Source organism: Danio aesculapii, chromosome 20, assembly GCF_903798145.1.
Source record: "Danio aesculapii chromosome 20, fDanAes4.1, whole genome shotgun sequence".
NCBI classification, from domain to species: domain Eukaryota; kingdom Metazoa; phylum Chordata; class Actinopteri; order Cypriniformes; family Danionidae; genus Danio; species Danio aesculapii.
The window spans coordinates 36,783,883-36,913,411 of NC_079454.1; the positions used below are offsets into that span (position 1 = coordinate 36,783,883).

General features: G+C 34.7%; 1 protein-coding gene across 2 annotated transcripts; it reads left to right on the top strand.

The window, feature by feature from the left end:
• Positions 1-7,837: 7,837 nt before the first annotated feature.
• cd2ap (CD2-associated protein) lies at positions 7,838-109,870 on the top strand. 2 transcript variants are annotated; one of them, XM_056480828.1, is made up of 19 exons: positions 7,838-8,095; positions 33,624-33,784; positions 46,408-46,606; positions 51,010-51,110; positions 58,582-58,702; positions 61,986-62,155; positions 68,186-68,279; positions 68,692-68,786; positions 73,328-73,426; positions 74,640-74,693; positions 81,982-82,018; positions 85,234-85,296; positions 88,339-88,492; positions 90,311-90,414; positions 92,818-92,930; positions 95,990-96,112; positions 102,782-102,960; positions 105,917-105,980; positions 108,268-109,870. In XM_056480828.1, the coding sequence occupies exons 1-19, from the start codon at positions 8,092-8,094 to the stop codon at positions 108,310-108,312; spliced, it is 1,980 nt and encodes a 659-aa protein (XP_056336803.1). In that variant the 5' UTR covers positions 7,838-8,091; the 3' UTR covers positions 108,313-109,870. The 2 variants fall into 2 exon arrangements, with proteins under 2 accessions (XP_056336803.1, XP_056336804.1); XM_056480829.1 differs by lacking the exons at positions 7,838-8,095; positions 33,624-33,784 and adding an exon at positions 34,098-34,169.
• The last annotated feature ends 19,659 nt before the right edge of the window (positions 109,871-129,529 follow it).

The following is a 129,529-nucleotide window of genomic DNA, read 5'->3' on the forward strand; positions in this document are numbered from 1 at the left end:
ATATTCATCATCAATTATAAGCTGTGATTTCTGAAACTTCCCCATTTTTGCGTCTAAAAAGCACCTCTAACTACAGGATCCAAATGTGTCATTCTCCTGCCTCAGACATATGCAAACAGAATACGGCTTTTTTGTGTCACTGGCACAAGGACAGGAGATGATTTCCAGCGTGTCTCAGACAGGCCGAGCTCAGATCCGCTGGCAGATGAAGAGCTCACCATCTGGCACAGGCCTCCACGTGCATCTGAGAGCTCAGAGGATGAAACGGGGAAACGCTCTCACGTGCAACACTGTTTCTGCCCCGGGATATCGCTCTAAGTGGGTTAGTGACTCAGACTTAAACATTAGTGCAGCCATGCTCAAATGTACAACAATATGGCCATTTGCACTGCTGTGAGATCAGAAAATCCCTGATGCTTCAAATATTACTGTAGCAGCACTGGGAAATGTTGAGCTTTAATCTTGGACTAGATTTATTTATTTGTTTGTTTGTTTGTTTATTGTTGCTTATAACCGATTACTGTATATGTAAAGACAGCATGATTATGAATAATCATGTTTATATGATTATGAGACAAATGCAGATGCAAATAGCTCAATAATACAAATCTACCCATTTGGACAGCAACACAGCTAAACAGAAAAAGACTAAAAATGTAATTGTAATTAAACTGTAAAAAGTTAATTGTACATCTGACTAAATTTTACACATTTAATTCAACAGAAACATCAATTTAAACATAATAAAGTTTTGATTGTTTTGTGCAACCACATTTAAGACTATAAATTATTTACTTGCAAATGAGGAAATGTCATACAACCTCTATTTTATGTTTGATGTTATGAGCAAAAGACTGGAAAAAGTGTTCAAGTTGCTTTTTTCCACAATACTGCATGTAAGAACTTTAAAATAATCTTTAGGATTTTGTGATGCAAAATATATACTCACTTAAAACAGTTGGGTTAATAATAGACAAACAGGTAACCCAATGATGTGTCGTTTTGGCACCGACCTGCTGTTGTGTTGTTTTAATCCAATATCTTGGATTGTTAAGGTTAACCCAACAATTTGGGTTACAAAAATAACTAATTTGTTGGGTTATTTTGCCAAAAAGTATCCTAAACACTATATAATAAAATGTTTTTATTATTATCATTATTATAAAATGTTATGTATTTTTAAATATTATATTATACTATATTATATTATTAATATTATATTATATTATATTATATTTATATGTTAATAAAAAAAACACAGCTTTTAATACATTGTCAATGCTTTATTCAAATCCATGAATTTAGTGCCACTCCTCCCACATTAACAAACGCCTGAGAGCAGTTTAGTTTATCCCCAAGCAGCAGGACAAGAGGCTTCTGCCTCTGTTGCTCCTTCTCCTCCAAGTACTGAATGAAATACAAGTATACACACATGGATTAAATAATGTCCAAAATTTATTGTCATAAATAATGCACCTACTCACTTAAAACAATAACCCAATGATGGGTCGTTTTGACCCCGACCTGCTGTTGGGATATTTTTAGCCCAATTCATTAGTTACAAAAATAACTAATTTGTTGGGTTATTTTGCCAAGAAGTGGCTTAACCACTATATTATAAAAATATTATTTTTATTATTATTAAAATTATTATAATAGAAGTAGCAGTCATATTTATATGTAAAACATTAATTTACAGTAAACATTGTAATTATGTTTTGATTGTTTTGTGCAACCCCATTTAAGACTATATTTATTTACTTGCAAATGACAAGGAAATGTCAAACAAACCCCATTTTATGTTTGGTGTAATGAGCAGAAGACTGGAAAAGTGTCATTTATTTCAACAATACAGCATGTAAGAACTTTAAAACAATCTTTAGAATTTTGTGATGCAAAATATATAGGATATATATTTATATATAGGACATATATTTCCATTTATAAGTGACCTGTCTGGTGTAAAATCAATTTTGTACTCTGACCTAACTGCATTTACAGCCTATAATCAATGAAATGTGTCCATCTAAACATCTGCTTTGTATTTGCGTAAATACTCTAAAAATGCAGTTTTTTAAAAAAAACAAAAATGATATTTAATGTAAAATTGAACCCAACAGTTGAGTTTGTCCATATTTGATCTAAATTTGGGTTTTCAAAAAATTTATTTTTAGATTGGAAACATTTACTTCATGTGAAACAAAAACTACATTTAAAATCATATTGTAGACGAAGGAAGGCAAGTTATGGAAAATCCATAACAACAGTGCCATTTCACCCTGCCTTGGTTTTATAGCTTGTTCATATTCAGCCCTCTGCTGGCAAAAATGCAGCTTTGAGGATTTGAGAATTCTTACAGGCCCTTTACAAAGTGATTTAGTAATTTGATCTCATATGACAAGGATTTCTACAAAAATAATTATATTTAACTGAAAGACTAGAAACAGACAGGCATACTCACTGATATTATGATGATTAGTGTTTGAAGATGAAATGAAAAGGAAGCAGCTTCTGTGTTTGTGCAAGTCTAAACAATTACATCAAGTGCCCAGCAGGGAGAGACAAAAACCACAAGACCAACAACATGAACTTCTCGCGTATACTGTATACGTTAGCTTAAAGAACAGTAGGCACGTCAGCATAAAAATTAACTATGGATGAAAAGAAAAAATAGAATGTTAAATAAAGAATGTAAAATACATTAAATTACATTAAATTTACATGAGCTATATCACTTACGCATAAGAATATACATTATTTGACATGCATTTTATTAAAAAAAGTTCTGCAGTGACTGCAACAAATAACTGGTGACTCCTACATAAACAGTAAAATAAATTATACATGTTTAATAGCTTTGCCTTTGAAAAGTATTTCATTGCTTTTAATGAACTAATGAACAGATCAAAAAGACATGATAAATGTGGTACAATTTGTTTCAGAATTACTCAAAAACTGGAATTGATGTTCATACCCACGTATCACAGAAAACGTGGAATGCATGGCTAAATTCTGGAGCTTCATTACATGTGGAAACCACTAGATGTTATGTCTGGGTGTCTAGTAGGATGTAAATTGTGAGTTGACACCATCTTTTGGCTTTTTCAGAGTACAGATGTTCTTAGAATCAGTACTGGGTGTGAATAGTTACACAGTATCTAATTAAATTACTTTTCCACTGAAAAAGTAAAGTAAGGAATTTTCATATTTAGGTCATTTAATTACAGTTCATTATATTTGGTACTTATAATACTTATGCACATAAATTCAACAGTTCTATATGAATTCATTCACTGAAACAGAGTAATGTATATTTTGCTAAATAATTATATTTTTTAACTAACGAAGAACATTTCTCATTTCTCAACTGCATATGCTTAGCAAAAAATAGTTGTTATAAATTTGAGAAAAGTAGAGTAACTAGAGTAAGTCTTTATTTATTATTCAGATATTTTGCATAATTCAATTTTACAACTAAAGAAGATTTTGTCAGACAACTGCACATACTTAGGAAACAATTATAAATGTATGTCAATGTACGGTATGGAATATGGTGTCAATAAACAGACAAAGTCTCTCTCTCCCTCTTTTAAATAATTGTCATGAATTACTTTCCCATATTTATTCATTCAGGAAATAGTGATTCTTCATTTTATATAATGATATTTCTTTCTGGTTATTGAATCTGATTGGCTGATAGCCGTGCGATATTCTACAATAACAACAATCTGTACGATTTTCACCCTTGTGTATTACTCCGCCCACATACACTCAAAAAAAATATTTTCTTTGCTTGTTCAAAACACAATTCTTGAGAATTTTTTTATGTTAAATCCACATAAATTTGTTAAAAGTGTTAAGTTAACTAAATCGATTTGTGTTGGGTCAACATGAATAAATTGTTTGGAACCCTGCATTTTTTACAGTGTACGGCGACAAGCAGAGGACACTCTACAGTTTGACAAATATTGCAGCTGTTGGGCAACATAATGTACTTTTTAGACTTTTTTAGTCAAGAATGTAGTTGTTTAGATTGCAACTATGTAGTTTATTTATAAGGATAGTGCCTAAATATTTATGATTTCAGATCAACCGCCATCAATATGAGCAGTCCAAAGAAAGTGATAGTTGACGTTCCGCCACAAGATGGCAACAGAAATTGGTAGTGTTTGCTTTGCATTGGCTTTTTCGAGGTTAATTATTGATATCCTGATTGCAACAGAGAAATTCTGGGAAGTCGTAGACCGATGGCATTTCATGCTGTTCAGCCTTATAATCTTAGCAAAAATAATGTTTTGTATTGCACTGCTTATTTGTTTTATTTCAGCTAGAATAAAAGCAGTTTTTAGTTTTTTAAAAAACATTTTAAGGTCAAAATTATTAACCCCTTTAAGCAATTTTTTTCTCGATAGTCTACAGAAAAAACCATCATTATACAATAACTTGCCTAATTACCATAACCTGCCTAGTTAACCTAATTAACCAAGTTAATTATTTACTGCCATCATGGCAAAGATAAAATAAATCAGTTATTAGAAATGAGTTATTAAAACTATTATGTTTAGAAATGTGTTGAAAAAATCTTCTCTCCGTTATACAGAAATTGGGGAAAAAACTAAACAGTGGGGCTAATAATTCCGACTTTAATTATATATATATATAATGTATATATATATATATATATATTGAACTAATAATATATTGGCTAATAATTCTAACTTCAACTATATTATATATATATATATATATATATATATATATATATATATATATATATATATATATATATATATATATATATATATATATATATATATATATATACAGTTGAAGCCAGAATTATTAGCCCCCCTGTTTATATTTTTCTTGAATTTCTGTTTAACGGAGACGGGATTTTTACAGCGCATTTCAAAACATAATAGTTTTAATAATTCATTTCTAATAATTGATTTATTTTATCTTTACCATGATGACAGTAAATAATATTTGACTAGATATTTTTCAAGACACTTCTATACAGCATAAAGTGACATTTAAAAGCTTAACTAGGTAAATTAGGTTAACTAGGCAGGTTAGCAAAATTAGGCAAGTTATTGTATAATGATGGTTTGTTCTGTAGACTATCGAAAATAAATAAAACTTAAAGGGGCTAATAATTTTATGATTTTGTCCTTAAAATGTTTTTTTTTTTTTTATTTAAACTGCTTTTATTCTAGCCGAAATAAAACAAATAAGACTTTCTCCAGAAGAAAAAATATTATCAAACTGAAAATTTCCTTTCCTTGTTAAACATAATTTGGAAAATATTTTAAAAAGAAAAAAAATTCAAAGGGGGGCTAATAATTCTGACTTCAACTATATATATATATATATATATATATATATATATATATATATATATATATATATATATATATATATATATATATATATATATATATATCAGTAGGTAGTGCTGTCACCTCACAGCAAGAAGGTCGCTGGTTCGAGCCTCAGCTGGGTCAGTTGGCGTTTTTCTGTATTTCCTCCTGGTGCTCCGGTTTCCCCCACAGTCCAAAGACATGCGGTACAGGTGAATTGGGAAGGCTAAATTGTACGTAGTGTATGAGTGTGAGTAAGTGTGTATGGATGTTTCCCAGAGATGGGTTGTGGCTGGAAGGGCATCCGCTGCGTAAAACGTGCTGGATAAGTTGGCGGATTATTCCGCTGTGGCGATTAATAAAAGGGTTCTTTTCCTGCTCACCAAGGCTGCACTTATTTAATCAAAAATACAGTAAAAATTGTGAAATGTTATTGCACTATAAAATAACTTTTCAAAATTAGTTTATAATTTAATTTAATAATTTATTCCAGTGATTTTAATGATAATTTTCAGCTTCATTACTCCAGTCTTCAGTCACATGATCCTTCAGAAATCACTCTATTAATTATTATTATTATTATTATTGTTATTATTATTATTATCAATGTTAATAGTAATAAAAGAAATAATTACTGGACTAATAATTTTATTTAAAAATACATACAATAAGTAATATATAAATATTTAATTACTAATAATTTAACTTTTTTTTTACATTTAATAAATGCCGCCTTGATGAACAGAATAATTTTCTTTAAAAAAAAAGAGAAAGAAAAAAACGACCTAAAACTTTTTTGACCGGTAGTGTGTGTGTGTTTATATATAGTTGCCATTAATTATGACGTGAAGCAATATTAATAATATAGAATAATACAATTCATACCAAATTCAAATGTCATATAAAAGTATATGATTTCATTTACTCATTCATTTTCTTTTCGGCTTAGTCCCCTTATTAATCAGGGGTCACCACAGCGGAATGAACTGCCAACTTATCCAGGATATGTTTTACGCAGCCGATGCCCTTCTACCCAAGCATATGATTTTAAAAAGATTATTGACAACATGGCGACACAGTGACGCAGTAGGTAGTGCTGTCACCTCACAGCAAGAAGGTCGCTGGTTCGAGCCTCGGCTGGGTCAGTTGGCGTTTCTGTGTGGAGTTTGCATGTTCTCCCTGTGTTCGCGTGGGTTTCCTTCAGGTGCTCCGGTTTCCCCCACAGTCCAAAGACATGTGGTACAGGTGAATTGGGTAGGCTAAATTGTCCGTAGTGTATGTGTGTGAATGAGTGTTTCCCAGTGATGGGTTGCGGCTGGAAGGGCATCCGCTGCATAAAAACATAGACTATTTCAGACTAAGCTGAAAAGAGAATTAATAAATGAATATTGAAAAGGTATGGAAAGATCAACAAATAAAGTCAATGAGATTTTTCTCGCTTTTCTCTTCATTGTTCCTCAAAAATATCAAATACACATTATCCAATACACATCCAATAAACATTTTTGCACATATGAGTTTGCCAAATTTATTTATACGTGTATTAGATTGTATTTTATTTAAATATCTATATTGTGTAAACTCTCTACTGTTGATGCTTCTATATATGCCTATTGGAAGTTTCTTCTATCAATTAAATTTAAATTAAAACAAAAACAATTGATACATTTTCATCAAAATAAAACATAAATTAAAACAAAGCTCATTTCACTCATTTTCACAAGTTGTTACTACCTGTACACTGTGCTAACAGCCAGCATATCACTGCGGTTTCTTCTTATTAAATTGATTCTTGGTGTGATGCAAACAGTCTTTCACATTAATTGTCATTCTTTATGGTTGTTCTGTCTTCGAGATTACAGAGAATACATTTCTTTTCAAACCAGCCATAAAAGCACAGGGAAGTGTATGCTTATGGAAATTGGTTTTGATTTGGGCAATTTCAGTTTACAGTTAACAGCTTAATAGCCAAATCGAATGCAAATGTTTCAGCCACAGAGAGACGCAGAGCTGAGCGAGGACGAGATTTCACAGCTGCGTCACCGCCTACATACAGTACTGTGTTGACAAAAATATCAGAAGAAAATGACTGCAGAATGACTCAATTACCATCCGCAAAAGTACCAACACATCACATTGAAGATATAACAAATAAAATACAAATTTCACCACCAATACATTTTAAATTAAACAATTTTCTGCGTTGCAAATCATTAATGTTGTTTGCATATCATTAAACAAATTTATTATAATTAATAATAGGCAAAGTATTTTATATAGCCAATATCTACAACAATATATACACATAATAATATTATACATACGTAAATCACTGCAAAATGTCGAGTGCTTACTAAAAAATATTCCTGAACTCAATTTACACTCAAATGTAACACTTCAGCCTTTTGCATTCCAGCCAGGAAACCTGACTTCTCGCGGGATCCTCCAGATGAAATATCGCGGAGGCAAATCTAAGAAAGGTGGAGACTTCGGGATAACTTCCTGCACAGTACTCTTAAGAAACATACCTCATACTTCAACAACAGGCCGACGTTTAAAAGCAAGTCGAATGGATTAATAGCGCCAATAAACTCGCTAACAAGCACTTCACCAACACGATTCCACGCACAAGTAGGATTTACGGCTAGCATCCAGGCTGCTAGCTAACATCAGCTACCAGGACGGCAGATTGTACACATCAGATCAAGACGGTCTCGTATCGAAGGACAGTATGGGTGAGTTTAACTTGCTTCCTATGGGTCACTTAAAATGTCACTCAGCGTTTCAGCTGCCAAGAAAACAGCCAGGGCGATTTGCTTTAGCGTCATTGTGAAATAAGAAACTGTATCCAAGTTGAATAAAGAAAAAAAACTTGTGATCGGATGAATATTTGACTAGGCGCCAGTGTCGCAAACTGGCTCGGCTTGTCCAAACCAGTAAATTCCAGGCGTTTTGCGTCAAGATTAATGACTCTCTGCCCTGAGACTACTGTTGTATTGTTTACCTTTTAGATGTATATGCCTCTGACTCTGTTTGAAGGTTTTTAAAAGCAGTTTTTTTTCTAGTTGCAGTGGTTCAGCTTCAGTAAAGCCCCTCTTAAAGGTGTACTCTGTAATTTTTTGCTGACCAATACAGTTGTATATTTAGAGGAATAAACTGCACTTTAGGGATATCTCTGCGATATTGTTCATATACACAAGATGAAGAGTCAACTCCATGTCATTTTCCTAAGAAATACATTTATTTATGACTGTGCGGGTCGCCCCCTTATGGGCGCAGTCATGTTTGTATCACATGACCTGCGTTAATACTATTGGGGTGAAGGGGTCATCACTAGGCATGGGCCAGTATAAGTTTTGAACGGTATGATAACCTTGGAATACCACGGTATTGTGATTACTGCTCAGAAATAGGCATGGGATAACCGTTTTCAAGCTGTACTGTGGTTTGGAAAAGTCAGGGTTTTAAAACCGCCAGAATTGTCTGCTATACCATTAAGGTGTGTGTAAGATTTTTTATTTACTTTTTTGTTGTTGTTTTGTAGGACAACAGTATCTCAAGCAGAAAAAAATATCCAATGATGTCATTTTAAATTCTAAAGAAATCAGTGTTTTTGAAACAAATGAAGTTATTTTTAAATGTCTGAGTAAAAAACATTTTTTTACCCATTTGAACACAGTATATTTCATTTTAGGAAATATTTATAATATTTTAGATCAGGCTAAATAAATCATTGACCTTTGCTGTCTTCATTTGTTTACGACACATAAAAAACATAATTTTTTTTTTTACATATACCCTAGGAACGGTATAACAGAAACAATTAGCAGTTTTAAAACCTTGACTTTCCCAAACCGCGGTAAACCTTGAAACTGGTTATCTGCTCCAACAATGTTTGATATTGAAATTGAAATTGATTAATTGATATTGATTTAGCTAAAGTGTAACAAGACTTTTATTGACATTTTTCATTGCGTAAAGTAGTAAGTCAAACATTAGAACATAGTGCTAGTTAGGCATGGGATGATAACCGTTTTCAAGGTATACAGCGGTTTGGAAAAGTCAACATTTTCTGCTATAGCGTTCCTAAGGTATGTGTCAGATTTATATATATATATATATATATATATATATATATATATATATATATATATATATATATATATATATATATATATTTTTTTTTTTTTTTTTGGACCACAGTATCACCCGCAGAAAAGATATCCAAAAATGCCCGTTTAAATTGAAAAGAAATCTGTTTTTGAAAAAATCGAAGACAGCAGAAGTAAATGATTTGTTTGAATTATTTGGACAGAAATGTTTTCTGTTACAAAACATTTTAAATATTTCTCAAACTGAAATGTATTGTTTTTAAAAGGGGAAAAAGTTGATGTTTTTTTTACCCAGGCATTTACAAAGAATATATTTTGGAGCAGTAATCACAATACCGTGAAACCGTGTTTTTTTTCCAAGGTTATACCATCAGAATCTTATACTGGACCATGCCTAGTGCTAGCAAAGACAAGGATGTGGGTTTGACTCTCAGGAAAAGCAAGAACTGATGTGTAATCTGAGTATGTTTGTGATGACTAAAGTCACCTAGATCTGAGAAAATCAGTCACAATTTTAAAAATATTTTTTGCCCAACTACCTCTAAAACAACGATGATAACCAGGTTCAAAATCAAGTTCACTGGTGCAACAAATAAGGGTAACCAAAACCTACAGTGTGTACTTTTAGATTGACTGCAGCTTCAATAAGTAGCACCACCCTTGTTAGGCAGGTATCAGGTAAACAAATGTTATAGTGGAAAACGTTAGCTTGGTGCCTGTTCTGTACTGTCACACTCTATTAAATGACACTGCTAGTTTGAATAAAGTGCAAATGTTTCTACAAATGAGTCGAGTGCAAATCCTCTTTTGGGTTGGCTTCATTTCCACATTTGCTCTTTTCGATTTTCAGGTTGTTTCTGTCTGGGCTGTGGCTCATATGTGTAATGTTAGCAGCCAGAAGTGCCTTGCACAATCAGAAGTGCATGTTTACTAGCTGTTGGTCAAAACTCTTTCATTTTGTAGTCTCTCTCTCTTTCTTACCCATGTCATAATCTGAATTATGTGTATTTGGTAAAGGCAGCTCTGGGTATAACGCTCCAGGGCAGAGTTTTTGATCTCAAACACAACCTACTTGAGATACAAACTGAAGTGAAAGATGTGTCAGAACATGTCCTGTTACAGTTTCACTTAAAGTTTACTCATCACTGAGGCTATAAGGAGATTTTTGAGTTTATATGTTTTACAGGGCATACTGGTCATTTGTTTTCCCAGCTGTAGGTTAGAGTAAACATGTGGCTGGCAGGCTTGTTGGCTTCATGGCCTTGAGTGCTCTGGAACAATGATATATCATATTGTCACAGAGTTATGCAAGCACTGGATTTGAAACTGAGGCCATCAGGAAGTATGGAGTGTGTTGGAGTTGTGTGCTTTGCACAGGTGCAAGTGGACATTGGTTGGTCATGTTGGGACTTGACTGCAAGTCAATCACTGGAGCCATTATTTAAATAGGAGACTATTTCTCACAGATCTCTGGTTTCAGTGAGATCATTGACAGTGATCTGTTGTTTCTCGATTTTGAGAATCACACTGCTCTACAGATCACTATGTTTAACATTTTAAATAGTGGCATTATAACTTTTAAGTGCACCAGTAGTACCTGTAACACATAAAAGTGAACATAAAAGAGGATGTTTTGAAGAATGTTGGTTACTGGTAACCATTGACCTCCAATGTGTAAAAATATTACTCTGGAAGGTGGATCTTTCCACAAACAAGTTTGTAGGGTGGGGCGATTAATTGACGGCTAATTTCATGCGCATTTTGGCAGTAAAACCAGCTCAGTAAATCCCCAGCAGCTGCTTTCAGATAGAGCCGTGTTAACTACACTGAGACAAGCTATAAGAAATTGCAGACCTGAAGATCGAAGAGTCATTCTGTGTTTAAACAGCTGTTTGTGTTGCGTCTTGGTGAACTTTGACTCTGTGTTGATGCTGATCAGAAAGCTTGTGAAAGTAACACATTTAATAAGGTTTTTACTCCAAAGCTATTTTCAGTGTCTGCTTGAGAGCGCCCTCTGGCCTTAGGAGGAGATTTAGTACTGAGTGGTGTTTCCCTGACAAGATGTGAATGAGAGAATCACAGTTTTTGCTGAATCTATGAAATTGATCTTGCAGCCCTATTTGTTTGTGACACTCCTGCACTGTGCACTTTTGAATTTTAAATAATAATTTTGATTTGAATAATGGCACTAAACCTAGCATTTTTGTTTTTGTGAAATGCATATTCTGACTAACAACAGAAACAGGCTTGCAGCTGAAAATGCAGAGATGCTTCTGTTTCTTAAAAAAAACCTGCCACTTACTTTTGAAAAATAATCAGAATTGACTGACTGACTTCGGTACTTTTCATCTTGCAAAACGTATTGCAAAAGCAAAAACATACTGGACAAAAACTCTGAGGAACATCCTCGCTACACAGTTTATAAACACTTATACTTACAGTGTTGCTCACCATAATTAGATAGTTCACTGTTATATTTCACTACACATTTGATTGGTAAACAAAATTCAACACTGTTACATAGTGTTATGTTATAATCATTATTTTAAGTGAAAGAAAGTTTAAAGCGTTTCATTAAGTTTTATTATTATTATTTTATTATGCTCTTGGTTTGGTTGTGGAAATTATTTGATACTATGAAAACTGATTGTGCTTTGACAATCTTGTGAAAAGCAGAGAAAAAATATTTTGAGTTATGCCAAATTTAGACCGCACAATTTTCAAAGTAGTCGGGTCACAGATGTTCTCACACTGCAAGACTATCTGGGGTAGCTGCTGTGTTTATACTTCAAGATGGATTGGTGTGGGGGTTTCACACTGCACTTTCAAATAGGAAAAATTTACAGACAACTTTGTCTCGGTCTGCAAACTACGTCTTAAAACCAAACACACACGAGAAGTGACAAGAAAACAACACAAGGTCACAAAGTATATATTTTGTTATTAACTACATGGTGATAAGGAAGCCTTGTGGGGTAGAAAATTTACTTATTTTGCTCACCTCGATTTTGCTCACAATTTCAAATTTACACTAGTTTTTCCTACATTTCTTGGGCCCAGCCTCCCGCTGACCTGCAGATACCAATACTAGTGGATGCTGCTCTCTCATTGGCTGTCGATGTTATTTTCAATCAGAACACATTTTGCACGGCATGATTTGAATCGCCGGCAGGTCCATATTTAAGATGCCAGATACCTGAAGGGTGTCGGCGACTCATCGGCTATCTCTCAGACCGCATCTTTGATAGTTCACATTGTGTGATTGTTACTCATGTGAATGAGCACCGATTTGCCTGTGATTTCAGGCATTTGTCTGTGATTTCTCAAAACCTGTCGGCGATCATACAGTCTGAACTCTGCATTACACTTGTTCATAAATACAGAGAAGCTGGCCTAAAATTATTAGTCGCACTGTGTCATTATTTGGAAAACTGCCACACCCCTCAAAAACAGGTATCCGTATCGGCGAGTACTGGAAAAAAGTATCAGTACTCGCACTCGGTCTTGAAATTGGTGCAACCTTTGCAAGTTTTATTTATACACTAAAAAGCTAATATGCAGGTGCAGTGCAGGAGATGCAGACTACTTCTCAAATCTCAAAAAGCTTTGTTGATTAATTTAAACAGTTATGCATTACGCCAAGGGATAAACTTTGTTGTCATGTATATTCACTCTTCAGATAAAATTAAGTAAAGAAATTATTAAACATTCTTTACCCACACAAGTGTAAGCCTTGCCAAATTGTGAAAAGTGTGTGTCGCATATCATTTAACAAATTGTTTTATCTTTTGGACCGTTTGTCATTTTGCACATGTGGCTGATAATTGAATATTAATTTGATGATGTCATGATTATGCGGTTGTCCTGACACTAGCCAATCACTTAATTGCTGATAATGATTTCAAGGATTGATAGATTTGTTCTGCACAATAAACACAAGCTTATGCAGTAATCTCAGATCAGATCATGCAGATATTTTAAGAAAATCCGCAAAGCTTTTTGCAAAATCAAAGTAACCAGAGGTCTGTTATCATGATTAAAAGATCTGGGATCTGTCAGATCATCTTAGATGTTTTAAGTGAGGTATGAAGAATGGACCCGAGGGCTCCTCCGGCCTCTATGAATAAGCATAGTGTGACTATTTTCATTCAAACTGACAGCATCACATTTAGTCCTCTATGTGCAACTCCTTTTTTCTGCCACTCTGCTATATGTTCTGTAGAATAAGTTTTGTTTTTGTAGTTTCATAAAAAGAAGAAACCAAGTATATAGGATAGGTTACACTTTAAATGTCAATCGCTGCTTGACGTATGCAAAAAAAAAAAAACAAGGCTGAAAGTATGTGTGGAATCTTAGCAGCCTCTCCCTACATGCAGTCTGACTACTGCATTGCTAGCTATTTTGTAAAGTGATTTTGAAGAAGGAGATCTGGTTCACATGTGAACTGGAGCATGTTTTAAATATCTCAGGTTTTGTTTCTCTTTGACATTGATAATTGTGAGACTCTCAGACAAATTGCACAATATGTGTGTGTGTGTATGTTTAAGAATATGTTTTTTGGTTCTGTTCAACGATAAAATTTTTATGTGTGTGCCTGTCTAAGAAAATCTTAAAGGCTGGAGCCCAATCAAGCCAAACAAAATAGAAAAGGTAAAGAGATTTGGCACACTGCCACTTTACCTCTCAAAATTTAATTGGTTTCGTGACCTGATGAAGACCTTGTAGGTCAAAACATTGTCCAATTAAATTGTCTTTTGAAAGCAGTGTGCCGATTCTGTTTACTTTTTCTATTCACTATTAATCCCATTATATTTCTTTGATTTACTGCACTGTTTTGCAGAAAATTCAATAATTAATTCAAAAGTAGTGTATTGCACACTTTTTTTAAAAATTTGTTTAAGGCACTTTAAACATGTGCCTTTTTCAGCAGTATATTTTTGTTACACAATACAAGTAAATATACTTGTAAATCTCAATTTAAACAATAATCAAATTAAATATAAAACCAAAGCTATCTTCCACTGTCAGGGCATTTAGTAAAAAATTAAGATCAATTGACCAGTGGTTCTCAATTCCTCACTTAGTTCACCTCACTGTTCTCAGATAACCAGCTCGATAAATGAGATATTCCTGCGTGAACTGTGTTACGATTGACAGGGCTGCAGTGCCTACTACCTGAACACGGAATATTGTTACTTCAGATTGCATGTTTATTCACAGATTTGTTCAACAACACTCTGCAGCATCTTCACACACAGATGACAAGTGAAATAATCTAAAAGCAGCTCTGTAAATAAATGCAATTTAAAGTGTAGTTTACATATCGCACACTAAAACCTAGAGCGCAGTGAATCTGAGATTACAACAAAAAAAAATTTCACAACCCTATATTCTGAATTAATAAAAGAAAAATGCTGTTATCAAGACCTTCAGAAAAAGGAAAAATAATTGTGAGAGAATGATGACCGCAGCTAGAGGAGAAAATAACATCAAATTAAAACCTAGACTTTTGTTTCGGAACCTGTCTTATTTCCCCAGTTAACGCGGTTCGTTTGACATATGTGAATCCAGCAATTGTGCTCGGATCCGCAGCAAAACAATCGACCCGAGATCGCCTGAATGAGGTGGTCTCAGGTCGGTTGAAACGAAGTCTGAAGCGGATTGATTGTAGTGAGAAAGCAAAACAATTCGAACCAGGCTGTATCACAGTGTATTATGGATATGTAATAGGCATATATTTGGCTATATGCAGCCTGATCTCACAAGAAAACGTAAGTATTTTACGTTTCGTTAGTTTAGTGGCTAATTTGTATGAATTCATACGAGTTCAGTCGTAAGAAATCGAACTGCAGTCTTGGTTTTTCTGTTATTTCTCTCTATAATGTAAATGCATAAGCCAACTGCTATGTATGAGAAAGTCTTACCTCTGATTTATATCTGGTGACAACGTCTGTGGGTGTCACCATTCAAAATGAAAGTACAGATTTTCACTTATATTGCATTATTGCTCATTGTCATAAATTAAAATAAGGACGCATGACAGCTGAGCGGGACTCTGCAAAATAAACCCTTGAAACTCTGACCAATGTGAGGAGAGTTTACCCGCACGTGTCGGGACTTTTAGCTCTTTTGTTCTGTTTAGAAACTTTGCTGTGTGAAAGCGAACCGCACAGTGCAACATTGTAACAATTTTAATCCCTGTTTCGGAACAAGAGAATCGATCCACAGGTGGGAAAGCACCCTTACTCTCAGCCCCATAGACGCTGCGTTAGAAACGCCTCACATAAGCAGTAATTTGTTTTTTGTAATTTGATGCAAAGATGATATAATGCATTCATAAATAAATACATATAAATGTTCATACATTAGAAAAAATCTAAATATTAAGAACTTTCAAGGATTTAAGATTATGATGACCGTTAAACGTGTCATGACAGTCTTGTGAAAAGGGTCCATGAACGTCTGAAGTGATTAAAGAAACATACTAAATGTGCAGAGTGGTGGGGCATGAGGACTGTGATTGAGAAACATTGATTTAAGTGATTTTTCAGACTCAATGTAATTAAAAAAAAAAAAAAAAACCCAGCTTTGCAGAGGTTAAATATAAATGTGGATCTAATAGCTCTTACATGTAAAGAGATTTAAAAAGAAACTGAGTATTTAAGAGTTTGATATCTTTCGTTGTTAAGTTTTGGTTCATAAGTGCACTGCAGCAGTCTTAGGCCCACCCCAAATGCTCTTATTGGTTGGCACATGTGATGTCACTTATTCCAAGCCAGTATTGATTAACATCCCACCCCTCTTGGCACCCATGGTTTGTTTGTATGTTTATTCAGTGCTGGTGAAAATTGAGATTAATTTAAAATGGAAAGAATTTTCTGCATTAACTAATTAATGTGATGATACATTAACTTGGGCTAATTTTTAAACAATAGCATACATGCTTTGGTTAAACTTTGCAGTAAACTTTCAAAGTAAATGATTGTTTGTGTGAACCCAGTCGATCGTCACATACTTTTTATTTCCAAAATTTATAATTGATAAATGGGCTTTAATACATATAGTTATTAGTTTATTAATCTCCTCACTCAAGACTCATGTTTTTTTTTTATGTCTCCAGTAGTTTGTTGTTGTTCTTGTTTTGTCTCCATATTTTTTTCTGCACTCTGGGCAAATGCTGAGTTAATTAAATCTAATTTTGGATAAAATATGGACAAAACCAAAAAAAAAAAAAACTAATTTAACCCATCATTTGGGTTTGTCCATATCTTACCCAATTTGAATTGAAATACCTAGGGATGTTTAGAGTGTGACTGTGAAACGCTTGTGAGTTTAGTGTTAACATCTTGTGGACAAACTTAGTTTCAATTTCAAAGTGCATGTGCGAGCTGTGGATACATTGTATGTACATGGTTAGAAATGTTGTGATATTTCTGATGATTAAACTTACATCATACACACACTGTACATACGTTTACATACACTTAATATCTGTTTCCATTGAAATTTTAAAAATCTTTGAATGAGCTCTAGTTCACAGTATGTGTGTTTGTGTCAGCCAGGGTCTTGATTAGCTTAGTCCAAACTGCTTGAGGGCATTGTGAGGTTGAATTCAAATGAAGTGTCCCATATTAGGTGCTCTATTTCTTCCAAGCTCATGTCACATATTGATTTTATGTGTGTGTTTTTGTTCAGCATACTCATTTTTATTTTGTTAAACCAATGACCTATTTATCGTCTGACCTCACACTCTGGTTCACTGGACACACGATTCATCTGACATGCACTTTTATGAATAATATATGCTCTGAATTTTTATTTATTTATTTTTTGTGGATTTTTGAGTTTGTCAGCATGTTATTTTTAGAAATAGAACCACTTTTTATGGCTCAACGTTTGTGTTCACAATTGAGGACTAGAGCTGTGAAGTCATTATTCTGCCACTAATTAGTCTTGCATAATCAGACTTTTGACTATAGGCAAAAAATCTGGGCTAAGAGCTGTCCAATGTTCTGGAATTAATGTCGAGTAACCAACCCCCATTTTATTTATTTATTTACATGGAAAAAATATCCAGGTACAAAAAGGTTGTACAGTCAACATTAGCTGTGTTTCCATCCACCTATTTTTATGCGCATTTTGGATATGTGCATAAAAAAGGTTGATAGAAACGCCAAGATGCCCATCATTTTTGAAAATGGCCATAAAAAACGTATGCGCATAACTGAGTAGGATAAACTTTTTATTGGGTAAGAAATAATGTGCATAAACTACGATGGAAACACTTTTACCGCACAAATTCCAGTGTGCACATTTAAACAAATCATGTGATTTTTGTTATAAGAGATCATGTGATTTATAAAAATGTGTGTGAATGGACAAACCAGCAGGCTGACCACATTGTAAATCTTCAGAAATGTTATTTTGGTCATTCTAAAATGGCTTAACCATTTCAGTATAAGTGTTATTATATTATTAATTCCCTTCAGAACTGTGAAGAGCATCTGTACTTTTTGCTGATGCCTTCAAACACCACATAGCGTTCATTGCATGTCAGCATCGATTTCTGAGGCACAAGTAAATTATTAAATAAAGAAAAGATTCACGCAGCTTCTCCTACTGCAGCAAATTCCATTTTTACTTTTGATATTTGGCGCCAGTTTATCAGGAAGTGACGATTTTGAATGCTGCTTTATTTGTACGTCTTTTATACGATATTGCAGTTTTGTGCATAAATTTAATTACCATTTTTTGATGAAAACATAGTTACTAAAATACAGAAATTGAATAAAGGCAGTGCAAAAAATGCTTTTCTTACTTTGTCTCGTTTCTGGTCCGAAGTATCTAAAATTCATGGATCCAGTAAAATTATTGTTTTGTTTTCACCTTCAGAAGAAACAATTCAAAATAAAAAGTTTAAAATGTAGACGTTTGGACCATAAACAAGTCTAGACGAAAAACTTTGTTGCATAAAACATATACAATTCTGTATAAATAATTAAATTCAATGAATCTCTGCTTAATCTTTAATTCAAATCAGCCTTTAATCAAGTGTGCGTGCGTATTAGCCTCTGTGTACCAGCTCGAAACTTTAAACTAGTGCAGCAGTTTTGTTTCTTGCAGAAACCTGGTGTTGCGAAGTCTTTACAATGAACTAACCTTGCTGAATTAAAGCGAATTATTAGTGAAATCGTTTAATCATTAATCGGTTAAAATTCATTGTCTCCATGTTTTTCTGCACTCTGGGCAAATGCTAGGTTATTTTATAAATAACCTATGAATGATAAATATTGCAGTATAATTACAGTTTCACAAGGTGGTTTGAAAAGCTCTATTTGACAGTTTTCTGTGGAGTTTAACAGTATTTAGATACAGAAATTGAAATCTGAAAAATGTCAAACAAAAAAAAACCTTCAGCATAAATCACAGTTAATTTTTACCGTAATTTATAGAAGAGTAAGGCAGTAGTATTATTGTTCTTTTGAACAATAATGCATTTGACTCTATGTATCATGAATCAGTGTTATTGCAGGGTTTTATACACCAAGTAAGTGACCTGAAGCAGAATAAAGAGTAAAAAATAGTTCTCACACACACCTGTCATTATTTACTTGTATGCAATTAACAAAAATAACGGATTATGATAATGATACAAAATTATGGTAAAATTGTCCAGTGAAAGTATTCTAGTATTTTTTTATATTTGTAAATGTTCCCAGAGATTTGAATTAGCTCCACCAATGGAAATATGTTTAAGGGGTAATTTCAAAGATTGCACTGCTTTTCGGATAAAACTAGTCATTAAGGCCTTGTTTCATGGACTCAATTATTCCCTTCTCTCTGCAGTCTTTTGTATGATTTCACTGAACCGGTATAGTCCTGTACTTTATTCACAAACAGGCAACTGTGAGTAGCCTCCTTATAAGCAAAACTATAAGAGTTTTTGGCAGTCAGAATGCAGAGAAGTAAATGACCTAATCTGTTTTCCGTTCTTAATGGCTGCAGAGGGAATAAGAAGGAATAAAAGTTGTATGCCCTGGATCCGCATCTCATGCCAAGTCGGCCAACTATGTTATTATGACAATTTCTGCAAAGCTGTGCTCAAATCAGGATGCTTTGGCAGGCGTAAACTGAGAGGCTAAGTCAGCAAACTGCAATGTAACATGGGATACTTGAAGCAGTCAGTATGGTTGTTTTACTAGACCCTTTTAGTTTAGTTTTTAGTTACCTGACTTAAGTTAGCATTTCATCTCTGTTGTATTGGGATTAGCCAACAACATCATGCAAAAAAAAAAAAAAGTATGTACTTTCCATGTGCTCAGTAGCTGTTTCCATTAGGGCTGCATGATATTGGAAAAATCTGATATTGCGATATTTTATTTTTCTGCGATAAATATTGCAATAGGAATAGTTTCACGAGGTAGTTTGAAAAACTCTATTTGACAGTTTTATATGCAGTCTAAGGCTCAGTTTACACTAATATGATTTAGTTTGAAAGCGCATAAGTTTTGCTATGGTTACGCCTTCCGTCCACACTACCCCAGAGTTTTCAAGCCTTAAAAACTGAGCTTTTTGAAAACGCTGAAAAGGCCCTTTTCATTCTAAAGGCTGCTGCTCTGTGTCAGTGTGGATAGGAGAAAATGATAAATGAAAATGGTTGCGTGGCTGCAGACATTCACCTATCTGATTGGGCTTTTTTCTCAATATTAAGTACAGTAAGCTTAGACTTTGCAAGTTTGATATGGAAAACAAACTTCTGAGAACACATAGAGTAAATCTTCAAAGGGAACAGTGTAGGCTACTTTATAACCTCATTCACATCTTCCTGGCTATGTTGTTTCACTATCTCAACAATTGACCTTATTCTTCACGTATGAGCAGGTGCCGCCATTTGAATCTTTTTGGCTCGAGACTTCCGGTCTCATTCACTTTCATTCATTTTTAGATGTTAAAAACAGCTCGTTATGCTGCGTGATGTTGCAAACTGATATTTTCGTATTATATTATTCTGCTTTGTCTGTATTGTCATGAACACATTTGATTGTAGAGCAAGTAGTTTGATCGTTTTTTTGTCATTTATTATTCCTAGTCATTTCTCCCATAGGCTGCTGAATAGGACGTTCCAAAACAATCGCAAAAACGAGCGCACTTCCGCATTTCAGAATAAGGTCTATAAAATGAAAACATTATATAACTTAACAGACACTAAAAATGACAAGGCTTCAGGTAGCTACATATTTATATGACTGTCACTGTATGCATATTTATAAAAAAAAAAATTCTAAAAAACATAACTGCCTCCTTTCATTTTCTTTGAAAAATGTGAAACATATCCTGTCTTTTTTGCTGAATATCAGTTTTAATGATTAATAATGGCCATTATAAAAGTATAACATGCAATAAGTTTATACAATTTTTGAAATAAATGCAAGCAATCAGTCAAATGTGCAGAATCAGTGTACGTAATATATTAACCTATCTTTGCACTCAGCCAAAACATGTTACCTGAGAACAAGTAATAGATTCAAAAGAGAGTCGTTTGATAGAGACATAATGAATTAAATATCAGGTTTAACAACTATAGTGAGATGAAATCCAGCGGTAGATCCTTGATGAACTGTCCGACGTGCGCTGCTCTCATCTGGAAAGGTGTGCTCAAAGCACCCGCTGTCTGCCTGGAGCTCAGATGTGCGCATACGCTGGAGCGCATGGCAAAGTGTTTGTGTGGTCACATAATGTGCGTTTTCAGTGGTATAGTGTGGACTGAAATCTTTTCTGAAATACTAGATGAACCGCCAGTGTGGACGTGGATCGTTTTTATTCTAAAACGCTGTTTCAAAACTAAAATGTATTAGTGTAAACGGAGTCTATTCATGGATCAAGTAAAATATTATTTAGTTTTCACCTTCAGAAGAAACGAGTCAAAGTGAAGAGATTAAGAGACAAACATTCAAAGAAAAAAAAACTTTGTTACAAAAACTGTAGAAATTCAGTATAAATACAATTAATCTTTGCTACACCTTTAAAAATCATATTTTGTGAAATGCTTGTACAGTCACGGACTTTAAAAACACATGCAAATGATAAACTTTTACTCCATTATGGTTAAACGTAGCAGTTACTCTACAAATACCACATACTGTATCTTCTGTGGCTCCTGGTCAACTATAAATCAGACTCAACATTGCAGATTTTGCAATGTGACTATTGCAGATGCGCACATTGTTATATTGATGCTGAACCAATGTATTGTGCAGTCCTAGTTTCCATCCACCTATTTTTATGCACATTTTGCAATATCAAATAAAAAAATGCCAAGATACGCATTGAACTTTTTATCCGATCAGAAAAAATTCACATAAATTACAATAGAAAAAAACCCATTTACCGAAAAAATTCCCACATACGCATCAAAGTCTTATGTTTATTTTAACCGAACATACAATAGCCAAAATAGGACAAACCAGAAGACTGACCACATTGTAAATATATCTGAAATGTTGTTTTGGTCATTATAATATCCCTCAGCCAAAGCCTGTCATCAAAGTGGTTTAGTATTATTATTTTTATTAGTTTATTACTCCCAGAAATGTCTTAAGCAGCTGGGCTACCAAAGAGAGTGTGCTCACGCCATCACGAGTTCATTATATTTAATCTTCATCTTCTGAGGCACAAGAAATGTTCTAAATAAGAAAAAAGGCTTACAGTGGCTTCTCCTACCACAGCTAATTCTAGTTTTCTTTTTGATTTTTGGCAGCAGTTTATCAGGAACTGGAAGTGATAATTTTGTTCAGTTTAACTCATTGGATGGAAACCCTGCAGTATTTGCAAATGATTTATGCACTTTTCTGTTTTTTCCCATGTCTAATTCATGTTTTTGGATAAAAAAAAAAAACTAGTGACATGCTAATGAGGCCTTTGGAGTGAGTTAATTTGCAAGTTTTTTTTTTCCATCTGCCTTATTTTTTTGGTTGGAAACAGGGTCAAGGCTAAATTGGAAGCAAAACCAACTAACCGCAGTTTATAGTGGTTTGACGTTATATATAACTGTCTTCTGCAAATTGCACCAAGAAGAGGAAGAGACAATGACTGAGGTAACCTGCATTCATAAGTGTAAAAATCAAATGGAGGCTGCAGATGAATCCAAGTGGAGAGATCAAATGCCTTGGGGCCTGTGACATTTTCTGAGATTCTCCGTTGAATTGTTGAAAGTTTGAAGGAATATTTTACCTCTGGCAAAGGCCCATGTGATATTGACATGCATTTTCAGATCTGGCAATATAATGATAGTAAAATTCATGTTCAGTTTAAACGTGTCCTTTTCAGCCCTTTAAATTAAATACTAAAGATATTTCTTTTGTTGGTCATCTTCAGCATAGTGTTTACACCACAATTTCAAAATTTGTGAGAATAATGCACAGGTTTCCTCCTCAGATGCAGCATGACCTGAAATGTATCATATCCAGTGTTTGAATTGAAACGATTACTCTGCTTGTGTCACAGCAGCTCAAAACACTGGAGATATAATGGTTGAAATGAAGAGACCTTCTCTCATGCAAGTCGCTCCAATACACTGCAAACAGAGGCTGCACCACATCTGTATATATTTTAGCTTCTGTCATGGAAGCACATCCATCACTCACACCCCCACTCACCATTTGGCTCCTCACTTGCTGCTGATCTATAACCCAGGTGTGCACATGCATCTTCCTCTGCTTGTAAACTCACAGTTGGTATCAGTTTATGAGATCGGCCAGATTAGCGAGTAATGATTGAGTTATGAAATGTGATTAGCGGCCGATACAGATTTCTTGCGTATTCCTACTTTAAAAGTTTAGTTTTTTTTTGCCAAAGATTTTCCATAACCACTGTGTGAATGTTATGAGTGTCAAAATTAATCATTTCTTCTGTGCATTGCGATGCGGACACGGACAATTTGGGATCGGTTCAGTAATAGAGCCTAACCGGTTATTGCGTACTGACGTCATTTATCTCATATACTCTATGTAAGGGTAGAATACTATGGCGAGGGGGAGAGTAATTAAAATGCAGAAACCATGCACAATTAACTGCGTGTTTGCTTTTCTCTCTCTTTTCCTCACTGTTTGACCTGCTGGCAAGACGTTTCCTTTCCTCTCGGCTGTTACTGTGTGTAACCACAGATACAGGGACACTTGAGCATTTTTAAGCTGCGATTCATTAGGTGATCGCTTGTATGTCAGCTTATAACAAACCACCTGATTGACATGACTTTGAAACACCCGAGCGTCCCTGTATCTGTAGTTACTCTCCGTAAACAGTGGTGAGTTCGGTGAACTGATGACCTTCACGGCCAATCACAGTAATTTCTGTTGAGCACGTTAACCCAATGGCAAATCAGTGCTGTTTAAGAACGTGCTCCACTGCACCATTGTTGCATCGTTTGATTAGAAATTCAAAAGAACAGGGCAAATTCCCACCTACAATGTATCAAGCAAATATTGTTCTAATTCCAAAACCTGGATGGGATAAGCTACAGATGTCTTCATATCGACCGATTTCTCTCATTCCAAATGAATAAAAAATTATAAGCAAAATTTTAGCAAACAGAATGAAAAAATAAATAGGTTCAATTGTACATCAAGACCAGACTGGTTTTATGCCAGGTAGACATATATAATTAATTCGAGATGGCTATTCAATATAATTTATTTTAAAAACAATACTGAAGAATGTGTAATTTCACTTGACGCTCTACGAGCTTTTGATCAGTTGGAATGGGAATATATGTTTGAGGCCCTAACAAAGTTTGGTTTTGGTTCAGAATTTATTAAATGGATTAAAACGATATATGCAGATCCAGTAACCTCTGTTATTACAAATCAAGACATCTCAAATAAGTTTCAACTAAGCTGTGGTACATGACAGGGATGTCCCTTGTCTTCTTTATTATTTGCAATATCAATGGAACTGCTGGCAGCTAGTATTAGGCAACATCTCAGTGTAACACCAATAATGACTGGCATCAACATTGTTTGCAGACGATATACTTTTATACATCCCTGACTCTGAAAAATCTATACCACCATTGTTTGATCTTACTGATAAATTTGGTAGTTTTTCTGTTTTTTTGGTAGAAAAGCGAATAAATGCCCATTTCTGATGACATAGATAAAGTACAATTTTAATTTAAAGTTAAATTTAAAATGATGATCACCAGAAAGCCTAACTTATTGTTACAACTAAATTGGGAAAAAAAAGGTAGACCAGCTTAATAATGATATTAGTTTTTGGGAGACACTCCCTATGTCTATGGTAGGTAGGATTAATGCTATCAAGATGGTTGTATTACCAACATTTTTGTATGTTTTTCAAGCTATCCCATTCTTTATTCCCCTACATTATTTTAAACAGCTAGAATCAATAATAACTCAATTTATTTGGGCTAATAAGACTGCTAGGATTAATTAAAAAAAATTTATAAACCAAAGGGCCTAGGAGGAGGGCCTGGAAAATTGGTCTTCCCAATTTTAAATATTATTATTGGTCAGCTAATCTAAATACGTTGACGTGGTGGAGAAAAACTTGTTTGGTGGAATAAAGAGACAAGCCAGAATGGTTAGCTATTGAGGATGCTTCTTGCAATATGACCTCATTACCAGCCCTGCTTAGAAGTCCTATTAAAATAGATACAAAAAATATCAAAGGTAATGTAATTATTTCCAATTCAATTAAAATATGGAAACAAATTAAGGCACACTTGAAAATTCCAGATTTTGTTAGAAAACATATTAAAGAGTTTGAAACTGATAGGCTGGATCCTACATTAGATACAATTGTTAACACACACCCTGTAATTATGAGTAATGTGTCTAACTTTTACAAGTTACTGTTACGGAAGGTGGACAGCAGTACAGATAAAATAAGACATGACTGGGAAGAGGAAATGGGTATTAACATTTGTGATGACAGATGGGATGAATACTTGAGAAATGTACATTCATGCTCTGTGAACTCAAGACATCATCTGATCCAATATAAGGTCATTCATATGCTCCATTATTCTGAATCAAAACTTCACAAAATATGTCCAACAATCTCTTCAAGTTGTAATAAGTGCAATGTGTCAACAGGAACTTTGTTTCATTCTTTATAGTCATGCAGTAAACTACAACCATTCTGGAAAAATATATTTAAATTTCTTTCTGAAGTGTATTCAACGAATCTGGAACCTGATCCTAGTATTGGACTTTTAGGAGTAGAGGACAGTTCTTGCAGTAGAAACCAAACACAAGCAATTCTAATTTGTATGTGTATTGGAAAAAAAACTTATTTTACAAATGTGGAAATCTGATGCTGTCCCCACATTTGAAATGTGGACTAGAGAACTTGGAAATATGTTACACTTAGAAGAACTGAGATTCACACTAAATGACAAATTGTCCATTTTTAACAAGATTTGGCAACCATTCATATTATTTTTGCAGATAGACTGAACAGATAGACTTTTACAAGACTATCGTATGGTAATTTATTTATTTATATTATTTTGTTATTTATTTTATAATTATCTTATAATTGTTTTATAATGTCTCTTGGTTTCATTGTCCATGTACATCTTGCTTCGATTTAAAATTTGTGTCCCAGCCATATTCATGACATATATGATTGTAAATGTTATTCACGTATGCCTTGTATTTTATTTATTATGAACCTTCCACAAATACTTTGATCAATCTTAGATGGGTGTGGTGGGTGGTAGGGTTTTGAGTTCCTTTTTGTAGTAAGTTAAATTCACTGTGAGTCCTTCCAAGAGAATTGGTATATCTCCTTGTAAGGATTTAGGCAGTACTGTATGAAATGTGTGAAGATTTTTTCAATGAAAATAAAAATAAAGAGTTAAAAATAATTGCTCCACATTACTTAAATGTTCGTGGGAAATGGATGTTTTTTAAAATGTCATTTCTGATTGGTATCTAATACCAGCATCGTGACAACCCCAATAGCGATACTTGTGGATCCATACACGATTGTGTCTGCAGAGTGCGTTTTCTCCACTGGGTCTATCATGGATCAGCCATGATTGCCACGTCCGTTTATCAGTGTCACTCATCGGTGAACAGAGCCAATCACTGGCTTTTCTGTTGAGCGCGGCTCCAATCATAGGTGTTAAACAACTAGCTCGACAGTGCTCATAAAGCAAGCGGGATAATATTTACATGTATTTATTTGCTTTAAATGCTCATGTTGTTCTGTGCATGTGTTTGAGTTTTGTTTGATACATTCAAAAAGAGTGTTTTCTCTGAGCAGGTCAAATTAAAGGTACAGTTCATATATTTGAATAAAGGACAAAATTGAATTACAAATTCATATAAAATGTATCAGCAGATCAGCTGCTTCTTACAGTCCCATAAACCAACAGCCTCTTTTCAATCACATTTCAAAACCTACCTTTTCTCCTTGACCTTTGTCACCTGATCTAATATCTGTTGGACAGTATATACAGTTGAAGTCAGAATTATTAGCCCCCCCCCCTGAATTAATAGCACCCGTTTATTTTTTTTCCCCAGTTTTTAACAGAGTCTTTTTAACAGAGAAAAGATTTCTCAACACGTTTCTAAACATAATAGTTTTAATAACTCTTCTCTAATAACTGATTTCTTTTTATTTACTACTTGAGATGTATACTATGCGTTATATGTGGTTAGTGTTTTAATTTTAATTTTCTGTTTAGCATTTTGCCTGCTGCTCAGTGGTTGTAAAGTGCTTTATAAATAAAGTTGAATGAATAAATGAGATATAAAATGTATAAAAAAATATATACATTTAAACACAAGAATTCTTGTGCTGTGAAGCAAAAAATAAAATTGTATATTAATTGAACCGAATCGATGGCATGATAATCGTAACCCAACCGTGAGACCAGTCTAGGTTCACACCTCCAGTGAATGTAACATTCAAATGTCATGCAATATAAAAAAACTATTATTTATTATTATTATTTAGTTATTCTTTACCAAGTTAGCATGCATACAGAGTAACAACGAGTGGGAGAAGTATTGACAGGTAGCATTATTATTGCATTTAAATTAGGGCTGCATAATATATAGAAATAAGCTATATTCAATTGAGTTTTACAATAATGATAATTCTTAGAATATAACACTCTTGCAATCTAACATTTGCTTAGAGAAGTGCTATTTTTAGCTTTAGCTTTTTAAAAAAACTTTTATTTATTGAATGATCATGCTTAAGTAAACGGGTCATTTTTTCCCCTTATCTAATTAAATGTAAATCAGGTTAAACAAAAACTTCTGCTTCCATCCACTGCTAGTGACCATGTTTATGCTGATAAAATCAGTGTGAATGAAGCATGATACACATTCTTCATCATTACAATGATGGCCTGAACTGGTTTATTTAGCCTATCTTGGCAGATTTTACCCCCAAAACAGTTCCACAGAATATGCAGGCTACAGGAAATTTACTTTGATGCTTACAGCTGTATCACAGTTGTTTGTATAAATACTGTGTGCCCAGACATAACCAGTCAAGGTAGGGATGAGATCCTGTCAAACATGCTGAGCTATTCCCTGTGTTTTCCATGCTATCTCTGTCGTGCATGGCTATGTAAATACCCTCTGTCAACAGAGCTTCTGTGTGCTCGTGCTGCTGATCGCATTTTTCTCAGACTCATGCAGTTCTCACTGTTAAATTTAGCACTTTTCCTGAGGCGTTGTCTAGTATGATCCACGTTCCAAGTCTCTGGAAGTGACTTGGAGATGTTTGTGTCTGGATGTCCGTGCTAATGATTGGGTAGCCGAGAAATGCACATTTGCTGGGACATTGTCATTTTTGTTTGTCCCTTATTTTGGTGGACACCGCACAACTTTGCTTGGATATGGTCATTCCACAGCTCTTGGGAAAGAGTTGAAAGTACTTTCTGTGTTGATCTAATGATGATGTTTAAGTTTTAGGCTTCGTCTCCATGAAAATACCTAGTGTATTTGGATAAAACTTTGTTTATAGGTTGTGCTCTGCTGGCTTTCTGCCCAGTCAATTTGAAGTTTTTGCTCAACAAAGACGTCAAACAATGGTGGCTGTAAAGGGCAAGGTCTAGATTTCCACATGGTTCCTCACTAGTATTGGAGCAGAATGTTTATTCACGTTTTTAAAGGTCAGATTGAGCTATATTAGGCATTTCATTGAATAATAAAATGGTTAAGTAAATGCAGATCTTCAGATAGCTTTTAAAGCGATTGTTCGACCAAGAACGAATGATTTCTGATTTTACTCACCGTCAAGTAGATGCAGCTGACTTTTTTTTTTCTTAAGTAGAACTTAAAAGATGATTTGAGCTAAATCTGTGGTCTAATGACTGCCTGCAATTTAAGAGCATAAAAAATTTAACTGAAATTAGTATCCAAGGCTCTTGACGATAACATTTAAGGTCTTCTGAAGTGAAATGAAACTGCAAACCTAACATAATATTTTAGATGTGTGCCGAACACTAGCTTAATGTGAGCTGACACTGGTTGTTCACAACTACTTAGAACTGCTTTTACAAATGGATTACACGTGATATGAGCTAATAACTAATAAAAATTATTTACAGCTAATTGAAGTATCTAGAATAAGCACATGTCCTCTCTCTCTATTATAATCAAAACCGTGTATACGCTCATGCATGTTTATGCTTGCTCAATGTCATTATGTGATACATTTGCACATGATTTAGGGAAATATGGGTATGTTTGATCATTATTATGGTGATGCTCAAATTGACCCTAACTGGATTCATTGCTACCAGAAAATCACACAATGAGTACGTTTACATGGACACCAGTAATTAGATTTTAATGCGATTAAGACAATACTCTGATTAAGAGTCTACCATGTAAACAGCGGTTTGATTAATTTAATCCGATTAAGGTCATAATCGAACTAAAGAGAAATCAAATTAAGTTGTGTGAGTATGCCGATTTTAGTCGCGTTGTTGAAGTGCATGTAGGACTTTTTGCCGTGTTTTGTGACAGGATAGTCCACACACGGCTGTTTGACACTATCTGCACCTACCGATTCAGTGCAGACCACAGACACCTGCATCCTGAAATGCGGAGTTTTTTTTTCTTGCATTCATCATGCGGTATGAACTTCCATTAAATCAACACTTTTCTTGTTTGACATGGGGGGCATGCATGAAATGTTCCAGAATGAAAGTGAAAGTGCCAAACTGCAGTTAAAGTCAACAAATTTAAAATGAAACACCCAAAATTACATGAAACTCCGGAGGAAAGTGACTCTGACATTAATCGAATTATGTGCTATAACATGTAAAACAGGATCATGAAAGGAACATTCAAAAAGCAACTCATGTAAATTCCTTCATCTTATTATTGTCTTTATTAGATTAAGGCAAATAATTCGATTACTGATGTCCATGTAAACGTCAATGTAAAAAAAAAAAAAATCATAAAAACATGGCAGTTATGCTTCCTACATCTTAAAATTCAAAGATGATATTTTTTAGAATTTTTTTTTGGGCCAAATCATCAAAGAAACTGAGATATAATAAAATGCCGCTTTTTTTCAACAGTGTTTTGGGTAAAAATAGATCTATATGTACATTCCACAAGATATCTGAGTTGTCAGCAATTTGTAGACATATTCATGAAACTAAACGTGAAAAAAGTATAACAAAATAGGTGAACCAGTATTTCCAGCCACCTTAAAAAATTAATCGGGCCATATTGACCTTAAACAAAGAAATCGATTAAGTAAATGACGGCAGAAATTTGAAAACTGTTGCTTAGAAGACAATTTATACTTGTACAATTTTAGTTGATGTTAGTTATGTGTAAAAACGCAGATATACTGTTTGTTGGTCAGTGTTTTATACCTTGTTTCCATGAAGCGGATCAGTACAGTTTGGTATGGGTCACCCTGATCCGTCATTTTCTCTTTCGAAGAATCCCATATGGGCAAACAAGAAAGTTGCAATCTTGAACGTACAATGTTTACATTTTGTAGTTTATTTAGTGATAATTGAAATTATGTTGTACCTGGAAGTAATAGTTTTCGAAAAGTGTTTTATTTATTATATTTATTTTATATTTCTCATTATTAATCAAACATATGTTCTAAATAAAGTGATAAATATGAACAAATATGAATCAGTACATTTCTGAGTATATACTTTAAACTGTAGAAAAGAAATAGCCGTTTTGTTGTAGCCAATATGTAAACTAGTACTTGATTGAATCTACAGAAATGGTACAATATTGCAATTTCTATCATCCTCAGGAAATGAGATAAGTTATATTGTGTGATATGATTTCTTTGTTATATTGTTGTCCTGCCCAAAGTGAATCTAGCTCAACCTTATTGGTAAGTTGGAATGGTACAGCTCGCTGTTTTGGTACCTAAATGTGTACTGTGCTGTACGATATTGGAAACGCATTACATTTTTTTTTCTGTAATATGTATTTTGATATGAATATAATTTCACCTTGACGATGACTTGAGTAGCTTTATTTGGAAAGAATTCATAATTTTACACTGATTGGGACAATTTCGTAGGGAAGTGCGTGCATAAACTTGTATAAACATACACAAAAAATTTAATTTGCTGTGTGGGCGTCATGGTGGTGCAGTGGGTAGCACTATCGCCTCACAGCAAGAAGGTCGCTGGCTTGAGCCTCGGCTGTGTCAGTTGGTGTTTTTGTGTGGAGTTTGCATGTTCTCCCCGTGTTCCCGTGGGTCTCTGGGTGCTCCGGTTTCCCCCACAAGTCCAAAGACGTGGTATAGCCAGTGGTGTAAAGTAACAAATTACAAATACTCAAACTACTGTAATTGAGTAGTTTTTCCACAGAAATTGTCATTTACTAAGTAGTTTTAAAAATGTGTACTTTTACTTTCCCTTGAGTACATTTTTAGTGCACTATTGGTACTTTTACTCCACTACTATTCTTCAACCTGCAGTCGATATTTTTTCCTGTCTATGGGATTTAGAAAAATCAGTCCTGTGATTCCTGTCCAATCAAAGCACACATATAAGGTAAATTGCATAATAATGAACTACCTCAAGACATGGGCAATTTATAATTTCAGCAAACTTTGGAAGCATTAAAAGTGCCCAAGAAGATTTCCAAAATCTTTACACGCATTGACCCAGATACTGTTTAGATGTATGTTACTGATGAGAAGATGGTGGATGTTTACTGTATGACGACCGAAATGGCCTTAAACACCCAGCAGGCACAGGATATCAGATTTACGTTGTACATCAATGTAGTGGGGATGTTACATTTTTTTTTTTGGAAATGAAAATTGGGTTGACGTCAGAACCCAACGTCAGACTGATGCCAGTGGCCAACGACTAACCTAAAATTAACCAAATATCAACGTCTAATGATGTTACAGCTTGACATTGTGTGAACCTTACCACTATGATGTCTATCAAATGTCGGATTTTGGTTGCCATACCTGACGAATTCATGTCAGTATTTGATGTTAATATGACGTTGGTTTAATATGTCAGCTCAACATTGGATTTTGGCCACTTTTCAACATAACCTGAAATTAAATAAATATCAATGTCATTATTAGACGTTAAATTAACATTGTCCTTAGACGCTGGCTAGACATTAAAATTTGGTCACCTGACATCACAACCTAAATTTAACCTAATATTAACATCTTATGATATTGTGTGCCTGCTGGGCAATAACTCAACACTACAGATGTTGCGTTTACACACATCCACAAATGACATGTAAACGCATCAGCTTTTTACAGTGTAATACTCACTACTCTTGAGTACTTTTAAAAGTTTTACTTTTTACTCTGAGTAATATTTACAACAGTTACTTTTACTTTACTTGCACTAGATTTTTAGGTAAGTAATGGTACTTTTACTTAAGTATGATTTTTCAGTACTCTTTCCACCACTGGGTATAGCTGAATTGGGTAGGCTAAATTGTCCGTAGTGTATGTCTGTGACTGAGTGTCTATAGATGTTTCCCAGTGATGGGTTGTGGCTGGAAGGGCATCCGCTGCGTAAAACATGTGCTGGATAAGTAGTGGCGACCCCAGATTAATAAAGGCACTAAGCCGAAAACAAAATGAATGAATATTTTGTGATTTTTCTGTGGAGTCTTAAAAGCATTGAAATTTAGAAACACAATAATCTAATGTAAAATTACACAATATAGTCTTCATTTTATAAATAAATTATAAATCTTTGTTAAAGTTGCAAACTTTAGAATTATTTTGTGCTCGACTGGAACAAATTCACTTGAAATCCTGGTCACATGCCTTCAAAATGCACAATCAAAATCTTTCATTCTATTAGAACCTATTAGGTCCTATATTAATCCCAAAATAACATTGCAGATCCTGTGATGTGACTATTGTAGATTTGCACATTGCTGAAGCGATAGATTGTGTATCCCTACTGTACTGTGTTCTACCGAACAGTACAGCCCATATGCATTTCTTCCAACATATCACAAGCAGCGTTTCCATCCAACAAGTCAAGGTGAACAAAATCACTTCCTGATTATCTGGTGTCAAATGTCAACAGAAAAACAGAATTTGCCGTTTTAGCAGAAGCTGCGTGAATCTTTTCTTTATTTAATAAATGACTTGCACCTCAGAATGCAATCCTGACATGCAGTGAACACGCTTTAGCGTTTGAAGACATGAGCACGGAGCACAGACGCTCTTGATTCAGGAGGTAATTAATAATATAATAACACTAATACTGAAACGGTTAAGGCGTTTTAGAATGACCAAAACAACATTTCAGATGTTTTACAATGTACTCAGCCTGCTGGTTTGTCCATTCACACACATTTTTATCGTCACATGATCTCCTAAAACAAAATCACATGACCTTTTTTAATGCGCATACTGGTATTTGTTTGGTAAAGTTTTTCCATCGCAGTTTATGCACATCTTTTCTCATCCAATAAAATGTTTATCCTTCTCAGTTATGCGCATATGTTTTTTATGTGCATTTTCGAAATTTATGTGCATCTTGGCGTTTGTAAAATGCCGAAGACAATGTATCCAAAATCCACAAAAATAGGTGGATGGAAGCGTAGCTACAGATAACCTTTATGAGTTTTACAGGTACTGAGATGTGTTGTTGTTGTTGTTGTCTCTGTAGTTGAGGTGGTGGTGGAGTATGAGTATGAAGCCCTCCACGAAGATGAGTTGACCCTCAGGCTTGGAGACATCATCAAAAACGTGCGACGCATCGAAGAAGAGGGATGGATGGAAGGAGACCTCAACGGGAAACGAGGCCTTTTCCCAGACAACTTTGTAAAGGTAATTTCAAGAGCCTTTTATTTGGCTGTGAATGGGGTGATGCAAGTAACTAATGGTGGTTAAATAATAGGAGTTAATAGAAAGGTGTTAAGATGTGACTTTTAAATTGAGTTTGAAATCTGACCATGTGTCATTACAGGGATTACAGTGTCATCTTCAATTTGTGTACATCTGAATTAGGTGTTACTGAGGCTGTGTGAGGAAACCCACATTAAAGTCAGTTGTGATGGCAAATCTAGTCAAAGGCAGGAAATTATTGCTTTCGTTTCCTTGCGGAGATCCTTTAGTAGGGTGTGAGGTAATCTTCCACTCCCTTCACTGAACTTTGTTCCCGGAAAGATTTGATAGTCGGTGCTTTCGGGAGAGGAACATGGAAAGCGAGGAGGTAAAGAGCTCTTTTTAGTTTCTGAGTGTTAGTTTGTATACGAGTAAGATCTTGTTGTTGTTTTGTCTGGAAGGCATGTTACTGGTGTTGTTTTGTCGTAAGGTGGTTTTCTATTGGTTTAGTTTGTCATAACATGGCACTTGATTTGATTGCTTGTTCCGCTGAATCACCAGACAGATCGCAGATAGTGCAGGCACTTAAAGGCCACAGAAAAGAAAAGGTAGAAAAGGTTTAGAGAATTTTAAAGGCAAACTGCAGTATTTCATTATATTAGTTTTTAAACAGTTATTGCAATTTGTTAGAAATTTATTGAAAGTCTTGAATGAATTTGAGCACTGATTTATGTTACTGTAGAATAAAAAATCGAGAAATAAATATATAAAAATGTGACATTCATGATTTATGTTATAAACTAAATATTACAGTATATTTTACACTCTAAAACTGCTAGAAAACAACCTAATATTTCACTTTTATTTCCCATTTTTTTCAGCTTATGTTTCACAATAATTACAACATCATATTCATAATAAATATGACCAATATGGCAGTATTTGATTTCAGTTAGATGACAAATTTCAACAAATGGTTCTTTCTGCGTCACAAAATTACAACATCAGTCTGTTTTTATAGTAAGATTAAGATATTTTAACTCTTGCAATTGCAATTAACAGAGGTTTTTATCAAGCTTTCATGATTTTGTAATAATGCTTTTAAGTTATCTTAATAGTTTTTACAAATTTAAGTGAATTGAATTTGAAAGAATTAACTTAGAAATGTAAGAATTGTGTTTCAACTCGCGTTGTTACCAGTGTTGGGGAAAGTTACTTTAGAATGCATTACAATATTGAGTTTCTCTCCTAAAAAGTAGCTAGTTGCGTTACTTAGTAACTTTTTATGACAAGTAATGCGTTACATTACTTTTGAGTTACTTCTGCGTTACTTTTCCTTACCTGGCTGACGCTTGATCTCTTATAGAATTTGCAGGTTTTTTGTTTTTAAATAAAGGAGCTCTGCATTTAACAACACACTGTTTTTTAAGGTACATAAAAGTGTAGGTTATACACATCAAAAATAATAATGTAGTATAATGTCTTCTGAGAACTTCCTGAACCCAGAGCTCTACATGTCAAGTATACAGATTAATGAAAGTTTAAAACAGTGTGTTTGCTGCTTTTGTACTTTTTATCTTATTAGTGAAGTACAAAACATTTTCAAGTGTAATTCCTTTTCTTTCATGTGTTAAAAATAATGAATGAATTCTCTCATCTCAATTTTAAGTCAGCAAATTACTTTTTAAAAGCTAGTTAACTTGTGTTACATAAAGTAACTCAAATAGTATTACTTCATTTTTAAAAGTAATGTTACTTTACTCGTTATTTAGAAAAGTAATGTTAGCATTTTTAAATGCAGTAACAAAATTCAGTGTCGTGACAACACTAGTTTCAACTAATTTATTTTAAATAAGTAGTTTGAACAAGCAGCAAAATTCATTTTTGAGTGCACTTAGAGCATTTGCTTTGTGCGTTAAGATTTAGTTTTTATTTTTGTTTATTTAATGTAGCTGTATAGTTTTTAGAACATTTGTCATTTCATGTACTGATTCAGACTTGATGGTGCTATAGAATATAGCCAAAGTCTCTTTAAGGCAAGTCAATTATGACATCCACATCATAAAAAAAACATTGAAAAAGAATAATAATTATAAGAATAAAAAAATCTAAAAGAGTTTAGGCTACATTAATATTTGTAATAGAAAAGAGTTGTTTGAGTTTATTCGTAGTTCTGGTTGCTCTTCATTTTGAACGTCCTTTAAGGGTTCTATCTGTCTACTTATATTTGTGTATAATTACCCAGTTAAATTAAAAAGGTTTAACATAAAATATTTCTTATATATTTTATATAGTCTATTTACATAGACTAATATTTTAAATTATTTTCTATAACACATTTTTATTATTTAACAGATTTAATACCTCTATTAATCACATTCTTTCTATTTCATCAGCTTTGCAATAACCAGATTCCTGATAAACATGTTTGAATTTTATTTTGTAAGTTTGCGCGAGTGCTATATGCCAGCATGCAGCGAGTTTGTGTATGTGAGTGTTAATTTAGGTGTTTATGCAAGGATCGAGTAAATGCAAGGATCGAGTTGTAAGTGGGTGTTTATATGTATATGCGCAAGTTTCATACATGTTTTAAACATTCAATAGTATGCGAGTAATTTATAGGTGTATATGCACGTGTTATGTATGTGTTGATGAGCGGAGTTTGATTTAAATCCTACACGGCGCCTCCTAGCCATCTGTTTGCTTCATTGCCTTCTCTTCTGACACCGCTGGTTCGAAGCTGCAGAGCACAGAAACTATAAGTTTATCGAAACCTAAAAAGATGAACCACTTCCACACCACTGCATTAGTCTTTCCTCTCTTTCGTCTATTTCATCTGCATTCTTACTTGTGGAAGCTTGTTCATTTGCGATGGCGCTTAACCAACTGCTGAGCGCTGGTAGCGTGTCTGTGATGTACATCATCACGCAAGTGACATCACGCTCTTTCTGACGGCTGAGCACTGACCGTCATTCAGTGACAAGGGATAATGGATATTTTATATATATAATAAAAAAAAACAATTTTATATATATATATATATATATATATATATATATATATAATATGCAAATTTATATCGAAATACCGGAAATGGGTGTTAAAAATCATATCACCATTATTGAAAAAAAATCTATCGCGATATATATTGATATCGAATTATTGTCCAGCCCTAGTGTACTGTATGTATGTATGTATGCATTGCAAGTATGTAATATACATATATAATATACATAGTACACACACTTAAATTGTTTTTTAGAAAGAGGCTAATAATCGTCAACAACACAACACCAGACACAAACTTTAATACTTTTGAAACAGACAGTTAAGCAGATAAACACAACACACCGTTTTTTTTTTTTTTGTACAACACAACTTTATTGCACTTTTAACTTTCCCCCACCTCCAAGATAAAATATGATGGTCTTTCCCTCCCGTAATGCAGCTTCAGCCCTGGAGACAGGTCTGGTGGTGGGCCACTTAAGCTTCTCCTCCTCTATTTTATCTTCTGTCTTCTCCTCCTGTTTCCTGGGCCTCCTCCTCCTCCTTCTCTTCTTTTTCACTTGCTCCTCTTCCATGTTCTCCTCCTTTTCAATGTCATTCATCTCTTTTTCCTCTGCATTCTTTTCCACCTCCTCACTTTCCTTTCCTTCCATCTCCTCCTCTTCCACACTGCAATTTTTTCTTGGCCTCCGCCTCCTCCTTCTCTTCTTCTTAACTATCTCCTCCTCCCTCTCCTCATTTGCCTCCTTCTCTGCTTTCATCATGTCGTCCTCCATCTCACTTTTCATCTTGTCCTCCTCCTCCTTTATTTGTCCAATGAAAAACGTGACATTCTCTTTTATTCTCTCCTCCTCCTCCATTTTCCTCCTCTGAAACTCCTCCTCAGACAGCCGGCTGCTGATTTTTTTCTTTCGTTTCTTTTTCTTCTCTTCCTCCTTTGGCTTTTCTTCATTTGTGTTCTCTTTCTCTTCCTCCATCTCTTTCTGTTCAATCACCACCTCCTCCACCTTCTCCTCCCCATGTTTCTCCTCCTCCTCCGTTTTCCTCCTCCAAAACTCTTCTTCTGACAGCCGGCTGCTAATCTTTTTCTTTCGTTTCTTTTTCTTCTCTTCCTCCTTTGGCTTCTCTTCATTTGTATTATCTTTCTCTTTCTCCTTCACCTCCTCCTGTTCAACCACCACCTCCTCCTCTTTCTCCAAAATCACATTCTCCTCTTTCATCACCTCCTCCTTCTGCACCACCACCATCTCCTTCTCTTCTTCCACTTTCACCATCATTTTCTGATAGATCTCATCCTCATAGTCTGTTAAAAGAGAAACGATTACAGTTTGCACATAGTACACAGTCATTTTCAGGGAGACGTTAAACTCCAGATAAAGGGGAGTAAAAATACAGTTTATTTCTAACATTACAGTCTAAAAAATATTTAGATGCAGAAACAATCACTTACCATCAGAGGATGAAAGTCGGAACGGCTCATTTTTTGGAGAGAAGCAAAAGTATGTTAGAGCAGCTCTGATAAAAGAGCCAACCCTGTTCTTCTTCTTTTTCTTTTTCTGCTTCTCCACTTTGTCCTCATCTGTTAAAAGAGAAATGATTGCACAAACTATATATTAATACATAAACATTTTAAGAAGTTATTGTAGCTAAACAAAGGTTACCACAAATTTACCATGGATTTGCTGCACTAAACATACTTTAACCATGAAATTTCACACTTTTTTTGTATTTTATTATTATTTATTGTAATTGATTATAATAATATAATATTTTATTATTTTCATATTATATAAAACTGGTTACACAAATGGTCAATGCACCAAACAATATAAAAAATACACGTTCAGTGCAACTTTTTAATAGAAAAGTAAATAAATCAATTTAATAAGGGATTTTAGACTAAAGTTGAATCAGAAAAGCTGAAAATGAGATGCAACATTAATTTACACAAAGAGTTTCATTAAGATACACTTGAATGCAATAATAGCCTAATAATATTTCAGTGAATATTCACTTATTTATAAAGAGACAGTAATATGTAACATTCACTATTTTAGCATATTCTGTTTCTGCTAGTCATTAAGTGTGTAGCACAGTGATAAGCCTACTTATGAAATAATATTATAAATATGAACCTAATAATGCTGTGAGTTGTTATTATTATCACATGTACATCCTGCTGTAGCCTCACTGTTAACCATTTTTGTAAATGACACAGGATTTGACTGTAATAAAAACTGTATTTTACTGTAAGACATTTATGCAGTGTTACTGTATTTTAAATTTGCTTTGTGAAAATGTACTCTATTTTACAGTAAGATATACATACAATTCTGTAAATAAATATACAGCAAGATAAATGGTGCTGTAAATGTAAATACAGTATTTTTGCTGTAATTGATTTTCAGTAAGTTACTGGTGAACTGCTGCGAGTTGCTGTAGATTTTACAGGAATTTATTAACAGAGCTCTTTACAAAAACAGGAATTCAATCAGCTCTCATTATACTGTACAAACATTTACACTGTACAAACATTATTTTTTTAATAGTAAGTGTAGTATTATGTCCGGAAAACACTGGATATTCATATGGAAATATGACTCACTGTTAGTGCCGTTTTTAGGCCTTTCTTTGACCTGCTGCGCTTTTTTCTGGCGCTCGGAGATCTTGCAGGCTCTGGGGAAAGAGATTTCAACTTCCATTCTGTCTTCCTCCACTTTGACAGCCGATGTTGAGGAGTCAACACTCATTGTTGGGGATGTAAGATAGCAACACAGCTGTAGGGTTTTGGGCTTTCACCTTAAACCACTCAAACACTTGGGGTTTGCAAGTTGGAATCGAATGAGGATTTCGGTCTTGCACCGTGAATCACTCAAACAGGAAGATGTTCAAGCGCTAAAACAGTTTTGAGAACACTGAAAAGCCAAAGACACAAGCTGTGCGACACCACTAAAACAAACCCACTAGAGATTTTCAGTGATGCTATGCTTTAAGAACACTTTGGAACGCGCTCTATTCTCAGAACATGTCACTATGGTAACGAGACTAAACACTAAGAAATGTTTTCTTTTAAACACTTATGACTGAATATATGTGCAAATGACATAAAATTCATGAAAAAACTCAATGAATAAATTGATTTAAGGGACAAAAGCTGTCTTAAATAGATAATCAATTAGAAATTGATATAACTGATGACAATGAAGCACAACAAATGAAACGCCAGAGGTTTTTCTCAAACTTAAACAACAAAACTGACATATATTGAGTGAAATAATATATAATGAATGCATTAGAAGTATTCAACTTCAATGTGATCCATCCAGCAAGACATACTGCAAATATACATGCTATTCCCAAAAAAAAAAAACACTATTATCATTACTGTTTTTGAACACTAAATCACAAAGTCATGTTTGGAGAACAGCATCAACTCACAGAAAAATCTAAATCAAAAATAGATGTAAAGGATTGTCTTTGAAGAGAAAATATATTTTTAATAAATAAAAATCAACAAAATAATCCAGAATCAAGCCATAAGGTGCAGAACAAATATGTGCAAAAGTGCAGGCAACATGCATTCAAAATGTGAATCAATAAATGAAATATAAAAAAACTATTCATTTACGAAAGTATAGCCAGAATGTTTTTTGTTTAACTGGTAAAAGTGCTAAACATCTTTTTTTTTATTGTTAAACGTCAATTTTTTTTAATTAAAATAAGTTAAATCAACAAAAAAATCTTGTTTTTTAATAACTCGTTTCCACAGTGTCCACAGTGAGTGAGAGACAGAGAGAAGCAGAAATTGAGTTTACTTTCATTTTCTCCAGCAGTGAAAAGAGGGCTTTTGCTGTAACTTCAGTGTCAGTGAAAGATTATTTAGCAAACACACGCAGTGAATTGTGCAGAGCTTCTGCATTAAATAGTTGGACAATTACTCGCACTTGCCTCCCTCGCCATAGTAAACTACCGCAATATAGCACATATGTGATAAACGACGTCAAAACGTAATATCCGGTTAGGATCTATTACTGAACCGATACCGAATTGTCCGCGTCTACATCGCGGTGCACCGAAGAAGTTATTAATTTTGACACCCCTATTGTATAGATGCATGTGTCACAAATCCCATTGAAAGAAACCATGACATGAGTAAAACAATTTTAGTTGTAGTACTTTTTTTATAAGCATTGTTTTAAAATTCATTATAAGAATTTCAGGAGCTTTAAAAGGTTGAGATTCTGACCTCAATTTAGTTATTGTGGAGCGGGGAGGAAGAAAAAGGAATTTCTTTGTCAGCATCTCAGACAGGAAGTTTGGAGCGGATGCAGCCTGTGGCATTAACCATTCTCCAGGAAACTCTGCACTGCTCCACATGCCTCTCTCCCTGTACCTATCTAAACCAGGCTAAAAAGGGCAGTATTATGGTAATACTGTAGTAATTTGAAATACTACTTAATGATTGTCATTGTACTAAATGCCTCTATGGCATATTATAACAAAGGAATTAATAAAAAACAACAGGGTATTCCCCAAAAAAAGAGAAGAAAATACTATGTATTTTCATGGTTTATGGGTATGTATTTCCATGTGGATATGTATTTACATGTTTTGGTCGAGTTTTCCTAGTTGATAAAATGCAGATGCTGGTAAAAATAGTACTTTAAAGTAGTAAAAAGTAATTTGAATAAACTTATTCATTGTAATTAGGCATACTGTATTAAAGTCATCCAATGGAATTGCAAAGGATGCTAAATATTTTCACTTGTTTGAAGTGGTTCACAGGAAATCATTCATAATTTGTAAGAGTTTAATTTTAAAAGTGTTGTCACTTTATTGCTGAAATGAGCTGTAAAACAGTGATTGTAGCAGCTCAGCAATCTTTATGGTCATTAATAATATACAAGTGTTATGACCACCAATAGCCTGTACATCCATAGATGTTTATTTAGTGTTTGAGAGAGAGAGAAGCATAAAAAAAGTTTCAATGGGATGGGTTGAAGACAAGTTACTTTGGGTGTCTGTAGTCGCTTGAGATCTTATCACTCATTTGTTTCTGTTTTCTCTCTTTCTCTCTCTCTCTCTCTCTCTCTCTCTCTCTCTCTCTCTCTCTCTCTCTCTCTCTCTCTCTCTCTCTCGCTCTCTCTCTCTCTCTCTCTCCACTTTTTTTCTGAATGTCTGTGAGGAAGGCTGTGGTGTTACTGAATCTACATGCCTTTGGAAACAGTGAATTTAGGTGTTAACTGGGAGTTTGAAGTTTGGGAGTGTGAAGTTCTGCATAATGTGCGTGTGAATTATGTTGAAGTAGCATTGTATTGATGCACTGTAAAATGTATTGATGTGTAATTGCTGCTTCACTTGATGTTTAGATGCTAAGTTCTCTCAGACGTATCCAGTTGAGTTTAAAATTATCTTCAATATTCTGATAAATTTTTTTTTGTATGGCTTTGTGCACAGCTAGAGTTTTAAAGCCATTGATAAACTTCCGGTGACAGCTTAATGCGACTTCAATTTTTCAATTTCACAAGGTTGTTTTTACAGCATCAATATTGTACTGTAATGTAATTACAATGCATTTAGTTAAACAGACTTAGGCATTCATTTAAGCCCTGCTCACACTGGGAGATTTCAGCCTCGATTTTGTCATCTGAGACAAATTTGGGAAGTTCTAAAAGATTCCTGAAATCCTAGGCTAAAATCTGTGATCTTTGATTGTTGATTTGAAAGAATACAAAAGACCCTTGGGCTGCCTTGCTGAAAATTAAAAGTCTTTGAATGTAGCCCATTATTGTGGAAAAATCTTTATTTTCATATTTATATATATATATATATGTAACTGTACATAATTAACTGTGTATTTTATATTCAGTAAAATGCGGTAGGCACAGTAGGTAGGTGGGCAGTAGGCATGGGCCAGTATAAGATTCTGATGGTATGATAACCTTGGATAAAAATATCACGGTTTCACGGTTATTACTGTATTGTGATTACTACTCTAAAATATATATATATATTTAAATGTCTGGGTAAAAAACAAAAGTTTTTTTCCCCATTGAAAACAACACATTTTATTTTTTGAAACATTTAAAATATTTTGGAGCAGTAAACATGTCAGGCTAATTCAAATAAATCATTGACTTCTGCTGTCTTCATTAGTTTTAAAAACACAGATTTCTTTACAATTTAAGGTGGCGTCTTTGGCTGATGATACTGTTGTCCTAAAAATCAACAAATAAATATAAATAAAAATTCTTACTCATACCTTAGGAACAGTATTACAGAAAATTTGGGCAGTTTTAAAACCTTGACTTTTCCAAACCGCAGTATACCTTGAAAACAATTATCGTCCCATGCCTAGTAGGTAGTCCCCATAATACTATATCATGAAGATACATTAGCAATATTAACAATACAATAGTTCTGAGAAATAGACATTAGGGGCCCTATTATACACCCGGCGCAATGTGGCGCAAGGCGCGACGCAATTGTTGCTTGCTTGTTTCAGCTTGGCGCAAGAGTCGTTTTGATGTTTTGCGCCACGCTGTTTAAATAGCAAATTCATTTGCGCTTATATGTGCGTTCTGATCTAAAAAAGGAGGCGTGTTGAGGGGCATTGCTGGCGTGTTGCTATTTTGGGAAACTATAATAGTCTGTTCTATAGACCAGAACAAAGCCGGACTATTGTCCAGCGCAGAGCGCGTTAGTTATGGGCCTCGCTTAAACATTGCTTAATACAAACAGGATGTGCAGCAATACGCAAATATCTTTAAATATTAAAAATAATTAAAATTTTAAGGATATATATATAGGATATAATAAGGATATATATAGGATATAAATACACAGGATTAAAATATTACAAAACGTATTATTTGTCAGCATTATCATAACAATTTGCTTTTGTATTATGTTATCATTATTAGCAGTATTATTTATTATATGCATATTTATATTTGTTTTATTAAAAACAAGCTTAGAAAGGGAAAATTAATCATTTCTTTGGTGCACCATGATGCAGATGCGAACAATTCGGTATCGTTTCAGTAATAGATCATAACCAGTTATTACGGATTGACGTCTCTGATCTGAGTGATTTTATTGCTATGTCGCGATAGCTTACTATGGTGAGCGCGAGTAATTAAAACACTCCAACTTAAAAATGCAGAAACTCCGCACAATTCACTGCATGCTGGACAGTCTTTCTCTTACACTGAAGTTACAGCAGACGCCCCTGTTTCACTACGATTGAGAAAATGAAAGTAAACTCAATTTCTCTCTCTCTCTCTCTCACTGTGGCCCTTTGACCTGCTTGCATGACTTTTCATCTCTTCTCACCTGTTACAACGAGGGGGTAATTTCTGCAGAGCGAGTTTACTCCTCAGTGTCTATCATGGATCAGCTGTGATTGCCGCAGGTGTTTATCAGTGTCACTCATAGGTGAATGGCACCAGAGCATTATAGCCTATCGCAGCCCTTTCTGTTGAGCGCGTGACCAATCATAGGGAAGTAAGAACTCGCTCGACAGGGCTCATAAAGCGATTTACATTTGTTTATTTGCTATAAATGCTCAGGTTGTTCTGTGCATGAGCTTAGGTACTGTTCTGACTGTTTGTATTAAAGGACAACACTATATTACAAATAAGGAATAAATATAAATATAAGAATTGTTTTGCTGTGAAGTAAAATATAAAATTGTGAATAGAAAAGTATCGTCAATGCACCAAGATATTGAATTGAACTGAATCGATGGCATAATAATCGTAACCAAACCAAACCGTGAGGCCAGTGTAGGTTCACAGCTTTAATACATGCATACATACACAATTTAGTTGTATTTTAAATGATTATAAGCTTCTTGCAGACAGATAGATAAAGTATAAGTATTTAAAAATATAATAAATTTGTATTTTGAGGCTACACTGTGATCCTTAATACTTAGAAGTGAAATCGAAAAATTATTTCCCAAATATGCTTGCTATAAGATTTGCAAAGCTGTGTACACTTTCATTGTTTTTATGCATGAAAACAACTTTACATCTTTCACCCACATAATGTCAGCAAAGACATTTACTTTTAGTCATTTAGCAGATGCTTTTGTTTAATGCTACTTACAATTCAGGAGGCATTCAGTTATTCAACAAGAAATTGTTTTTTTTAATTATACCAAGGAACTGTTTGGGCTTACAGAATTAAGTGCTAGAGTTTGGAGAGGGGGGGAGTTGTTGTTTTTTTTTTTTTTTTAAAGGGCACTTAGGTTACCCCTTTTTTCAGATTTAATATGAGTCTTTTGTGTCTCCAGAATGTGTCTGTAAAGTTTCAGCTCAAAACCCCCATCAGATTTTTTATTATACCTTTTATTAAATTCTAATTTATACATTTTTGCACCAGGAGGCTGTTTTGGTGTACTGCTCCTTTAAGGCTAGTCCTCCCCGCCCACTGTTTCTACGTGCCTTTCTGTGCCTTAATCTCCTCCCTCGGCAGCGTCAGACAACAGACAGACATTAAGGAAGAAGATCTCATGTAACGTTTGTGAGAAATACTACAGTAAGAACTTTACCAATTAGTATTTGTTGTAGAGTTGCTATGATGAGTCACACACAATGTCGTTACAAAGTTCACGCACGCACACAGATACAAACACAGACACAGCGTGGACACGACACGCCCACACACAGACACAGCGCAGACACCACACGCACGCACACACACACAATCACAGCGCGGACACGACACGCAGAGACACAGACAGTGCGCGTTTAGCTTTAGCTTTGCACTCTTTTTGCACGCAAATGTGACAGGCTACAGGTTAATCTCCACTGCTGTATGAATATCTGTTATGTTAATGTACAAAATAAACCTGATTTAACATCCACAAAGCGGGATTGAAGCATCTTCTTTTATAATTGTTCTGACACGCGGCTGTGCTGATGAAGTAAAGCTAAGCTAAATTGCTGTAATTCATTACACACATGCTCTGTTTTAAAACATTTTAAACTTGTAAAACTTGATCACGTTTGATGATGATTAATGATCCTAGCAAACTGAACAGACCTTTTATTCCCGGTTGCTTTGTGCTCGTCCTCATTTGTTGATATGATTATACACGTGTCTACCAGGGCATGTTAATATACGCGCAGCTGTCAATCAATTCGGTGGGCGGGGGGACCACACTCCTACGTCAAGTTGTGGTCGGTCTGAAAACTGCTCCAACTGGTCCACTGTTTTTATGTTGCTAAATTGAAAAAAAAAGGACTGGGTGTGTTTATATCACCCCAACATGACTGTCTATACACTACATCTACACACATGTCTGTCCAAACAGCTTGAAAAAGAGATTTTTCACCATAGGTGCCCTTTAAAGATATAATAGTGCTTCTATAGGTGATTTGTCAAGCCCACTCACCTGTGTAAGACATAATATTTTGAGGTTAACGTGTAATGTGGTGGGGGAGAGAAGAGGGGAGTCCTGGTTTTATTCACAATGGCTCAGGTGATTCCAGAAGCGATGGGTTTTTAGTTGTTGTTTGAATGATATAGTGAATCAGCAGTCTGTGTGGGAATGGGAAAATCAAATAAGAATATATATGACTTCTTCTATTTTTTTTTTTTTTATAATCAAGGAGGTGAGAAAAGATGAGCCGAAGTCCAAAGAGGAGTCAAAAGAGCCTAAAGAAGCGAAGGAGGTGAAAGAGGAGACTACGATACAGCGGCGAGCATCAGGGAATGTAGCAAGCCTGGTGCAGAGGATCAGTACATACGGCATCCCTGCTGGAGGACTCGGTTTACAACCCCATTCTCAACCTCGTGCCTCAAAAAAGAGTGAGTTTCTTTTTTATTCCAGTTTCGCTGCTTTAGCCTCTTTATCTTAAAGAGATTTTGTTCAGAATGACATGAATACAATTTCTTTACTACCTGAAAGATATCAGACATTTAGGAATACAATAGGAATGTCAGTTTCCATTGATTAAAAATACGTTTTGACAATGAATCGATCGCTGATTAGTTGGTAGCATCCCTACTTTATATTAGCTCTAGAGTCTTATTTTGAATTGTCTCAACCTGTAAAAAATATTTGCATGTTTTGAGTGTGCCGACATCAGATTGACTGACTTGTGTTTGGATAAAGGACATGTGGTCAATCAAATCAGATGGTTTGATTCAGTGAAGTGGAAACTAGCTTTATGGTTAGAATCTTTAATATAAATATCTTTTTATAGCTGAATTGATTGTTAATTTATTACATTTTTATACCCTTTACCTTAGTATACTTTACCTTGGTATTCTTGTTACCATTTTATATGGCCTTTGCTGTAATATACATACATTCAAAGGATTAATTTGGTCCAGTGAGCTTATTTTGTACATGTTTTTAGCCTTACCTGTATCCCACTTCAGTAGCACCATAAGTATTTTGCAATGCAATTCGAACACTGTGTGAACTACTATGTACTTTAAAATGTTATGTACTTATTAAGGTCTCTTATTTTAAAGTGTGACCAGATTCTTTAATTATTATATGCTTTCTTTAGTCATCACTATCAAGGAATCTACGCATGCAGAAATCTACAAACTTTTTTTAGCCCATCATTGAGTCTATTTATTTACTTAGCCAGTTTTTGTACTAATTTCAGTAGTATTGTTGAATAAAATGCAGATGTTCATATGATTTATGTACAATACATTTCGTAGTATATTAAAATATATTTATATATTTCTATTAAGTAATATTTTTCATATTTTTAATTTTCAGTATTTGTCTTTCAGTAGATATCAAACAAGACATGCTTTGTTTACCAAACAATTTAATTTGCATTGTAAACCTTAAAAGTTGAGATTTTTTTTATTTCATGTTTACACATTCTCCATAAATCCACAGAAATTATTATTACTATTATTATTATTATTATTGCTCTTAATATTGTTCTTATTGTTCATTCATTTTCTTTTCAGCTTAGTCTTATTATTATTATTATTATTATTATTATTATTATTATTATTATTATTATTATTTTGAGGATGACATTCTGCACGGTTATAGCAAAAAAAGTCAGCAGATTCTGTCTGGCCCTGCATCAGTTATTTAAAGTTTGGCACAGAGAGTCATCTTTGTCCAGTAGTGGGCAGCAGTAGCCCTTCTGTTGGCTCTTAAATGTGTTTTCATTTCCTCTGTCTCAGTCTGAGTGAACGGCTGTCTGAGATTTTCAGGGAAGTCCAGTTGATCCTCTCCAGCTGCACAGGAACTTTGTCAGGGAACACAGTGATTGTGATGCTGTGCTGCATTCAGGGTTTCTGTTCAATAAACCATCAAACACTGATAAGAGTGGAATAGAATCCTATTGCCTCTTTACTTTTTATATCAGTTTATTATATTTTAGCCTTTAGAAATTTAGCTTAGTTTCTGCTGAATCTAGTTTTTGAGCTCACTAATAAACAAGTGGTAAAATAAAACATTAAATGGAATTAGATGGTAATATCAAAACAGAATTTCAGCTATGAAAGTAAATTATTATAATTTTAAATATTTACTCTAAATAACTCTATGTAATTTTGTTCAATAAAGCCATCATGCCAGTCTTCAGTCAGTCATATATGATGCACATTAAAAAAAGGCATGTGATTGTTGTTATACAGTTAAAGTCAGAATTATTAGCCCCCTTTGAATTTTTTTTTTTGCTTTTTAAATATTTCCCAAGTGATGTTTAACAGAGTAAGAAAATGTTCACAGTATGACTGATAATATTTTTCCTTCTGGAGAAAGTCTCATTTGTTTTATGTCTACAATAAAAGCAGTTTTTAATTTTTTTAAAAAGAATTTTAAGGTCAAAATTATTAGCCCCTTTAAGCTATATATTTTTTTTCGATAGTCCACAGATCAAACCATCACTATACAATAACTTGCCTAATTACCCTAACCTGCCTAGTTAACCTAATTAACAGAGTTAAGCCTTTAAATGTCACTTTAAGCTGTATAGAAGTGTCTTGAAAAATATCTACTCAAATATTATTTACTGTCAATATGGTAAAGATAAAAGAAATCATTTATTAGAAATGAGTTATTAAAACTATTATGTTTAGAAATGTGCTGAAAAAATCTTCTCTCCGTTAAACAGAAATTGGAGAAAAAAATAAACAAGGGGCGAATAATACAGGGGGCTAATAATTCAACTGTAAGAGGTCATGTGATGATAAAAATGTGTGTGAATCAGAATCAGAAAGAGCTTTATTGCCAGGTATGTTCACACATACTAGGAATTTGTTTTCGTGACAGAGCTTCTACAGTGCAACAGGATTACAGAGACAGGACAAAAAACAGATAATAAATATATTTTAAAAAAATAGAAGTAAAGAGTGAGTGCAAATATACAGATTGAATGGACAAACCAGCAGGCTGATCACATTGTAAAACATCTGAACTGTTGTTTTGGTCATTCTAAAACGCCTTAACCATTTCAGTATTAAAATATATAAAATATGTTATTATATTATTAATTACCTCCAGAACTGTCACGAGCATCTCTGTTCTGCGTCTCACGCCACCACGCGTTCATTGCACATTGACATATTAAATAAAGGAAATGTTGACGCAGCTTCTCCTACCGCAGAAAATTCAGTTTTTACTGTTAATATTTGCTGCCAGTCAATCAGGAAGTGACGATTTTGTTCGCTTTGACTCGTTGATGATAAACGCTACTTTATTTAGTTGTTGCTAGATCAGATATAGTTGCGGCCAGAAGTAAATGAAAATGATTTACATTATTTATTAAATATTAACGTCTACCCTAACTCTAAACCCAACCCTCACAGTAACGTAAAAACAGTAATTGTTCAGAGTATTATTTATATAATCTATTAAATTACCCAATAAATTGTATGTTTTAACGTCTACCCCTTCACTAACCCTAAACCCAACCGTCACAGTACTGTACAAATATTAATTATTGTTTACAGTCTCATAAAAAATGCTGCTATATTGATGTGCATATCGCACTTCCGGCCGGCCATGTATCCTATATAGATTTTACTTTATTCGAACATTTTATGCAATATTCCAGTTTTGCACATAAAGTTAATTTACATTTTTGGATGGAAACATAACTAGTGCCATTCCTGTTGAAATTAAAACATGGAAGAACTATTTTGTATATTGCTTTAAATGTATAATTAAATAGGTTAAATATATATATATATATATATATATATATATATATATATATATATATATATATATATACACAGTATATGTGTTATTTATATTATTTATAATTTTTTTCTACCTTATTCTTTCAGAAATTATCACTATACAGATTTGGTGCTTTAGAAAAATTTCTTATTATCAAAAATTGAAAATGTGGCTTAATATTGTGATTAAAAAAATAATTTTTTATCTACTGCTCAGTGAGCAGTCTTTCAGATGAGACGTTAAACCGAGGTCCTGACTCTCTGTAGTCTTTAAAAATCCCAGGATGTCCTTTGAAAAGATTAGGGGTTTAACCCCTGCATCCTGGCCAAATTTACCCAGGCCTCTGTCCTCTGTCCATCAGAGGCCTCTGTCCATCATGGCCTCCAAACCATTCCCATATCATAATTGGCTTCATCACAGCTGGTGTGAGGTGTGGCACAATATGGCTGTCGTCGCATCATATAATTATTATTATTATTATTATTATTATTATTATTATTATTATTATTATTATTATTATTATTCCCAGAAAACAGGTACATTTATAAATATCTTTACATTTACTCAAATGTCTGTTCCTTTTTAAAATAATTTCTTGCAGAATTAAAATATTATTATTTTTAATTTATTTATATTATTTCCTTAATTATAACTGAAACTTTCCACCCATTTTGTGTGTGCTTGTTGAATAATTGCACTTTATTACAGCCAACTTTCAGCTCCAAGACAAAGTTAATAGTTTCTCAGGTTTAGATTTTGTCAGTTTGATGTGACACATAATATGGAACACCAGTTTTAGAGTAAACAAAGCAAACTGTCCTCTTCTCTTCAAAGGGCGCATGAATCATCTCAAGGACAGGGTGTGGTGTGTGTGTATGTTGTGTGAATGCACAGTTAATAAAGAAAGTCTTCCTGATTGTGATAGTTGACTCTCATCGAGCCCTCTACAGGCAGCAGGGGGAAGCGTATCCCTGGCACAGTGGCGTTTTAGGCTGAACATGTCAAGCCAAATCCAGAATGACCTGTTTTGCTTTCATTACAGAGCTCAAGAAGCGTCAGTGCAAAGTCCTGTTCGAGTATGTGCCTCAGAATGAAGACGAACTGGAACTGAAGGTTGGAGAAATCATTGAAATCACAGAGGAGGTCAGCCCTTTTGTCTCTTCTACTTAACTTCTCATAACTGAGTATACTTCATGTATTATGTTTAATTATAGAGATTGGTACATGTGGCAAATGGATTTTAACACCTGTTGCATTGTGAGATATAACATTGTGTTGCTTAGTTTTAAGTTCTTGCAAAGTTATATTTGTTTGTATATTCACTTGTTGCTTAAATGTTTATCTTTTGTATACACTTCTAAAACATTCATTCTTCATGTATAATGGTTTAAAATTCTGTGGGTCTCAGTTAGTGGGTTGTGATCCAGAAATCACAGGTCTGTTTTAAAAATAAATAAACAGATTTTTAATTTTTCAAATTTTTTATTTAAAATTGAAATAAAATGCAATAGGGCTGCATGATATTGGAAAAATCGGACATATCTGCGATATTTTGTTTATCTGTGATATTTATTGCGATATGAATACAATTTCACCAGATGAATAGTTCTATTTGGAAAGAAATCATTAATTTACATCCATCGGGGTGATTTTTGTAGGAATGTAAATCATGTATACAAAATAATAAATAAATTGCAAGCAAATATTATTATAACGGCTTAAAAACAGCACTTCATGGATTTTTCTAGAGTCAAACAGTATTCAGGTACAGGTATTTAGGTGAGAAATTGAGTAATGAAATGTAATTTTCACTCTGTCATGGTTATACTTTGTAATGACTCCACAAATCTCATGTATTATCAATTGTTGTGCTGATCAACTATAATCCCAACTCAACATTGCATATGTTGAGATGTGACTATTCGGACACACATTGCAAAATCAATGCTGAAATGATTATACACTGTAAAAAAATGCAGGGTTCCACATAATTCCTTTATGTTGTCTCAACAAATTGCTTTTACAAATTTAAGTTGATTGAACATAAAACAATTAAGTTATCCCACAAAACCCCTCAGGAATTGTGTTGATTCTGGTCATTATAAACAAGTCGTTTGAACAAGCAGCAAAAATATGTGAATGCAGGGTTAGACACAATCAATTTGTGTTGGGACAACATAATTGTCATGGATTGGTCAGGCTCTCACGACCCCCACTCACGAAGATCACCATCACCTGACTTCTAATGAGCACACAGCTGCATCACATTCACGAGCACCAGATAAAAGCACAGCACTCCAGTCGCTCATTGTCCGGGCTCGTCTCGACGAAAGCGGACAACTGAGCGACCACTCAGCGTAGTCATCCTCAGCTAAACAAACGATTTACTTACCTGTTCTCTTTGTATTCCTCCTAGTCTTCCTGGTCCTCCCGAATCGTCCTGTCTTCCAGTCCTTCCAAGTCTGTGTCATCCTCTGTCAGCTGTATCTGGTGTGTGCTGTCCATCCTCGTGTATTCCTGTTACCCAGCCACGGAGGAAAAGACCCCAACATCATTCCTGATCCTCCTGGCTATCCTTCATGTGCTCCTTGTTGTCATTCAATAAACACCCTAACGTTTCCTTACCTCTGTCTCCTGTCCGCTTCATAACAGAAGCCCGGACCCATAACGACGACAACATGAGCACCCTCGATCACTTTCAAGAGCTGGTGGACCAGTTGAAGCGGATTCTACAGCCACCAGCTCCACTTTCCAACGCACCACCAGCACCGAGCACTTCCGCCTCCACAGTTTCTTCTTCGGCCCTTCCTTCCAGTCCCATGGCCCGACCAGCGCCCTACTCAGGCGGAGCGGGGGAGTGCAATGGTTTTCTGTTACAATGTTCCCTCATATTCGAAATGCAACCTTCTCTATATCCCACAGATAAGTCAAAGATCGCCTACATCGTATCACTACTCTCTGGACCTGCACTTAAATGGGCTGAGACGATCTGGAACCAAGCCGGGCCGGTCATGAATTCCATCACTACCTTCACGGAGTATTTCAAAGAGGTGTTTGGACGTTCTGATGGGGAAGTAGCCGCTGGAGAGCAGCTGTATCATCTAAAGCAAGGTACTCTATCTACACAGGAATATGCTCTCCGGTTTCGCACTCTAGCAGCTGCAAGTGGATGGAATGAGAGATCGTTGTTGACCACGTACCGGCTCGGCTTGGAACCCACTCTCCGAATCCAGCTGGCCACATTAGATGATACAATGGGTCTGGAGAGATTCATCCAACATTCTCTCCGATGTTCCGATCGTCTCCGTTCCTATCAACAGGACACCATCACCCCCTCGTCTGCACTCCTCCAATCGCCTGAGTCAACAGCCTCTCCAGAACCAGAACCCATGATAATAGAGTCTGGAAGACTGACATCAGCGGAACGACAGAGGAGGCTGACCCGGGGTCTGTGTCTATACTGCGGTGTCAGTGGACACACCCGTATGGAGTGTCCCCTTCGTCCCATTCGGACTTCAGTGAGTGTATTCAGTACGAATATTGAACAATGTAAACCACTTACTACCACCGTACAAATAACTACTGCCTCTATTTCTCTCCTTGTCACAGCCCTCATCGACTCCGGGTCAGCAGGGAACTTCATCTCCCAATCCCTCTGTCGTCAACTCCACCTCCGTACTGAGGCGTCCTCGCATATATACCAGATACAACCGATAACCCAGTGCACTCGATCTTCGACCCGTATCCATCGACAATGCGAAGACATCCTTCTTCAAGTGGGGCTGTTACATCAAGAGAGGATTCAATTTCTGGTTCTGGAGGGTGCAAATATGGACATCATTCTAGGGCGCCCGTGGCTGGTGAAGCACGATCCCATCATCTCTTGGGGCACAGGAGAGATAAAGAAATGGGGATCTGGATGTACACCTACCTGTTTTCCAAATCTCCCTCTTCAAGGTCGGAACCCCATTTCTTTGTTTGCAACATCGGTCGAGAGCCCTCCTGAGAAGCAGTCTATCCACATTCCTAAGGAGTACAGCTCCTTTCATGATGTCTTCTGCCCCAAGAGAGCTTCCCAGCTACCGCCGCATCGGCCATGGGACTGCGCGATCGACCTAGTTCCAGATGCCCAGTTGCCAAGAGGTAGGATCTACCCGCTCTCGCTTCCAGAGAATCAGGCAATGGAAGATTACATAAGGGAGGCTCTGAGTCAGGGGTACATACGTCACTCAAAATCACCAGCCGCCTCAAGCTTCTTCTTTGTGGCCAAGAAGGACGGAGGGCTGCGTCCATGCATCGACTACAGGGTCCTAAATAACGGTACAGTAAAATACCGATATCCCCTTCCTCTGGTACCAGCCGCTTTGGAACAGCTCCGAGAAGCTAAAGTCTTCACTAAATTGGACCTCCGCAGCGCGTATAATCTGATAAGAATACGTGAGGGGGACCAATGGAAGACAGCATTCGTGACCCCTACTGGCCACTATGAATATGAGGTCATGCCTTACGGTCTGGTCAACGCCCCCTCCGTATTCCAAAACTTCATTCATGAAGTCCTCCGGGAGTTTCTTCACCACTTTGTAATAGTGTACATAGATGACATCCTCATTTACTCCCGGAGTGAGGCCGAACATCGCCAACACGTTGCGGAGGTCCTACACACATTGAGAGAACATCACCTCTACCTCAAAGCGGAGAAATGCTCATTCCACCAGAAGTCGATTCATTTCTTGGGATACATCATTGATCAAACCGGTATACGTATGGATGGGAAGAAAATTGAGGCTGTTCTATCCTGGTCAGAACCCACTTCCATTAAGGAGCTCCAGAGGTTTCTTGGGTTTGCTAACTTTTATAGACGGTTTATCAAGGACTACAGCAGGATTACATCACCTCTCACTAATCTCCTCAAGGGTAAACCCAAAGGACTGGAGTGGACCAAAGAAGCAGCCGCAGCCTTCCGCCTTCTTAAGAAGGAGTTCACAAGGGCCCCACTCCTGACTCATCCTGACCCAAATCTTCCTTTCGTGGTGGAAGTGGACGCATCCACCACCGGCGTCGGGGCAGTATTATCTCAACATCATGATACACCGCCCCGACTGCATCCCTGTGCCTATTTCTCTCGGAAGTTGAGCCCGGCGGAGCAGAATTACAGCATAGGAGACAGGGAGCTGCTAGCAATCAAGCTAGCCTTGGAGGAGTGGCGTCACTGGTTGGAGGGAGCCAAACATCCGTTCCAGGTGATCACAGATCACAAAAACCTCCAATATATCAAAGAGGCCAAGAGACTATGTCCACGTCAAGCCAGATGGTCACTTTTCTTCTCACGTTTTGATTTCTCCATTTCCTATCGTCCAGGACCCAAGAATCTAAGAGCAGACGCTCTCTCTCGTTTACACGAGCATCACGATCATGAAGAACTCCCAACGAAGATTCTTCCCGAACACATCTCCATTTGTCCGATCACCTGGAACGCTCCTCCAGTCGTTGCCACTCCGGAAGCCCCTGCTCCGCCGGGATGCCCTCCTCATCGGCAGTTCATACCACCTGAACACCGGGTAGATCTGATCCACTCCTTACATACCTCGCTAGGCACTGGACATCCAGGGATCAACAATACTCTCTCGCTAGTATCCCAACGATTCTGGTGGCCAAACATGGCAAGGGATGTGAGGCAATATGTTCAGGGCTGTAAGGACTGTGCCCAATCCAAGAGCCCACGTCATCTACCCGCTGGAAAGCTCCATCCCTTGCCGATTCCGAACCGTCCCTGGTCACACCTAGGAGTGGACTTTATCACTGATCTCCCTTCGTCAGAAGGTAATACCTGTATTCTAGTCATAGTAGATAGATTCTCAAAGTTTGTCAAACTAATCCCTCTGAAAGGTCTTCCCACAGCCTTTGAAACAGCCGACAATATCTTTAATCAAGTCTTCAGGTCATTTGGTATTCCAGAAGATATTGTGTCGGACAGAGGTCCACAGTTCATCTCACGTCTATGGAAAGCCTTCTTCAAGCTCCTAGGTGTGGCCGTCAGCCTCTCTTCTGGATATCATCCCCAAACCAACGGGCAGACAGAGAGGAAGATTCAGGAGGTGGGACGGTTCCTGAGGACCTTCTGCAGTGGTCACCAGAGCTCCTGGAGCCAGTATTTGGGCTGGGCAGAATATGCCCAAAATTCACTGCGGCAACCCTCCACCGGACTCACGCCATTCCAGTGCGTCCTGGGCTTCCAACCACCGCTCTTTCCCTGGGATGGCGAACCATCTGATGTCCCCGCAGTGGATCACTGGTTCCGGGAGAGCGAGAGAGTCTGGGACGAGGCTCATCAACATCTGCAGAGGGCAGTCCGTCGAAGCAAGGTAACCGCCGATAGAAGAAGGTCTGAAGAACCCAGATACACACCCGGACAAAAGGTGTGGCTATCCACCCGGGACATACGCATGCGACTGCCCTCTCGCAAGTTAAGTCCCCGATTTGTTGGTCCCTTCACCATCGTGGAACAGGTTAACCCCGTCACCTACAAACTACAATTACCCTCTCACTACCGTATTCACCCTACATTCCACGTATCACTCCTGAAACCCTATCACGATCCTGTTCTTCCCTCCACAGAGCCTGACCACGAAGAGGAACCCCCTCCTCCACTGCTCCTAGAAGAAGGAGCCGTCTACGCAGTGAAGGAGATCTTGCGTTCCCGACGTCGTGGTGGCCAGTTGGAGTACCTGGTGGACTGGGAAGGGTACGGCCCCGAAGAAAGGACATGGGTTCCCAGAGCTGATATTCTCGATCCTAGTCTCATGGTGGAGTTTCATGAGAGCCACCCTGAGTTCCCAGCGCCTAGAGGCAGAGGGAGACCACCACGGCGTCGGAGGTGTCGGCCCTCAGGAGCGGGCCCTGGGGAGGGGGGTACTGTCATGGATTGGTCAGGCTCTCACGACCCCCACTCACGAAGATCACCATCACCTGACTTCTAATGAGCACACAGCTGCATCACATTCACGAGCACCAGATAAAAGCACAGCACTCCAGTCGCTCATTGTCCGGGCTCGTCTCGACGAAAGCGGACAACTGAGCGACCACTCAGCGTAGTCATCCTCAGCTAAACAAACGATTTACTTACCTGTTCTCTTTGTATTCCTCCTAGTCTTCCTGGTCCTCCCGAATCGTCCTGTCTTCCAGTCCTTCCAAGTCTGTGTCATCCTCTGTCAGCTGTATCTGGTGTGTGCTGTCCATCCTCGTGTATTCCTGTTACCCAGCCACGGAGGAAAAGACCCCAACATCATTCCTGATCCTCCTGGCTATCCTTCATGTGCTCCTTGTTGTCATTCAATAAACACCCTAACGTTTCCTTACCTCTGTCTCCTGTCCGCTTCATAACAATAATCAAATTAAGTTAACTTATTTTATTTATTTATTTTTTATTTTATTTATTTTTTTACAAATTTAAGTGGATTAAACATAAAATAATTGTTACCCCAACAAAATCTCAAGAATTGTGTTCATTTTAAATTAGAAGTTTGAACAAGCAACAAAAAATATATTTTTTGAGTTTATTGTGCAGCCCTTAAATGTAAGCAACCATATTATTGTTCACAGTAAATGAGAAATTTGGCTTTTTGACACAAATGTGTCTATAACTGTAGAAACTGGTGAGAATAATCTACAGATAATGAAATTGAGTTTGACTTCATCCTTTAGTACAAAAGTAAAAAAGCTACACAAAAAATTATAAATTTTTTTCTGCTTGTTGGTAGTACTTATTTAAAATGAGCTGAATCAACACAATTCTTGAGGTTTTTTTTTGGTACAACTTAATCTTTTTGTGTTCAATCCACTTCAATTTGCAAAAACAATTAAGTTAACTTAATCGATTTGTGTTGGGACAACATGGAGTTGTGTGGAACCCAGCATTTTTACAGTGTACATTAAACCAGCCTACACTTAATGTAAATTAATTGATAACAAATAAAGGTGAATTATTGGCTGCTGCGATTATGAAACCATCTAAATGATAGTAATTTGATGTTAGAGCTGGGCCGATAAACGATATTATATCGAATCGCAATAAAGTTGATGTCAATAACAATGATAAGCTCTGGACTTTTTTTCTCAATATTGATCTAAGAGCCAATCAAACAGCAGAAATGTGTTTTGATATCAGAGATGTACTGAATTTTGGGGCACTGAAAATTTATCAAGTGAAAATATGTTATGCCATTTGGTGGACCCTCTTATTTATGTGGCTTCAGTCATCGTTAGGGTACTCTTTTAAATCTGGAAGCATTAACTTATATTGAAATGTATATCATTATCATTCAATATGGAAAATAATTATCAGGATTGTATTTTTGCCATATCACTCAGCCCTTGATGTTATAATTTACTTCATTTTGGGCCTTTGTATTGTAAAATAAAATCAGTTTCACCTTATTTTTTTTATTTTATTTTTTTTTTTTTTGTAGGGCCATTTGTGCACGTGTAATTTTGCTAAGATGTTGGTTGACTTTTAAATTTGGTTCCTGAAGTGAAACCAGTTGAGAGCCAGTATCTTTGTAAATGAACATGTGACTGGTCAATTCCTGCATTAGTGCTGACTCTGAGTGTTTTTTAGGTTGAGGAGGGCTGGTGGAGCGGAAGTATGAATGGGAAGTCTGGACTTTTTCCTTCCAACTTTGTCAAAGAAATTGATTCAACTGAAGACGCAGAGACCAGTGACGTTACTGAAGAGCCAGGTAATCTGTAATACATTCTCGGGGCATGTTCTTACAAGAAAACACTCAACAGAAACCTTTTGTGTTTTAAAGTATGTTTAAGGGTGTGTGTGTGGGGGTGCTTTATTTATGTGGTGTTAGAACTAGTCATAACAGTCAACAGAAGTTTTAGTTTAAGTCATTAAATACGGAGAGAAATTTGAAATCAGGATAGAAATTTATCAACTAAATGTGGACTAGAAATTGATACTTTTATTATTTAGCAAGGCTGCAATAAAATTATCCTAAATATCAGGAATAAATGTAGAATACAAATTTTATTTCTAAATAAAAAGACGCTGATTGTTTTAAGACTGAGGGTTTTAATAATCATGCAAAATTGTAATAATAGAAAAAAAAATCACTGTCTTACAAACTCTGTTCCAACTTCTGTTTGAGCAACAGTCTGAATCATTTATCATTTCAGTTTTGTTTAATCTTGATTAGTCGAATATCAAAAAAAGATCATCCTTATGCGTCATTCACACTAGCAGTGACTTTGTTGCTGCCTGTTGCTCTGGGGTGCGTTTGCCAAACAGCAACATAACTCGCGGCTGACCTATCATAGTACGATGCATTGTTTGGGAAAAGAACGATGTAGTGATGAGTGTTTCCCAAAACCAGATCCATCGTTTGTACCACGTCTATAATGATGCTCTATACAGGGTGGAGTAACAACTTTAGAGAAAAATATGTTATTATATATGTTTCCTTTACAAATATTATTTAGAATATTCCATATAAAATCACGAAGCTAACGCGTATTCCAATCTCATATATAAATAAATTGTTAATGGTTGTAGGCCTAATTTACAGTAGGCTATTTATTAAGAAATAAAAAAATCCTACTTAATAATAATAATAATTATTATTATTATTATTATTATTATTATTATTATTATTATTATTATTATTATTATTATTATTATTATTATTATTATTATTAATAATAATTATTATTAATAATAATAATAATTAATAATAATAATATAATAATTGTTGTTGTTGTTGTTGTTATTATTATTAAGTAGGATATTGTTTATTTATTTTATTCATTTATAAAAAAAAGGAAAATTCTACTTTTACAATTTGACACATTCAAACCATTGCAGAAATGTTTTAACCAATAAGTCCATGTCATATACAGTACAGATACTATAAAAGAAAAGCATTAAAATGTGTTTCCACAAGCTGTGGAGACGTCTAAATTCCACTTTGTAGGTAATAATAGGTCACCTATAGCTTTCGTCATGAGCCACGGCTGTATTCAAAATGGCATAAATGTGAAATGTGAACTCCGAAGGGAACGCAATTGTCAACATGAAGATCGCTAAAACTGAACTGTAAAAATACTTTGAAAGCAAATTACATCCAAGAGTGATGACTTTAATGTTTATTTTTAATTTCTTAAATCATTCCAAGTTTAAATGTTCGCATGTTCTAAATGAATAGGGCATAGGGGGATAACTAGGAATAGAACACAGCCAGGAACTATGTTTCTAACTACAGTTCTAGAAGTGTAGTTGGAAACGTACACGTTTGCGACGCAGTTTGCGAATGTTCATTGGGACGATAGATTTGGAAAACAGCAAATCAACAAAATGTTTTTGTAACGACGGAACTTTAGACCTTAGTTAGCTAACGATGGTTTTCGGAAACCCTGGTTGCCGATTGAGGTTGCTAGTGGGTGTTCCCACCTTGTGGTTGCTTAGTTAAGGTTTATGGTGATATTCACCGAGATCGAACAAGTTATGGCAACATTTTTAGTTTCTGAATGATTTGTTAAAGGGTTAATTAATTTTTAGTTTTTAGATTTGTATTACTGTTCTCTGAGGTGCTTTATAATGTTATCTAGAAAAAAGACATTTAAATCTAAAGGCAACAAGTTATTTTCTTTGATATTTTGACATCTTTGGAAGAATAGATTGTTTGATTAAGCCTGGTGGACTGAAGACTCTGGAGTAAAGGTTTGCTGGTATGATTGCACATGTTTGACTGCCTACGTCATTCAAAGTTGGACTCTGCTGTGAATTAAGTTACAAATGCATAAATGCACATAAGTACATTTCAGAAGATCTCTAATAACAGGCAAATCAATATTGACCAAGTAATAATAACAGTCACAGTTGATCCAATATATTCGCCACATCATCTTCGTCTTTTAGTTTCAGTCATTTTCAAATCCAGCATTGAATAGTGTCATGTTTGTAAAAGAATCAGTGGTAAAATTAAGTCAACAAAGGAGCAAGTTGTCATTGACATGGTCTGTCTGACATGAAAGGACACAGTCAAAGAATTGTCTTGTCATTAATGGTTGGTCTGTGTTTGCCTCTCTTTATTTACTTGCTGCATGCACAAATTGGTGAGTGGAGCAAAACAGGCAGTTGTGTAGAAGTGGGCGTTGATCTTCTGTGGGGGTGGAGTTTACTCACACTGTTATTTAAATATAGCACAATTCACAACAAGTGGTTTTGGCAGATTGTGTTCAATATAAACTGTTTTTCTAACTAGAAAGTTATGAGTTCTGAACAGGGTTTCTGTGGGGTCTTTAAATTTCCTAAATTTCGAAAACAAAAGTTTAGGCCCTAAAAAGTCTTAAATTCACAGAAATATTGTCTTGTAGGTCTTTAATCCTTTTAAACAAGTCTTAATTTTCATCTGTCCATGTCTCCAATCTGCAACAATTCAAATAAAATAACCAATTCAAAATAAACAAATTCTATTTACCAACATACATTTTTTTTTTGTTTCTTTTTTTTTTTTTTTTGAACAAGTTGTTAAAAAATTTGCATATACAACTAGGGTTTGCTTGTTTTGACACATTATTTAAAGTATGTGGTAAAGAAATAACTAATTAGATTTTCTAATTAGTTTTTTTTTTTTTTTTGGATGAGGCAAGGAAACCTCTTTTCGTCAGCTATTAGAAAAAAATCCTTAGTGTTTAGCTCTGTAAAAGTCTGATTTTAATTTATAACGGTCTTAACTCTTAAATCTGACTTTGTAAAACCTGCAGAAACTCTGCCTGTAACTTACAGGATATTTAAAGTTTGATGGCCTTTTTTATTTATTTGTTTAATAAATGGTGTATCAAAACCTCTTATGCATTCTCATGATTGAAGAATGGCCAGGGCACATAAATATTTTAGGATCTTACTATCAGTTGTTGATGATGTTTGCAAATGAAATATTACATTAGCTTTGTACTTTGTAAATGCTTGAAGTGGCATACTCCTAAAGAAAGGTGTGCATGTGTGTGTGTTGACAGATAACAGAGATGGCACGTCTAGCCCCACGTCTCCTCATCCAGGCAATGGGGTCATGGCTCAGCCAAAGAAGATCAAGGGTATCGGCTTTGGTGACATATTTCGAGAGGGCTCTGTAAAACTCAGAGCATCCCAAAAAGGACCATCTGAAAATATGGAAAAAAACGAAAAAGTAAGTTGTTTTGCACATGACAATGCTTTTATTTGCTTTTTTTTTTCATGTACACTGCTGCACCTTTATCTATCTCCGTACCAAGCAGTATTAAGTATTTAGATTTCACATGCAACATAGGAAAACATTGTATTTTGATCATTACAATAAAAAAAAGATTAAGAATGTGAAATCTGGAATAGCTGGCACAAGGGAACTTTTTGAACAGCTTTGTTCTGGCTGGTAAACCTTTTTAAATTACCAAACCAAGGTAGTTTATTTGTTGCTGACACTGTTTTTAAGGGTATTTTGGCACCTCACAATTAGATTCAAATTTATTCTTGCTGTAATAATTGAATAAAATCAATAATTAATTTATCTTTTTCTATTGAAGCCAAAAAAATAGCCCTGTTATTAAAACTTTAATTATTTCAGCTTTTCTTGGAGTTTAGTTAATTCATTATTGTTATTATTAAGACAATAGCCATTTCAATAGCGATGCTTTCTCGACTACTGTTTTCTCTGCTTTGCGAATTTGATCAATTAAATGTTTTATTGGCATTGTACATACTTCCAAAGAAGTTGTAAGTGACCAATGTATCCAGCTCTTTGTTAGTTAAACAGTTATTAGGAATACATATATTAAAAACCATACTGCACAAGAAAAAAAATAGCACCATGCTAAGTGCATTAATAAAATGCTCAATTCCTGTATCCCAATGTTCTTCTTACATTTCAAGAATGTATTTTCAGTTCATTATGGTTATGTTTTAGATAAAAACTGTTCTTGAAACATGTTACATTTTTGTGTGTTAATTTTGTTATTGAGAGGAAAACATGCAGCACACATTTACATTGCAAAGCAAATATAGACACTGCTGTGAGCAATGTGGGAAGCATACGCATGTTCGCTAAACATATACCAATGCAAATGTTAATCCAGGCTTATGGTAATGGGAATCTGCAATTATATGTGCTTGATATGCCTATCTTGATGCCGAATGAGTGCACTGCAAAGCAGTTTAGCGCATACTAGTTCCTTTTAAAATTAAATCATTGTCTTGGCATGTTAGAAAATCAGTGCTGCCTATTCCCATAGCCACAAGCAGCGGAGCGTTGAAGGGTAATTACATGTCTAACTGCTCTACAAGTTTTGCCAGTGATTGCTCAAGACATCACCATATAGGCAGACAAACAGTCTCATGGGGAGACCTTTCTTTTTAGGCAATATGTCTATTTTTGGACTTTGTTATTTAGGGTGGTGTTTGTTAAGTCTTCTGGCATCCATGTTTTTATTGTTTGTGGTCCACACAGATCAAAATGAGAATAAAATATTCATTCCTGTGCTTTTGGTAGATCTGCAGAACAAGGTTATAATAGTTTTGGATTTTTCATTAGTTTTAGTTTTTATTTCATTTTGACTTTTTGTTTTCAAATTCAGTTAGTTTTAATTAGTTTAGAGGGAGATTTACTAGTTTTTATTAGTTTCTATATTTTGAAATTGCTTAGTTTTAGTTTAGTTTTTATTAGTTTCAGTATTAGTTTTAGTTTTTTTTTTCTAAATAAGGATATTTGTTAGATGCAAGACTCAAAATCAACAGAATAAATATTGTTTAATATAAACTCAGCCATACGTTTTTTGAAACCTGTATTCAGAGGACACATGATCACTACCATCTACCACTGTCTACCATCTACCCATCCTCAAATTCAAATACAACAGCCCACAAGATAGTAGGCGCAACCTTAAATACAATATGTGTGCAAGGCAGCTTCTGAGGTTAGCTACACAGTAGTGGTGGAAAGTTCAGATATTTAACGCGGATGTTAGGACTCAACATATTAAAATTATGTAGTCAACAATAGTAATTTCAGTCAGTTAAAACATCATGATTCACTTATTTAAATTCTATTACGATTTTCTGTTATGAAATAAACTTATGTTTTACCAGATCCTCTCATTTAAGTCCTCGCTTTACCCGCGGTGCAGTTGTTCAAGTTTAGTTCAGTCACAGCAGGCTGTCATGTACTGTTTGTTTGTTTCACTGAATCGCGCATGCGCAGCATTATCGGTTAACCGCTTCTCAAATTTGATCTTAGTGTAACGTCACTGTTATAATAACTGAATAATAACTAATAAGATAATAACTCTAATAACTGAATTAGAGTATATATTGTATTATTTAGAGTTAGAGGGCGGTTTTAGGCTTGTTAAAAAGTAAGTAGATACAATATAGCATAGATACTAGTAAAATAAACAGTGCTTTTCAGTTTGTTTTCTGTATCTAACAATAGTTTTCAAGCTGAAAAATATAATCAAATATAACGCTGGATACTGTGTCTTTGCTGTATAAAATTTGTATTTAGTTCAACCATTATTGAACTACAGTTCCCTATATAGCTATTCAGTCAAGAGCAGAGTTATCATCTTAATTATTAATATAAAAACACAGACAGCAAGAATAAGGTTTCTTTTTACTTTAAAGTGCAGCACAAATGTATCACAATGAAAAAGTTGCAGACAACACAATTTATTTACGAAAAGTATTTAGGTCTCTATTTTAATGGTCTAGGCGCAAAAGCATTAATGGCGTGTGCGAATCTTCTTTTGCTATTTTAAGGACGGGGAAATACGCTCTGCAGGGTTGAGCTAACAGGGTTGAGCTTATTCTCTTAATGAGTTATAGGTGTGTTTTGAGAATATCAAAGTCTTATCTTCCGTTCCCTTAAGGAGTCAGTTGCGTTGCTCCATAGTGCATTTGCTATTTACATGGCGGACTTTGTAAGTGGAAAAACTGAACACAGTTAACACAGTTCAAAACAGTTAAGGAAACAGTTAAGCAGCATCTGCAGCAAGAGGATAATGAGCCTCCTCCATTTGACCTTTACTTTCACTTTCTTTTTTTCGTGGAAAAGGAAACGCTGTTGTACACTCCACTGAAGACATCTATTAGCCTACATAATTAATTTAGTTCGTTAAGCGCAAAAATTTGTTTCAAAACTATTTTTAAATTCTGTTCTAATTTCCAGCAAACGAATAAATGAACGAATAGATGAATATCTAAGCTTGTTTTTTAATAAAAAATATATATAAATATGCATATAATAAATAATACTAATGTTAATAATAACATTATACAAAAGCAAATTGTCATGAATAAACTTAAAAAAAAGCCCTTGAGATGAAGGCATGGATGCAAAGGTTTTTATATTTATGTAGAAAATTATATTTTTTGTAATATTTTAATCCTTTAATTCTTTTTCATTTGTAAAGATATTTGTGCATTGCTCTACATCTGCATGTATTAAGCAATGTTTAAGCGAGGCGCACAACTAACGCGCTCTGCGCTGGACTTTAGACCTGCTCTCAGCTGGTCTATTGCGCAGTCTGTTTCAGTTCTTCAAAATAGCAACGTGCCAACAATGCGCCTTTACACACCTCTTTTCTAGACCAGAACGCCCATGAGTCCACAAAGTGGCGCAAATGGATTTGCTATTTAAACAACGTGGCGGAAAGCAGGAAAATTAGAGTTGTGTTGGTCTGAAACTAGCAATACGTCTTGGAAACACATTTTGCACGTACTGGGTGTATGAAAAGGCCCATAATGTTTAAATAAAATTAATAATAATAATAATAATAATCTTAAAAAAAATCTTAAAAGTCTTAAAATGTCTTCAATCTCAAAAGCTAAATTTTAGGCCTTAAAAATATAAATTTTACTGAAATATTGTGTTGTAGGTCTTAAATCTCTTTTTAACAGGTCTTAATTTTCTTTTGTTCATGTATAGCTACCCAATCTGGCCATTAACACTCATTACAATTACCAACAATCCCAATCTCAAATAATTAGCATTAATTACTTATAATAACATTTGTTTAAAAGTTATCTGTTGTTATCTATTTACTGCTGAGGATACTGACCTGACCTATATATTTTTATTATTAAATTACTATTATTATTTTATTATTCAATTATAATAATTTTTGATAGGTCAAGTGAAAATCTTTTCCAACTGGGATATTTAAAACCAAACCAAAATAACACAATTTCTATATGTGTAGGAAATCACGGAGGATGTACTGGTTTTCATTGTTTTTATATTATATTGACTTGCAGCACACCTAGTATGTATAGCTATATTATAGTTCATATTACTATATATAAACTAAGTATTTTCAATTCAATTCACCTTTATTTGTATAGCGCTTTTACAATGTAGATTGTGTCAAAGTAGCTTCACGTAAAAGGTCATAGTAAATTGGAGGTGTAGTTCAGTTTGTAGTGTTTAAGTTCAGTTCAGTTTAGCTCAGTTCAGTGTGGTTTAATAATCACTACTGAGAGTCCAAACACTGAAGAGTAAATCCAACGATGCGCAGCTCTACAGATCCCGAACCATGCAAGCTAGTGGAAGCCAGTGGAGAGGGAAAAAAAAACTTCACTAATTGGCGAAAGGGAAGAAAAAAAACCTTGAGAGAGACCAGACTCAGTTGGGCACGACCATTTTACTTTCTCCGCTGGCCAAACATCATGTGCAGAGCTGCAGTCTCAGCGGCGGAGGCTGGAAGCTGGCTTCAGCGAAGACTTGTTTGTCCCTGGAGCATCACAGGAATCAGTCTCGTTCTCAACTCCTCCATGACCACCACAGTAGCTGCTCAGGATACGGCCTGGTCCAGGATATGGAAACCTTGGGATCATCTCGTTGTTGGTCTTGGATTGAATCAGTGACTCTGCATAGTCTGAGGGCCTCCGGATGAGTATCCCCAGGTGGAAATGGAGAATAAAGAGAATATTAGTATAGCTGCTGTTCATAGTGTATATAAACAAGATGGAGAAACCTGTGTGGAAACCCGCTAAGTGGTGCACTGAGTGTATGCTTTACTAAACAGATAGGTCTTTAATCTAGTTTTGAATTGGGAGAGTGTGTCTGAGCCTCGGACGTTATCAGGAAGGCTATTCCAGAGTTTAGGAGCTATAAATGAGAAGGCTCGACCTCCTTTACTCGACTTTGCTATTCTAGGTACTACCAAAAGCCCTGAGTTTTGAGATCTTAAAGAGCGAATTGGATTAAAGCGAGACAGAAGGTTGGTTAGATAAACAGGAGCTAGATTATTTAAAGCTTTGTAGGTAAGAAGCAATATTTTAAATTCAATACGAAACTTAACAGGTAGCCAGTGTAAGGAGGATAAAATTAGGGTGATGTGATCAGATTTTCTTGACCTGGTAAGAACTCTGGCAAGTATGTAGTTAAAGTTGTAGAAGCTTTATACTTTTTTGTTTGCTCCGCATTGCAACCTCAGTTTCATTCTTAATTTGTTTCCCTCACCATTGTTGACTCCCCTGCCCCTGACTGTTTGTTTCTGGCTTTCCATGCACAGACCATCTAAAACACTACATCACCTTTGGATCCAATAATAATTGAAGATTAGAGTCTGCTTTGTTTATGATCTGCTGTTTATACAGCTAACACTAATGTGGTTGCTAAACATGTATATTTAAATGGATACTCACTTAAAAATCACTTTTCAGCTGACTTTTATGTATGAGATGACATTTGGCATACCAGATTGAGATTGGTCATTCCATTCGCGAGGAATAGTGAATTAAAATGTTCTGGAGAGTTATTTTGTTCCATCACCAAGATTCTTATTTTTTATTAGATTACTAGATTTTTTATTTTTTGTATTTGTGTTTATACAATTAACTGGATCTTCCTTTCTCCCCTTTTGTCACATTTTGCATCCCATTATTTCATTCAGATTAGTTTAATCTTCCACTTTGTCTCTCTCTTATCAAAAGCTCGGAAATCGTTTGTCATCATGTGATTTGAGGCTCCAAGAATTGACTAAATACATATAGGTTTCTTACTTCGCATTGAGTTATACTACATTTGGCTTGCTCTCCCAATTATAACAGTGGTTGTTGTTTACCCAGCATTCATTCCACCCAGTCATGGCTGATATGTCTCAGAGACTGTATCTTCCAGCGTGCAACTGCATGTGTTTGTGGCTGCCATGTCAGTAAATCCATTTGTGCTTCTGCTTCATTTTAGCCAATTCCTCCATTACCATCTGCCACAAAACCCACCCCTTTGAGCACTCCCGAACACCCTAAAGGAGAAAAAGAGGCAGAGAGCAAAGCAAAAGGTGAGTTCGTGGGTAGGCTGTAACATAGTTGCATGTATTAATCAAAGTAATGATTAGATATTTACAGTATGGAAATGAATAGCTGATAACAACTGCAGTGGTTGTGACATTGACATTTGTTTTATAGATTAGCAGAAGTATCTGTTAGTTTTGCAATGCACTGAAATACAATGAACTATAATGATAAAGAACTGAAAAGTGCATTTTTATAGGAAGTGGGAATGCGGGAGATCATTTTCACTCCTTTTATAGATGACTTTCTGAAATGTTTCCACAAAAACATTTTCATTGCATCGTTGCATGTATGATTTCTGTATATCAAGAGGAAAGCACAGTTTATAGCAACATCATATAATAAGTTCAATAAACACGGTTAATCTCGAATACTTTTATTTTTCTTGTCTCCCTGTAGTAAAAGAATACTGCAAGGCCACATTCCACTATGAAGCAACAAACCAAGATGAGCTGGATTTGAAGGAAGGCGAAGTCATTCTCATACTTAGCAAGGTACGTAACAAACCAGACAATGTCTTCTCAGATGGAGATATCATTGAATGAACAGTCAGAGCATCCACGTTTACAACATTAGGCACAACAGTTAATTAGTGATATCTGCTGTGACTAGCGGTGTAAACAGTACACCGAAGTCACGATTCGGTATGTACCTTGGTTTTGTTCAGTACAACAGGAATGATAACACACCCCCAGTGCTTGCTTTTTCAGTTTATTCTGAACAGGCAGACTTTGTCACAATCTACAGAAGAAGCTACAGAACTGAAAAGCTTCTTAAGATAAAATACCTAATAAAACTGTAATGAAAAATAAAACAAAACATAAGAAAACATAATTTTTCTCTCAACACCAGATGCTGAAAGGCTTGTCCATGCTTTTATTATGTCTTTTTTTTTTGTAACTCTTTATTTGAGGGTCTGCCAGCCAATTCACTTAAGATTTTACAATATGTTCAAAACTCATCCGCACGTGTGTTAACTCGCATATCATCTCGGTCTCACATTACCCCTGTACTCCAACAGTTACACTGGTTGCCTGTTAAGTCACACATCGATTTTAAAACCTTGGTTTTACTTTTAAAGCTGTTCAAGGCTCTGCTCCTGATTATATATGTGCTCTGATATTTACATCTTCTTCCTCTCGTAATCTACGTTCCGCTTCGGGGGCGCATTTTGTTTCAGCCCTGTTGCAAACTTGGCACCATGGGAGTTAGGGCATTTTCCTACCGTGCACCTAAATTGTGGAATGCCCCTCCCACAAACATCAGGAATGCCAGTTCCCTGGACTGTTTTAAGTCTCTTCTTAAAACTCACCTTTTTAATATTGCTTATAATTTATAGCTGCATTAAAACTGCAGATCTTGATGGTCAATTCCGATTTTGTGACTGTATCCGATTTGTTTGCTGACCTGCTTACATCATGTTTTAAAAGTGACTTGTATCCGATTGTCTGTATTTACACAGCACACGGCAAAGACGCAATGACAGGAAAAAAAGAGCGGGCACTGACTAACAGCTGATAACAAAAAAGCGCTCTTTTCTCTATTCCTGCATTTAATTTGTTCCCGGGGTTTAATTTTTAAAAATTCTTTTTGACAAGTTGTTTTACTATAGTTTATGACATAAAAGTTGTCATTTGGCCATCTTCTTTTAATCTAGACCATTTTAAACCAGTAAGCATCTTAATGTAATGTCCATGGTGTGATTTATGCACGTGATGTATGCGATAGTTTTATAATAGTTTGTATTGGTTACACGGTGGATGTTGCTCTTTCTCTCCCTCTCCCTCTCTCCCTCTCCCTCTCTCTCTCTCTCTCTCTCTCTCTCTCTCTCTCTCTCTCTCTCTCTCTCGTTAACATGCTTAAATACTTGTGCTATATGACATATAAAATCTTTTAATCCTCGTGTTTGAGATTAAAGGTTTGGGACTCTGCTGAAGTCTGTTCTGTAATGAAAGTGTTAGACTTGACGTCATTCACTATGATTTTTAATGACGCGCGACTCTCATTGACAGGTAAAAATCCGATCTGCCTGCTTACACTGCAGACACGAGAACATAGATCCAATTCATATTGGATAAGTTTCACATATGAACAAGGCCTGAATCTGATTTAAGTAAATCGGAATCCATGTGATTTTTTTTTTTTCCTGCTTACATGTACACGGGCCATATCCGATCTGTGCCACATGGAACAAAAAAACTGGAGTCACTTGAACCATACAGTGTAAATGTGGCCTATGAGGCTTTCTTTTTTAATCTGTATTTTGGATTTCATGTTTTATTGTGTTCTGATGCTCTTGTAAGCACTTTGAGTCTGAGAAAAGCACACTATAAATAACATTTATTATTATTATTATTAATTATTATTATTAATAATAATATTATTATTAATATTATTATTATTATTATTAAGAGACTGCTTAGTAAAGTTTCAAAGGCCCAACCTTCTTTAGAACATCAGAAAACAGTATTTGTGCATAAGATTGAGTAAGCTTTCATAACTGAAATCTCTTTTCATGAAAATACTAGCTCTACTATGTCCATCTATAACAACTGATGCAGTGGGCAACAGCTGTTCTTTCTTGTGTTTCTGTGTGTGTATAGATAAAGTACTCGTGTACACGAGATGAGACAGAATTTTATTTTTTTTCCATAGTTTTTTTCTTTGTAAACGTGGCTGATGGATGTGCATGATTATTCATCTGCACGAGTACCGATTTTTAGATTTTTTTGATGGTGTGTGAAGATAAAATGCAGTGGTGCTCATTACTGCCAGTTCAACAGCAGTGGACCCATCAGTAAAAATCAAAGCTGGTACAAGCATTGCAAGCTTGTACAACAGCAACATGGTGGAACCGTTTCTGAGCGTTGCATCTCACGTTTTTCGATGCAAAAAAAAAAAAACGTTCTTTGTGAATGCCCTCTTAGTTGTTGCTCTTCTGTGGTCTTTCTCTCTAACTCCAGTTAGACTGAAAGACTGGCACATCTATACTGACTGTATTTGTCATGGTAGAGCATGAACTGTGATGGTTCGGCATGAATACATATATCGTTAAACCTCTAGTCATGACTAATTTAATTAGTGGTTAAGCGGAAATTCTATAACCGTCAAATGGTCGAACCAAAGCACAAACAATATAAAAATTTATTCAAAATATTTTTACAAATCGAGTGCATCAAACATGCTGCTTAAAAACCTTATTGGAAAATATAAATGTGCCAAAACTAAAAAATAATACATAAAATATGAAACTAATAGTGTTTTGTTGTAGACTAGCTGCAGCAGTAGTTCATCAGTGTAATTAATTTATAATAAAGGCCATTATGTAATACATATTTAAAGAGAAAATCATAAGAACAATGACAATTCACAATAAAATGAATTGTCATTTTATATACTGTTAAGTTCCATGTTACGAGTTTGTGATGTTTAAAAGGGATGCTGTAACATTTAGGTAAGACAAATGTAATGTGTGCGACAGATCAAGCATGAGGCACGAATCGATTCTGAATTTTTACTCAATGGTTTAAGCAAAAGATGTAACGATAATAATGGAAAAAAATAAATAAACATTTACTATATTCTCTTTAAATGAAAACAATGAGTTTAAGCCAAATCAAAAAAATTAACAAAACAAAACAGTCCTTAAGTCTAACGTCTAAACTAGGCAACAAAAATAAATAATGAAAATGAAACCCGATATCTTCAGTGTACACGACACCCGATCTAAACTAATTAAACTACAAAACTCAAAATTACACAGATGGCAAAACTCTCAAGCTAATCTAACAAAAAACAAGCTAAACCAAAAGAAATCTAACAAGAATGTCATAAGAATCGCACAACAACCATCAAAGCATTTACTTAAAGCCAACGAAGTTTAACAAGTAAACTCGAATTACCACAGTAAAACTCACCAAATAGCCTAAGCCTGCCAAAAACACAAAATCATGGAGCACAAAGCTACGCCGAGGCAGAGCGCACACCACACACGGATCTGTCGGAGCTTTAAATCCCTGCGGCTTGTCCGGGGAATGGTGGAACTGATACAGTCATAACGATGATGGACACTTAACTCAACTAATAAGAATCCTAAGAGTGGAGTGAGAAGCAGAGAGAGAAGGATGAGGAAAATAAATACACAAAAAAACTAACATGGAACATAACATTCCAGAACATATTATATTCAATAAGTTTTAGTGCCATCTTAACATGTTTTATTGGTGGGACAAAAGACATGTTTCATATTTAAACGCTTTATTTTTATGGCTACAGTTGCTAGTCTATTTTCCTTTTTTTCTCCTTTTTTTAATAAAACACGAGTGCAACTCAATTTCCTTTTCCTCTCAACGATGCAGTTTTGACCCAGAAAGCAAGTTTACAAGCAACTTATAAACAAGTTCGGGCAGGATGGTACCAAATATTCTGATGTCTTTCTTTTAAAGCTCATTGTAGACTCTATGTCATGCTCTTTAGTTCAGTCTGGTGTGTGAAAAGGCTCCCTGTCATAAACAGGCTTGGGTGTTTTGTTAGATCTCTGAAAGCTATGAAAGTTATGAAGCCAGATTCAATGGTACAGTAATTGCATATTGTACACTGTAATAATGAAGAATTGACACCTGATGGTTGCTTAAAAGGAAAAGGTTCACCCGTAGATGAAAATGGTATTAACCAAAACCTGTACAACCTGTAATGCAATTTGTGCTGATCGGTGGAGGTTTTTTTGTAGTATTTAGTATTTTTCAGGGCTTGTGTTCCATCTTCAGGCACGTATGTGAATATGACTGTTTGATTCATTAAGTTAAGATTTAGTTAAGTATTAATTAAGACATGAGGAAACTGTTTTCACAGTCACTTAGTGTTTGACAAAGCAGAAAAATGCTGTAAAATGCTTTATACATGACCACCATCTAGTGGCAAAGGATATATCTATGCATTTCCCTTTCATGATGATGAATGTTTAAACCTTTGAGATGTGTTATTGTTGTGGTACTGTATGAAATAAATAATTTCTGTGGTTTTTCTTTTTTTGTAGGACACAGGAGAGCCGGGCTGGTGGAGAGGAGAGGTGAACGGCAGACAGGGAGTTTTCCCGGATAACTTTGTATCTCTGCTTCCTGAGTCAGACAAAGAGGTGAATTCACATTCATTAATGCGCTTCTTGTTTTCTACCTTGAGAGTGTGTTTGTCTGGGGAGGGAGTTTTGATGACTTTACTTTGGAAAGTTATAACTTTGGAGTTACTGGGTATTTTTGCAGTCCCGACTACAGTATAAACAATATTTTTATGTACAAAATAAAAAGTATGCTGATTAATTTTATGCTTGATCATTTGCTTTGTGGTGTCGTGAAGTACTTTTTTCATGAATTTTGGATGAGCACAGTTTTACACACCACCACAGGGATGCAGGCAGAAGTGTGAATAACAGCATGGTGAGAATGTTTCAAGCTTGAAAGTATAATGTTTAAAGGATTTTATTTAGCGACGTTTTCTGTTGGGGCTGTAATCATTAGATTTGTGTTTTATATTTCAGCAATATTTATTTTTCTTCTTTCTTATTCAAACATTTGCAAAGAGGTAGTAAACACATTTGATTGGGTACATTGTTGGGTACATTGTTTCATGAGGTCAATATATAACATTAATTTTCAGAAAAGGCACTGTATTCTGGTGTACAGTTGAAATCAGAATTATTAGCCATCCTGTGTATTTCTTTTTCAAACATTTCCCAAATGATGTTTAACAGAGCAAGGATTTTTTTCAAAGTATTTTCGATAATATTTCTTCTTCTAGAGAAAGTCTTATTTGTTTTATTTTGGATAGAATAAAAGCAGTTTTTATTTGTTTTTAGAAACATTTTAGGGTCAATATTATTAGCCACCTTAAGCAATATATATTTTTTTCAGTTATCTACAGAGCATACCATTGTTATACAATGATTTGCCTAATTACTCCAACTTACCTAATTAACCTAGTTAAGCCTTAAAATGTCACTTTAAGCTCTATAAAAGTGTCTTGAAAAATATCTGGTCAAATATCATTTACTGTCATCATGGCAAAGATCAAATAATACAGTTATTAAAAATCTGTTAATAAAACTATTATGTTTAGAAATGTGTTGACGAAAATCTTTCTGTTAAACAGAAAATGGGGAAAAAATATAAAGGGGGGCTAATAATTCAAGAGGGCTAATAATTCTGATTTCAACTGTAAATCATCATCTGAATATGAGACTACTTATTTCATGATATGAGATTTGTTATATTTCCCAGTGACATGCCCTATGACAAGTAAAGTCTTTTTTTATGTTTTGTAATCAAAAGTTCTTATTTGTGTTCCTTATACAGACACTTACATCCAAAGGCTCCATCAAAGTGTCATCTAAACAGGAACCAGAGGAGGTAAGCAACTTGGGCCTATTCTCTTGATAGACAGTTGTTTATTAGAGTACACTGCATATTCAATCTAAAATACTTTTTTTGTTTGTTTTTGCAGTCCTTACTTGTTTCAGTTTGACTCAGAGTTCAGATTTTTATTTAATAAAAAATAAAAATTTAAGATAAACTTGTAAAATGTTGAACACTCCATATCATTCATTGTTTAATATAGTAAAGGCTGCAAAAAGCCTGATCGGAGCATCCCTATTAGGAATTATTGTGAATTTCTGAGAGAATTTTTTTTGAATAAGGTCATTAGAAGGCTAATATACTGTATGCATGCACACAGAGTTGAAGTCAAAATTATTGGCCTCCTGTGAATTTTTCACAGTATTTTCTATATTTTTTCTTCTAGAGAAAGTCTTAGTTGTTTTATATCTTCTCTCAGTTAAAAAGAAATTGTGGAAAAATATAAACAAATTAAAATTTAACAGAAGGGCTAATAATTCTCACCAAACTGCAGATATAGATATATAAGAACAAAATGATCATTTCATAAATAAATGTTCAAATAATAAACAAATAATAATAAATAATTTGCATTTTAAATGCTTGTCAGTATGGGTGGCACGGTGGCTAAGTGGTTAGCACTGTGTGGAGCTTGCATGTTCTCCCTGTGTTTGTGTGGGTGTTCCGGGTGCTTCGGTTTCCCCCACAGCCCAAAGACATGTGGTAAATGTGAATTGAATAAACTCAATTGGCCAGAGTGTATGAGTGTGTGTGAGAATGAGTGTTTATGGGTGTTTCCCAGTACTGGGTTGTGCTGGAAGGGCATCCTCTGCGTAAAAACATACAGTATGCTGGAATAGTTGGCGGTTCATTCCACTGTGGTGACCTCTGAAATAAAGACTAGGCTGAAGAAAAATAATTGAATGTTATCAGAATTGTATGTTTATATGCTGGTAATATACCATCAGAACAGTGTTTCACTGTATGTACAAATTTTAGTAAATGTGCATGAATATGAATGCCTATTGGATTACTTTAGGAGAGTGTACCAAACAAATAATAATTTTGTCATTATGTGCTACCTTCAACTTGTTCTGTTTGACATAAAAAAAGATATTTCAAAGGATATGGGTCCATTGCAGCCACTGGCAATTTGGTCGGTTTTGTCTAAACTTCTGACTGCTAGTGTTTATCAAATATCATTAATTAAATCTTCAGATTTTTTTTTTCACCGATGTCTCCCAGCTCTGCTTTTCAATGAAAGCCCTGTACTGAAAATTTTAATCAAAGACTTTCATGACCAAAATAAACAATAGTCTAGACAATATCAACCGATAATCAAATTAACACAGACGTTTTGTGGTTGCGTTGGGAATTTCAGCTTGAAAGAAGTGTTCGAAATCAATAACAGCCACTTATCATCACCATGTGTTTAACAAACACCGCTTCATTCGCGCTCTTGGGGTCTTCAAGTTTACCTCGAGGGTCCGTGTTTAACCACATTTTGGCAAACTGTGGTACAACGGGCCCATTATTTGTTCAAAGCACCAGCAAACATCACTGAAGAACAAACAGAGAGTCTGTGTGGGCAAAAGTTATGCTCTGCCACATCCATTTTCCGAAGAAAACTGTGAAGCCTCCACTGAATGGGGTCATGGGTTGATCTGCTTGCAGCATTATTTTTTTTCCCCCTTTTTTCTTTTTTTTATCTTTTCATTTTCAGCCTAATTGGCCTGAATGATTGTCTTTGTGTGACTGCAGTGAGTATGTGATGAGCTAGAGCTCATGTGATGGGTTGTGGAGGTCAGCGAGCGGTTCATGAAGATGTGAAAGTGTTCCTCAGTTCTTCCAATGGACCCCAGAGAGCCCGTGATCAATCCTTTATCCTTAAGCATCCTGTCAGATGATAAGACAGTGATCTCTCTCTCTCTCTCTCTCTCTATCAGGAATCAAGGGGCAGAGGGTGTTTAAAGAAAGGACGTTTCTGTCAGTTGTAGTCATGTTCTGCATTCAAGTGAACAGTGCCAAGATGTGCTTACACAATAATGGACACTTCAATTTATGACTATACCACTATTATTATTGGTATTATATCATTGATATTTTGGATTAAGTACACTTTGCATTGCGCTGCCTATATACAGATAGGTTTGTACATGTGCCTCCCACTTGTTAAGGGACCAAAAGTAATTGGAAAATTGGCTTCTAAGCTGTTCCATAGCCATTTGTGAGTTATTCCCTCATTATCCCAATTACAATTAGCAGATAAAAGGTCCAGACTCCATTTCAAGTGTGCTATTTGCATTTGGAGCTATCAGTGAAGCAAGCCCTTATTAGGCTGAAAAAACCAAACAAACCCATCAGAGAGATGGCAAAAACATCAGGTGTGGCCAAAACAACTGTTTGGAACATTTTAAAAAAGAAAGAATGCACCAGTGAGCTCATCAACACCAAAAGACCCTGACCTGAATCTGATTGAGAATGCATTTCACTTGCTGAAGACAAAACTGAAGGGCAAATGTCCCAAGAACAAGCAGGAACTGAAGACAGTTGCAGTAGAGTCCTGGCAGAGCACCACCAGGGATGAAACCCAGCATCTAGTGATGTCCATGCGTTCCAGACTTCAGGCTGTAATTGACTGCAAATGATTTGCAACCAAGTATTAAAATGTGAAAGTTTGATTTATGATTATTATTCTGTCCCAATACTTTTGGTCACTTAACAAATGGGAGGCACATATGCAAAATGTTGTAATTCCTACACCGGTTACCTGATTTGGATGTAAATACCCTCAATTTAAAGCTGACAGTCTGCAGTTAAAGCACATCTTGTTCATTTCAAAACTAGTGTGTTGGTGTTTACAGCCAAAAATGTTAGAATTGTGTTGATGTCCCAATATGTATGGACCTAACTGTATAATATAAATGTATATGTAGAACAGTTTTTCTCATAGGTTTTTGTAAAACAATGAATGATGGACCTCACAAAATAAAAATTTGACTTTTATTCCAGGATTTACATATAACTAAATTGAATTACATTTTAATGTATTTGCAGTATATTAGTTTCCTGATACAAAAATGCTAATTACATTGCTTTGCTTTGAAACATGCAACAAACTAAACCGTTTTTATTAAATCCCAGCCATTTGTAAATTGATAAAGGTACCAAACCCTTAGTTTCATGGAGAAGTTTAAAAGTATTGTAGTTCATTATGAAACTGGTGTTGCCAGAGTCTTTAATATTAATTTAATATATATATATATATATATATATATATATATATATATATATATATATATATATATATATATATATATATATATATATATATATATATATATATATATATATATATATATATATATATATATATATAATTATATATATATATATAATTATATATATATATATATATAATTATATATATATATATATATATATATATATATATATATATATATATATATATTAATTATATTAATTATATTAATTATATTAATTATTTTTTTTAATCAAATGGTAAAATTTTTTTTATTTATTTAGCTTTACTATTATTATTATTTTTTGTAATTTTACATTCGAACAATGAGATGCGATCTGCAGGTTTTGCCTGTTTTTCTTAGTTTGCCGTGAGCGATTGAACATTAACCCCTCAGCCCTTGATTTCCAGGTATGTCTCTGATGTTGAGGGAAAGGAAATTGTTTTGCTTCTCTTTGGCCTAAAACAGATTTTTTCATAGATAGGGTTGGTTAGAGACAGTCTGACTGTAATTTCTTCCAAATCGTGAACTGTTGCGGTTGCTTGAGCTGACTTGTGAGAGCAGTTTCAACAATGTATGATTGTTACTGCAAAACCTGTATTATAGTACATTTAATATGCAATCAGTGTGTTGATCTGTGAAGAGTTTCCATTTATAATAAGGTAATCATTCTCTGTTTGTAGCACAAGTTTCGCTATGAGTGAATTTGTCCTTGTTTGTTTTTTAAACAATATGTTGAAATAACTAGTATACAGTAGCATATTTATGGAAATAGAAATACATGTTTTAAAGCATAAATTACATACATTTTTATTTCCTCCACTTTCTTTTGTTCTTTCCCCAATTAGAGGCTATTGTAAGGCCTCCTGTCATGATTTAAATGCATAAAAAAGACTGCTGTGTGTCGGTTGGGGTCTCTATTTATTTGTGAAAACGTAATTACTCTATTCATTTACTGCTGACTTAAGGAGCACACACATTTTCCTTGATTCTGATTTATTTAAAGACATTTTGTAGTTAGTAGTTATTTTAGGGTAATTTACACCATCAGATAGAATTTTTTGACTAAATATTTGCAATTAACGGGTGTCCTCATTGTTTCAATTAGATTAATTTATGAAAAATATATATTTTAAAGATTATTTAAATGGCTTAAAAGAATAGTTCAAAATAAATGTTTACATGAACATTTACTCACATTTACAGATGCTTGCTTCTGTTGAACACAAAAGAAGATATTTTGAAGAATGCTCAACACCTGTAGCCATCAACTTCCATAGGGAAAAGAAATACTATGAATGTCGATGGTTACGGGTTTACAGCTTACCTTCATTTGTGTTTGACAGAAAAAAGAAACTCATAATGGTCTAAAACAAGTGAAGGGTGAGTAAATGATGACAGAATTATGATTTTTGGGTGAATAGTTCCTTTTAATTGAGATGTTATTTGGATATTAGAGGTTTGAATTATGAATGCAATCTTTGGCAGAACCCATATATGACCATTAAAATCCACAAATTACATGTGTGCACATGCATACAAATTACACATTCACACACGCAAACACTGGCCTGTGTTGTTTGAAGTCGCTGTCTTGCTGTGATATTTGTGCCAAGAGCTAATTTTCTTCTGCCAATCAGTGCAGTTGATTCATTGGCACTGAAATTTTGAGAGATTCTAGGAGCCATCAAAGCGGAGGCTTAGGTATTTCTAGCATCATCCATTTCATTTGTTAAGCTCTTTATTATTAGTTGTTACATGGCCTCATGCAGGTTAATATGTGGAAAAATAAATTCTTTAATTTTGTATTTTTCTGATATTCCATTTTTCTTTTTTCTACTGGAAATTTAGATAACTGATTATATGTTTCACCGGGTTGAAATTGCACTGTTGAGAGGGAGAAAATAACACAGATAAGCACTAGAGCATGAGGCACATTTTATTAATGTATTCAGAAATGACATTAAATAGGCTCCGGAATAACATTCTAAACATGTATTTTATTTCCACTCACAACATATTCTTTCTATTTCACTGAACGGCAAAATCAGAACAGAAAAAAAAGAATAAGCAACATTGTCACACTGCACCAATTCGAAAATGTGTGCATCTGGTGCTTGCTTTATTTTTATGGTCTAGTTGCACTGTAATTGCTAAAAGGTAACTGTTAAATGCAGTATTGGATTTGTTTTATTTATTAATAAATGTTTCTTAGGGGTCTCTCTTAGCTCCTCCTTTCCAAAAGTATACTCTGTTTTGATTGGTCAGACGCTCCAGTCTGTTGAGATTGACTGGAAATGAAACACCAGAGGCCCTGTTGTACGCCCAGAGTAATAAGGCGCAAGACATGTTTGGCAACCCTAATTTTCACATTTTGCGCCACGTTATTTAAATGGCAAATCCATTGTGCCGGTCTATAAAGGAGGTGTGTTAAGGCACATTGTTGGCGCGTTGAAATTTTGAAGAACTGAAATAGACTGCGCCATTGATCAAATGAGACCGGGTCTAAAGTTCAGCGCAGAGAGCGTTAGTTATGCAGGTCCAAATCGCATACGCATCGCTTAAAACACACAGGATGTACAGCAATAGACAAATATCTTAACATATGAAAAACATTAAAGGATTAAAATGTTACAAAAATCATTATTTTCTACATAAAAACCACTACCTCCATGTCTTTTTCATCTCAGTTTTTTTTTCTTCAGTTTATTCATGAAAATCTGCAATAGTATAATGTTATCATTAGTGTTGGTATTATTTATTATATGCACATTTATATTTGTTTAATGAAAACAAGTTTAGATTTGTCCACCTGTCGGTTTTGGAGACGCATGCATCACAATATGGGGCATAGGATATGTGTTTGGACAGTTTTTTGACCACACTTCATTATTATTGTTCATTTATTTATTTGCTGTGAATTAACTGAATTTAGAAATAGTTTTGAAACAAATCATTGTGCGTAACAAATAAAATTAAATATGTAGACTAATGGATGTCTTCAACAAAGTGCGTACAACACCATTTCTTTATCCACAAAAGTAAAGAGTAAAAGTAAAATAAAGAGAAAGTAAAGTACAATCTTTGTCTGGACTGTATACATATTAATATGAACCGTAATATATATATATATATATAATTTTGTTTTTTTTTAACAGAAAAATTTCTGCATTTGTGGATAGTCCTTATTCCTCCAGGTCTCCAAGATTGAAGTAGATCGAATTTCTTGAGTGTTGCTAATGTAAACCAAAGAGTAGCATTATGTAATTTTTATATTATTTTAAATTGAAAAATTCTGATGTTTATATGTTAATATTATTATTTTTAACATCACCGTATTAAACTTTAGAAGTTAAGAAAGCAAGATTTGGTGTACTGATTTTCGATCATAATATATTATATTAATTTAAAAAATATTAATTATAAAAACATTTACTTTTCTGACATTTGCTTTTTTTCTGAAGAAAAAAGCTATAAATCGCAATATATTTATTCTATGCAGCTACATTACACACTTCATGAAAGGTTTCTTAGTTTTTCTCAAAAAAATGTTCTTCATTGTACTGTATGCCTTAATAAATCATTAGATTGCAATTTTCCACAGTCCTAGATGTTTCATTTCCAGATTTTAAGTTCTCAATCCCATATTTTTAATTGGTCCCTCTTTATATTAAGTGGCCTTGACTGCCACTGTAGGTACTTGCCTCAAAAATTACTATGTACTTATGATGTTCATATTGAATTGTACAACAGTTAGGGGCAATTAATGTGGGATACGGGTAGAATAATGGTGGTATGGGTGGGTTAGGGTGTATGGGATGATCAACAGTGTAATTATAAATATAATTACAGAAATTTATTACAGATGGAATTATATGTAGATGCATTTTTAATACAATATGAAACATGTATGTACATAACACTTTCATTGTACCAAATGGATAATTAATGGTTATTTTAATGTAAACATAGTTGAGGCCGCTTATTATTAAGTAGGACCTTTTCATTTATTCTCATATCATGTTTTTTTTCCTCTACAGAGACCAAAGAAGCCGCCTCCACCATCCAAAAGCACAGGTATGCAAACACATCTTCAACACTTAGTTTTACTCCACACTGATTGCAGGAACTTCACTTTAATCTTACCATTTTATTCCAAGTTGTAGTGAGATTGAAGTGTATAGAAGCTTAAACTGTCATCTCTGAGGTCATCGTATGTGAAGCTATTGCAATCATAGTGATTACTGCCTGTGATGAGCTTAAAGCTCATCATTGTCAAACATTTTAGCGGGATTTGTTTGCCCCTTATACTAGCTGATGATGTTTGATTGGGATGGGTCTGATGGGTCTTGACTACCTATTGGTACTTGAAGAAGCATTCCAGTATATCTGCATTGGTATGTGTGATTCATATGGCATGTTGATTTGAGCTGCTGTTTTCTGAGAAGCACAGTGGTGTATTCTCAGAAGATTAGAGGTGATGCCTGCTAAATTGACACATTAAATGGTTGCGTTGAACACAAAAGCATGGCTGCCCACACATTCGCAGCAGCATGTTGAAAATCACTTTGACATTTATTTGGTAGTCATGATTAATTTTAGCTTAAGCCATACTAACCAAATGGTCTTCATGGTTTGCTAATTTTTTTGACAAGATTTTGAAAATCATTTTCTGACCCTATCATAGGTTATTATATTTATTTAAAGCCTTGAAGCACATTAAATAAGAAAATGAAATGTAATAAAACACATTTAATGCGTTTTATTTTAGATAGTTGCCAAGGAAATCATATTGGAAGAAAGTGTTTTTGAGACTCTGTGGTTGATTTTTATTTTTATTTACACACTTATGCCTTTGAACTGTTGTATAAAGTCATTATCACATTTAAAGCAGTGAGTATTTAAAGGTGCTGTATGCAAGTTTTTGACTCTTCTAAAGCGTAAAAATACCATAATATGTTTGCAGATGTTTAAGAAACATGCTAAGTGAACATTCTTGTTTATCTGAAAAACAATTCTAAAGTCAGATATTCTGCTTTAAAAATGTGCGTTACGTGCTGGAACGGCTGTCTTTGTTTTGGTGCTTTTAACCTGCCCAATGACCTATTTAGCCAATTATATTTCAGCACCCCAGGTTGCCTTGATGGAAAACCACGTATTTTATTCATTCAGTCAGAAATGCTCTGAAAGCATGTTTCTGCAACCAAAATGCGACCTCCGGTGGACAGTAGCGACCTGCAAAATGAGACGCAGATTCAGAGTTCCACATGAGGTGGCTATTACTTAGCAAATAATATAAATATTATGAATGTAAACGTTAGTTGAGCAGATTACATTGTAACCTTGTGTCTTAACAACAGCAATTTGGCTGTTTGCACCAGATGAAACACAACAGAAATGTAAATACAGCCATTCAGAAGCACAGAATAGTGCACTCACTGCACTTCAGCGAAGTGGTAAGGTTTAAAATCTAATTAATACATATTAAAGCACTGTAATATTTTTAAATGTACATGCTGAATCACTGACATGTGTTGGCTTTGCACTGAGTCACAGTTCTAAAGTTTAATTTCAACTGGTTTATTTTTTTTTCAAGATCTAATGTAAACTATCTGCTGCTGCTTTCAGTAGTATAACATTTAAAATGACCTTCACACACACATCATTAGCATTTAACACTGAATAAAAGACATGAGGTGTACCTGAGGTGACCGTTGTTAGTTTATCCTGTTGTTCAGCTGCAAGAAAAGGAAGCCGTTGCTACAATATAAATTAAGGACAAAAACTCATTTTAATATGGAAAATATTCCTTCTATTTGGTGTCTTTGGTTTTATTTAGAACATGACTTAAATCAGTCTTTATGCTCGATAGTTAGGCAGACTTTTGTTGATGCTGTCAATCTGGCAACCTGCACTTGCATGTGTTTTGAGAGGGGTTTGGCTGCAGACTCGGTGCAGTGCAATCTGAGCTGCATCCAATGCTGTTTAATGGGCTCACTTAACCCCATTCCTAACCCTACCCCTCACAGTGACGTCACTCGCTCCATTTGAGTGCATTGTGTCTGACATTGCATTGCAGAGTGAAGCAATCTCAGCTTGCATCATAAAGACTGCATCCAGATACTATTGTGTTTTGAACCAGGCGTGTAATATCTAGTTTAACCACTGGGTGTCAAACTTGCATATTGCACCTTTAAAAATAAATCTTTCAAAAGTGGTCTAATATTTATCAAAAGTAAATCTTAAACTGCTTTAGATTTTTGTCTTATTATATGTATTGTTTATTGTTGGTGTTTTTTTACTGGCATAAATTTAACTTAATTAACTTATTATATAAAAGTGTTTTTAGTAAATGTTGTATCTGTTTTTACCACAAAGAAGCTAGCATGGCAACAAACTCACTCTCTCACTCATAGCTGTATATCAACACTGCTATGATTACCTCTATTTGTCCTATTTGTCTTAAAGAAATTGATTATTTTTAAATATATATATATATAGGCAACTGTTAAATACAGTATTGGATTTGTTATATTTATTAATAAAAGTTTTATCTGGGTTTTTTTTCTTCCTTAGCTCTTCCTTTCCAAAAGTATACTCTGCTTTGTTTGGTCAAAGTCCAGTCTGCTAAGATTGACTGGGAATTATATATACATATACAAATATACAAACATAACTGATAACTGATTATACGCATTAATATGTTAATTGATGTCTTAACATGTTTTCATTTTTATTTTAAATATTATTTTCATGCAATTGAACATGAACAGACTTTACATACATGCATAATAAAACGATTTAAATGAGTATAAGTATATTGTGATTAGTAGATTGAATAGAAATCCAGTCTATCAAGACCAATCATCTGTATAAACGGTCTGTTAGAATAATGCAGCATCTTGCAGTTGACTTACTTTAGAGTGGCAAAGATAAAAATAATCTAATCTGTCTGTTCAGATATGAAGTCTGATAATACAGCTATAACAGCCAGCCAGTCCTCACAGCTCTACAAAACAATCTTAACAAAAAAAAGCGGATGTTGTTATGCATCAAAGTAGACCGCATCATCCCAATTGCTTTTTAGAAAGCTTGCAGAAGGTTGCAAAGATTTGGTCGGTGTCTCCAGCCCACACAGGAAATGCAAGTCATAGACTGTATGCTTCCTATTGTCTTCAAACCTCTGTTTCAGAAGCTGTTGTTCTTTTTTTATGTAGTTTCTAGAGACTCAATCTGCAGGGTAGTAGCTTAAAAACTGATCGTTAACTCGGACAATATGCTTCGTTTTTCAGTCCTGAAACCAGAGACTCCAAGTGTGGACAAGAAGCAACCGCAGCCACGGCCGGAAGATAAAGGTAAGGGTTCGCTGTCCAGTTGCATGCCACACATTTTACATGCAGACTGCGGTTTCACACGCCTTTAATTAAAAAAAGTATAAAATGGCTGTGTGAAAGCATAGTCCTTTGTATGAATGTCTAGTTTTGATGTACCCCAAAAACACCATTTGGTCATTTATTTAAATATAAATTAATTCATCCCTATGACAGATTTTAAGAGATCATGTAACTGCTTCAGAAAATATTTCATGCTTTTTTTCACATAAATTCAATCAATGATTTTAAAGCCACTTTATTTTTAATAATTAACTGCATTAGATTGTAAAAAATATTACCAATACAAAAGATGTGCATGTGCAATACAAGAGAGACACTTGTATGGTAGACCCTTTAGTTGATCATGTGATTAAATTTGTTTTGAATTGTTTATTAGTTTAATTCGATGTTTTACATTTTAAAAATGGGAGGAGGTTATTGTTGTTACTTTCAATTTGAACATTTCTGTACAGGAATCATGAGTGTCATGAAAATATATATATATATATAATATATATGAATATATATTTAAAAAATATTATTTATTTAATGTTATATAATTAATGTCAGAAAGGAAGAAATATACTGTATTGATTGAAGAAACTGACTTAATGTCACAGAATAAAATTATTATTATTATTATTATATATATTTTTTAAAGAAATACTATTTGTTTTGTTTTTCTCTATCAAACTCAGACTCAACTTTAATATCCCGTTTAGGTTAACTAAAATTGCAGCAAGGTGCCGTAACACAGGCGAAGTTCCATGTACACATTAACAAAATATTACCACAAAACATACAATACATCATTTTTTAGGTGCATCTCCCTCACGCTGCACTCATGTAATAACCTAATGGCTAAAATTATAAAATAATTTTTAATTATATTTGTCCTGCAAAACTCTAAAACGACGTCCTGATGGCAGCAGCTGAAGCACAGAATACAATGGGTGATCCGGGGTGCATGAGGTACCCTGAGCTCTCTTTAAAACATAATTACAGTAAATTACCATTGGACTAGCTTGATTCAAACCAATGATCTTGCCTGCCACCTTCAAAAGGCTATTATTATTATTATTATTATTATTATTATTATCAGAGTCATAAAATGTATTGGTTTCTACATAAATATAAAGAAGTATTACTGTTTTTAACATTGCTGAAAAAAGTGTGACATACAGTTGAAGTCAGAATTATTAGGCCCCCTTTAATAAAAAAAAAAACGTCCAAATTTATGTTAAACAGAGCAAGGAAATTTTCACAGTATGTCTGATAATGTTTTTTCTTCTGGAGAAAGTATTATTTGTTTTATTACGTATAAAATAAAAGCAGTTATTATTTTTTTTAAAAACATTTTAAGGTCAAAATTATTAGCCCCTTTAAGCTATATATTTTTCCGATAGTCTACAGCAGTGATTCCCAACCCTGTTCCTGGAGGCACACCAACAGTACATATTTTGGATGTCTCCGTTATCTGACCCATTAACTTAAGGTTTTGGAGTCTCTTCTGATGTTATGATAAGATGATTCAGGTGTGTTTGATTAGGGAGAGGTTGAAAATGTGGACTGTTGGTGTGCCTTCAGGAACAGGGTTGGGAAACACTGGTCTACAGAACAAATCATCACTATACAATAACTTGCCTAATTACCCTAACCTGGCTAGTTAACCTAATTAACCTAGTTAAGCCTTTAAATATAACTTTAAGCTGTATAGAAGTGTCTTGAAAAATATCTAGTCAAATATTATTTACTGTCATCATGGCAAAGATTAAATAAATCAGTTATTATAAATGAGTTATTAAAACTGTTATGTTAAGAAATGTGTTAGAATTTTTTTTTTTTTCTGTAAACAGAAATTGGAGAAAAAAATAAACAGGGGGGCTAATAATTCTGACTTCAACTGTATGAATGGTAGATTGATTTCTGAAGCAAAAGTAATCAAAATTGTACTTTGCATGAACAAAATATATTTAAAAATGTTTAAAACGCTATTTTAAATTACATGATTTCACAATATTTATGTGTTGTCAATTCTATTTGTCTAAATTATATATTTCAGACTTTCCCTAAACAGAAAAAAAAGACAAAATCTTGCCCATCCAAAAATGTGGAACATTTTAATAATGTTATAAATTGTAAAAATCTAAAATTGAATACAGCTGATTATCAACAGAGGAAGTTTTGGGGTCTATTATTGATTATTAATGTTTATTAAATGCCGTAGTCTGGGTCCAGCATTTCCAATATTAGTATTTTAGTAATGCAATGCATCAATAGACATTATAGCTGAAAATTAAAAACCTAACTTGAATTATGTACGAAAATAAACCTGTAATGAAACTAAAGCAGCATTATTTGCTTTCCTTTTTACAAAGCTAAAATCAAATAGCGAAAAAGATGGAGATGGTCAATCTCTTTAGGAGTGTTTACGGTCATTAATGAAGTACTTTGTATACGTTTTTATTATCAGAAAAAGTGTTTCGCATTGTGACCAACAGCCTCGCTCAACAGTATCAGCTATTGCATTTGCATCAAAGACTTCCTGCTTATTATTTTAATGTCACTCACTGAAACATATATCAGATCAGCTCTGTTGTGTTTAAAAAGCAGGCCTTCATGTTCTTCAGATAAAGTCTTGCTGTTTTACAGCAAGTGTTGGAACATAGAATTGTCTGAACACGAGTTGATTAGTAAATGTTAATAATATTGATTATAATGCATCAAATTAAGAATATTGAAGCAGATCTATGTGAAGCAAACATCCTGCCAAAATCTCACCTGACCTACTTGTGTAACATACATAAATGACGCTAGTGAAAGTTCAGTACTTTAGATGCATCACATGGCTTAAAAACATGCTGTCCATTTCATTGCTCTGTAAATATCTAACATCTAGATAATTATCTGTGGATTAATACTGCAAATTAGAAGAGTGTTGTTCATGAGTCACTTTGTGTGTTTTAGTAAAATAATTTATTAGTCTCAAACATGTGTTTTTGTGTCTTTTTTAACTTCCTAAAGTTGTCAAGCCCTTGCCAGAGAAACCTGCCAAACCTGCAGGCCCCATCGTGCCCCCGAAGAAACCTGTGCCTCCAAACAAGGGCCTCCTGCGTCCTTCATACCACACCAAACGGCCTGACTTGCCTCTTACTCCATCACCAGTCGGCAAGCAAGTGTTGGTGTCATATGCTTTATCTTCAGTTATGTTTAAATTGTAGTAGCACACTTAATGTAAGATTCAGTATATTCAGAGTCAATATATTTTATATTAAATATATATTTTAAAAAATACAGAGAGAACATAAAAAGAGAACATAACAGAGCAGAGTATTTGCTATAATATTTCTTTTTCGTCTGGGGAAAGTCTTTTTTTTTGAGCTGGAACACAAGCAATTATTTATTTTTTTATCTAGTTTAAAGTCAATATTCTACATTTTAATTAATTATGTGTTATGTATTATACTTTAAGATTTTTTCTCTCGATTGTCTACAGAATAAACTAGTATAAAACTTGCCTAATTATCCTATCATGCCTAATTAACATAATTACCTAGTTAAGTAAATTAGTTATTAGAAATTAGTTATTAAAACAATTTTGCTTAATAATGTGTTAAAAAAACTTAACTCTGTTAAACATCTTGGGAAATACTTCAGCTGTACATACAGTGCATCCAGAAAGTATTCGTAGCGCTTCACTTTTTTCACAATTTTTTATGTTTCAGCCTTATTCCAAAATTTTACACACAGTAGCCCATAATGACAATGTGAAAAACTGTGTTGCAAATTTAGTACATATAAAAACCTGAAAAAGCACATGTACATGAGTATTCACAAGTTGGATGGAAAGCGACGGTGTACAGCCATTTTCAGATCTCTCCAGAGATGTTCAGTAGGTTTTAGGTCTGAGCTCTGGCTGGGCCAGTCAAGGAAATTCACAGAGTTGTTGTGAAGCCACTCCATTAATATTTTGGTGGTGCTCTTTGGGTCATTGTCTTGCTGGAAGATGAACCGTCACCCCAGCCTGACGTCAAGAGCACTGTGAAGTAGGTTGTCATTCAGGATGTCTCTGTACATTGCTGCATTCATCTTTTCCTCTATCCTGAGTAGTCTTCCAGTTTCTGCTGCTGAAAAGCATCCCCACAGCATGATGCTGCCACCACCATGCTTCACTGTAGGAATAGTATTAGCCTGGTGATGAGCGGTGCCTGGTTTTCTCCGAATGTAACGCCTAGCATTCACTCCAAAGAGTTCAATTTTCGTCTCATCAGACCAGAGAATTTTGTTTCTTATAGTCTGAGAGTCCTTCAGATGCCTTGTGGCAAATTCCAGGTGGGTAGTGGCTTATGTCTGGCCACACTACCATACAGGCCTGATTGGTGGATTGCTGCACAGCTGGTTCTCGTCCTGTAAGGTTCTCCTCTCTCCACAGAAGAACGCTGGAGCTCAGACAGAGTGACCATCGGGTTATTAATCACCTTACTGACTAAGGTTCTTCTCCCCGGATAACTCCGCTTAGTTCCCCAGCCAGCTCTAGGAAGAGCCCTGGTGGTTCCAAACATGCTTGGTTTGTGCTTTGACATGCAATGTCAACCCTGGGACCTTATATAGACAGGTGTAGGCCTTTTCAAATCATGTCCAGTCAACTGAGTTTACCACAGGTGAATTCTAGTTAGGCTGCTGAAACATCTCAAGAATGATCAGTGGAAACAGAATGTACCTGAGCTCAATTTAGGCTGTTAATACGTATATACATGTGATTTTATTTGACATTTGGAAGAAATGTTACTTGAACTTTATAGAATAAAGCAAAAGCAACATTTTATTTAAAACCATATCTGATAAATCCAGTAGATCAAAAGACTACTAAGTGATCTCTTTATATATTTTATACAAAGTTTATTTTTATTTTAGATATTATATATACTGGAAAAGAATTTAATGCCTGTAAATGTTGCAGAAAAACATTTCTAATATTTGCTTATCATCTCCACAGGCAAAATGGAGACGTTCCTCTCTCACGAAGAAAATCCGAGTGTGAACCTGTTCCCATCAAGCCAAAAACTGTTGTGGATATTGGTGAAAAGAGTTCAGAAACCGGTAAGTCATTCTTTACTGTTTATTCTTATTGTTATTACACAGAGCTGTTTAGCTGCTAAAATAACCTCAAACCACACTTCATACATGCAATAACAGGTTAAAAACAACAAAGGTAGTCGTTTAGTTTTGCTATTATATTTATAAACATGTGACTATCATAGAGGCCATAATGCTAGTGTTTGAAATGGCTTAACTTCTAGTCAAAGTGTGACTCTGTTTGTGGATTAAAACCACGAATCTCTTGCCCAAAGCAGGATTACTCATCCTGCACTGAGGATGATTGTTCAGATCTCTAGAGCAGGTGGCTCAGCCCCAGAGGAGAATGGGAAAGAGCTCTTTTGTCCTGTGCTAAAGCTTCAGTCATCTCCATGATTTCTTGCACACTTCAGTCTATTTGTCACCACTGTCTCATGGTTAATACTATACCAGAACCAGTCCGCTATTTAAAAATACCAATGCCAACCTTCTATTAATAACACTTTCTGCTCTGGTTTCTACTCTTATTATTATTATTATTATTATTATTATTATTATTATTATTATTATTATATACAATTATTGTATATATACTTGGATATATATACTGGATTGTATATCCAGAATATATATATACTGGAAAAGAATTTAGGATCATAATGCCTGTAAATGGTGCAGAAAATCATTTCTAATATTTGCTTATGATCTCCAAAGGCAAAATGGAGACGTTCCTCTCTCACGAAGAAAATCCGAGTGTGAACCTGTTCCCATTAAGCCAAAAACTGGTTAATACTATACCAGAACCAGTCCGCTATTTAAAAATACCAATGCCAACCTTCTATTAATAACACTTTCTGCTCTGGTTTCTACTCTTATTATTATTATTATTATTATTATTATTATTATTATTATTATTATTATTATTATTATTATTATTATTATTATTATTATTATTAATATTATTATTATTATTATTATTATTATTATTATTATTATTACAAACACCTTGCTTTGCCTTTCTTTATAATTAATTACACACTCTTAACTATTATCTATTATGCTGCTTTTTATATGTGTATTTATATTAAGATGTATTAAGATATTTATAAAAGATCAAGCTGAAAGGCCGTTCACACAGAGAACATTTTTCCATTCAATACTTTTCTACTTTTCCTATGTAAATGTTCACTTGATGGACATGTGAGACTTGCATCACATCTTACGTCTTTTGCTAATTTTTTTACGTCTGCATGAACTGGATTTTGCTGAGACTATTTTTCAGTACAGTTTGTTGATGTACCTACAATTTAAGAATATTGAGTAGGGGGTACTTACTTGTGAGCCCCACTTTGTGTTCACATAGAGTGACGGGTCTCGAAATGAAATCGCAAGGGATGCATTCTATTGCCAGTTGAAAGCAATAACCATCTCCGTTGACTACTTGTGATCAAAACATGTTAATGCCTTCTGGAAACAAGGCCAGTTTGGATTTTTTGTTTCAGGTAGCTGTTTTTGCCATTGGATAAGCTATTGTAATCTTTGCCAAGTAATTAAAATCCGTTTAACTGATTGATAACTGTTTAACTGGCACAACTAATCTATGAGCTCAAGCTTATTCTGATAAGAATTTTCAATTAAGGCATTGACGTATGTTTTAAATCAGTTCTTACTGATTACATGTTAAAAACCTTGAATGTTAGCTTGAAGACAAAAAGGTTTTGATAGAGGAAAAATAGTGTCTGAACTGAATAGTGTCTTAAATTTAAGAAAGCAGAATCTTGAGGGTTCTTTTTCTGTTACAGGATATACAGCCTTAGACCAATGTTGACTGTGAAGTATAGCGTTAAAGCTGTTGTAATTGCATTGTTCTGAAAGGTCATGAGCATATTTTTGCATTAGTGATCTGATTTTCTTTTCTTTTCTTTTCTGCCAACTTTGCAAAGAGGAAATTCTGATGTCAGGTTATGCCATTTCTGGATGTAGGATAACATACGAGACCTCTTTTCACTTTGTTTTATGGGCACTTTTTTACTTTTTGGTGGTTTATTGTGTTGTCTGTCTCTTATATCTGAAGTAGAGTGGCCAATGGGATAAAATGATCTTTTGGTAGGTAATTATTGGCATATTAAAAAAATTTGTCAAATTTTAAATGCCAGATTTTGTGATTTGCAACTGACAAGCCATTCCCAGATGAGCGATTGATCATTTTTCAAAGACTGACACAATCTTTATACGCATCATTCAGTCATGAATTGTAATTTCCTGCTTTGTTGGGTTTTGATTTGGACATGATGGAAACTTACTTACCTCATTTGACTTCTAAATCAGCATGTATAACATCAAAAAATATATACTTTATATAACAACTAAAACTAAGATGAACCATGTTTGACACTTTTTTTTGTGTGCCTTTTGTTTCCCCATTAGTTAATCTCATGAGTTTTGATGATGTCTCCTCTTCCACTGAGAAGTTAAGCCACCCAACCGCACAGCGACCAAAGATGCCTGGGAAAAGACCGCCTGCTCATAGAGGCCACTCCGTGAGTAGACTTTTCTTCAGCTTGAGCAGTGATCTTTGTTTACCATAATTGTTCACCAAAAAAATAAACATTTACTCAACCTCAGGTGTAGGGCTGCACAGTATTGAAAAAAATCTAACATTGCGATATTTTGTTATTCTTTGATATGAATACAATTTCACCAGATGACTTGAATATCTCTATTTGGATAGAATGAATAATTTTAGACTGATTGGGACGATTCTGTTGAAAGCATAAAGATTTCAAGCATAGATCAATACAATTTAGAAAATAATAATAATTAAAATGATCCCATATTCAAATGTTTTATCGTTTTCCGAGTCTTAACGGTATTCAGGGACAGTAATTGCATAATAATAAAAATTCAATAAGATTAATCATCATTAAAGTTACAAATGGTAACATTTTTTTATGCCTCAATGCTTTTAAAATCATTATAGTCACAGGCCTCAAAAACTCATTAAAATGATAAATTATAATACACACTTAACATTGCTTTTATCTACTATGTGACTATTGTGAATTATCACATTGTGATTTCAATGCTGAAACGATATGTTGTGCAGTCTTACTCAGATGTGTCTAAACCTTTACAAGTTTCTTTTTTCTGTTGAACAGAAAACATATATATTTTGAATAATTTTGATAACTGTTTGCCATTAAACTCCATAGTAGAGGAAAAAGACACCATGTTAGTCAATGGTTGGTTTCCAACATTCTTCAGAATACTTTTGTTTTTGACAAAATAAAGAAACTCAAATGGCTTTGGAATAAGTCTGAGTAAATAATGAGAGGATTTTAGTTTTTGGGTGAATTTTGCCTTTTAATGCTAAAATATTAAAATGAAAATGCATTATTTAAATACTGTGCTCAGAATAAATGAGTACATTCCATTTTGATAATAAATATTTGTATCTATTTCTCTGTGAATATAGGTATTATATTTTGGTACATTTGAACAAAACAGATTTATTGAACAGATATATTTATTAAAATCATATTTTAGTCACTGAACATCTTCAGAAATCGAAAGATAATACATTTAAATTCAAGTGAAATATTGCAAAAAAAAAAAATTACTAAATTTGATATATTTTAGTTTCTCTTGATTTTTCTTTTTTTTTTTTTAAATTGTTATTTAATATTTTTCTCTAACATATAATTTGGGTGTACTTATTTTTGGACCGTTTTCATAAGTTATTTTGTTAGATTAGCTCCAGATTTATCTTGTTACTGACCATAGATATTTACATTAGATGTCTCCTACCCTGTTGTTGTCTTTTGGAAGGAATGCGTCAAAAGAGCCGCCATTTTAGTACACGGTAGCGCTCCTTTGAAATGAATGTGGAGGGGAGGACTTTGGCCATGTAGTGCCAGAGATATACACATATAGGCATATATCTATGATCGGGAGTTTTCCCGGTGGTCAGTATGCAAATATATGTTTAAATTACAAAAATTTTAATTTTATATCAATTTTCTACATTGATGGTTAAGTGACTGCACGGGCATTGCTGACAAAGAGCATGTGTTTATGTGCATGGAAATGTATTATTCTACCTCACTTAGCCTAGTATTTAGTGCCCAGCCTAGTATAAGCCTAGTATTTAGTGCAAGTTGATGCTACTTTGCCTTATGTTAAATGCAGTATGTGACTGTATTACCATCAATAAAGTTACTTGTTGAGCACAAAAGTTCATAACATACAAAAACGTAAAAAACTAAACCTTACCTATGAAATGCCTTTAAGCTTTGTTTTCTTTGTTTGCTCTTTACTACACCCCTACACACTGCTAAAGTCCAGCATATTCACATTGGCACACTGTCTTGACTAGTGCGGTTGAATGACTTTTGTCTTGGGAGCCCTGTACAAATGTGGCGGCGCTATTGATGCATGCTCAGGGTCCGTATGTTATATTTAGTGTATATATCTATGGGTGCTGACTAATCTAATATATATGCACAATAGGGGTGTGAGTAGATGCTTTCTCCACAAGACAAGACACTAGATTGGGTTCACGAGAACACATTTTTTTACTATCTTTTGAAATCCTTAATAATGAAATATATGAATGGAAAATAGTCTTTTAATCAACTAAAAAAATCACAAAATGCAAAACTCTTTAGGTGCTTTTTAAAATAAAATTTTAATGAATGTTATTTTACTTCTGTTTTAATGAATTGTATCCTGTAAATGGTATGCAAACATTGTCTTGCAGTCTGCAGACAGACAGACACTACACTTGATTTGCTTTTTAAATCCGTTTCTGCCTCCAATCTTCACTGCTAAATTCACCCTTGCGCTTTATCATAACATCATGAGACAACTTTTCACATTGACGAGAAATCTTGTTGCGATTTAGTCTTGCAAGATCTCGTAGCCCGAGATCCCATCAATCCCATAATGTACAAATATATTATAGCATCATATAGAAAATATTAATTTAAAAGATCGAATACATTTAATTAAAAGTACATTTTATTTAGCGCACTCATTAAGTGCCTTCCTATCACCTGGAGATAAACATATTGCACTAGTTTTCATTAACTTCAAATCATTCATTTAAATTCAATTAAATCCCATTTGTTTAGTAGAAGAAAAACATAAGGACATCATGTTTAATTAAAATGTTGTTATATTAATTAAAATGCATCCACTGTTCTCTACATCAAGCAGGCGGCTTGCATAACTGTTGTATAATCTTTAGATATAAATAGAGTTTACATTTCTTTGTTGGCAGAATTGTTGTGTTGGTTTATTCAGAGTTTACAGAAAGTTCCACACGCTGCTTAAAACCGCAGATATGCAGGCTAAGAAAACCATTATCTATCAAATCTCATTAAACTAACATAAGCAGATATTTTTAGATCATACCTCTAAAGAAAACACCCTTCTTTAGATGTAAAGCGTGGCAAAATGGAGGGATCATGCAGTGCTTTAGTTTTGATTGAAAAATGCTTCAGTTGTGAAAGTCTGGATGGGACATGTGTTAAGTGTAGCACTATTTGCACTTTCTTCTTGTCTTGTTTTTCTAACATCCTTCCATGATTCCTTACAGCCAAGCAAGGATGTTGGAGAGAAAGCTGAGAAAACAGAGAAAATAGATGAAGTTGAAACCGCTCCTGCTCCTGCTCCTGCTCCTTCTCCTGCGCCTGCTCCTTCCACACAGAATTCAATTAAGGTAAATGAAGCTTTACTTCAAATACACCCTTCACACACTGCAAAAAATGTTTTCTGGTTAGAGTTTTTGTCTCGTTTAGGGCTGCAACTAATGATTATTTCGATAATCAGTTATAGCCAGTTATTTATTTATTCCGATTAATAAAAAAAATAGATATTTTTTATTTGATTTACTTGTTATAATTGTATAAAACCGTAAATCAGGTTATTGTACATGTATAAAAGTATACTTTAAAAATGCAAAAGCCACATTTTGAGTTTACGATCTTTAATTTTGTCATTTTAAACCTTCAATGAAAAACAAACTTTGATTTTAAACCACAAAACTTCTCTAAACATTCAGAATAAAAATAAACTTGTACTCCTATTATATTCCCATTATTAAATAAGGATATTAAACATGCTGACAATAAGATATTAAGCAGCAATGTGTTTTGAAATAGTAAAATTATAAATAAACAAATAATCTAAATATTTGTTTTTGAAACGGCTAGAAATCAGAAGAACATGTAAACTTCCACTGCTCAGTGCACAAATGTAATGTTATAATAACTTATAACTAGGCCCACACGGAACTTATAACTAGACCCACATGGAATCTGTAAATGCAGAATTCTGTTTATTTACTTGTAAATGTGTGTAAATTTATTTATTCAGTTTTTTTTATTTATTTCAGTTAAATTATTGACTAATATGAAAATATTTAGATGATTCATGCACAATATAGTTCTTAAAGTAATATTTTCTGTGTTTTAGTGGATATATTATACAAGAGACTTGCTTTGTTTACCAAATAAAGTGGATGTAATTGGATTTGCATTAAAAAGGTATTATTTTTTATTTCATGTATTAAGGTTTTAATTATGATACTCCCAAAATAATTCCGCATAAATCTGCAGATTTAAAAAAAAATTCTGCCAGAAATAGCAAAAAATGTCTGCGGATTCCTTCTGGCTCTACTTATAACTTATTAGGATTTGATGAAAACCACAACATTGATTAATTGTAATATTCTACTGCTGCTGCTGTTGGCTACTGATTTTCAACATGTGGTGTCTCGCTTTATTCACACAGTTTAATTTAAGATAATCTAAAGTAGGGCCATTTTTTTATTTATCAGTATACCTCGTATGGTAAGTGTGCAATGTGATGCTTGCAAGTCGCAATTGAACTGATCTAGTGCGAATGTCCAGAAGTTAGTAAACAGATTAAACAAAAGCACTTTGTGCACTCACACTATGCTATCCAAATCATCCCCAAGCACATTTCCTGGTTTGTTTGACAAGTGTGAGTGCTCCAAATCGGGCCCAGGTGCAGTTCAGTTTCCTGGCTCTGGTCTGCTTGGTAGAGTTGTGCCAAAACGCGGATCGGTTGGCTCGGTACGCTTGTAGTGTGAGTGCAAAGTGTGCCTGAGGCCGAAACTGAAGATGCAACATCACTTTTAAGGGACTGTTTCATATGGATTTAATAATCATTCTTACTTTTCAATGAACGCGATCTGTCATAGTTCAAGACGCAAACCCCTCGCTGCACGTCAGCTTAACCTTCAGAAAACCTCCTAATAGGTGCAGCACGAGGACATTTGTGTCACTGCTTATCAAACAATATAAAAATAATACAAAGATACAACTAAAGCAATGTCCACTGTGCTGAGCGAGAGCACTTCTCTTCTGTTAAACTGAACAGTCTGACCATCGATGACATAAGTGTGCTCCAGTTTGGAAGGCAAAATGCAGTGCGAGTGCGGGGAGAGGGGAGGGGGGACAATCGTGCTTCAGCACAGTTCAGGGCAACTGGATCTAGTGTGAGCATGCCCTTAAACTACCATTTGACCCAATAAAGATAACTGGTAGGCTACTTGTGTTTTGTGTAGCGGGCAGGTTACCGTCTTCTTACAGGCATTTAATGTGAGATTCTCTCATGCCTTGGATGACTAGGCACATGATTTTTTTCCAGCAGCCATTTCTGTACTTTACATTGTGCAAGTGGCTGTGTATTTTGTCGTCGTGCTCCTCAGTCATGTGAGCAGCCTAACTTATCGATAATGGTGTTTGTTGACACAACAACAAATTTCATCAGCAGTAATTATCGATTTTATCCATTAATTGCTTCAGCCCTAGTCTTGTTACCAGTTCAAATGTCTGCAAATTCTTTAATCAAGAAGCATTTATAGACAAATAAAAATGATGTTTTGTTTTCAGAAACATTAAGTCAAAATGAAGTGAGCTTTTCTTTCAAACGGTAAAATAAAAAAGTAAAATAATCTGGGGTTTTTTGTTTTTTTTTTGTTTTTAATTAGATTATTTAACTTGGGCCACTGGCAGATTATTTAACTCGTTTTAAGGTAAAACATACTTATTTTTTTGCTTTTTATTTAAAAAATAAAATGAATAAAGGTCACCAGAGATGTCACATACAGCAATTCTCACACAATTATTTTGTTTTATGAGTTATACTGTTACATTCTTTATAGGGCTTACAATCCCATTGGTCCTCTCTCCTTCTGGAATAAATGTGGGAATGAAGTATAATGAACAGGACCAGCAGCAAAAAAATGTAATCAACTGATAAATAAAATGAAAAGGGGCTATATATGGTACAGCAAATATAAGTCCAAAATGCTCAATAAATACCTCAAATATTGTACATGGAAAACAAGAAACACACTCATTGCAAAACACTCCATAGTTACTTGTACACCAATTCTTATTGAGTTTATCCAAAGTGTGTCTAAGAGAAAGTCTTTTTCTCCATATCAAATATATCTTTTAAACATACATAATTTTGACCTTATTGTTTCTGAAAGTAAAACAATATTTTTTACTTCATTTAGTATTTTTTTTTAAAGGTTTCTTGATTTAAATTATTTATTTATTTTTTTTTTTTTTAAGATTTATTTTTGGCCATTTTGCCTTTATTAGATAGAACAGTATTTAGGACAGGAAGCGAAGTTGGAGAGAGAGAAGGGGGTAGGGTAGGGAAATGTCATCGAGCCGGGATTCGAACTCGCGACGCCCTGACGTGCTACTGCACCATATGTTGACACGCTAACCACTAGGCTATTGCGCCGACTTGATTTAAAATTTTTAAACAAAATTTCTAAGTAGCATACTAATTTTTGTTGTGCAAATTATGTAGAAGAGGTTTAGAAATGCGTAAGAGCGAATAATAATCCTCATCATAATCATGTTTTGGGTGAATCTTGTATCTCTATTGGTAATATGAGAAATGAATAATTGAATAGCTGAATAAAAGATTCCCTCACATGCCTGTGTGATTAACTGTGACTCCTTGAGAACACATCGCATGTAATGATGTTTTCAAAGGTTTGTTAGTAAGCAGCAGCTCTGATATGATCTCGACTGAATGTCTGGCTCTTCTTTTCCAGCCCTGAGGACTTGTTTTAGTATGTAGAGATGTTTGCATTAAGCTCATACGTCTGGTTTCAAGTTGATGCTTCCCATATTTGGTTAATTGTACAGAGTATGTTTGGGTGTCTGGTAGTTTGTTTGTTTTTCTCTTTTCTTTTTAACAAACTGAGGATGAATTGGACTTAAATAGTATTACACTTTTACTTTGACCGATTGGTCCGTTTTGTATTATAGCAGTTTTTAGATGTAAATGCTTAGATTGTAAAGCTAAAAAAATCTGATTAAAGGGTTACTTCACCCAAAAGTGAAAATATAATTACTCTCAAGTGGTTCTACATCTTTATGAACTTCTTTCTTCAGGTCAACACCAAAGAATATATTTTAAAGGATGCTGAAAACCTGCAACCATTGACATGCGTAGTGGCAAAAACAAATACTATGGAAGTCAATGGCTACAGGTTTTCGGCTTTCTTCAAAATATCTTATTTTGTGTTCAACAGAAGACAGAAACTCAAACGGGTTTGGAACAAGTAAAAGGCGAGTAAAATTATAACAGAATTTTCAATTGTCGATCAACAATCCTATTAGGAAAGCATCTTATTAGCAAGTTGTGTAAAATTACAAAATTACTTAATTAATTTTATCCATCCATTCCTCCATCCATCCATCACAAGAACACAAGATCACTTAAGAACTTGTATTGAGAAATAGCCACTGTCTCTTCTATACTAATTTCGGATGTTCACAATCAAGTAAGATCTCAGTTAGTCTCATCAAGGCTCATTCAAAAATTTTTTATTCTTTTATTTATTTATTTATTTATTTATTTATTTTTTATTTCTTCTTTCTTCCTCGTGTATATCACTTTTTAGCTGCTAAAACTTGAACCTAATGACACCTAACGAGATCTTTACCAAATGAATGACTTACAAATCATATCTGATGAAGGCTCGTAGTCAAAGCGTTCGCTTTCTCATCTCCTGCTATATATTTAATAAATTATTGAGCGGACCCTCTTAGTCATTCGTCATTTGAAGAAATTCAGCCACAGGACCAAACCTATCTGGAAGAGCGCAGTGATTTACAGTATATTTGATTGGAAGTTGTATTCAAACAATCAACAGATAATGAGGCCAACAGGATAATTAAAAGAAAAAAGTTTTCATTTAGCAGATTAGCTGAGCAATAATATAGTTTACATTTTGCAACAATACAAGTGACCAAGCACAGTTATAAAGCGCAGATTTAGATTTATATTCTATCCAGATCTCTTTTTGGTCTGCTAATTTTGATTCCTGTCTACTTCATTCAATAATTTAAGCCTTTTGACTCTGTGATAAAGATTTGAAGTGCTTCAAGAGCTGGAGTGATGCAGTTATTTTAAACACAATGAGCCAAATAGATGAATAATTTCACTAGAACACTGACAGAAAACAAGAATGCAGCCAATTCAGTTATTTTTTTAAGTTATTTCTTAAAATAGAGGAGTTTTGTGATGAGATCTTTTTTTTTAATCTAGATTTAGAATTATTATTTAGTATTATTATTCAGCATTTCAAGAACATTTCATAGTAATATAATATTTGTTGGAATTCTTTTATTTACTTAAATATTTAGACCATTATAAACACCACATATTTTTAGCTAAAACACTAATGCAGTTAATAAAACAAAAGGCAATTTATTTCTGTTTTATCAAAACTACTTCGTTTAGCACACTCCTTAAGTGCCTTCCTATCACTAGGAGTTATCATAAAAACTATGCACTAGTTATCATAAAAAAAAGTAACTTGTTAAATAAACCTCATTTGATTAGTACAAGAAAAAAACAATGTTGTTTATTAAAGCATGTCCCACTCCCTATATATAAACTTTAAATCTTTAGACATAGAGTAAATTACTTAGTTTGGAGAATCATGTAAAAAATATTCTGCAATAGAATTCATAGATTTATGAATTATTTTATTCACTTTAAATATGACACACTCACATGCATTTTAATTATTATTTTTTTATAACTGCTTTAATATACGAATAAAATGGTCACGAAAACAATTAATATTCTGATTAAACATTAGGAGTAAAATCACACTTTGGACAAATTACTTGGGACCACCTCCTGAGTTAGAGAGACCTTTTTCCTGTTGCTTATTAATACTAATTATTTTTGCATGAAATTTTCATTAAAGTGGGGAGATTAATGTTCCTCCTAAGCAAGGGTTTTCCGGCAGTTATGAAGATGACATCAGTCTATAAAACACCTCAGCCTTTTGATTGAAGGTCACCTGGAGTTGTGTGAATCTCTCATCAAGTGTAATCACCCTGGAACTTTAGTCTATCGGTGGACTCATTCAGGAATGAACTGTAGGTATTTTTGTGCCTCAACAGTTCTTATTGTTGTGCTAAACATGAAACCCTTTATTAAAACCGCAATCAGAATTAGGATCTCATTTAACTTTTTATGCTGCGATTCAGAATATATGTAACTAATGAAGCATGCTTTTATGTCTCTTACTCCGGTTCAAATAGGATTAACAGGATTCTTATGGCGTTTGGAAAAGTATGAACTTTGATTTGAGCAATTTCTATGTTTGCAAAGGTATGAAAATTGTAAACCAGAGTACAGGAAAATATGTACTTTCCATATTATCATTCGCAGTTTTTTTTTTTTAAAATATCAAATAAAAGTATTCCAGAAATAAATATCATACAATAATATTTTTCATGGTTTTTAAATAAAAGTAATGTTTTCCTGAAAGTCAATAAAGCAGATGATCTTTATCAAATGATCAAGTGCATTCACAAATTGAAATGATCAAAACTAACATTTTTAGAGAAGTCTGGAAATACAATGGGAGTCTGAAAAAGTGTGGAATTTTGTATTCGAAGTTAAGCTGTGACCTGTAAATTTAGGACACTAGCTATGTTTCTATTCAGTGATGCGACTTAGACTGATGCATGAAACTGGAATATCTCATAAAGCATTTGAGAATAAAACAGTGTTTCCATCTAATGAGTCAAAGAGAAGAAAATCATCGCTTCCTGATAAACTGGTGCCAAATATATATAAAAAATGAAGTTGCTTTATTTATATAATAAATTACTTGCACCTCAGATGATGAGGATGAAAGGTTTTAATTACATACTCAAAATATATGCACATCATGGCATTTCAAGGAAGCATTTTTTAATGCGACCTTCCAAAATTCATATAAAAATAGGAGGATAAAAACAGGGCTATTATACTGTTGTTTCTCTAATTTTGATTTCCACTGATCACTGCTTTGGTTTTTTCACAGATGCCCATTTCATCCCCCTTACCATCTACAACACCTAAAACAATTTTAGCCACCCTTAGCACCCCTGAGCCCAAACCAAAACCTGACAAGGAAGAGGAGAAGACATCTGAACTGGAGGAGCTGAAGGCTCAGATAAAGGACCTGGTGCTGTCTGTAGAATTACTGAAGACACAGCAGACGTAAGTGGCAGCTTTTGTCATGATGCTTGTTTTTCCTCCTATTTTGTAATAGTAAAGCAGTTCATTCTTATTTTATCTCTTTGCAAATTAGGATTGTGTAATATGCTGAAAATCTGTAACCATTTTTGATTCCCAAGCAATCAAGCCATGTTAAGAAAGCGATAAGAAAGCAAAGAAGTAACTTGGTTTTACTAGAAGTAAATGCTTTCGTTTTCTTGATGTTTTAAGGGTGATAAATAAATACCAATGAAGCAAAGGTGATAGTTAGTTATTTTATTACATTTTTTTTTACATTGTTAAAATCTCTGAATTGTTTTATGCAACAGTAAACAATGGCCTTTCACATGAAAAAAAGAGGAAACGTATGCTGTTATTTATTTGATTTATTCAATTTCCAAATTTACACACAGGTGTATGGAAGGTAAATCCTGCCAATTTTAAATAAATCCAATAAACATTGGAAATTAAAATGAAAACCAGATGGAAACCAGTCCAGTGAAAACCAGTCTGGCGAATATCAAACCTAAAACCAACTTTACAGAGCTAATTTAGATGTCTTTTAAAGATTTTAGTTCAAGCAAGTTGTTAATGTCACAAGACCTAATACAGTATACTGTACGAATTCATAACAAGGCCTGCCGTACTAACGGCGGCACAGTTTCTCTTGCCACCGAAGAAGCCAGTGACTCCTGAGAATGTTTGACGGTTGGATATCCTGTGTCCTCTGTTTCTCTTGCTGTACTAATACAGCAGCTGCTTCACGTAAAAGCTGACTAGCAGTTTTTGCCATTTTACTTCTGTTACATTAGTAACTCTAGCTGTCCCATCCATCCAAACTGTGCTTCTGCCCTTGGCCTGTGAAAACACACAACGTCATTGAATACGCCCCTACCACTGATTAGCATAGGCTTTGCATACAGGTTGACATTGAAAATGAAAACTGAAATAAAAGTGTCAATAAAAGAAAAACTTAAATTTACTTTTTAATTTGAATTGTGTAACAATTATAGCGTTGACATTAATAACAAGCTTTGTAAAAATTTTATAAATAAAATGCATTTTATTTTTAAGTTTGGCTTGGCATTTTAATATTGGCAGTTTTGTTGCAGAAATAAATCGGCAACTTCATTTTAATTATCAATTTGACAGGGACGATGTGTTGCCACAGTGAAAATGAAAATTAAATTAAATAATTTCATTTCATTTTCAATTTTGGCAGATATTTTGCAAACAGTGTTTTATAATGAAATTGTTAATCTGGTTTTCATTTTAATTCCCAATGTTTATCTGATTTATTTAGAATTGGCAGGATTTACCTTCCATAGAGGTGCATGGTGCATAGGTTTTTTCACATTGGATACACAAAACAACCAAATATAGGAATCCAGAAATTGTAGAAAAGAAAAAACAAAAACATAAAATTCCATAAATAAAAAGGAAAATTATATTAAGGATTCAGGGATATCATAAAAACATTCTAAACAATACAATCAAAGTTGTTTTCTATACACTTCAAACAAAATCAGATATTGTTGATCTGTTAATTACAATTCGTGTATTTATTGTGGTGGTTTATATTATTCTATATTGTGGTACCTAGTCTATACATTTTTTTAAACATTCATTCATTATCCAGCATATACACACTTATTCACACGCATCCACTACAGACAATTTAGCTTATTCAATTCACCTATAGCGCATGTCTTGGGGTTTCCCGGAGAAAACCCATGCAAACAAGGGGAGAACCTAAAAACTCCACACAGAAATGCCAACTGATCCAGCCTAGGCTCGAACCAGCGACCTTCTTCCTGTGAGACGATCGTGCAACCCACTGCGGCCTTTTTTAACATATGCTGTTATAACATTTTATAACATTGCCTATAAAACAATTTAGCATGCTATTGCATATCACATTCCTCTTCAATATCACACAGCCATATTAAACTACATAGAAATGATGGCTTCATGATGGAAAATGTTTAATGTTGTTGAGGGTTGCAATAATAATATATTTTACCGTAGAACTAACTTGCAAAACACTATTTAATCAGCGATTTTTAGTAAATTATCAATTAAAGTCCTTAAGAGGACACTAAAATTTACAGGTAATACATATTTTTACTGGGTAATTAAATAAAAATAAATAAAATAAAAACTATGTCAACATGCAAACATTTATATTTTACAACACCTCGAATGACAGACAGCCTCAGCAGAAATGCTGCTTCTTATTAGCTGTTGTCATTTTCCCCTCTTGCCTAGCACCTACTGGAGAAGTGGGGGTAAAGATGGTTGAGGCCCCATCCTATTGGTCAGATTTGGATAAACAACATGTGCATGCTTGGCACATAAAATGAAATTAATTGATTGCACTTCTCTGCAGTATGGATATTGCATATAATATCGCCATAATTATATTTTTCGATATATTGTGCAGTAGGGCTACACGATACTGGAAAAAATGACATTGCAATATTACATTTTCCTGCAATACACATTGCGATATTGAGTATATTTTGATCAGATGAAATAAATGGCCTAATATGGTAAGAATTCATCATCTTAGATTGATTGGTATGATTTTGTAGAGAAGGTCATCTGCATAAAATTTACTAAACCACTCGCAAACGTTGATAAATGATTGGATGACCATTGATAAAATGGATTTCAGGAAGTCTAGCAGCATACAGTGCAAAATGTATAATCAAATGTAAAATGACCCAGTATAGTCTATAATTTATTTATGTAGAAATACAATTACAGTTTATAAAAAGTTACAAAGATTATAATTTTGTGTGCCTGAATGCTTGATATTGCAGATCCTGTGATGTGACTATTGCAGACTCGCACATTGCGATATCACTGCTGAAATTATATATTGTGCAGCTCTAATAGAAATTAAACCTTTCTGCAAGCTCCTTGTAATTCCGTAACCTCCTTCTGCACTTTTCAGGAGAGAGCTTGGCGAACTTCGAAAAGAGCTGGATGATGAGCGACTCAAACGCGTGGCCCTGCAGGTAAGTCTTCTTTAAGTCAGGTTTGGTCTTTTACGCCTTGTCAGTGTCTGTTAGTTTGATGTAAAAGGTTGTCAGGGTGCTGGTTCTGAAGATGGCGAAATGCAGGCGGGATACCATGTGTTTGCTTCCTCACACAGTAGGGTGAACACAATGAGCTCTGAATCTCCCGCTGAGGATTTCACCCACTCACTGACCATAAACAGTAACAATACAGTCTCTAAAGTCCACTCCATCCACAAAGAGATGCAGTCGGACAAGGTCAGGATTTCGATTGAGGTCTTCTAATGGGTTATGAGTGCATCTTTTGTAACATAAAATGAAATCAAATAGAAGATTTATCTCAAATGCCTAGCATATTTGTGTTGTGTTCTACTACATTCTTAGCAGTCAGAGATATTTTTTGCTTAGTGAATGAAAAGTACAGGATTGACAATGAACAAAATACAAATAGTTATTGTGGTATTACTGTTTTAAGTAATCCTCATTTTTCCACAGTTTGTGTGTTTAAATAATCAGATGCACTTTTTTTGTTTGTTTTTGCTTGAATGACAACTTACTGAATAAATCCAGCATAGTTTGTGTGCTGTTGGTTAAAGCAGACAAATGCTGCAAGACAGATCCCTCATTGGTTTGTGTGGTTAGTTTAATCAATTAGACATATATTCATTTGTTTATGGAGCATTTGTGGATGGAGCAACCATCACTGCATCCAAAATGGTAAAAAGCCTTGGAGTAACGATTGATGACCAACTAAACTTCTCTGACCACATTTCTAGAACTGCTCGATCTTGCAGATTCGCACTCTATAACATCAGAAAGGTCCGACCCTTCCTATCTGAACATACAGCTCAACTCATTGTTCAAGCTCTTGTTCTCTCCAAACTGGACTATTGCAACTCTCTACTAGCCGGGCTTCCAGCTAATTCTATCAAACCTCTTCAGCTGCTTCAGAACGCAGCAGCACGAGTGGTCTATGATGAACCCAAAAGAGCACATGTCACTCCGCTACTCACCCGTTTGCACTGGCTGCCAGTTGCTGCTCCGATCAAATTCAAAGCTCTGATGTTTGCTTACAAAGCGACCTCTGGCCTTGCTCCTTCGTATCTGCTCTCACTTCTGCAGATATATGTGCCCTCCAGAAACTTGCGTTCTGTGAATGAACGTCGCCTCGTTGTTCCATCCCGAAGAGGGAAGAAATCACTTTCCCGAACTCTCACATTCAATCTGCCCAGTTGGTGGAATGAACTCCCTAACTACATCAGAACAGCAGAGTCACTTGCTGTCTTCAAGAAACGACTAAAAACTCAACTGTTTAGTCTCCACTTTCTTTCCTAATCTTAACTGCCTCTCTGGCTATACCACTAACTGCTCTCTCTCTCTCTCTCTCTCTCTCTCTCTCTCTCTCTCTCTCTCTCTCTCTCTCTCTCTCTCTCTCTCTCACTCTCTCACTCTCTCACTCTCTCTCTCTCTCTCTCACTCTCTCTCTCTCAAAAAAAAAAAAAATATTTACTAATGCTCAGCTTCTTAGACTTTACACACCTGAAACTTGTCTTTAGCACTTGTTCACTGCTGCTCTTATAGTTGTGTAAATTGCTTCCTTGTCCTCATTTGTAAGTCGCTTTGGATAAAAGCATCTGCTAAATGTAAATGTTTATTTTTATTTATTTGTTTCCTACTCAGCAAATTGTATCTATTAAATGATTGTCCAGCAGTGTGTATGTGATAACTTTAGGAATTGAATATTGTTGGTTTGAATGATTTTTGCTTGAGTAAAACTTCAAATCCATCATTATTTTCTTCATCATATTTAACCCAGAGGTCTCAAACTGCCGACCCACAGACTACTTACAGCCTCCCCTCCTCCACTCACAACTGACATCAAAAATGTGATTCGGCCACCCAAAATATAAATTTTTGAATTACTGTCATTGTTGTGCTGTTGTGTATAGGAGTGGTTTCCAAAGTGGGGGTTGCAGCACAATGAGGGTGTGGGTCACTTGGTCATTTCCAAAAATCAAATTCGTTTTATTAAACTACTAAAATGACCATATTTTATCCATAACCTACTGAAGAACAAAATAGTACTATTTATAGAAACATTGTTAACATGTTAATAATAAACAAACAACATGCACATAAAAAGCCTCAGCCTTTCGGGTTTATTTTTGTTTTACGTTACATTTTAAAGACATAGCAATAGCTTAGATGCAGCACATTGATAATAGAATCTTTATATTGCAAACAGCATCTCTGCATTTTAATAAAGTGTTTGTCTGCTTATTTCCAGATGGAGATAGACAAACTCAAGAAGATATGTGTACAATCCACATGAAATCAAGGCATCTGAACTGGACTAACAGCTCTGCTGTTGTGTTAAAAGTGGAAAGCGACCTCCAGACGGAGGGACGGATATCATTCGCATCATCTTCACACTCGCTGACTTACTCCACAAATTGTAAGATTCACATATTTGCACATGATGAGTTTGTTTTCTAGGTTTAGAAAAGTGTAATTATGACAGATGTATATGTTTGTTTTTCCTTTTTTTGCCAACAAAAAATGATTGAGGCCTTACTTAACTACTGTGCTGGATATGCATTCTGTGCACTAATTGAGAAGTGCAGCGGATTATGCATTTAATACTACTGAATCTGTATAAACATTGGGGGATTATGTTGTTTCCTTGTGTTTTTTTATGACATGGGTTAGTTTTTAAAGAAAACTATTATGATCTCAGCAATATTCTGTCTATATTAGCCTCTTTAGATGATTATCAAATGTACGGCATATTCTCTTTTTTTCTATGGTAATGATGTATTCTGTTGTTGATGTTGTTTCAAAAGGGAGAACGTTTCTTTTTTGTTTTTCTCTAACATTCCTATCCAGGGTAACACTATTGTGCCTGTTAAGATTTTTACAAGTGTTAATACTGGGAGCTCTCATACTATATAAATATATATATATATATAAATATATATGTGTATACTTAGATCTACAGCATGATATATATTTTTATGGTCTATTGATTGTGACATCATAAAGAAAAAAAATGTACTGGGTTTGTGTATTCATGTTTGGTTGAAAGTATTCACACCCTCCCACGCAAACTGGCTCTGGTAAGCTGTGCCATTTCACCATACGAATGGCTGGAAACCCATTTTGCAATTTATGGCTCTGTTAATTAGCAGCAAGTGGGTTTGTTCTGCAGTTCTACCTCCAAATATCACACTAAAGTTGAAAAGATCCATTTTTTCTGGATAAACCCCTGGCTGGTTGAACAGGTTAAACCTCATGAATGATGAATTGCAGATGGTGAACAGATCTTGGGTTAGAAGATGCTGGCTGGCACAGAATGGCCAATATTTTTCAGTAACGTAAAGCCAGGTACTCTTTGTTGACCAGAAATATATCCATCCACCTTTGGTTATGATATAAGAGTATGTACCGCTGACCAAAATGGATCTTTCATTCGGTTTGTTGTGATCCTTAAAAGACGCACACTTTTAAGAACACTTAAGTGTGCTCATTCCTCAAGCCGCTTAATTCTTCAACTGAAGAAATGCGTTTTTAAAAGCATTCCCGATCAAAGGTTGTTTGTTGTGTGGAACTGATTGATTAGGGTGGCAGGTCGATCGCTAAAGCAATAAATAGACACATCTTTCTTGTTTCCGTTTTTTTGTGTCCAATTAATGTTCTGGTGCAAAATTAGGGCTCTGTGTTTTTCGAAATTGGGGAGAACACATTCCATTTTATTATTTCAAGTCTTCAGATCTGTTGTGCACATTCAGCATCTATCAAAATGATCTTGTTTACATGATTTCAAACTGAATTGCATGAGCGGAGTTATTATTTTTTTTCCACAAAATAAATAAATATCATGTTTATTTACAGAGATTGTTCCGGTCTCTGATCATCATTTATGATTCATTCATTTACTTATTTAATTCGTTTCTTGTTTACTTATTTACTTTCTACATTAGTTTGTTTGGTGCTTTATGTAATACTTAATTAGTTTACTTCTTATTTACTTGCTTTTCTTTCCTTTATCACATATTTTTACATGTAACTATTTGTTCATCATTTCCTTTTTTTTACGCTTTGTTTATTTGTTATTAGTTATTTTCTTCATTTACTTTGAATATGCTTCTTTATTGATTATATACAACATTTACTTGCTCTGAGTATTTCAGAAACTGTTGATCTACTGGGATTTTCACGCACAACCATCTCTAGGGTTTACAGAGAATGGCCCGAAAAAGAGAAAATATCCAGTGAGTGGCAGTGGGCACAAATGCCTTGTTGATGTCAGAGGAGAATGGCCAGACTGGTTGGAGCTGATAGAAAGGCAACAGTAACTCAAATAACCAGTTGTTACAACTCAGGTATGCAGAGGAGCATCTCTGAATGCACAACACGTCCAACCCTGAGGCAGATGGGCTACAGCAGCAGAGGACCACACTGGGTGCCACTCCTGTCAGCTAAGAACAGGAAACTGAGGCTACAATTCTCACAGGCTCACTAAAATTGGACAATAGAAGATCTGTTTGAGTCTTGATTTCTGCTGTGACATTCTGATGGTAGGGTCAGAATTTGGCATCAACAACATGAAAGCATGAATCCATCCTGCCTATCAACGGTTCAGGCTGGCGGTGTATTGGTATGGGGGATGATTTCTGGTCACACTTTGGAGCCATTAGTACCAATTGAGCATCGTGTCAATCCCACAGCCTACCTCAGTATTGTTGCTGACCTTGTCCATTCCAATATGAGCACAGTGTACCCATCTTCTGATGGCTACCGCGCCATGTCATAAAGTGCGAATCATCTCAGACTGGTTTCTTGAACCTGAAAATGAGTTCACAGTACTCAAATGGCCTCCACAGTCACCAGAACTCAATCCAATAGAGCACCGTTGGGATGTGGTGGAACGGGAGATTCTCATCATTCATGTGCAGTCGACAAATCTGCAGCAACTGCATGATGCTATAATGTCAATATGGACCAAAAGTACCAGTACCTTGTTGAATCTATGCCACAAAGGATTAAGGCATTTCTGAAAGGGGCCCAACCGGTAGTAATAAGGTGTACCTAATAAAGTGGCCGGTGAGTGTATATACATGCAGTATAGGGAAATTAATCAATTAGTATCATTTATTGGATTTTAATAAGACTTAATTCTGTAGATCCCTCATACATTTTAAGAAATGGAGACATGCAAAAATGTCTTTTTTTTTAACAATTTTTGTTTAAAATTAAAAAAAAAATCTTTAAATTATCCTATGCATCTTACACTAAACATTAAAATAATCTGCTTAAAGGTGAAATAATTCATTTAAAACCTTACATCTTAAATGATCATATTCACATTGCCAATTATTCCTTCCTAGACTCAAAAATCCGTTCATGTCTGGAGGTCACATTTAATTTACCCTTTTAGCTGTCTTATTGACAAGTGTTAATTCCATCAGAGAACATGGGCATTTAGAGATGTTTCATAATTATAAACTCAGACTGGGTGCAGGGGGCAGGAGCCTCTTGGCAAATCTCCAGTCTAGATTCAGACCCTAGAGCCATGCTGTGAGACAGACCCTTTTCCATCTGCTGAGCCGTTCACAGCCAGTTCACTTCTGTGCCATGACAAATCATGCCAGAATACAGCAGTCCTGCAGGTGTGTTTACACCACATTCAGTCCACCACTGCACTAATGTCGTAAAAGCAGACAGATGTCAGGATCATGTGTCAATGTTATGCCCTTTTCAAAGGCAGCTGCAGCTGTCAGACTCCTCACTATAGAATTATGTAAAGCTGGCTTTGTTTGTTACTGAGAAATTAATTTGAAATAACAGTTACCCCTCCCTATAGCAGAGCACATATAGACAAAATCAAGAAACCTCTGAAAATTCTCAGATTTGCTGAATTTATTATTTATTTATTATTTATGAGTTTGAGTAAAATCTGAGATCTGACAGTATTTCTTTGTTATTTCAAATAGCTAATTAATTTTCAATAACTAAAAGACAATTGGTCAGACTAACAAATGTTTTTATTTGTTGTGATGAAAAATAAATCAGGGTTATTCCACCGAATAGCGAATATATTGGTTTCTTAAATCTTTAAAGACATTGCTATTGTGTTTTTATTACATACATGTTTGATAAGATGGCACCGTTGTCATTTCATTCTTTCATTCATTGATTTTATTTTGGCTTAGTCTCTATTTATCAGGGGTTGCCAGAGAGGAATGAACCGCCAACTTATCCAGCATATGTATTACGCAGCAAATGCCCTATACCACATGTCTTTGGACTCTGGGGGAAACTGGAGCACCCAGAGGAAACCCATGGGGAGAACATGCAAACACCATACAGAAACGCCAACTGACCCAGTTGGGGTTCGAACCAGTGACCTTCTTGCTGTGAGGTGACAGGGCTAACCACTAAGCCACCGCCTTTGTTCTTTCATGCAAAAAAGGCTAAATTACATGTTATTTCTAATTTGGAAGAAACAAATAACATTTTATTCAAGTACACAACTACTTTTCTCTTTTACAGCATTTTTCTCTGAATCAGAGTATCCAAGATCTGACTTCCATTAAATTAGTAACCGACTACACAATCTGCTTAAGCAGACATATCAGTCATTAATAAAATCAACACCGTAGACTCATTTGGTCAAATTTGTAATGTTTGTTGTAAGTTAAATATTGATTGGAGTAATCTAGAGTTCTGGACAAGTGTGAATCTGATTCCTAGCTGACGTTTGCCATGGAACAAATGAAGGTAAGCAGAAATGTCTTCATATTCATCCTTTTTTTTTTTACATTTATTCTATAATGTCACACCATGGTTTTAATTGTTCAATATTTGAAAGCATTTAACTGTTTTTTTTTTTTTTCTTCTTCACAAGTGTGTCACCTATCATGTTTGCACTGCATTGATTACTCTGTGGTAACTGCATTGTACAGGAACTTTAATTGCTGTGTTTTGAAATGAGCTTTTTTGCTCAATGTGTGATGGAATTTCAAATAAAACATGAAGACAGGCCGGAACAAAGGTACACTGTAAAAAATCCTGGTTGCTTTAATTTTTAAGCTGAATCAATTTAACCTCATGAGTCCATTGAACTTATATTATGTTAAACTGAATTTAACATCCTGCATAACTTGTAAAATTAACTTAGTTTAATAAGTTACAATGTCTTTGGACTTGTAGGGGAAACCAAAGCACCCGGAAGAAACCCACGACAACACCGGGAGAACATGCAAACTCCACACAGAAACACAGACCCAGCCGAGACTCGAACCAGCGATCTTCTTGCTTTGAGGCAAGAGTGCTACCCACTGCGCCACCGTGCTGCCTGCATTGGGTTATTTTGATTAAATGTCAATTTATCCATTCTGGTGTAACTATTGCTACTTTTACTAGCTCTACTATTCATATTATAAGTATGGCTGGGTAAATAAACAACATACGGTTTTAAAAAATTACTTAATGCTTTATTTCCATTACATTTTAAATTCAAGACACTACACAAAAATATAGAGATGAACACAGAATGTAGATTCACTGTTTTTATCTGTTTAATATAGATGGGTAATGAAGCGTTTGTATCATCATTAATCAAGAGTGCTGGTGAAACGGATATAAAAATCATAAATTATTGCAATGGAGCTTAAATAAACTTTTTAACGTAAAACAACATTACGCACGGATATAAATACAGCTGTTCTGTGTCATTAGTTGACAGTTGAAATTTTAATTTTGAACCCAACTGAATGAGTTATTAAATAACCCAACAAAGCATCAAAAATTTTAAACTCAACCATTGGGTTGAACAATTAACGTTTTTTTTTAGAGTGTATGCATGCTTTTTGACAATTTTGACTATTAATCCTGCAAGTTTGTTCTTAAAACGTACTGTTTGAATAACTTCAACTTTTTTCTGTTGAACACAAAAGTAGCTATTTTGAAAAATGTTGAAAACCTGTAAGCATTGACTTCCATAGTATTTGTTTCTCCTACTATGGAAGTCAATGGTTACAGGTTTCTAATCGTTTTACAAATTTCTGCTTTGGTGTTCAACATGTAAAGGAAACTCATAAAGGTATGGAACAACTTGAGGGTGAGAAAATAATTAATACATTCCCTTTAACTTAGATCAAATTTAACATAATAATTTTGTTGTTTATGGTAAATGATGGGGTAATGTTTAAAATGTAAAAAATATTGACAGTATTATCGCTTTCACTGTTACATTTATCAAAAGTGAATTGGCATAAAAGAACATAAAATTAAAATCCACCAAAAATGAATAGAAGTGCATGCATTTTTCCTTTTTGTGTCACTGAATTAGGATTTGTGTTCACAGGACCCATAGCCTGACGTCATTAGAAGAGGTGTCCGCTTGCTTTTGGCTGTGTATTGTATGTAAGCATTGTTTTCCATTCCAGGCTCCTGAGAAAGACATCAGGAAATGAATTGTGGATGCATCATTGTGCCAAATGCTTAGTAAAAGGGTTGCTTCATTTAGCAAGTCAGCTGACAGCTCATGAACTGGAGTCTTGGCGGTTTCATAGAGTTGTTTTGTGCTTTTTCCTAGAAAGCCTTCTTGGAGCAAACTCGTGACGATCAATGGTGTCTATTAATTTGTGTGAAAGTTCTATGGTTGTGGCCACGTCAGTAGTCATTAATTCAGATGTTTGTTTGTTTTATCGTCTTGGATGTGTGGGAATGAACTCTTAAACCAGGCCAAATTCACATTTCTCAGAAATAGGAGCGGTTTTTGGCGAGGCGTCATTTCATGGTAAACCAATGAGGAAAAATTGAACAGTTTTCAACTAAAAATAATGAAAGTCTTTCAATTATAATAAAGTATTATCAAAACAGTATATAACTAAATGATGTTCTATTATTAGTGACACTTAAGATTGAAGTAAGTCAGCTTTGTCATCAGAGAATAACACATTACTCTGTAACACTGTACAATAACAGTACATGTATAATGATGTAGTAATATGTAAAACTAAATGTTATTTCGTTATGAACTAATGATTTTAGGTATGCGCTAATCATGAACTAACTAACCCTAACTACAACATGAGTCTCGTGAGTTCATACCTTGCTACTTTAATTACTTGTTCATGTTTATTAATGTATTAATAAACTCTTTTTGCTTAGGTTAAATGTAGCTGACATGAACTTATGATCTGTCATTGTCATGACTTTACTTGGAGGGGCACATTATCATTAACTCATTCTTAACTAATCATGAACTCCTTTGTTTAAACCAGAGATCCCCAAAAAAACTACAACAGTTTAAACTAGGGCTTGCGGGCCAAAATTGGCCCCTGATAACCTTTCATTTGGCCCACCATCCAATCTGAGAAGAGGTAAAATGCCTTAGAGATTGTCAATTCAAATGAAATGTAACACTTTGTTTGTTTGTTTTATTGTTAAAAGCTATATGAAATGAAATGCTTCAATTAAAGGGTGTAAATTAAACTGTTTTTGTCTCCATAGAGGACAATGCGAAGACTTTGACTAATGAATTCAGCACTGAACTTCATTGTGCTATCAATGTGATTGTTTATGCTTTTATTGCAATAAGCGCTCGTTTTAAAAGTTATAATGCATTAGTTAATACAATTTAAATTAATGTTTTCTATTTATTTTGAAATATTAGGAAATAAATTACCCATGGCAACTTTAATGTAATATAGTTTGGTATATTCACCTTCAGCCCATGGCTCGCAATGATAATTGGTTTTAGGCACTTCATAAGAAAAAGTTTAGGCATCCCTGGTTTAACTGTTCATTTTGATGTAGACAAACCATGTTTCTATTGTTTTTCAATTTACAGTAAATGCACTAGACGGACGTGTGTTTATACACAGGACATATTAGTACATCATTACTTATGCACTGTTATTGCAAAGTGTTAGCCATAGAAAACAGACTCTGTCAAAGCAATATTAATGTGTAGTCTTGGTCACACTTTATTTTGATGGTCCGTTTGTTGAATATAAGTTACATTGCATCTACATGCCAACTAATTCTCATTAGATTATAAGTAGACTGTTAGGTTGGGTTAGTGTTAGTGTAAGTGTATTTGTATTTGTAAAGTTTCTTATAAATACCTGTTGAAGGAGCAGTATCAACAGTTATTAAGCAGACAGTTTACTAATACTCAAATGGGCCATTAAAATAAAGAGTTACTGAAGAGTATGCAGAAACAGCAGACCACACCACTGCTTATCACTTTGCTTATCATGCTCTTGCCTCCTGTGATTAGTGATTATACATTATCGTTTTTTTTTCTAAGCTTCATCTTGTGCACATTTATCCATCCGGCTGTATAGTTTAAAAGTGCTGAATGCTGTTGGTAAGTATGAAATGCTTGTATAGTACTTTGGAATTAAGCTAATCTTTTAATTCATTTTCTTGACTAGCTACACCAGAGTTTGATCATACATCTTACAACTTAAAGTTAATTTTATTCAACCAGCAATTTGTTTATTGTTTTTTAAACTGGAAATTACACTTCCGAAAAGATAGTAAGACAATGGCATCATTTTGGGGAGAAATACGTGCAGCTTTTATTTAAATTTGAACAAAAACTTTTAAAGGTGCTGTATGTAAGTTTTTGACTCTTCTAAAGTATAAAAATACCATATTATGTTTGCAGATATTTAAAAAACATGCAACAATGCTAAAGTTAGTTAATCTGCTTTGAAAATGCGAGTTATATGCTGGAACGGATGTTTTTGTTTTGGTTCTTTTGGCCCGCCCACTGCCAGTTTAGCCAATTATATTTCCGCACCCTGGGTGGGCTTGATGGAAAACAGTGTATTTGATTTATTCAGTCAGGAAGACTCTTAAAATACACATCCGCGATCGAAATGCGACCTCCAGTGGACAGTAGCAGACTCCGAAATGAGACCCCGATTCAGAGATCCACATGAGGTTATTAATTAGCAAATAGTATAAATATTACACACGTAAACATTAGGTGAGCAGGTTACGTTGTAACCCTGTGTCCTAACAACACAGGATATTTGCAGTGATCAGCAATTTGGCTGTTTGCATCAGACACACGACTGAAATCAAAATACAGCCATTCACAAGCACAGAATAGTGCACTTACTGCACTCCAACGAAATTACAAGGTTCATAATCTAATTAATACATATTAAACCTCTTTAACATTATTAAATGTACATGCTGAATTATTGATATGTGTTGGCTTTGCATCATTTCACAGTTCTCAGGTTCAATTTCAAACGGTTTGTTTTTAAGATCTGAGGTATCTGCTGCTGCTTTCAGAAGTATGGCAATAAATGTCATGTGAAATGGCATTCAAACTCAGATTATTAGCATTTAACACTGAATAAAGCACATGAGGTGTACTGTACACTGAAAAAAATGATTTAGGCCTCTATTAAATTAAACATAATTCAATTTTGTTAATTTTAAACAATTTAATTTAGTTGTTGATTTTAATAAATATTTTTTAATTGGTTTTAAGTGAATTATATGTGTTTTGAACCAATCTAAATTAATTAATTAAAGTCTATTAGAAGAAATTACGTCTGTTTTGTGCGCATGCGCGTTATGTCCCTTTGCCTCGGCGCCAAAGCCCACAGGAGTTTTTGCTCTTCAGAATCCAGTCAGATTGAAGGAAGACGCCAGACCCGGATTTTTGTACATCCATTTGCACAGTAAGTCACATTTTATATCATAACAGACTGTTTATTACAGAAAATACTTTGTTGATTACATGTACGCATAAAATGGTCTCGTTCGGACTGTCTATTTTGGTCGTTTTTAAATTTCACAGCGACCGACCAACGGTCGAGTGCGCTCTCAAGTTAGGTTACACACGGTTTGACAAATCTCGCTTTTATGTCGCAGAATATATTTAAGATTCTTTTTAGCAAGAATGTATTTATGTAGACTTGGTATATAATGTTTTTAATGAAGTAAATGGTTATTTTCAAGAGAATAAGCATTTTCTTTGATGTGACGACTGTGTCCGTGATCCACCATTCCAAACGAGAAAAGTTAACGTTACGTTGCTAACGTTAGCGCAGTCCTTTGTGAATTTGCCGTAGCTTTTACTATGGGTAACATTAAACATGCGTTTTAGATAGTTGTGAACGGACAGTATCATAATGATTTTGTTTTGTTATAGAACGATTTGGTCTGGCGTTAGGGCAGTGCTACGTTGTCTTAGGAGGTTGTCCAATGTGTGCCCATACTGGCTTAACATTAACTTTTAACGTAACTTAAAGGGCGTCCATTTCTACAGTTTTTGAATTTTTGACGCAAGTGAGATGCTGTAATTATGTCGTTGGGGTTATAATACTCCTAATGGGCTAACTTATATGCACAGCAAGTGTTTATCAGCCACCGATAAACGTCCAGCAAAAGGTTAAGGTAATGAGACTTTTTTTTAGATTCATAAAGTGCCTTTTACATCAACAATAATGTAATTTAATTGCAATAGAATCCGTTAAATAGGCTTAACCATTCATTTAGTTGTCCAAACGTAAAAACACATGCAGACATGCAGACGAGTGCTAAAACTCCATGGAAAATATTGGTGGTAAAATAAATTTACATATTTTTAAGACATGGCGCTGAAGAATGGAATTTAATGCAGTACTTTGTCTGGCCTGAGACCCACTTTATATCGTATCAATCAGGCAGTGAAAATCACTGATTAAAAAAAAACTGACTTTAAAGGGGTAGTTCACCCAAAAATTCCCCATTAGTTTACTCTCTCACAGGGAGACTTTCTTTCTTCAGTAGAACATAAAAAAAAATCAGCTAAAATATTTAATGTTGTACTGAAGAAAAAGTTCTTGCTAACCTTATTAGTGTTGTTGGTATAAAAATATCCCTAACTAATCATATTAATCACATGTTCTGCGATATGTTCAGTAAGTAATTTATCTAAATGTTGCCTAACATAATTGATCAGTAAACAATATGTTTATTAAGAAGTTGGTCATGTTGTTACTTATGCTTAATTTTGAACCTAAAATGATAATCATGTATTTCCTTTCATTTGAGGTACTGTACAACAAGTTTCCTTTGCTGAGTTCCTTGGTCAGGGGTTTAAATACATTTTCTGTCCAGTACTGCAGTTGGAATTTTCCATCAATTTTTTATGGTAAGTAACTGCAAAATATTTATCACTACACATTACAGTAAACAGTCTTTTAACTGAATATGTTGCTCTGAAAAATCTGAATAGTCCTTAAAGGGATAATTCACCCAAAAAGGGAAATTTACTCACTATTCACTCACTATGAAATGGTTCCAAACATTTGAGTTTCTTTTTATCTGTTGAACACAAGAGAAAATATTTTGAAGAATGTTAGAAACCAGTAATCATTGACATTCATTGTAGGAAAAACATATTATGGAAGTCAATGGTTACCAGTTTTTATCATTTTTCAAATTATCTTATGTTGTGTTTATCAGAACAAAGAAACTCAAACAGGTTTGTGACAAGTGAAGTGTAAGTAAATGTTATTTTTGCATCCCTAGTTTTCACAGTACTCAGTCAACTCAGTTCAACTCAATCAACAGCTCTAATTCAACTCCGTGATTCTCTCAAGAGCGCCGACCAAAATGTCTAACCTGCCATAAAATGATTTAACTATCTGATTGCCGATCAAGAGAGGTTATATACCTCTTTGTTCCTCCTGTACATTGCATTCAAAGAAGAGTCACAAATCAGAATTTGGCTCAAAATTGCACAGTGCACATCCGGCCTTAAGCCTGCTTTTTACTTCTGCGTTGAGTGATTGGCGTGACCTACGGCACCTGCCTTGCGCGCAGCTGTGCACTTATACTTGTACGATTAGTCTTTTTAAACAGTATTATAATTTCTAAATTACAAACAAATATTCACAAAAGTACAAGTATAACACTTTCGTCCAAAAAAAGAGAAAATTTATGTTTATGTTAAGATTAAAATTACTGTTTAAAAGCAACTTAACTTGAATTAAATTTTTTGGGGGGGCCGTATCAACAATCAAAAATGTATTGCTGAATAACTTTTCAAAAATGTTTAATCTAATAATGAAACATGACTTTTTTTTAAAGGATAAATTAAAGTTTTAAATTTGTATACTTATACATTTAAAATATACTTAATATATTTATATTATTTTGGTTTAATTAAAAATGTTTAAAAACATTTAAAAACACTAATTAAATAAATATGCATGTCTTATCAATTTGTCCAATTAAATTTGATTTATTATCATTGTACTTTTTTATTATTTGCAGAGGTCCTGTGGGTCTTTGAAAAGTCTTAAGTATTAAGTTAAAATTTTAGGTCATAAAAAGTCTTAAATTTGAGAGGTCTTAAATTTTGCATCAAGGTGTGACATATTTCTACTGAATTATATATAATTGTGTGTGTGTATGTATGTGTATATGTATGTGTTTATATATATATATATATATATATATATATATATATATATATATATATATATATATATATAATGAATATATGACTATTATATTTTGCAATATGAACGCTATATACATGTATAGATCTGTTTATACTCTGAGCACACCTTCATTCTCTACAGTCCCCAAACCAACCGCGGCCACGCCCACAATAAGCAAACAAGAGAGCATGGGACAGAGATTATGGCGTTACTCGAGTCAGAGAAAGATCATGTAAACTTAGATTTCATTCGCCAATGTTTATTTTACCTGTGCACTATTATTCTTAAGCCTTATGTGCTGTTGGAGATATTAATTTGGCCACAGATTTCTTTGTTTGAGCTCATTTTGGTGACATTTTATTTTACTCATATTTTGGGAAAATGTTTTGAAATTTTTAAAAACCTCAACAATACACTCTGGGCAAATTTTTTACTCTTTTGTTATGTTTGTGGCTGATTTTGCCCCATTGACTTCCGTTATAACATTGTCCTTTAGTTACAAGGTCATGATAGCATATTAAAATTATTTTGATCTTTGATAGTTTTTCTTTTTAGGAAGATGTAAAATTAGTCATTTTTTTATAGTTGATTCATCAGTTGCAGAGCAAAACTTTGCAAAAAGTTTGTGGCTTTTGTATAGTTATACAGAGTATTGTGTGTTTGTGTGAGAGAGAGACTTTGCACACATTGTTTTGAGAGTTGCTTATTTAAATTTTCTCAGACATATAGTAAACATAGTAAGTGTATTTATGCACACACACTATCATTTACCGTTATACTCCAAAGAACTTCATATAAAAGCCAGAAACTTTTTTGCACGGGCCTATCTAAAGGGTTAATGCTGCCAACTGATCATCAACAGTAAAAATGACAAAATAAACATCTACTGAACAGGGAAGAAAACCAGCAACAATGCATGATTACATGCTGTCATGGATTTGCATCCAAAAAACGTTGTTATCATGGAAGTCAAAAGGGCAAAAAAAAAACAGCAACTAACATAAGGAAAGCGTAGTAAATTTGAACAATACAGAAGGGTTAAGGTGAACAATTATGACCAGGTATATTACTATACAATGGGTCTGATCAGAAGTTATTTCCACATTCAAGTGGCCAAATCAGTGGTTTTCAAGCCTTAAACCTTGTGTAATATTATTTGATTAATAATGCAATAATGCTTTCTTGACATTATATGTAGTTTTCAACATATTGCTGTATTGTTTGCCCTTCAATTATTTTTTCCAAATTTCTTTTTAGTTAGTCTTAAAAGATCTTAAATTTACCCTGATAAAACCTGGATAAACCCTGTAAATAATTGTGAAGAAGTCGTACTTGCAGATTACGCACAAATATTTGTTTGCCCAGTGTGATGTTTGCCAATATGCAATCATAAATGATTGTTATAATATTCCAGAGGTATAAATGTGGGTGTGGGGAGGGCCGTTAAGGTTTTGGTTTTATTTACATTTGATTTCTACTGACTTTTCACAAGATTTGTTTCAAAAACAATGTCTAATAATAGTTTCTTTTTATTCAAATATAGGGCAACCAAAAAGAAGAATTTTTGACGGACCTGACAAACATTGCCATGGCCATATGTGTCATCAAAAAGGAAGGAGGAGATTTTGGAGATTATGACGACATTGGCATCGTTGTTGATGGAACAGTGATTCTTGAACAGATAAAATCTGTTGCACAAGCCTGTGCACTGATGTTGGGGGCAATTTATGTGCTTGATTTGGCTTACCCAAAAGAGCTCAAATACTATTACGAGTTTGCCCAAAAAGTACTCATGCAAATGAACTCTGACAAGCTCTCCTCAAAGGTTCTCATACTGAAAAACAGTGTGCTACTGTAATTTGAAGCATTGAAGTGTTGATAAATGCTCAACAACCATATGTATATCACATACAAATTGCGACTTAGTGTAGGATAGGTTTTGTGTAGTGTAGGTTTACTTTGCTGTAGGAACTTGTTTTAAATGTTGACTTAAGACTTGTATTTAGTTAAAACTTTTTACAAATTGTGTGCGTGTGTGTGCGTGCGCGTGTGTGTGTGTGAGAGAGCGAGAGCGTGCGCATTCCATAAACTTTGTATTTATTCAAATCCATAGTTGCTCAATCTGTTAATAAGTTAATTTTTTAAGTTAATCAGTTGATTATTTTGTGTATTGGAGCAAACTGCAATTCTTATGACACACACACCAAGTCATTCTATGACTTCATAGAGTTTTCTTTTATGTGTTGGTTTAAATTAAATGTGCTGTACAAACAGTTTTTGTTTTATAGTGTGCTGCTAAAGCACTTATAGGCAGTGATTTATGTTTTGTTAGAAATTGCATCTTAAAAAGTCATTAAAATGAATTCAAAACAAACTTGGTCACGTGTCATTTCAAAGTGTATTTGCAAGCAGTTCAATGATCATTTTAGACATTAAAAATAAATACATGTAAGTAGGAATAACATAACTAAATTGTAGTGAACTAACTAAATTTCATTGGATGAAGGTAACTTAAAAAACTAAGTAAATCCAACTTAATTTGAGTGTTTAAACTCAACACATATAAATTGAGTAAATCCAACTTAATTTGATTGTTTAAACTTAACACATATAAATTGAGTAAATCCAACTTAATTTGATTGTTTAAATCCAGCCCATATAAATTGAGTAAATTCAACTAAAATTGTTTGCTTAAATTTAACCCAATTGAATTATTTGCAACAGCTTGCCTTAAAAAAATTAAGTAAATCCAATGAATCATTTTTTTCAGTGTACATGAGGTGATCGTTGTCAATTTATCCTGTTGTTCAGCTGCAAGAAATAGAAGCCGTAGCTAAAATATAAATTTCAGGTGTTGGTTAGGACAAAAACTCCTTTAATACTCCTCGTATCACATGCTATTGCTTTTATTTAGAACATGATTTAAATCTGCTTTTTAACCTTTAGTCAGGCACACTTCTGTTGATCTTCTGTCACCAATCTGGCAACCTGGTTTTGTTTTGAACCAGGAGTGCAATACTTATTTTAACCACTAGCTGTCAAACTTACCTGCACCACCATTAAGTCCGAAAAAGTACTGGTGGTTTATTACTAGGGTTTTGTACTGTAATTCACAGCACAATTCCAGGCAACATATTCCTTCAAACTATTAAAAACGTCAATAATGATCACTGTTCACACTTTAACATCAAACAATTTACTGGTATATTTTAGATATATTTATTTTTTACACTAATTTAAGATTCTAAAATACTCAAATCAATATTTCATGTCCACATATTTGGTAAGAAGTAGTAATAATAACACATTAGTTGGTAAGTAGCTATGAAATAGCTGAGATAATCTATTGTATGTCCGCAGTTATTATTGCAGAATAAAGCCCTTTAGGCTGCTTCACTGGCTGCCTGTATATTATCCCTGACTAATGAAAATGCAGTGATTTGATCCAAATAAACTGCTCAAGGACATTAAAAATCAAATGCAGACTAATATCAAATCCGCAGACAGTTGCTATTTAGCACTGAAAGGGTTAAAGGGATACCCCCAAAAGTAACAATCTGCCAATTCAAGCTTTAGGTTACTTATTTTCTTCATTAGAACATTAAAGAAGACAATGTTTTAAATAATATTTAGTTTCTTCCGCTGATGATTTTCTTCTGTTATTAATATTGTTGACTCTGAAAGAACAGTTTAGGCTTTGACTTGCGTTTTATGAATCACCAGGATCACATTTTCAGTTAAAAACATTCTTTAATATTCTGCTAAGGGAAAGTGACCTACATCTTGGACAGCCTGTGGCCATCTAAAATACCTTTTTATACCGTTATCTTATTTTTTTCCTTCTGCCTGGTTTGTGTTGCACTTTTCATTTTCGCTAGTTGCGTTTCAGGGACTGCTTCATTCATATCAGTTAATTATTCTGCTGAGGATTCCTTATTATATGCATTTTAATTTGGTAGGTAAGTGGATATTTAACAGTCGTTAATGCAGTTGTGTTAATACAACTTATATTACCTGCATAAAAATGAGGTGATGAGTTTAATTGAAAAATTTACCCTTTATATCAGGGGTGACCAAACTTTTTCTTATGAAAAGCCAAAAACCAAACTAGATTGAGGCCGAAGGTAAATATAGCTGCCATGGTTACTTCCTAATTTATTTAATAATATAAAAAAAACTTGAAAACATTGCTTTGTATGAAATAATGCAGTATAAATATTTTTTTTTACATTTTTATAATGAGCTTATTACAGTAAAAACAATCTCATTTATAACAGAATGGCGTTACACTTGTCAAGCTGCATCTGATTTTACGTGAAGTTTAATATTAAACTAATTTCGAGGGGAGCATGTGCTCATGATTGACCCAGCTGGTCCACATTAGCTAATCATGATCCTCCAATCAAAGGATCCCAAGTCACTATATATATCCTCATTTCCTCTCCACAACTATCTTCGTCTGGAAGAAACTCTCCTCCTCCCCTTCTTTCACCTTTATCCAGAATGGGCGGCACAGTGGCCCAGTGACTAGCACTGTTGCCTCACAGCAAGAATACCAATGGCGTTGGGTTTTCACTGGGCCATCTGGTATTTCTGTGCGGAGTTTGCATGTTCTCCCCGTGTCCGCGTGGTTTTCCCCCGGGTTCCCCGGTTTCCTCCCACCATCCAAATGTGCTCTATATTATAGATCAAATAAGCCTAAATCTTTTTCTAATGTCTTACTCTCAGGAAGTTCACCTTGGCCTCAGCCGCGGGGGAGTTTCAGATCGACCTGAGCTCAATCTCCCCTCGCCCTGTGAAAGGAGGGAGCCCTGGGCTCGAGGATCCCTGATCCCTTGGGACAGCACGCCAAACAAGCTATGTATAAATCGTGAGCTAAGTGTGAACTCTTGAACTTGATTTGCTTGCAGATTTCTGCATTGTCCACTGTCTGTCAAGTGACAGTATTTACATTTTCACAAAGTATTTATTTACGTATTTACAATTATCATTTAAATGAAGCATTTAATTTCAGTTGGCTTTTTTGTAGCTCAGCAATAAAACAAATAAACAAAAAAAAACTGTTAAAATCATTCCTTTGTCCTCCTTTTACTTTTATATAATTATTTTGGGGGTTTTTACCTATAATGTACAGGACAGTAGAGAGTATTGACAGGAAAGTGTGCAGAGCAGAGAGAGGGAAAGAATCGGCATAGGACCACAAGGCGGGAATTGAACTCGGGTCGCCGTGAACACCAGCGTGCATGTGTCGACGCACTAACCACTACACCACTGTCGCTGACACCTCCCTTTACTTTAATGAAATTAAATTGTCTGTATAAAACAAAACTTCACACAATTGTGTTTTTTCTATGTTATACAGTTTCGATTTCTTTTTTTCCCCTCCAGGTTTAAATGAAGACAAACTCTCAGGCTGAACAAACACAGACTTCTTAGACATCATTGCAAAAAGTGTGTATTTTGCTTCTGTTCTCAGTGCTTCAGCTTCAGATGTGAGTCATTCTGAACATTCTTTGCTAATCACATAATGCACAGTTAACACTCAAGATGTTAAATTACAGTTAATCAAGAAAATTGAATCATGCTCAATATAGCTGAATTCGCTAGTCCTACCCTTTAATTTTCTTTGTCAGTGTGTTTCCTCTTCTAGTGCAGTGTCATGTTTAACATCGCTCTAATGTATGAATCTACATTATCCTGTATAAAATTGCATTATCATCCTTTTGTGGCACCAGACGGGAAATGCTACAACTTATTTTAATTTCATAATTAATCAGAACTAAGGCTGTCCTAAATCTACCTTTTTTTTTTGAATGTCACGATGTTACCCTACCAATACATCCACATCATGTGTGATATTTATGTGTGAATCTGCTAATGCATTTGTCTGATGTGCTGCCAACACTTCATTGCTTTTCTGCACAAGCTACTATTAAGGGTGCAAATGGACCTTGTTTTGCTCTGCTTTTGACATTTTAAACTGAAATTTTAAGTCACACCAAACTTTTACTTATACTTTTTCAAACAATACGGTTGTTCAAAATATATATATATATATATATATATATATATATATATATATATATATATATATATATATATATACATACAAATGTGTGAATATTTAATCAGATGATTTAGAATTTTTTAAACCACAGTTTAGGATTCTTATGAAGAAATGTACACTCACCGGCCACTTTATTAAGTACACCTCTCCAACTGTTCGTTAAACGCAAATTTCTTATCAGCCAGTCACATGGCAGCAACTCATTGCATTAGGCACAGTCACCAAATCTCAATCCTTTGGGATGTGGTGGAACGGGAGATTCACATCATGGGTGTGCAGCCGACAAATCTGCAGAAACTGCGTGATGCTATCATTTCCAGTACCTTGTTAAATGCCACGAAGGATTAAGGCAAAAGGGGGTCCAACCCAGTACTAGTAAGGTGTAGCTAATAAACTGGCCGGTGAGTGTAAATTGTGAAGAAAATTTACAGCTGTAGACACAGTTTGGGAATAGTCTTTCATTTTACTGCAGTGTAATTCTCTATCGATTTATGTTTTTTTTTATACATATTATATAGATGTTGATGTTAGCTGTTCAGGTATCAGCTGTATCAGGTCAGATGTTTTTGTGTTTCCTGTCATCTCAGCTTTTCAATCTAATACACCAGATGAGTATAACAGCAAGGGCAGGAAGTACAGCATGTGCAGATTCACACATTTAAAAGGTGAAAAATCTTTACTTTTTTTTAACCTGATGACCAGGCCATTGCTGATGTATTTGTATGAAAGACTGTAGAAGGGAAAGATACTGCATGCTGATATTTTCTTCATTGCTAGATTCTCACTCAGACAATTGTAGCTCAAACAGAAAAAAATAAATAAATCAGTAAAACCAAAATAAATGTTGGCTGCGTTAAAATATGCATTAGGTCACACCCAGCTGACATTGTACCCCAACATCATGGGATGTTTCATTTTGTTTGGAAAGGAAAATTGGGTTGACGTCAATGTCCAACATCTGACAGATATTTTCCAACGCAACTTAAAAAAACAACTAAATATCAACGTCTAATGATGTTACAGCTTGATGTTTTGTGGACGTTACCACTATGATGTCTATCAGATGTTGGATTTTGGTTGCCATACCTAACGTTGGTTTAAGATGTTGGCTCAATGTTGTATTTTGGTCACTTTCTAACACAACTTAACTTGCGGGCCTATTTTAATAAAATAAAAATACATATACAATAATCACATCTAAATCAAATTCTTGTTGATAATTCACATTATCGACAAGAAAAAGCACAAGGCAAAGTGGCGTTTCCCGCGTCATAGCGCAAATTAATTCTTTAGCCAATCAAGGGCCCTCTTCTTCCATTGGCCCTGGGGCTTCAGCCCCACCTACACCTAGCCCTTATGTAATCCCTCCCTGTACACAGTGTGTGCGCTTCATTTGTAACCTACACATGGCTGTGTATGCTGACACTTTGGATTTAGCCCTGCCAAGTAAGGAAAACATTCTTAGTAAGCTGTTAAATGCATTTCTGCATCCAACTGTGATAAGACTTTTCATCCAGATAATCAAAGCTGTCAGTCCTCTGAGGTGGGCAAAATCACCATCTTCCTGTACAAGGTCTTTCTGATCCTCTACATATTTTCATTCCTTTAAGATGCAACACTGCCTCAAAAAAAAAAAGACTTCTGTCAATAAAAATGCTAATGGAATGACATACATTGCTTTCATTTTATGTGGATGTAATTGACACATTGCTTTCATTTATGCGCATGTAGGTGAGATACTGACACAAACACAAAGTCTGATTATGTTGATCTGAAGCACAAACATTAGTGCTAGAGATGTTTACCAAATCCTCTTAACCTGAAGCCGCTGAATAAACTTGCATAACGGGTACGAAGCCAATATTCCTTAATCCCGTATAAAGCTACAATGTTTATAATAAACAAATGTCTTTTTCATGGTGTTGTGGTTATCAGGCAGTATAGAAACACAGCATTAGATTAATGGAAGCGGTTCACACCTAAGTCTATTTTCAAGGGTTTATGGCTCTCGGTCAGGAAATAAAAACACTGCTGATAATATATGAATATAAATTTGAGTCAAATTAATTTTCTTTCCACGCTCATGCCAGAATGTCTACTTTAAAGGGTATGAATATACATGAGAATAGGTTGGTTATGTGTTTCCCCCTGTGAATTATACTATTCAGCTTTTTTTCTATGTATACAATTATATAATATACAATTTGCATGCATTAGCATTCATTTTAGTTTTTAACCTTACTCTGCAGACAAGCTCTCCTTTAAATTAAGGGTTCAGATCTAAAATCTTCAAGTGCTATCTGAAATTGTCTTCTAAAATGAGCATTTTGCCCAGACTCCTGCATGTAGGTTTAGTAATTTCACATTAATGGCAATGGATAGGTTATTTTCATTGCTTTTAAAGTAAAATAACTGAACACAAACACAGCAGGCTGAGAAAAACACCATTTTTTTGACACCCTGGACTAGTTTTTTTTAAATTTTAACATATTTGTGTGTTGAGCATCATTTAAAACAAAGTTAGCACCTGTCAGCTTTAATTGTGGGGAATACTGGATCATTTTGAGCTTTTGTCAGCTAATTTCATCTTCTGGGTTTAAAATAATTTTTGAGGCTGAATCAAAATCGATGACGTAGCACGAATCTGCAAGTGAAGTGATAATGCATCGGTTTCTTATTATTATTCATAGCTGAGCTTTCTTATAAACGTACAAGCACGAAGGCAAGGCAGACCTGCAAAGCTGTGTGACCCATTGACTGGGTTAGAATGCGTCTGCGCATGGCACGGGTCGTATGTGTTTGTTTCCATGATCATGTTGCATGTTTTCCCCCAAGATTCTGTCAGGGCCGATACAGCAAAGCTGTTGGTTTTGTCGAGAGAGCTGTATGAGAATTGGAGAATGGTGGACTTTGTCTTTTATTAGTTGAGTTTGTTACCATTCAGACACATCGCCTATATCCATGCTGCTGTGTTCACCTATGTTTAAAATCCTCCGCATTATCAGCAGGGT

Coding starts and splice junctions, on each gene's coding strand:
- cd2ap (XM_056480828.1), top strand. Junction 58,703..61,985: donor TGACGTTACTGAAGAGCCAG/GTAATCTGTAAT, acceptor GTGTGTTGACAG/ATAACAGAGATGGCACGTCT. Junction 102,961..105,916: donor TTACTGAAGACACAGCAGAC/GTAAGTGGCAGC, acceptor TGCACTTTTCAG/GAGAGAGCTTGGCGAACTTC.